Raw genomic sequence first — 126366 nt, 5'->3', positions numbered from 1 at the left:
AGATGGATACATGATTGTACCCTACCTGATTGTAGCCATGGTCAGTTAACACACCCCATACAAGGTTACCAATGATATGGTCTTATCCTGGAGTTAGGGGGCTCTATTTCTCAAAAGGGAATCCTCTACAGTGGTACCTCTGGTTACGTACTTAATTTGTTCTGGAGGTCCGTTCTTAACCTGAAGCACCACTTTAGCTAATGGGGCCTCCCGCTGTTGCTACGCCACCAGAGCACAATTTCTGTTGTTATCCTGATGCAAAGTTCTTAACCTGAAAGCGTTATTTCTGGAGTATGTAACATGAAGCGCATCTAACCTGAAGCGTATGTAACCTGAGGTACCACTGTGTACAACTTTAGAGGTGGTGTGTGCATGCCTTTGCACCATACTTGAGTATCCTCCCCCCAAATATTGGAAAACCAAGCTGCCTAATATCCAGAATTACTATGGTGGTGGTGATCGTTGGCATATTTATCTGCCACGTTTTGCTCTAGTGAGGTGGGCTGATAATTCCTCTTACCATATGCATATACTCAGGAGAATAAGAGGTGATCAGGCTGAAAATATTTAAAAGATCACTTGAAAAACAAAAGCTATGGGTTTTGCAGAAGACTGGATGATATGTGTGTAAAAGGTGAAATTACGGCCCTGTCTCCAATGCGATAAAGGTCAGATGAAATGATGCTAAACTATGTATCACATATCTGTCATAAGTGATGCAATGTGTGTGATGAACTGGCCATATGACTGTTTCATCATGCATCCAGTTCCCCATTCTATGTATGTGAAATCGAGAAAACAGCGAAATGAACATGGTGACCCACAGGGTGTGCAAATCTTTCTTTTTAAAAACCAAAACAAAATCTAGCAAACAAAAATTGAAGCAATGCACAGAGCAATGTTCCTTTTTGAATTGGAGCCTAGAGTTCTATCCCAGCATTAACTGACTAATGCACGCATTACGGTAAGCTCTTGGCTCATGAACAATGATTGTATCTGTTTCTTTAAAAGCTGCATTAAATGTTTTGGGGTTTTTTACAACTGCATTTCAACTGTACAAAGCAATAAAAGACAAAAGGAAACAAGCGTTTCCAAGGACAGCAGCAGCTAAGCATCTAAAGCAGTGACATTTCTGAAAGTGCAAGGCAAAATTAAATACCCAAATCTTAACTGACTGTAAGCATGGAATATGATTCATGCCAGAGATGATATACAAATAAATGGATTGTACGTGAAAGAGTGAACCTGTCCAAAAATGGAATAATTTTTGTCTGGAAAATAATTACATTTTTTAGAAGGAATTGTCAATTGTCCCAAAGAAAATTACAAGTTACAAGAAATCTAAATTAGTGCATATATATATATATATATATATATATATATATATATATATATATATATATAGTTGTGTGATAATGTGAAATAGTGTGGCTGATTAAAAATTTAGGATTCTTTGAGACACTGCAAGTAAATTGATATGTGGATATAAGTGTTGGAGAGTCATTCCCCGTGTCTACAGTCATGGAATTGTTATCTATCACATGACAGTGTTTTGATTCCACAGAGTGGGAAGTGATGAAGACAGGATGTTTGTGTTACTGTGTTCCGTGAAGTGGGACTATTGTCCTTTGTTCTTTCTCTTTGCTGTCTGATGCTAGAGAGAGAGGGAGTCATGTTGAAGTTTTCCGTGTGTGTTTACAGGTATATGTAAATAAAGTAGATTAGCCAAAATGCTGAGTTGCTGAGTTCTGTTACGCAACTGCGCAAACTCTGCGGATCCGTAAGTGTGCTGATGTTTCTTGGCATCAGTCGCTGTGATGTTCGGGCTGAAGAAAGCTTTTGAAGCTCCCGAATGATCACCCAGGAGGGAGGGAACATGCCAGTCGGGCATGTGTCTCTGCCAGGGTCCTACTCATGTGTAGGAAACTCCTAACAACAAGGGTGTGGGGAAGAAAAGTTAGAATAATTGTCGTTGCTTTATATGAATGAAAAACTAGGTATGTTATCTCCGTATCGATCTAGGGCCCCCAATTCACATTAGGACTCTAGTATAGGAGGGGGAGGCATTATTACCTCGCTCTCCATAATCCCAATTTGAACTGCCCACACCAGCAACTTGCCTATAAAAAAGAGCTTCTATTGAGATGAAGGAGAACATTCTTTTCTTATGCACATCGCTGGTGTGGACCGCCCAGATCCTAACCAGGACTGTAGCAGGGGGCAACAGCTGAAAGCCTTGAACCCTCCATGCTAAGATCCCAGTTCAGAGCCTGCACCCCACACTACCAATTTGTGTAAAAAACAACAACACCATTGCAGTTAAGGGCACAAATATGGGGCCAACATAGTGCCTAGTCTGACCCTGAGTGGTTAATGAGGCAGCAAGCAATTGTTGTGCTGAGTGATAGACATGATATTATTGTAAAGGATGATCTTATAAACAAACAAACAAACGGAAAAGTTATTAACTGATGTCTGAGGGGTTCCCTCCACCCCCCCCTTCAGATGGAAAGTTTATGAAGTTTTGCTAAAATTTGGTTTCCCTTGAAGCTGCTTAGGCATAAATGGGAGAGTTCAGAAGGTCATTAACTTTTTCTATTTTGCCACTCCATCAATGTGCATCTGCAGAACAAACTGGTTAACCATGTTAGCTTTAGTTTTGTATGATGGTGTGCTTGTGCCGTTGCGAATGCTCGTCCTCATGCATCTTGTGATCTAGTTGTGCGCTATACAGTACGTAGAAAAAAACCTGCCTGTTTGCTTATTAGAAGGAACAGCTCTAAACCAGGTGGGACAAAATGCTTGTATGGAGCTGCTCCCTTTGCCATAAGTGATCTGGGGCACCTCACACATGGAAAAGCTCCGTACGCATATTCAAATTAATGTATTTTACTTCTGTTCACAGCACTTGGATGCAAGACATGTACTACATACTAAGATGAAGAAAGAATGCTTTACTAATTTACAGAAAGTACCATTCAACACTGTAAACCAGGACCAGTCTCCCATCAATTTGTAGGCAATGGACCTGAAAGCTTATAGAAGTATGTGTTTCAGACTCTAATTTTCTGCACACACGTTTCCTGTTTATCATGATATTATATTAAAACTGTGATTTAACAAAAGAAAAACAAACAAGACTGCCACCTACATTCCAAAGTGCTGTTTTGTCTACTTTGGATTCCTTCTTCAATATGCTAAATATGTTCATGAAGATATTAGAATACATAGAGAGGATATAGGAAAAACATAACCATTTTAGTACAAGACAAATATTTACCTAAACACTAAACAGGTAAAGGAAGATCATATATTCCATACAATGTATCTAAGGCAGATGGTTTTTTTTTGTAATAATACAAGATAATAAATGTGCTGCTCAGAAGAGGTAGAAAATACTGAAATCTTATTTCAGAAAACACCTGTCTCTTAACCACAATTAGCTACTTTGCAAATAGTTAAAAAGGAGGGCTTTAAAAAAAATTGTCTAGCAGGATCTTCTCATTAAAAACAAACCAGAATCGTGAAATAAATAGTTCATGCTCTGTAAAGGTATTGCCAGCCCAAAAGAAAACTGTTTCTTTTCCATTTGGTCATTTTTTTTTACCCACAAGCTCTGTTTAGGAGTACCACTATATTGCATTTAACCAAATGGTACTTTCTAGGAAATGGTAGCTGCTCGCAACTAACAGCTTTTCTATTGGATTTTAATATGAATTAAGCCATAGCTAACTTTGGTTGGATTGTGCCTCAAAAGTTCAGTCTACACAGCACGATTCATATACACCAACTGCACAAATCTGGGACACGTTCTACTTGGAACTTCCACTGTGCGAGCCCTGCTGAAGTCTGCAGTGGTCCAGCTTCCGTAAAGGTCAACAAGGCATAAGAGAAGATCCTAGGTAACTGTGCCCTTTTGCTTGCTTTGTAAGGCAGTAGAACCATCAACGCTACTACCGCTTAGTACTGTTTTCTTGGAATAGGTTACCTAATGGAGTAAAAAGAACAGGAGCAATCCAAACCGCCAGCAGGCTGCAACGAAAGGGCTAAACAGAGCAGTGAAGACACCATGGCATCCCAGAGCCCAATGACAGCTAGAGTAGGGACAACAACAATTTTGCTTCCTTACTATACCAGCTCCAGGCTGGTACAACAGAGAGGCCCAGATTTGGCCCATTTCCACAAGTAACTGGTGGCTGGGCTGGCTGAGGATCCAAGCGATCCTCAGCTTATACAGTTCTGCTCCCGTTTTGGGGATATATAGGAGCTACCGCCAGCAGGGATTCCGCAGAAGTGCCTTCTGCTCATCCGCAGTTGAGGTGGGTGCAGCTAGCTGCTCCATGGTAGCAGTGCCCGGCACAGCCAGGCACAACTGGGTGAAGGAACATCTCCATCTCATCCAACCCACCCCCCCCCTCCAGACTGGTGGCATGCATTGCTCTGCCCATCTCCTCAAAAACAAAGCAAATCCAAACCACAAAAAAAGATCAGTAACTGAGATGGAATCTCAGGCAAGAGACAGAAACACACTCACTCCGGCTTTGGTTAGCTTCCTGATATCTTGGGGGGTGGGTGGGGGTGGAATCAACTGCCTCCATTCAGTTACTGTAGTGCGGCTGAAGGTTCCTGGCCAATACTGTTTATCACAGAACTCAATAAGGCATTAAAGCTGAACTTGCATTATCCTTTGGGAAAAAAATAGTGTTAAAGCTTCTCTCCTCCCCTCCCCACCCCACCCCTTTCAGAGATAACATTCAACAATCATTTATTAAATATATATGTAAAGAAAATTAGAGTTTTTTTGTACATTCAAATAAATCATGGTTACTATCAAAATAGCAAAAGACAAACAGAATAACGTAAATGTGCTCGTCAAAAATCTAAATTAAGCAGGAGTCTAGAAGGTTATGGTGATATGCAGCATTTCCATTCTTATAATCAGAGAAACAGCAGCTACAATGTCCTTTTCGTTTGTTTTTGTTTTTTCACCATAAGACAGCATTATCCAGCTTGGAAAAGCCAGGGTTTTTTCTAAGTTCTAGATAAGTTCCATTGCTGACCCAGGATTCATCTTCCGATTTCCTGTCAAACAATTAACAGAACTTTTTAAAATTCTCCTGTGAACATGCATGCCTTATGCCACTCAGTGTGGCATTCATATTCCTCCCACACCCCATTTAATCCTCAGAACCACCCTGCAAAGTAAGACTAGACATCTAACCAGCTTCAGGTTGAGTGCGGATTTTAACTGGTATTTCCCTGGTCTGAGTCTGACATTTCACACACTCAGCAGTGGCTAATGATGAATAATTATGCTTCTCTAAAAGTGGTAGCACTTGGCAGATCAAGCTATATTGCCAAAACTGAACTCCTGGACACAGCTGCCGCCGGAGATTTCAGAAGCATGGGAACCGGCTGCAAGTGTAACCCTATCCAGAGCAAGAGAACCATCAACTTCCAGATCAATTGGACCATTCACACTGCACACCTTTGCCACATCTGCTTCAGTTTATTAATCTCATTGGATCCTACACTATATCTCAAATACATTTAAGACATACAATGCTCCACCTGGAATACTGGAATTAGGTATAGGGTTGTATATGCTGATGATACTTTATCCCAAATCCCTTTCCCCAGAGGTTTCATGTAGATACTGAAGAGCACAGGGGATAAGACTGAATCTTGTGGCACACCACAGAATAAACCTCATGAGGTGGAACAGTAATCGCCTATGATCACCTTCTGATAGCTAGAACTGAAACCACCATCACAGTACAGTGGTACCTCAGAATCCGTTCCAGAAGTCCGCTTGACTTCTAAAACGTTCAGAAGGAAAAATCCATGAGTAGGATTTGGGAGCTGTGTCCTGCTCACAGGTCTTTCTTTGAAGATCTCAAAGATTTTTTTTTTTCATTTTGGTGTGTTGTTCCCCCCCCCCACATGTATTCCGCTAAGTAATAAAAATAACAGGTAAGTCATCCCAAGTATTTTAATGTTTTCCTCACGCTTGCAATCACCATCATCCAAGGGTAGGAAACCTGTGACCTTGAGCTGTTATTCAGCTCCATCTCCAATCAGCCCCAGCCAACATGGCCAATGGTCATGAATGACTAGAGTTGTAGTCCAACAACATCGAGAGAGCCACAGGATTTTCCATTTATTCCTTGGTTCCTCACTTCTCCCAACATGTTTCCGAGTTAGCTTTCAGCCACCCCACCGCTAGAAAACAATTTATTTGGTTTTCCTAGCCCATTGTTTTAGCCACAAGACATGAATAAAATTATGGCTTTAGCAATTAGGTAAGCATTCTCAGAAATGAACTATGAAGCGGGATCTTGTGGATCACTTTCTGTGCCACTCTTCTAGCATATTAGCGGACATTTCAGCAGAGAAATCTGCTATGTTAAAAAAAAATACCTGAAAAATCTAGGCTGATGCTCCATATTGTTTTCTTCTAGAACTTTCCGCCGCTCTCTCTGTAGCTGCTCAATCCTTTGTTTTTGTGTTTCTGCTCCTTCAATATTCCCTTCTTCTAGGAGCCTGCCATAAGCAATGATAAAAGAACAAAGCATTGTTGGCATTTTATTTTGTGGCTCCCTTAGTATCTGCAAACCGTGAAGTAGCTAGAGCTTTTAACCAACCACCAGATATTTGTCCCAGGCTACAGATTGAGTAGGAAAAACACCCAGTGAACTAATTCCAGAACTCAACAGAAATGTGGGGTGGTGTGGGGCAGGGACCCTGATGTTTCAGAGGCAGGTAAAGATCTCTACTCCCTTTTTGTCCTTCCCCAAAAAACTGACCAGTAAGAACTGATTTTCCTTGATGATGGGCACAACACATGCACATCCTGGCTCTGAAGGGTGCAAGGTATCAAGTGCTGCCTCAGTATGTATTCAGCTATAGGAAACTTAATTTTTTATACAAAAAATAAATAAATACCTTTGGTCTGGTCTAAATCGGGTATCAGTAGATGGTAAGAGAGGCCTAGTGAGCGGGTCCAATTCATTTAATTCTAATGCAAACTGTGTGAAACCATACCACTGTTCATAATCTTTTGGCATTGGATCTGCAAATAAAAATGCATTTGATTATTTTCTCCAGCCCAAATCTATTCATAATTTCATGACTTCAGAGCAATTATTTCATACATCATTTCTGTGGCAACACCCCTGTCTCTGAGCTCCTTCCATAGGGAAGTTTGCCAGGCAAAACTGGTTACGGTAATTTAGACATCAAGAGCCCTTTCTACAAGTTTTTAAAATTAACAACAATGGATTTTATGTGTCTCAGTGGTTTTATTCTATGCCACTTTTTTTTTTACCCATTTTTATTTTTTGTTTTCCACTCCTGTTTTGTTTTCAGCTGCTGTGCTTTGGTTTGAAGATAACCCCGAACCATGGATTCAGTTGAACAACAGGTATTTGCCATGGTTGAACATTATCTGCATATGACCAATGTCTTAATTGTGACCTATCTAGAACAGTCATTTATAGTGAATTATTATGGCTCTCTCCATTACAAGACTCCATCCATAGTACCGTACTTTTCCGTATTTAAGATGAGGTTTTTTTCTGATGAAATAATGTCAAAAATGGGGGGGTCGTCTTATGTACGGATAGTGCAGAGGTGGGATGGAGGATTGGTTTCTGCCGCGAGGGCTGCTGTTGATTGGCTGTTGCTGTGGCAATTGGGCGGGCGTTTGGTGGCTGCTTGTGGCGAGCAGGCAGATGATTGGTGGGTTTGGCAACGCATGTGCACCCCCCCCAAAGCTGAACAACTCTGGGCAATCTCCCCCCCCCCCATTTTCTTAATTTTGTGTCCCCCAAAATAGCAGGCGTCTTATAAACGGAGGCGAGTTACACACGGAAAAATACAGTATATAGCATGATAAAGAACTATAGTAAAATGTACTAAAACTTAATAGATTGTGGCAGGTGGCAGTCAATAGACGAGCACAGATAGGGAGTGCAAATGCTTTATATGTGTATAAAAACAAAATGGCTGATTGGTCACTAACTTGCTCTCCAGATGCATTTTGGCGAAGATGGTGTTCCGCAGTATATATTCTCATGCCATTTCCCAAAAATACGATGTACTACTTTCCCATTTTTGTCCAAAACATTTCCTTCAATCTCATGTACATTGTGATTCCAGTATTTTGTCTGGAGATAAAATGAGCAAAACCAAAATCACTTCAAAAGATCAGGAAAAAATGTGAATTAGCTTGCTCCTAATGACTATGTAAGCTTACAACCTCAGGATATTATTCAACATCCTCATTGCCCAGGAAATTCTGCTAGTAAACTTACTGACTTTTTAAACGAAATGGCACAGACTCTTGAGAACATCCAAGGTAATGTTAATATTACCTTTACAAAAGTAAGTTTGCAGAGACAGCTGTGGTCATTCAGATTCTTGATTATGATCTCCCCATAGTGTTCTATCCACCGCTGTCCACTTAATATATTATGAATGCAAGATGTCACCTTATTCCATTCATAATGGTCCTTATAGCTAGAAGAAAACAGAGGACTGTGATTTCATGTTGTAATAAAATATTAGTTAATAAAAATCAATGGTTTTTACTTAAAACGTTCATCTCAAACACCCTGAATATCCAATTTTGATTCCCTTCAAGACAAGCAGAGGCAAAGCAAAGAGAGAAAATACCTCACCAAGATAGAAAACTTGCACTTGGGGATAGCAAATTTATTTATCTTACTTAGCAAAATTTATACACCACTTGATTCCAAGAAAACCTGGTTTGCAAAAATATAAAACATTAAATTTCTCAATAAAAACAGAACAGGTATTTTTAAAAATCCAAAAGATTAATAAAATGATCAGAAGCTAAAAAGAGGAAAAACCCATGGCTCTGTGTTGCCTTTTGAAGCATCTGAATTTTATTGTATTCCTGGAGGAATCCTCCTTAGAATTGACTCATGATTGGGTCGGTGGAGGAGCACAGGGAATGGCAGCGCAGGTGGGCAGTGGGGTTATGATGAAGGTCACAATGTGTTTGCGTGTTGGGGGTTGTGGTACATGCTGCCCACAACAGTTTCTTAGATTTCCAATTGTGCACATGGTTAGCGACTCCATCTCCTAATCATTACAGCACACTGCCATACACATAATAATGAAAGGAATAGGAATTGCACATGGCACCCACTAGGTGGCGCTCTCAGCAAATAATGGGAGTGCTAGCAGAATTTCTCCTTCAGAACTGTACTGCATACGCAACCCCTTATTTTGCATGTAGTTGCTGCCGTAAGTTTTAATAACTTTTCAACAGCTGCACAGATCTTCACCATACCAATGAGAAATGGCCTTCCTCAATAAACCTGAATAAAGTGCATTTATAGTTTTCATCAAAATTGGAAAGAAATATATGGTAAGCCTGTTTAAAAAAGGGTGAACGGGTCAATTTGTAGCCATTTAAAAACTGATAAACCTGTTGCGATTTCTGTCAGATCAGTCTGGCTTTGCCACATTCACAAACTTTGATCATGGGATGATAAATTTTAAGCTGTGAACAAGTGAATTTTTTTGTAAGCTACAGAATGTTGAGCCCATAACGGTAGGACCCCTTTATTTTTATACTTGCTTTAAATAAAGAGGCTTACAGAAGCGTGGTGAAGCACATATTTTCCATGCGCCCAAAATGTCCCAGGTTCAGTCCAAAGATATGCTATGCACATAATTCTCTCTCTATGGCACCATATGATTTGCTAAGTTTTTGTGCCAAAGGAGTTTTGACAACCCCAGAGCTGCAAAATGTGAACTACAGCCTGCATACAATTACAGAACTTACGCTGGCAAAATTACATGTGTTGTACCAACTGGCACAATTTCCATGGATTTCCCCCAGAATTTGTTTTTCCATCTGATATCTGAAATAAATAAATAAATAAATAAATAAATAAATAAAGTACATCCTTAACACCAAACACATATTGCTATTGTTGATCTGAATTGTTTACTAAGTGTGATACTTTAAGCCTGAGACCATCATTAAATGTAAGTTGACAAAGGTATCCAACAGTGGCTGTGTTTGAATGTCATGCTAAACCATGGTTTAGTCTAGTGGTATCTGAGCAATCACACTAAACATGGAGCTCATGGATTCTCTCTCTGCTCCCAGTCACCCACGAGGATGACTTTGGAAGCTTTTGCTTTTACTTTTTAAAAAAATATATTTTAAAATTTTTTCTTCCTTTAACATCTCTCAACAAACAACACCCAACAATACAACAATTAGCTCTGTCAAGCTTTTGACTTTTCTCCCTACATCAACACACTCTTAGGCATCCGCAGAGGTTTGCGCAGTAGCGTAACAGACCACAGCAACTCAGCATGTTGGCTAACCTACTTTATTACATGTATACACTGTCGGAGCACTTCAACATGGCTCCCTCTCTCTCTTTAGCCTCAGACAGCAAAGAGAGAGAACAATGGACAACAGTCCCACTTAAGGGAACACAGTAAGACACAACATCCTGTCTTCCGTCACTTCCCACTCTGTGGAATGAAAACACATACCCAGTCATGTGAAAAACAATAAACCCATGACTGCAAACGGGGAATGAATCTTTCAGCACATACGAGGGGACGCAGTAACGTCTGCAAAGATGGCGTCATGCAGCAAGGGGACCCGGGTGGTGCCACAACCACCGCTTACTGGGAAGGCGGTAAGCAGCCATTTCTAAAACACCTCCTCCTCCAAACTGCCTACATCAAGCTGTCTCAGTTACAGATGGTTCACTAAATCCTAAGGTCCAAGACTGCCAAGGATCTTCACCAACCTTATGTCCTCCAGATGTTCTGGGCTACCACTTCCATCAGCCCCAGCCAGCATTGCTGATGGGAGCTACAGCCCAGAACATCTGGAAGACACCAGGTTGGTGAAGGCTGGTTGAGGTCAGCCAAGGTTTAGGATACATATGTTTGTTATGCCAATGTCCGTGTTTCCCCATAATGCCATACAAACAGATGCTTTGGCACGGCCAGCACAACATCTGAAGCTGCACTGACATCTGCCACTAACGTTTGAGCTTATAGATTTCCTTCACATTCAAGTAAAAACTGGAGAGAACAAACTAAAGAATTACCTTGCCAAAACACAAAGTTATCAGATTCAGCATGACATGCAGATATAGGTGGGTGATGACTGACCTAAGAGGAAGGGAAAAGTTACTGTTATAGCTACAGGTTTTGTTTTTTTAAATTACTTCCATTCCTCTCTCATAAATTATTTTAATAGTTTCATTTTATTTTCAGCACAGCACTGACCACAAGAGGGAGCTTGTAATAGCAAAACCAGTGCTGGATATGGATAACGAAACATTTTTTTAAAAAAAATGTTTTAAAAAAACAACTCAGAAGAGCAGCTGTAAAGCAATTAATACTAATTTATATTCCATTCCCATTTGAATGGGAAGTTAATGAGGACTGTTATTTTTTAAAATAAATAATAAAAACAAATAAATGTCGGTATATAAACTGTCTTAAATCAAGTCACTTGCGAATAAATAAAATCCAAAAAATAAAATAAATCCTAAAATAAAGATGCAGGGAAACTCAAATACCAAAAGAAGGTAGCTGAACGTCAGTTTGGTTTCCAGTCAGAGCTATTGTTAGAGATTGTTATTTAGTACAGGATAAGGATCAGGCCTGAGAAAAAGCGAAGCATTTCCTGTTGAGTAATAATGTGCCCTTTTGAAGTTCATTTCTGTCTCACCTTAGAGAAATATAGTCCCTAGACTGAGAAGTGTTTAATCGGGTTGGAGTGGTTTACGGAAATTTGCTACAGATTTAAATAACGGAAAAGAAACAGTAACATTTCTGAGTTACAAGAAACAGCAACCAAGCTCAACATATATTAACCGTACAAGCTAGCATAACCATCTATTTATACTGTAGTTATTTAAAATATAATTTATTTTGCTTTTCACTTTAAAGTGGAGCCTGTGCTGTTTTGTACCAAGCTTATGTATAGTTACTGCCAGGAAACTAAGGGATACACAGTGGCAGTGGTAAAAGTAAAATATTTTAGCTAGCGTAAACAAAAGAAAACACTAAGTTGCAAGGCACCCACTCTAAAATAAATATATAGATCTGGAGGTGGTTCCTCAAAGTAACCACGCTATTCCACAACTTTCAACAATCTCAGGTCAAGCTACGTATGCATGCAAAAGTTGACGGAAGCAATTCAGTATAAAATTATCCTCCCGCCACATAATCAGAACTAGCAGATTTTTCAGCCTGGACCACAACAGAAAAGTAGTACCTGTTCAGCAAAAAACTGAAAGCCTTTATCTTCTCGGATACATTCGTAGGTTTCTCCAAGCACAGGATTAAATGGCTTACTTCCAGCTCTGTAGTAACTGGATGCATAAGCAGATACGGCAAAAGCAGCCACATATACCTAAAAACAGAAGGCATCATATTATGTTGGTCATTAATAAAGGGGTATGTGTCATGCATTTTGATTTTTTTTTAAAATTGATATATTTTTTGGAGGGTGTTTTGATCTCACACTGACTCCAGACACCATTTCTCTCTACTTTGCAATTTTAATATTTGCAGATATGTTCCCTGCAATCTGGAACATTATCTTTAGCATGGGAACATGACTCAGTATTTACAGAGTGACACTAAAGTTCCTGAATTGCAATAGACTTTAACAAGAAAACAAAAATTAAATGGCTGTTTTGAACTAAATTCCATTGCAATGAATAAAATGACTACTGGATTTTTATTATGGTTTCATTCTCATTAAAAGCACAATAAGCACCTCCAGACCAATTCATAGAAATAGCAGAGGTAGACGCCCATGACAAACCATGTCAAAGCTCCAACAAGGGCAGATGGAGCTGTCAGTGTGAATTTTTTCTGAATAGCAGCCAGAATGTTTGCTTCATGCACAGAATGAAAGGGGTGCAAAAACAGTTTATTGTGCTTTTCATGGGGCGCCCTGCAACTGTAACACCACCAAATAGCTCCCAGAAGGCAAATACAAAGAAACAGAGGGAAACTTGTTGGTTATTTTTTTAAGGGACAGTTTATACGTTACTGTATCCAACACACTCGGGATTCATCTCGATGGGTGGTGGGATGACGATGAGTTGTCAGAGAGAGAAGAGGGAGCAGACTGGGAAGGGGAGGTGTCGGAAGCAGAAGAGGTAAGCAGGGTTTAGTGAGCTGGGAGAGTCTGTGGCAGAGAGATATCCAGAATCTGAGGCATGAAGAAGAAGAGTTTGGATTTGATATCCCGCTTTATCACTACCCGAAGGAGTCTCAAGGCGGCTAACATTCTCCTTTCCCTTCCTGCCCCACAACAAACACTCTGTGAGGTGAGTGGGGCTGAGAGACTTCAAAGAAGTGTGACTAGCCCAAGGTCACCCAGCAGCTGCATCTGGAGGAGCGGAGACACGAATCCGGTTCCCCAGATTACGAGTCTACCGCTCTTAACCACTACACCACACTGGCTCTCTGTGAAGCACACGAATGGGAAGAGGGAGACCAAGAGGAAGAGATGAGTCAGGCTGGTGAAAAGGTATGGGTGTCTCCCCATCCTGCTGTGCTAAGCTTCCCTCACCCCTAGTTTCCCAGAACCAGGAGAGAGGTGAAGGGGAAGTAGCAGAGACAGGCACACAGACGCAGTCTCAGATAGCTTGGGGAAAGCCCTGGAGGGGAGGGGACAAAGGCAACTGTGGGAAGGCAGGAACCTTCAGTCTCCGCAACGGCTTCATAGGAGTTCAAGTGCTCACCTCCTGTTTCTTCTGGTAAAGCGTTAACTCCACTTACTTTGTGTGGTTTGCTGCTGGCTGGCTCGCTCCTGACAGCTGATGCACGAACCATTACATGCCTGTGGACATGCGAAAGAGAACTCACTTTCCTTCTAGAGCTGCCGAGGAGACCCTATTTCCTCTTACCATCCTCTCAAACAGGTTGGGCGTACGTGCCGCTTTATCCAACAACTCGCTGTACTCCAGTTCCTCACAGAGGCGCTGCAAAGTGTTCAGCGGTTCGTTCAGCTCCACTGGCATGGCCACCTTGGAGAGGTCTTTCCCGATGTTGTTCCGCAAAATGTTCCAGAGGCTGATGTTACTAGTGTTGGGACACGGAGCCGGCAGACACGTCCTCCGCTTGGAATGGCATTCCAAGCTGCCGTCGGGAACACTGTCTAGAAGACAGAGGCCAGGATTAAATTTGGCAACATCCCATGGTTAATTTCCACACTTTTGCAGTTGTAACAAAACGCAAAGTGGCTTCCTTTCAACACAGTCCTGAGGAAGATGTAGGTTATGCCGAGACACAGTGGTTTGCCCGAGACCTACCAGCAAAGTTTCATAGCTGTGCAGGAATTTGAGACTCCTTAGCCATTGCACCAAACTGGCTCTCTATTTGGCCCCCCCCCCCAAAAAAATCTGTTTCCCTGAAACTGAATTGCTCCCCATTTTAAGCAAGTGTTTAATTTTGCCTGAATGAAGAAGAAGAAGAAGAAGAAGAAGAAGAAGAAGAAGAAGAAGAAGAGTTTGGATTTGATATCCCGCTTTTCACTACCCAAAGGAGTCTCAAAGCAGCTAACATTCTCCTTTCCCTTCCTCCCCCACAACAAACACTCTGTGAGGTGAGTGGGGCTGAGAGACTTCAGAGAAGTGTGACTAGCCCAAGGTCACCCAGCAGCTGCATGTGGAGGAGTGGAGACACGAACCCGGTTCACCAGATTACGAGTCTACCACTCTTAACCACTACACCACACTGGCTCCCATATATGTGTACTCAAGATCATATATGTGTACTCAAGTAGGAAATTAGTTTTCAAATTCCAGCACCAACGATGCACAACGTGGGACCAGTGCAGCTAATTGCCAGCCCAGTACCATGGAGAAGAATCCCAAAGGTGCCATGTGTTTTATCAGCTACACTTTTTTAAAAACAAGAACAACACTACCCTGCCACATTTTAAGCTGGACTTTTTATTCCAGGGAAAGCATAAATGTTTGATAGCTCTGGACCATTCTGTTTGTTCTGCCTCCTTTGTGAAGAAAGAGAAAACAACAACCAGTAAATCTAGTGCATAGGAGCCCAACTACTAAGGGCTGAGGTCCTTTTGGCCCCCACCCATAAAATATTTGAGGGGGCCGGGCCTCCCCAAAGTTGGTGGGTAGGACTTCCGGCGGCGACGCCATCGCGAGGCGACCCAGTCCGTCCCGGGGGTTGGAGCCCCGCTACCGCAAAGCGGGGCTCCGGTGGGGTGCGGGAAGAGTGTCCCGCACCCTGGGCTCCCCGGCTGTGCCCATTAGTGCTCTGAACCCTTCCCTCGCTCCCCCTGTAAAGGGGGAGTGGGGGTGAAGGGACAACGGAGCCGGGCTATAGGGGACATGCCCCAACCGGGACGCAAATGCGGCGGTCACCCCCGCGACGAGCGTCAAAGTTCTACCTGTGTTTAATGGAATTAAAGAACCCGGTGGTCGTGAGGGACAAGGAATTAAGATATCTACAAAAAGAAGAAGAATGTTACAAAGAAGCGGAGGAGCCTAAAGAAGAGGAGATGTGTACCCTGAAGCTCGATGCAAGGTCTGTTGTGAACTGTGCCTGGATCTGTTGACATATGGGAAAAGAGGACAATTGGAAGATTGGTTCCGGCGATAGACAGAGAAGGACAATGGACAGAGGGGGAGTGGGGTGAAGTATTAAATGCAAAATTTAAATGGTCTATTATGGTATTCTGAAATCGGAGGGTGAAGGTTGTTAGTTTTAAGTTTATCTTGAATAAGTAAAGGAGATATTTGAGATTCTATGTTATTAGCAGCAAGATAAAGGATAGAAGAAGTTAGTCTAGATTTTATGAGAATATTCTGTTAAGATTTATGATAGAGTAAGATGATTAAGATGATTGTTTTATTTTTAACTGAAGTTAATTTTTAGAGAAAAGTTGTTAAAAAAAAAAAAGGTAGATTATGGATTTAAAACCGAAGGTGAAAAGGCAGGGGGAGTCAACTGTCAAGATTTGGAAAAAGGAATTTTTTCTTTATGTATACAAACAAGAAGAAGAATCCTGGCAATATTTGTATATGTTTTATATCTGTAGGTGTGGGTATGGGTATGGGTGTATGTTTTGTTATGAAAATGCTAATAAATTCTTTATAAAAAAAAAAAAAAGTTGGTGGGTATTGCCATTAAAGTGCTGTGCGTGTACCAAGCCGTGTGATCCATCGTGTGTGGGGGGGGGGGCTTACCTGCCCCGCCATATTTTATTGTAGTTGGCACCTCTCGATCAAGCGGAAGGGTAAAGAAATATCACTTCAGCAAGAGCAGAGCCTGGAATGAAAACACCTGGGCCTTGTGTGTCAAAAGTAGGTAACTGCTGCATGCTTATTGGACTAAGGCCTTGGGGCGCAATCCATCGCCATTTAAGTGCTGTGCATTTGGAAGCAATGTCATGGGAATCAGTGGAGCTAAGTCCCCCCCCCCCTTTGACATTGTGTGCTGCAGAGCATCAGGCCATTACTAGGATTTGTGGAAGGATTTGTGTATGACTGTACAGGCTCCAAAGCCTATACAGAGGGATGGAAGAGGGAGGGCAAGAACCTCTGAGCTCCGTGGTTCTTGTTCTTATTATGTATTTTGTGCATTTATGTTGTGATTTTATGTTGTGAACCGCCCTGAGACCTGCAGGTATAGGGTGGTACATTATTATTATTATTATTATTATTTCTCTCCATGTACAGGTGGTTTCTCCTACATGGGGAGAGATCACTGTGTGCCATTTCACTGTTGCAAAAATAACCCTTTAAAAGGAAACACAATCCTGAACGCATCTGCATCTTCCTTCCTGCGCTACAAGTGTCTGGTAAAGAGAAGTCAGAAACCCTCAGGGCAGACAGCAAAAGAAATTCGTAACTCCTACCGAGGGTTTGCCTTTCATTCTCTATGTCGTTACTTAGGTTGTCTTCGGAGATGTTATCACTCACATCACTGGCATATGAATCATCATCAGATACCTGGGGCGGAAGGAAATATGCTTTCATTCTGATTAAAAGAAACACGCAGAACACCACCACAGTATTTGGGAAACTGAAAAAGTGGATAAAAAGAGGCCGTGAAGTTTGAAATGGATATTGCAACAACAAAACCCTGCTGTTAGGGACTCTACTTGTGTGTCAAGAGCAAAACAAAAGCCTAAATACACATCCCTACATTTAACACACACACATCCCCACAAATCTTTGTAACATTTGTCAGATGGGCACAGGGCAAATAATATTTGAACATATGCTTTCTTTAAAAAACAAAACAAAACAACCTTCATGGTAACATATATAAGCAGCATTTCCTGCAAACCCCTCCTCCCCCCCTCTTCAAAATGCTTTTTAAACCTAGCAGCGATAAATAATTGTGTATTCTGAAAGGTACATAACATGTCGCTTGCTGCCCTGGGTTTGCAATTAGTGTGCAGAGACGGTAAAGGTCAAACAGCTTTGAAACAAGCGACATGAGACCATTGCTTCCGACACCGGTGCCCAGACCTCGTTTTCTGAAGAGCTGGCAGACAGCAAGACTTCCTGAGCATCAAAAAACTCGGTGAGCGAATCCGTTATAGACAGCCGACTTTCGTTGGAAAGCTGGTGAACTAGACCCCTGTTCTCATCATCCGAGTTTTCCTGCAAATGAGAGACGGAAAAGAAACCTTGAGCGAAAGTGTCATTGTTAAGTGCAGGACACGGAGGGAGTTCCTCTTTTGACTGGCAGAGACTCTCAGGGGTTGCATTCAAAGCGGATGCCCTACCCTTGAGTTTCAGCCCCAAAGATACCAAAAGCCACTTACAGTGGTACCTTGGGTTCTCAAACTTAAACCAAGGCGCACTTTCCCATAGAAAATAATGCAAAATGGATCAATCCGTTCCAGACTTTTAAAAGCAAACCCTAAAACAGCAATTTAACATTAATTTTACTATCCAACGAGACCACTGATCCATAAAATGAAAGCAATAAACAATGTACTGCAGTCACACAATCAGTAGCTGAACTGGGTTCCACACAGTCACAAAAACAAAAAAAGCAAAATAAATAGCAAAAACAGACAAACCTCAGCGTAACACTCAAAATGGAAGTGTGGCACTCAAATTGGAAGCGTAACACTCAAAACAGAGCACGTTCAGCTTCCAAAAAAAGTTTGCAAACTGGAACGCTTACTTCCAGGATTGCAGTGTTTGGGTTCCAAGTTGTTTGAGTACCGAGGCATTTGAGAACCAAGGTACCACTGTACTATTTGCTCAAACAAGCTTATAGGGTGAGCAGAGGAAGCAAGACAGCCCCAGCATTCTGCCACACTTCATAGGGTTCCATTTACTTTGTTTAAAAGTGCTGCTTTCTGCTTGTGGGGTCCACTAGTGATCTGGCAGAAGCCACAATTCCTTATATGTAAAATCTAGCATAATAAAAAGAATGGCGGATGTGAACAGAGTATCCACTGTCACCGCAACCATAGAGAAATGTGGATTGGGGATAATTCAGATGGAAATTCCCAGGTGTCCAAAAAGCTTATTTACGTATAATACTACTGTAGCCCGTGTTTTGTCAGCACCAAAACGGAAAAGAAGCGAGGTCCCAACTAAAGAAGAACGTCAGCTTAAGTTGATGGAATATGCGCAGCTTACTGACTTAACGTATAGAATAAGAGAACAAGAAGAACATAAGGGAATATTGAAAAATGTTTATTGAATATATGGGGGAAATTGTGTACACCTGAAAACGTTGGCAGCATTAAGATAAATTCAACAGTGTAAATAAGTTTTGATGGGCGTAATAATGGAATATGTAAAATATGCAGGGATTTGTGATATGCAAAATGAACCATGGAAAGAGAAGAAGGGAAGTCATTGATATTTTAAGGATGTTTAAATGAGTATTCTAAATTGTAAAACAGAAAATTAAATTATCTGTCTATGTATGTATCTATCTATCTATCTATCTATCTATCTATCTATCTATCTATCTATCTATCTATGAGAGAAACGTGGAGACATTGGGAGGGGAAGAGAAACCCATGTCGCCAAACCTCATATGGAAAAAAGAACAGTGACCAGGAGCATTAGATTACAGGTACCGGTAGGTAGCCGTGTTGGTCTGCCATAGTCAAAATAAAACAAAATAAAAAATTCCTTCCAGTAGCACCTTAGAGACCAACTAAGTTTGGTCTCTAAGGTGCTACTGGAAGGAATTTTTTCATTTTGTTTTGTTTTGAGCATTAGATTGTTACTGAAAAACTGAAGTACAGGCTGAAAAACAGGGGTAGCTAATCTGTTGCTCTCCAGATGATGTGGGGCTCCAACTCACATCAGTCCCAGCTAGCATTGCCAAAGGCCAGCATCTGGAAGGCAGCACCTTGGATACTCCCTGCAGTAAAGAGAACTGAGGGCAGCACGCACTTTAGAAAGGACACAAGGAGCAAAAGCACAGAAGGATTCAGCAAAATGTCAAATTAAGACAAGCATTATGCACTTCGTATAATTCTTTTCCGCCCTCACATCTTGTTTTGTGCTGCCTGAAAGACAGTTGCTAGAACACTCCTTATCAGCTTGTTCTTCCCCACAATAAATCAAAAGGCTTAAGCTCTGACTAAGATCACTTTCAAGCTATTACTACTGGGGGTTTTTTAATTGATGAGACACAGTCATACGTATGGCAAGTTTGTATCGATCAAAGAGTTAAAGCAGATTGTGCAACAAACCCGTTTTGAGAAACGGGACTTTTTGTGTTAGGTTAGTGGGAATGTGCACTGGGAAGAATGAGAAAACAACTGCTTGATGCAAATGTCCTACAAACTCCCCACAAGCAAATCAGAATAAATGCTTGATAAAGAGCAGGCTCTGAATAACTTTCTGCACGCCCCTTGTCAAAATAAAACAGGACAGATGCTCGGTAAAGTGGCAGAGCCCCGACACTTCATCAGATCAGGCTAATTGCTTGGTTTTACAAAACAAAAAGAAAAAAAGGGAGGGAGGCAGCTCCCATTTAAATCATTTTAAAAAAAAAAACTTTTCCTGTTGTCTGTCACAGAGAATTTGGCAGGTGTATCAATATCCCTCGATACACTTGTGTTGACTTGTTGAAATGGAGCATCAGCAAGCATGGCCGATGGTTGGGGATGATGGGAGCTGTAATCCAACAACATTTGCACGGGGAAGGCTACTTCATAATTTCATTTTACACAGACTTGAGGTGGGTAAAATCTGGGCAATCTTTTCGTGCCAGTGAAAGGTTCTTTAACCCCACAAGGCATCTGTCCCTTCCAACTCTACAATCCTATGGTGCATTTTATAGATTTTGACTGGGAAATAAGCAGCACACTTGGCTAATTGAAACTGACATCCTTAGCTTATCCACAAGCTTATCTGTAATGTGTGTGTTTTTCCTATTCAAAAATGGCATTTACAAGAGTGTTTTCCACTCAACAGCTTTGCTGTTTTAGTTCTGATAATTTGGTCACTTAACTACCAAGAGCTATTTGATGTGTCAGGCCTTGGCACTACACATAAAATAACTCATTAAAGTCAACTGCACGTGGAACACTCATCTCCATGAGCCTTAGCTACATCACTGATAGTTTTTTTTGTTGGCTTTCAAGTAAGTTACTAGGAATCTTAGATTTGGCCTTATGCAAGAGAAGCTCAGCATCAATAAATAAGAAATAGGTAAAGGACCCCTGGGCAGTTAAGTCCCGTCAAAAGCGACAACCGGGTTGCGGCGCTCATCTCGCTTTTAGGCCAAGGGAGCCGGCGTTTGTCCACAGACAGCTTTCTGGGTCATGTGGCCAACATGATTAAACCGCTTCTGGCGCAACGGAACACTGTGACGGAAACCAGAGCGCACGGAAAATCTGTTTGCCTTCCCGCCACAGTGGTACCTATTTATCTACTTGCGCTGGTGTGCTTTTGAACTGCTAGGTTTACTGTTATCAATAAATACACCATGATGGATCAAAGCATTCATGAAAGGAGAAGAGGTGCTGTTACCAAAGTAGGATGGGTAAAAAATATATTGCTTGTTTGTTTGACAATGTCTAAAGCTTAATACGGTTCTATTTAATGGAAAAACCAATCAACCAATAGATTTGGTGTAATGCAATACATTATAGCCGCGATTGTGCCATAGAAAACACCACTACAACTCATTTCCTTCCCCTTCCTCTTCCATTTCTTCACTGTTTGTGACCCAAATGTTCTGGGGAAGGTATCCATATGTTAGTATAGTCCAGCTGTTAACAAAAAAACAAACACACAACTCCAAATATTAAACCTCAGCCCCATCGTGTAAAAAGGTTTCATGTCCCATTCACTGCTGCCATTTATATCCAGACCCAATGCAAAGAGGCTTTCCATGGGGGTGGAGGGGAGGACACCACAAATGGTTGTTGTGAGCTGCTCTATGTTTTATTGCAAGGGTTAGGAAGCCTGTGGATCTCCGTGTTGCAAGAGTACAACTCCCATCATCCTTGACCATAGGCCATGCTGGGGCGGGTGGGAGTTGGAGTCCAACTATAGATGTGGAGAACCCATAAGCTCTCTACTGGGGTTTGGGGTGTAGGCAAGTTAAATTCTCACCAATGGCCTTCCTCAATCTGGTGCTCTCCAGATGTTTTGTACTATTATCAGTCCTAGACAGAAAGGCCATTGACCAGGGATGGTGGTCCAAAACAACTGGAGGGTTCTAGGTTAGGCAAGACTGGCACAGTAGAACCTCGGTTTTCGAGCATCTCGGAAGCCAAATGATTCGGAACCTGAATGCCGAAAACCTGGAAGTAATTGCTTCCGTTTTCGAACGCGCCTCAGAAATCGAACGGCTTCCGAGGTGCATTTTTCTTCCCCCCCCCATTGGCTTTGCAGCCAACCCATTGCTCCTCGGTTTTCAAACGTTTCAGAAGTCGAACGGTCTTCCGGAACGGATTACGTTCAAAAACCGAGGTTCCACTGTATAGGATGAGAAACAAACCATGTAAAGATGTTGCATTTAATGATCCAGCACTGGGATTCTTTAACATTTTCTGTGCATCAGACTCAGCTTCTGCACAGCCAATGGTGAGGGGAGACAAAAAGGGAAGTCTGCAGATACTAAGAGCTTGTCACTTTATAACTTAGATGGTTAACAACCCTGAACCAGAAGATCTTACAGAACTAATGGAGCATCAGCAGACCAATTCTGCCCTACCAGTGCAAGGGAAGCTTCCTTGGCAGATGAGCCTTATTTCCTGAAGCTCTCTGCTTTCAACAGAGCTCAGTGGTGCAGCACAAGTTAAGCCACTGCCTGATATCCCTCAGGCTTTCAGTTCAAAACTGATGGGAGGCTAAAGTCCTGACGCTGCGCCTAAGAACATAGCTTGGCTGTTCCTGCAGCTCAAGGAAGACAACTAATCTTTAGCAATCAGAAATATATGGTTGTGAAGGATAATTCGCCAACAACATTCCATCCAAAACAGATCAATTGCATCCCTTGAAACAGAAAAATCAATGCATTCTCAAAACCCATTTTGCAAAACCTGGGCTTGGAATGTCATATAAATATAATGTTCAGCTGCAAAATGAAATACATGCAGACCAAGGGTGGGCTAAAGTTTGTCGGCTTCTCTAAAAGTAATTAAGCATTGTCTCTTCAAATGTCTTTTGCAGGCACGCATTATGACATGGGTAGGCAAACTAAGGCCTGGGGGGCTGGATCCGGCCCAATCACCTTCTAAATCCGGCCCGCGGACGGTTCGGGAATCAGCGTGTTTTTACATGAGTAGAATGTGTCCTTTTATTTCAAATGCATCTCTAGGTTATTTGTGGGGCATAGGAATTCGTTCACCCCCCCCAAAAAAAATATAGTCCAGCCCCCCCCCACAAGGTCTGAGGGACAGTGGACCAGCCCCCTGCTGAAAAAGTTTGCTGACCCCTGCATTATGAAAATAACGGATTAAAAAAAACCAGCCACTGTTCTTTTAATTCTAAACTGTGAACTCCCACTTCTTCTCCCCCCCCCAGCCTTGCGTCAACCCCGATACCTAAAGGATCGTCTCTTTTCCTGCTTAGACTCTGTGCTCGTCATCTGAGACACACCCTTTGCTGTGTCCCATCTCCAAAATAAGTATGGAGAATGGGTGACTAGAGAATATGCCTTCTCTGTCTTTTCAATGAGCTTCCCAGATAGGAGTGCCAGGAGTCTACTTTGCTATGATTCCAGTGCTGCGTAAAAATGTTTTTAGCATCCTGGGCAACTTCAGAGATATTGTTATTACAGCCACTCAATCCCTGGCCTACCCAGTTAGGGCTGGGAAAGACTCCTGCTGGAAAGCTGCTGCCAGTCAGTGTAGACAACAGTGAACTACACAGACCATTAGTCTGACTCTGTATGTGGCAGTTTCCTATGTTAATATGTTTTATCGTTCAGCCCGGACACTGAGATCCAGCACCGAGGGCCTTCTGGCGGTTCCCTCATTGCGAGAGATGAGGTTACAGGGAACCAGACAGAGGGCCTTTTCGGTAGTGGCGCCCACCCTGTGGAACACGCTTCCATCAGATGTCAAAGAAATAAGCAGCTATCCTATTTTTAAGAGACATCTGAAGGCAGCCCTGTTTAGGGACGTTTTAAATATCTAATGCTGTATTGTTTTAACATTCGTTTGGGAGCCGCCCAGAGTGGCTGGGGAAGCCCAGCCAGATGGGCGGGGTACAAATAAATTATTATTATTATTATTATTATTATTATTATTATTATTATTATTATTATTATTATTATTATTTATCATGCTTCGGTGTATTAAAAATGTTGTACATCACTTTGATACTTCCTTTTTTTAAAAAAAAAGTATAAATTGATATACAAGTCTAATAAATCAAATCACTTGCTCAGAACTGGTGAAGTCGATGCCCATCATCCTGACCAACAACCACAGTAGGTTCTGGAATTGCTACTTTGATGACAACATCACACAGGCAGCCCCTAAAAGGTGAGCAAACAGTTGTTCTCCTGCCTGTTTCTTTTGAACATTCACAGACGCCAACTTATAAAAAAAAATTAAAAAATGGAACGGTAGCAGAGTTTCTGCAAATGAAGAAGTTAGTGCAAATTCTTCCATCTTTTTAAAACTTTTCATCAGGTTGAGCCCTGTTCGCCACATCTCTGCTCTTCACGCACCTCCATTGTAATTCTTTATGGATAGTGCTGTTTTAACAAGATGTGTTTTTGGTTTTTTAAAAAAGATTTTAAAATTCGCACGAAATCAAAGAAGCATTTTGGCACGAATCTTAATATATATATGTACATTTAAAGAATTAACTCACAGCTATAATTGTGCCCTTGCATGTATTTTTATCCCCCCCACCCAAAATATGGTTATGTTATGTCTACTACTGTGGACAAAACGTAGTGGGGGTGTAAGAGCACACAAAGCATGACATTCAGAGTGTGGGAAAGATGCCCATGGGAAGCCCACAAGCTAAACCTGCGCACAATGGTAATCCCACCCCCTGCCATTTCCAGCAACTAGCATTCAAAGACATCCTGCCTCTGACCGTGGAGGTAAACCGTAGCCATTACTGCTAGCAGCCATTAGGGCTAGCACCATTGCTAGTTTTGTCCTCCGTGAATCTGTCTAATCCTCTTTTAAAACCATCTATCTAAGTTGGCGGCTGTCACAGCCCTTGCATGCATTCTCTGTTGGCTCTTGTGATTGTGGTGTTATTGTGAGTCTCGGTGTTATCATAGGAAGCACTACTGGCCCAGCACTATGTGCAAACAAGGTCATTAATTTTTGATCTTTCCTCCCTTCCAAGTCATAACATAGTACGTTCCAGAGTTTAATCGCGAGGTGCTCACCGGCACCACCTGTTTACTCAAAATGTCAGCCTACCAATTTCTATCTGGCTTCTCAAAAAGTATTACTAAGTTATTGTGCTAGTCAAAATTTAGAAAGCGTGTTGTAAGTAACACAGCCCTGCTTCCTTCATTGAAATAGCTGCCATCTACCTGCTACGATTTATAAATATATTTCTGTTCAGATTTATGGAAATCGCAGTTGAAAGTGCCAGAAAGACATTCAAGCAAAGAGGTAAACTTGGCTACAGACAGGGAGACTCTGCAGCTCCAGTGATGCTTTGCGATTTCACCTTATTCTTCCAAATATCAAGAATCTGGCATGGTGAAGGCGCATTGGCATATTATAGCACTCCCCCCCCCCCAAGTAGCTTTTGAGAGATGTGTTTTTCAGGCTGATGAGCAGTGTTGAAATATTCTACTTTGGCTATTTACAAAACAGAATGCGAGTTGTGTCTCATAACACGTGGGGTGTGTGTGTGAGAGCGCGTGCAAAAGCTGTAATGGAAGGACCTATAGAAAACTAGTTAGAGACACAAAACTATTCAGCGACACAAAAGAAAATGACAGGACAACTTTTGCTAACAAAACTCCAGCAGCGGAAGGGCAGCAACCAGGCTGTCAGCAAAAAGCACTGAAAACATGCTTGGAAATAAAACTGTTCTATGGGAAGTATGCACCATAATTCATGTCACAACAGATGAGTCATAAGCACAGGAAAAGGAGCAGCTGAATGGGGTGGAAAAAGAAGCAGGGCATTGGTTGGGCTGAGGTGGGGGAGAGATGCAGCAAGCAGCTTTGCAGAAGGACAGGGAAATCTATACCCACCTTTGCCAAATCAGGGCTGGATTTTGCATTAGCTGCTGAATCAAGAAGCACAGATTCGGCATGTATTCTGCGTAACCGGTCTTTAAGATCTGTATTTTGTGCTATGGCCTGAAATGTTTAAGACAAAAAAAAATGTACATTTGGGCTATTAAGGTGTCTCAGCTGATCTTATATGGTTGCCTTTATGGTTCAAAACACAGACAGTCCAGTGCTCTGAAGATATTTGAAAGGCAAAAAAACCAACCCCACATGTTTCTTTATGGGTCTTTTTGCACCGTCCATTAACTCAAAGAGTTTCCTCTAAAGTAAAGAGTAGATTTTGGTGATGGGGAGTTGCACTTTAGCTCCTTAGAAACTTACTGTGCCACATATTTTATACTAATTTCTAGAAACAAAAGGTGTGGGCTTAAACGAAACTATTGTATTCCTATTGCACACTGTAACATTTAAAGTGGTTATTGTGTGCCCTGTCTCACCTGAAGACATTGAAGTTCGCCTTTGGAATGTACAAAGGTAGGAGACATAGCAAGTGACTTCAGATAAGGCCATTCATTAGATACTTGGTAAAAAAATATATACTATTTTCTGGGTTATATCTTAGTCTCAAACCATTGCAACACCCATCTCCTCACATTCCTTTGGCTTCCTTAGAACGGAATATGACTAACTACTTTGGAATTTAAATTGGTTATTTATTTTCTACACAGAGTTCTCTGTTGCAGATCACCATGCACCAAATAACAAAACATCTACCAGTGAGCACTTACCGTGCTTTGCATTAGAATGCTATAATGGGCATTATTGCGTCTAGGTGAAAATGTCACTTACAAGGTGACTTTTCTCTTGTCGATCTTCAGATTTAGACCAGTTAAAGGAGACGGGAGAAGACAACAGGTTAAAAGCGTAAGGCCTACTAAGTATAAACCAGCCCTGCTTCCATAGAAAAGTTCTAGTGGCAGTGGCATGTAGCCAAACCCATTACAAAGCCCGTGAAAGACAGGAAAAGCACTCTCAGATGGTAATAACGAACTGACATTAAAACTGATTTATGAATAACCAGGGCAAGATCAAACATGCCTCTTCAGCAAGTGGGAGTAAACAACACTTGCTTTCCTCAAACAGAATATGTTTTTTAGGGCAAGTATGATGAATAACTTGAGAATTTACATTTTTTAATTATTCTACTTAGCTGTTCATATGTTTTTTTTAAAAAAAGACATAGGTATTTTGAATGAAACTAAGGGCTCGCCCACACTTCTGCTTGTTAAGCTCTGGACAAGTAGTGTTAACTCAGTTGGTTAGAGCATGGTGCTAATAATGCCAAGGTTGTGGGTTTCATCCCCATACGAGGCAGCTGCATAATTCTGCAGGGGGTTGGACTAGATGATCCTCGGGGTCCCTTTCTACTCTATGATTCTATGAATGGCAGCCAATGTAGTTCTATGAGTGGCGGCAAACGGTTTGGCCTTTGCCCCGCCACTTTTGCCCCAGAAAGCCTGCTCTTTATAGTGCTAAATTGAAACGAATAGCAATCCACAGAAAACCTGGTTGCCATTTGCTTCGATTCAACGAAAAACCACAGATTACCCCAGGGAGAAGCGGTGGGGCAACCAGAAGTGTGGATTCTCAAATGCTCTTGCAAATGCCATGAATTCTATGGATGGGACTTTGTCCCCAGAATGACAAATGTCCCGAGATCTTCAGAGCTAGGATGATACCTCAACTTGATGGAAAAGTTGAAAACATCTGAATTTTTCAAGTGTGTGTAAGTCTGCCCCTCCTTTATTGATAAAATCAGGTGAGGCAAAAATTGGTTAATTAAGACTTCTGCTCTGATCTTTAGGGGGTCATTTCTAGCATGATCCCAAATGCATCTAGATAAAAAGGTACCAGTTCCCTTTAGGCTTGGAGCCAAACTGCAATATCAAAACAAAATTTAAAAAATCCTTCCAGTAGCACCTTAGAGAACTAAGTTTGTTCTTGGTATGAGCTTTCATGTTCATGCACACTTCTTCAGTTGTTGTTTTAAAAAATAAGCCTGATCTCTGGATTTTCATTGGCACTCCAGTGCACGAGGAGGTAATGTTTAATCCTACTTGATGAAAAGTGACCCACGTGCTGCAAGAAGCAATGGAAAAAACTTCCATTGGCACTAGGAAGACTTTCCCCCTTCAGACTCACTGCCACAACAGGACCACATCAGCAAGGTCCTGGCTGGGGAGAGAAGCGTTAAACCTTTTCTCCCTGGGTACTAGTCCTGATACAAATCACTCCTCCCCCACAGATTAATTAAAAAAAAAAAAACTTGTTGTGGCTGCAAGCCATGCTATTAACCAATGTGTAGTCGTCCTAAAATCCGCTGGGCTCTCAAGTTGGTCAGTTTAGGACCTGGCAACCTCAAATGGCCCATTAATGTGGTTTGATCTATATTCAGCTACAGACTAATCTTAGCTCAGGGGAAATGTGTCAGGGGCTGGATCCCAGGGGTGGAGTCAAATGTGGGCATCTCTCACACTCACAAGCACCATCCCTATCTCAGCTGCAATAGCTTAGCTTTTATTTCAGAGAACAATTTGCCTTTGTGAACTTGCAATTCAATGTTGTAATTAATGTAATCACCATCCCTATCAATCTGTCTTAACAAGAACACCCCCTTGATCCACCATCTACTACCATGGTTCCCAATGTGGGGCACACACCCCACAGGGGGGCAATTTGATTTTTTTTGGGGGGGGGCAATTCGAGAATGAGTTATTAACAGGCCTTAATGGCCTTTTAGACATCCTCCACGTGAATAGAAGTTCACTTTTTGAATAGCAAGAATTATATGGCACGGGGGTGTGTGTGTCAGGATTTTAGAGATGCTTAGGTGGAGCATGGCCAAAAAAGGTTGGGAGCCATTGATCTACTCAGTCTCCTTTATGTACACATACACAATTCTGTCTGTCTGTCTCTCTATGCATCCATCTATCCATCCAACTAGCCATTCATCTACCTTCATACCTACTTACCTAAACACACAAAACACACACACTCCAATTGGAGTTTTTTCACCAATGCACATAACAGATGCCTGATCCAGAATGATCCCCAGGCCTTCTATTCGCATTGCCAAAAAAGTAATTTTGCTGTGGGATCCCTTTGCATCGATGGGGTTGTTTTTTGACAATGCAAATCAGCAGGTGTGGGGGTCCCTAATCTGGACTGACATCCTAGCAGAGGGGGAAGGTTTAGAGCCCTTCTATCACCCACCTCAGCTTCCCAATCCACATCAGGCCCCTGCTTTTCCTTTCTCTCAGTAGGCCGAAGGGAGCTGAGTCCTAGGGGCTGGATGGAAAGCATTCCGCTCACGGGTCAGAGGATCCCCATCCTGTCTCCATATTTTATTTTATTTTTGAGATAGCTGGAGATGCTCCATACTCTTCTCAAGATAACAAATTTCACTCTTTCGCCCACTCTATCTCATGTCCCATCTTTAGGCAATTTTAAATATACGGAATGAAATTTCAAAGGAACTCGATGTTGCCATTAAAGAAGCGGCAAAGGAAAATGCCATGGCATTTGTTGTTTCAGGCTTTTAATAACCTTAGATGTCAACAAGAAGCTATGAATGTGGAGGCAATGCCGAAGCCCTCCTTTAACACTTGTAAATCAAGATACTGCATTCTTCTATCAATACCCACCCCCTGCCCCTCAGACACACACAATTTAAAATACGTTTTAAAATCTGTCAAAACTGTCCAGCAGTAAACAGGGACTTTGGCTCCCTGGCTGGTGCCAGTTCTGTTTACTGAACGTGATAGTTCTTTGGGGAGAAAGAGCTCGATTCATTCACCAGAGTATTAGAATTATTGAGCACCCAACATGAAACCCAACGCACTCTATTTCCCTGAGCAAAATCACATTCCTTTCTTATGCGGCCTTCGAAACCAGTCAGTAGTTAACGGGGATGGGTCTCCTTCCCTACCTCGGTAATCCAAGCACCCATTTCTCATCAGGCATCAAATCTTTCCTATGTGGCTGGGAATAATGCCAGAGGGCCACTTTCATTAACTGCTTTTGAATTGTATCCTCTTGTTCCTGGGGGCATTTGGCAGGGTCAATCGTGTTTACACCTTTTTTTGCCAAGCACTTCCTCCCTAGCTATAGTCAATATTTCTTCTAGGAATACATCCAGGTGTTTCAAGGCCATTTCTTGTCCGTGACTTGTCAGACAAAACACTGTCTGCAGATTTACATGGCCAAAAAAACAAGCTGCAATATGGCGCATCCAGCAGCTTGAAACTAAGGCCTGTTTCGGGCTCCCAAACCATTCCGGAGGTAAACCATTGTTTACGGTAACTGATCTGGTCGCACTGACAAGCTATAGCTACTATGAACCAAGGGGAAAGGAGAGAATTGGAGTGCACTTTCCGTATGCTTGTGTGCAGGGTAGAGTGCTCAGGATCAGCACCAACAGGTATCTGGCAAGGTTTCCAGTTATTTCTGTCTCAATAATGGCAGACTTTGTTTGTGAAAGAGTAAGAGAAGGAAGAATACAATACTCTTTTCTGTCATAATTAAGAAAAAGGTGCTCATCTTCCCTCCCAATATGTTTGAATAGAGAAAAACAAAACAACGAAATGTGCCTGACCGAGTGTCTTAAACAGACAGCATCAAACACCAAGTGTTAAAACATTCAGGAAAAACATGTGGTATGAAACAACATTTACTGGTAGGACTTCATCACTGTGCCTGGTGGCTGTGAATTCCATTAAGTCACATGATGTGTTGCGGGGGGAAATGTCTGCAGCATTGCTTCATAACACTGCCTGAACTCATTTTTCTTGTACAGAAAGGGGCAGGAGAGAGGTAATAACTCCAGAGCATGTCCGACTGCAACAAATGTCAGGGAAGAGAGTGTTAACTGCTCGGCGTTCGAAATCCACCCATGCCTTGTGCCTGCTTTGTTGTCCGGAGAATATTCTCAACCTCACATCACTAGTTGCCCTAGTGCCTAGGCAAATCATATCTAGTTCCACACTCACTGTTGCTCCTCTCTGTAGACATAATGTCCATGATCTTGAAAGTTCAATTTAGCTATTATGGCTGGTAGAATCTACCTATGGGTGGAGCTTCAGTAGAGAAGCTTTTGATAAGACGGAGCAGGAAGAAGTTTCTTAAGAAGTCTGTGTGAGACTTGCAGCATTCCTGCTTTGGGGGAGAAACCATCTGCCACTGACAACCCCTGTGCATTTTGCTGGTTCAGGCAGAAATGCCAGCTTGCCAAGGCTGGGCAGAGCTGAAAGGAGAAACAGGCAGCTGAAAGGCTGTGCTTCCAACAGAGTTCCGTAAAATATGGCTGAATAGTTTGGCACTCAGCCTGAGTTTTTATTCTAGGGGAAAAAGCCCTGAACACATTTTTAAAGCCCTTCACAAAAGCTAAGGTATTGTATCCAGAGCAATCAAGAGCTGCAGGATGCAGAATATTTAAGCCACACAAATGGGACGCAGCATTAGCGCACGGTTACTTTGCCGTAGGATTTAATAGTACTATGTTTTAAAATGATTTTATAATTTGATTTTGTTGGACCTTTGAAGAACAGTAATCTTCCCGTACGTAACCCTTTTTATGCACTCTACGGCTGTTTTTATTCTAGAAAGCGAATAAAATTTTAACGTTGCTTGTTACCATTTTCTCATCCATCTTTACAAAAGTCCATGGCTAAAATGGCTAAGAAACTGAACTTGAACTAGTGCTTGGAAGCGATGCCCTCCGATTCATGCCTGGCCTATAAATGCAACAGCGTAAAGAGGGAATAAGAATTATGAAGTGGTAAATGGACAGCATCCCTTCATATAGGGAGTGCTATTTTTTTTTTTAATGTTCTTCTCTACACAACCATTTCCGAGCAAGTAGAAAACTAGAGGACTGGTCTAGAACCCCTTTCCCTGATGTACTTGGTTTTTTATTTGCTTCAATGACATACCTAAGGGGAGCGTGAAAAAGGGCCCACCCCCTTCAAGCTGGATCCTGGATCTACAGGATCCTACCAGGTCATCCTGCTCCACGCAAATGCCTAAGGTGCAGGTAAATGCAAATGCTTGCAACCTTGAAAGTGTTCAGAAAGCAACTATCAAATGAGCAGTAGCTGCCACTCTGCATCTACTCCAGCTGAATATGCATTTCTGTCAAAGCTAACCGGTCCTTGATTCATTCCTGCCTTCCAACTACAAGTGCGCGCCATATGTTCTAACCTAGGAGAGCAGCAGATGCCTTTCTTTCCCCTGTCAAAGCTAACAACCCTTACCCTGATGACTCACATCACAGACAGGCCAAGCAGAAGGTATTCTAAAGCCAAACTTCACTGCTAATCACTTTGAGATGCCTCCTGGGAAGAAAGCTACGCATGTAATAAAAATATATTAAATGACAAGTCATCTTCTCATATTCCCCAGGTCTCAGGCTGGTTTCCAACGCAGGACCTAAGCTGTAACGGATTCCGACAACGAACACACTTGGTTTGGTCCACTTTACCCCCCCCCCAAAAAAAAACTCCCTATGTGTATATATTACAATATGTGTGTATTATAAAGTCGCCTTGAGTTCTGTCACCTGATCCCATGGCCCAGAAAAATAGCAGACTCAACCAAGAAGCACAACACAAACCAGAGCTATGCAGATAGTTCTCAGTATCTCTCAATGAACTATATAAAGCAAAGAAAAAGGGGCTAAAATCCGAGCCACAGTTAAGTGTGTTGGGAACACACTCTGGACATAATCAGATTCATCTCTCAATTAGTCCTTATTGTTGCTTTCAACTACTCTACTTCTCATTCCGCCATGTAGCAGAAAGGCTATCATTCATTCCCATGAGGAAAAAGGAAAACACCTGGGACACAACATTGCTGAAGATGCAGGACTTGCTCACACGATGCGTAGAGGAGTCTTTCCCAACCAGGTGCCCTCAAGTTGCTTTGGACCACAACTCCCATGATCCTCAACTATTAGCTGTGCTGGCATGATTTATAGTCCAAAACATCTCAAGGACCCCAAGTTGGGGATTTATAGTCCAAAACATTTCAAGGACCCCAAGTTGGGGAAGGTTGGTTTAGGGGTTTGCAACATAAATCTGCATGTGCAGAACACAGATGAACATAGTTTCTCCTTTGAACATCTCTTAGACATACAAGGTGGTTCATATGCAACCTGGCATTCTAATGATTGACAACTCATGACCGAAAGAAATGAATATGCACACATCAAAAGGTTCAGGACACGAAAGGCTCCTCATGCATTCGATGGCATTCCATCCGTCTCATTTCAGTGAGTTGTAAACACAGGCAAAGATCAAACCAAGACGAGATAAGCAAGTGATTTATGAGGCATGCCTCTGAACATCAGAGCAATCAATGTGGGTCACTTACAGATGATAAGGCGTTCTTCAGTCCAGCTATTTGCGCAGATGGAGATGAGGCTGAATCATGTTCAAACATCTGCTGCAGCTTCTCTCTCTCCGTCGAGATCGTACTGAAAGCCGACTTTAAGGTGAAGTACACTACAGAAAACAGTCAAAGTTACAGAAACGACACAACCGCAAGGGCAAAATGTGTGCAGAAGAGCAGGTGGAGAGACAAACACAGCAGGGCAAAAAGCGAGAATGAAAACATTTCTGTTGTCGATTACATAAATACAAAGCAAAGTGCTTTGTAAGATTGTAACGTAAAAAGGGGGGATACAGATTCATAAAATAAACACACACACAAAATCCACAACGTAATGCAACTGTGTGCAATGATTATGATTATTTGCTCATGACCAGATAAGCCTTGTATTTAATTACTCACTTGGCAGCTTTAATGAATTTCATGCAGGTGAGTGAGCAGGTTGGCAGAGAAGCGACAAATCGGTCCACCCCACCAGCCTGTTCCCTTGGTGGTCAATATGGAAATGCAAGAGCTGACACAAGAGACAGAGCAATCCATCCCTCCTTTGCCTGCGCAATTGGTAGCTCAAGTTTCCATGCTGGCTAGAGAAGAGGTGGTATTCCGTCTTCTACGGACAGTATGGAAATGCAATCTACTATTTATTTATCTTGCTGCTTCGCACAATTCTAGAAACAGCGGGAAATCCACAATTTAAAAACCTCAGAGCATAAGAAGAGCTCTCTCTGCTGGATCAGACCAAATGCCAGCCTATGGGAAGCCTGCAAGCAGGACCTGGGTGCAAGAGTACTCTCCCACCACTAGTGAATCCCAGCAACTGATTTACAGAGGCCTGCTGCTCCTGACACACCACTAGGCACTAGGCTTCTTAGCAGGCTAATAGATGTCCTGCAGCTTAGTAACTTTTGTGGGCTTGTTTGCAAGGCTTTCCTACTGATCTTTTGTATCTGTATTTGGCACTGTATTTGGAGTTATCCCACTCTCTCCTCTGTGGGATAGGGTTAAGCTGAGATATCGCAGCCGAGTGGGGATTGGAGCCTAGGTCCAACATGAACTGCTGCACCAGGCTTGCTTCTCAGCAATATAAAAAGCAGTAAGCACCTAAACTGAAATGAGTTTTAAGAGCAATGATCTTCGGTGTGTTCATTTTCTAAACAACAAAATACAAACGAACAGCAAGTAAGGAATGCAAAGCTAAGGGTTAGGTTAGTTATTTTCATGTTATGTACATCTGCAGCCTTGAGCAAAAAGTAACTTGACATGTTATCACTGCAAGATGCCAGGAAATATGTAACACCAGCTAATGGTGGACCTGCATGACATAACTACCCATTGCTTAATGGTAATCTCGTCATTGGGGACCTTTTCCCAGCTGAAGTCACCATCTAATGACAGCTACAGGGCTCTAGGTCACAGTTTCAGACCTTATATGAATGTGTTAACCTGAATCCTTTGTAAGAAGGACAGACCACAAATGTATACTAACGATGATACAGGGAGGGGGGGCAGCAGGAGGAACCAAGATACCTCTGAGGCACTGCTTCTCTGGGTACATAATGAAGTATTTCATCATTATGCTGATGACAGGGAAAGGTAAAGGTAAAGGACCCCTGGATGGTTAAGTCCAGTCAAAGGTGACTATGAGGTCCGACACTCATCTCGCTTTCAGGACAAGGGAGCCAGTGTTTGTCCACAGACAGCTTTCTAGGTCATGTGGCCAACATGATTAAACCACTTCTGGTGCAACGGAACACCGTGACAGGAACCAGAACGCACAGAAACGCCATTTACCTTCCTGCTACAGTGGTACCTATTTTTCTACTTGCACTGGCGTGCTTTCGAACTTCTAGGTTGGCAGGAGCTGGGAGAGAGCAATGGGAGCTCACTCTGTTGCGAGGATTTGAACCGCCAACCTTCCGATCGGCAAGCCCAAGAGGCTCAGTGGTTTAGACCACAGCGCCACCCATGTTCCCCTATGCTGGGATAGCTCAATTGGTAGAGCATGAGACTCTCGATCTCTAGGTGGTGGTTTTGAGTCCCATGTTGGGGGGGGGGAGATTTCTGCACTGCAGGGGGTTGGACTTGATGACCCTTGGGGGTCCCTGCCAACTCTACAATTCTGTGATTCTGCACAAACACAGCTTCACCACCTAAATCTGAGCAAAGCCTGAACTAAATAATGGATTTAATCATACAAAGCAACATGGGGATTCAAAGCAGCTTCAAAAAGCCAGTGTTTTACCTACAAAAAAAGATGGTGTGAGGTGGAAAAAGTCACGGAATATTTTCAGTGATTAATGAAATGGTGTTGTTGTTGTTTTTAAAATCCTTTTTATAAAAGGCCTGAATAATTATCTCTGTCATTTTCAAGGTTTCCTTTCCCTTTGCAACTAGAACACTGTTAAAATGAATACAGATGGTACGATTTAGCAGACATACTAATAAAGTGTGAGCTGCTGGTTTATTTATTAATCTTGCAAAAGGGCTGACTAGTGCCAGCTTGAGCTGGCCTCATAGCTCCTTAAAATGATTTCCCTCCCCTCTTCTGCATCCACTAAAAATAGGTTACTACCATAGCAACCCCCTTACATCACAAATGCCAACTCTAAAATTCAGGAAGCTATGTTCAACATCTGTACACATAAACCAGATGCAATATACAGCTGCATTTGCAGATAAAGGCTTTCACAACTGCTCTTCAGGTTGGAAGATTCCCTAGACTTACATAAACAGTTCAAAAATGGATTAGATTGCCACAAATATTCATGAGGGGTGTTGGATGAAGGCCAGCTTCAGAGAATTATGATGAATGGGGAGGATTTGCAAAATGGACCTGAGCGTTCTTTTCTAGATGCCTCCTTAATATGTGCGCATACATAAAGTTATGCATTAATTCAGATAAGGCTGAAAGATACAATAATCAGTCCGGTTCAAGCCGTTCAAAAGAAGGCCCAAAGCTCAAATCACAATTCCATACTTCGATAACTCATTGTGCAAGAGACATTTTTAAAGCAAATGAATTCTTACAACATTAACTGCACATCATTTTTTTACTGGGTTTCTCACAAACCCCACCTCTAACTTCCACGTTGTTGGTTGTTGTTTTTTTTAAAAAAACTGTCACTGTGAGCAAAATCCCATTTACCTTTGTGTGCTATGTGACACAAGTCCTCTTGCATTTTAGAGAATTCTGACGTTGTTTCGGAACCATTAGAGTAGATTTTCTCTTCGCCAAAATCTAATGTTGATAAATTGGGGTTGGAAGCGTGCAGTCTCAATGGAGCAGAAAGAACAGTTGGTACCTACAAGGAACACACACCGGCGTTGCGATATTAGTACAAAAGGTTCCAGGTTGCCAGCAACTTACATTCAAGACTCAGAAAAGGAAGGGAAAGACATTGATCTGAAACAGACCATTGCCACTTGAAAATCAGAAGAACCCCACCCCACTGCACCCACATTTTACACCACAGATTTGCACATGTAGCTTACCCAAACCCTTAGTTAAGGGTTTTTAAGTTTTGCTTCAGCATTTCAAGTAGTGCACTTCATCTCTGCACCTTCCTCACTGAAGCTTTCCTTCCTGCTGTTTCTCTTCTCACTTCAGATTGCTCAGAAGACTGATGCTGAGCTACTCTCTTTCCACTAAGTTATCCCCTCTATCCTGAACCCTCTGCTCCAGTTTCCCTCCCTAGACCTCACCCTGAAAACTCTCCTGCTCCCTATCCACAATCATAGTTCCTTCACTTGCTCACTCTATTCTACCCAGAGTCATTTGCCAACAATTTCCTTCTGCCTCCTTCGCCTAGGAACTTCCTTATTCCTTAAACACCTGTCACTTTCTCCTCCCTCAATACCCACATTTTCAAGCAAAACTGTGGTTGAACAATCCCAGCTTCACTGGGAACGACGGCTATAGCACACCTCGCTTCCCCCCTTACTTAGCCTCACTGCTTATTTACCACCCCTTGATCTCTTCCTTCCCTTCTCCTTGTTTCTTGATTTATTTAACAAAATTTATTCCCCACTTCACAAGCAGATGCCCACGGCAGCTTACAATTGAAACACTAAATGCCAAGCCATGTGCTTGGGCCTAATTCAATCATTTCTACTTTCTTTACAGACTCTTTGCATAAGAACCCCACAAAAGCCCAAACATTATATTCTTAGCAAAAACAACAACAACAACAACAACAACAACAACAACCCAACTTTAAATAAGTGTAAGTACTGTGGGATTTGCTTGTGCATGGGGGGGAAAACCTGAGGTTAATTTAAGGCTATGCCAATACCCATCGCAAGTGTCAATTAACTTGTGCTTAAAAGGTGATTACAGAGTACACCATTCAACTCTCTTTTTTGGTGCAGAATTTGATCCTCCCCTCCTCTGTCGATCTATGCAATCCCCCCCCCCACCTCAGTTCAACTGTCTCCTTTCCTAGCTTTATTCAAGCTTCTTGCTCTCTTTTAGAAAGTCCCCACCTAATCTGGGGAGGAAGTTGTCAATCACTCACCTGAAAGGTTGTGCTCCAGCTCCTCATTAAATGCTTTGCTGAATTCAGAGGATTGGAGGTATGGGGAAGGAAAAGGTAAGGGGTGGTGGGATTGCTAGGCTGGAGTACGGACATGGCAGAAAGCGCATTGGCCAGTATATTAGGGGGGGTGGTATTTGACCGGTCAAGAACATAAAAAAATGAAACAAAAACATAAAACTTGGTCAACTGACTGGCCAAATAATAGACAAGCATTAAAACATGTATGCTATAAAGAGAATTTGCTAGTTGCCCAAAGAACCAGGGGACCTCCCAGAAGCTTTATAGAGCACTACGAAAGAACACTCGAAGCCCTTCCTCCCCATAGGAAATGCAAACAATTCAAAGGAATAACGGCTTACTAGATTTAATGTATTACCATCTGCCTTATTGCAGTGAAGATTTGCAGGTAAACCATATGCGGAACGAGTCTGCCCCTGTGGCCTGCCGGAGGTAGAATCTGTTTCTCATGTTTTATTCTGCTGCCGCTTTTACAACGACATATGCCGGGTTTTTATTTCCCCGGTCATACAAAATCCTTTAAATGAATTCCTATGCCTTAAATGCCTTGTAGAAGATATGGACCCTGAGATTACCCTGAAAGTAGCTAAATACTGTGTAGCAGCCATAAAGCTCAGAGAACAAGCGGTGTTATCGCTATGAATAGGACCTTAAATGGCAATTTTTTAGGCCATATTTTAATGCCCCAATTCTAATCTATATATTTTAAATGCTGCTGTATACGTATATATACGTGTATGGTTTTTGTTGTGCAAATTTTAATGTGTTATTTTTGTATTATTGATTTAGTAAGTTGGTCTGCGACCGTAAAAATAAATTCATTCATTCATTCATTCATTCATTCATAATGGCTTATGAAAGTGCTGGAGTAGGCTGAAACGGCGAAATTAGCTGCAAAACTAAGAGGACATCATGACTAAGGAGGAACTGAGACCATTGATGGATAATCTATCAAAGTATCACCCACACATGAAGCTGTGGGCAGGATTTGAAATATAAGCAGTGGATTGCTGAAAGACCTAATGATAGTGAACTTTAGGTAATAAAAACACACCTATTGTGTGGGTGTGGTCCCACCTGCTAATGGAATGTCCCCCTCCCCCAACAGTTTGCCATGAGGTGATGAGGACCTCGGCCTGAAAATGTTTCTTCATCCCTATGCTACAATTTCTGGCTAGTCAGTAAACTTAGACCAGTGTCTCTTCCATGAGGACTGTTTGTGTATGTTTCCTTGATGCTTCCCAGCCTGAAGCAGGAGTTCCTGTTCAAATATGGCTGTGGTTACAATACGTGACTAGTAGGAGAAGCTCACCCATGCTGCTTAAAAGCAAGGGAGAAGGCAGGAAGTCAAGGAATAGTTGTTCCAAAAAATGAGAAGTGGGCTCACATGTGCGGCCCCGATTCCTTCAAGGCTGCACAGCAAGGGTCTCTCACTGTTTGTATTGCTGTCAGATGACACTGGGATGCAACAGAAAGCTGTTAGTCACTCAGGGTGCTCCTAACATGTTTGACCGCAGCCAATTAATCGTATTTGACCAATCAATTGACCAGCATGACAACCCTATAGTATGCATAACTCTACCCTCATCTGCGTCAGACCAATACTAGCCTGGTTCCCCTACCCCAAAATGACAACAGCTTTCTAAGGATTAAGAAACCACTGCCAGATATTCTTTAATGGGAAATGCTTGGCATTGGCTTGAGATATTATGCATGCAAAGTGCATACTCTTACAACTGCGCTACCCCTTTCACCCTTCTGCAGCCCCCTGTAAACTCAGCAACCCAAATAAATGTGCCTTCTCCAGATGGATGGAGCCAATCTTGGATATAAATGTTATTTATTATGCTGTCAAAAGTTCAGCAAACGAAAGGCTCAATATATTAATTAATGCAGCACCCTCTTGCTTATATCACACCAGCAGAACGGAATCACCATCTGTCACAGAGAGCAATTACTAAGACCATCAATTATATTGGAGAAAACGAGTTTTCACCAGTTCATCCACACTACATTTTAGGCTTAAGCTGGAAGGGGATGGGTGAAGAGAGGCTGGTTTTACCTGCAACATTCCTTTCGCATCTTTACTAAGACCTCGGGAACGCCACCTCCTGTGTGTTCTTTTTTCCTTTTTAGGACTTTCAAAGGGGATGCCCTTTAGAACAGCACACGGGAAAGAGAAGAACGGCATTTATCACAAATCTAAGAAGAAAGCTAACACGAGCTAGCAGCATGACCGAACAGTAGTAGCAATTTCCACAACTAACCTGCATGACATTTATGGCAGGTGCTGAGTATGTCCTGTGGAGAACTTCCATGCTTTGCAGAAGCTGGCTCATTTCCAACAGATAGTTATGACACTGGGAGAGGTCTGTTTGGAAGAAAGAAACGATTTTCACTGCTTTGTAAAAGAGAGGGGGAGGGGAGAGGGAGGAAGACGTTATCTATCCCTCCATTTATCTACTAGTGTATGCACAATGTATCTTTCAGCAGAACTCTAATGGTAACTGATTACTAGGTAATTCAGAAGATATGAAGGATGTGTCTGGCTGTCAGTTACGTTATGATTCTGTGGTTACTCTTCCAGGATTTGTTGGAACAACTATTAAAAGTGAAGCTTACGAATAGGCGGGTAGAATTTTAGCACACACAAAGCAGTGGAGCAAAAACATACCACCTATGAAATATATGATTAACGTTTCCAGGGAGAAAAGAGTTTAACCAGCATCTTTGAGCATAAGATCATAGAGTTGGAAGGGACCCCCCAAGGGTCATCTAGTCCAACCCCCTGAAAGGCAGGAATCTCAGCTAAAGCATGCCTGACAGATGGCCACCCAACCTCTACTTTAAAACCTCCAAGGAAGGAGAGTCCACCGCCTTCCGAGGGAGTCCTGGCCCTCCTTTCTTCAATTTCTTTAGACTAATTGCACCATAAATTATTTTAATTATTAGCTTCCTCGAGGGATTGGATGATATTGTCTAATTCTTAATATGCAGCTAAGTTAGCACTCTCTTACAAGAATGTAACTGAAACAGCCCTATCAAAAGTCGAAGCAGTAAAACTGAGTGACATGTAAACAAGACTGGAGATGATGTTCTACATAAACTAGGCTCTGGGGGCTAGTCTTTCTTGAATGGCTGAATTTCTCCCTCCCTCTCCATCCACACCAAAAAAACCACAAACAAACCCATACGCACTCCATTAGAGAACAGAGGCTAGGAGAAAAAGGTATTTTAAAGGTAGCTCACATGCCTGACCCAGTTGCTTTCTCAAAGAGAGCTCCTGAGAGTTTTGGGTAGGAAAGCAGAGAGGAGCACAGAAACAGAAGATGCTGGTATGCTGGCAATACTCAGAAGCGAGGAAGACCCCAGTCACAGGAAGGAAAATGGAGTATACCCCAGAGTACATAGCAAAAGGATTTATTAGACTCAATGTGTTTTGGAACAAATCCTTTTTTCAGGGGCATTCTAATCGTCCTCCATCTGGTCTTCTCAAACCAAGGAAGGGCTGTAGCTCACTGGCTTGACTCACTAGAAGGCTGCTGCCTATGTTCCTAATCTGCTCTGAAACCAAGTTTCAGTTCCTGTGCACCTGCATGTCCTCTCTGCCTTTCTCCCCATGCTGAGAGTACTCAACCGCACGTTTCTCATTCCTTCCCAGCCTAAAAAGGACACAAGCAGCAAATGGGGTCTTTTTTTAAAAAAAAAGAACTTTCACATGTTTTGTAACACCTCTGACAATATCACCTTTAGCCCAAGGAACTCCAGCCCAAAGGCTGTAAAGGAAACAACCCCCATTTTCATTCCCAGGACACACACACACACACACACACACACACACACGCTTTACACATCTTTCCACCACCCATCTATGTCCCACCTAGGAACAAGTTATTTCAAACTCTCCTTTGAATTTCAGTCACCTGTTATTTGGAGTCCAGTTCTTTTTAGAGGCTGAAGCAATTGGAAAGGCAGGTGATAGGCTCTTGAAATGGAGAGGAGAAGAAGTAACCCTAACTTCAGAGTCACACGGTCTATTATCAAAGCTTGCTTTAAAAATTTGCTTTCCAGGACTTTAAGGCGGATGTTGCATCAGGATAGAGAACCATGAAGAACGTCCTGTAAACGCTAAGTAACTTAGAAGTCTGAATTTCTAAAGACTAGAGGAAAGTTACCTTTTGAACATCTTTCCATATCCTCCGAAGACTGCAGCCAAGGTGGGATCCTTGAGTCATTGTTTGAGCAGGAGAATGACAAACTACTTCCAGTCTGCAATGAATTCTGCTGAGTCATGCTGCCTCGCTGTTGCGTGGAAACAGGATTACGTCATCAATAAAAATATTCCAGTAAGGGGAGAAATACTTTGCATGGTTTGCTTATGGTGAATGACACTTAAAAGCAAGTACAGACGTTTAACTTCAGGTGGAGACGGCTTTGCAAAAGCGATTTCCCCAAATAATAAAGCTGCATGCATTAAAGCAGGGATGGGGAATCTGGGGAAGGGGCTGATGGGAGTTGGAGTCCAACATCTGGGCAGCCACAGGTTCTCCATCCCTGAAGTAAAACTCAACCTGCACCGTTGCTAGTCTGCAGGTTGGATGAAGGATAAAGGACACCCAGAGGTTGTGCCCCCTGCTAAAATTACCAGATTTCAAGCTAAATTCTTACATAATAGTAAAGATCCATTAATGCTGTCATTTCCACAAGCCAAAAATGCAAATACTTCCCAACTGCTTCACCACTGACATTTCCTATCGATGGCCATCAGGCCGTTACAGACATTTGGACAAAGAAAATCCATGGTCTGTCAGGAAGGCAACTGGACAGCCCTGGTGAAGACAGTTTCTCTACTTAAATGACCAGGTTGTTGCCAGAACAACAGGAAATGAGGAAAGTGAAGAACAAGAATGAGATGGGCTATAGTGCACTTTGTATCCTACCAAACGCCACAGAACAAGGCTAGCCAAATTGGTGTGTTCCAGATGTTCTGCACTCCAATTCTCATGAGTTTCAATCAGCTAGGACAATGGGCAGGGACGACGGGAGTTGTAGTCTGACAATGTCTGAAGGGCACCATGTCACTTATCCATATAAATACTCATCTGGTCACACAGCACATAAAGAGAGCATGAAAAGTGGCCCTTCCTTCAGTTAATGTAAACTAAAACTACGCTGCTTAGTATCAATTTACTTGCATGGAGCTTTGTTTTGATTTCTTTATGTTTTATTTTGAAGCCACCAAATTCCCGAATTGTCACAAAACACTCAACTTTTGTTGACATTAATTCTTTACCTCCACTGGTACTGGAAACAGAATGAGCACCACAGTGTTTTTTTTTTTTTTTGAAAGGAACATATTGCATTTATTCCTCAAACATCAACTCTATTCCTTGTATTCTGAGGTCAGACCAAATTAAGCCCCAAGGGAAGCCTATCATTTGCCATTCCTGTGGTTTCTACCTTTCTGCTTGCCGTGGATTCCAGAAAGCCAGTTACGGAGTCTGTAACAGAAGCTGATGCTGGAAAGAAATGGTTGTTGATGTCATGCGGAAACATGGAAATTTCATTTTGACGATACATTCTATGATGGCGCAGCTTTGCTACCCATTCATCAAAGACTTCCTGAGATTTTGCCTAGAGGAAAACAGAGGTTATAAAAACAATTGTTATATTTTACCACATTACTACTGCCCAGCATAAGTGGAATGAAAGATCTCATTTATCTCCCTTCAATTGGTTCAAAGTCCTTACTAAATGAATAATTCTGCAGCACAGGACTGCTTTGCCTCCTGGAAAACCTACATAGGAAGCAACCTGCTGGGCCACACCTATCAAGGCCCAACTAGTCTAGCATTCTGTTCTCGCAGTGGCCAGAAACAGGACATGAGTGCAACACCACTCTTCCTACACCACTCCTTTGAACTGAATGACAGAGGAGATTTTGCCGCAGCGGATGGAATTATCCAATAAGGTCCTGGTAACTTGTTTCGACTTCTCAGACTAGTGATGGAGGGAATGCTGAGCTGCAGGATGGACGAAAGGCAGTGAACACAATGCTCTATGGTAGCAAACAGGGCCTGGCACAGGCATCTACAAAACAAAGGGAAAGCTACAGGCTAAGTGTAGAAAGCAAGGGGTGACACAGAGACCACACCATGGGCAGCCTGTCCTGTTCCAAATAACCAATCAGACCAGCGAACCAAAATTAAAGTAGCAACAGGTTCTACACCGTAATTCTCAGCTACATTTGCACTTCTGTTTCGAGTTTGCCATATATGCAAGTTGTATTCTGTACTGATCAACACAAATTCTTTGAACCGAAGTTCAAGTCTGAAGTTCCCGGGCAGCAATTTGGATCCCAAGTCCAACTTAATTATATAAGTTTATAATGATTTGAAACATATTAAATACATCACACTCTAGTCATGCACAAAACAAAAACAAATCAATGTCTGTCTTAAGGCAGAGTTTCTTATATGCAGCCACTGGGGCTCCCCCCCCCCCACCAAATCAGCCAATTTTGTCTTGTATGGCTTGTGACTCAGTTGCGGCTCCACTTCAAATCATTGTTCCTTTTCTGTGGGTTCATCTGGAGCCAATGCTAAATACAAATTCCAGCTTCAGGTTCTATCCCTCAGGGTTGCTCTGATCAAAAAGCTTTTAAGAAATACCCTACAGCTAAAAATTCATAACATAAAGTTAAATCTTAGAACCCAGAGTACTGAACACCATGGGAAAACAGCAGTAGCAACTGCAGAAGTGTGATTTCCCTTAGCTACACACATATTACGGACAGGCAAAAGAGGTTCTAGTTCACTCAGTCCAATCACTCCTCTGAAGATTAAAAGCAGATCTTCTATAACTCTGATTTTCTGATGCACCATGCTGCAGCATACTACACTATGCCCATATCCTTTGATATATAACACCCTTGGATATTAACATGCAAAATCACAATCGTTCACATCAAAAAGCAAATAATAAGCTTTAGCCTATTAATAATAAATCTTTGGCACCATTACATACTTTGAATGTACATTAAGCATCAAAATAATATTAAGTAGTTAAAACTATGCTGCTCTTCAAACTTCATTCTCATGTGTGGGAATTCAAGTTAAACTATTGCTTTCAGTCACATATGACACCTTTGGTTCAAGCTTAGAGTAAGGTATGATCTTGCACCAGGTTGAGAGTAAGATTGCATTTTAAGCGAACTAAGTAAATAGGGCAAAATATAGCAAATTCAACAGGATTCTGGGGAAACAGATGGAGATCTCTAGGGTTGAATGCAATCTTTTCCAGCACCAGACAACACTAGGATATTACTAACCAACAGGATTACCTTTAAATGATAAATGTGTTCTTCTGTATCCAAGTCTATACATTTTGTTGACTTCTTCACGGACATCACAGAAAGCCCAACGTCTATACACCCATGCAGCTTCCCTCGTGTTATCTGTCAAGAGTCGTTGAAAAATAACTATTTCAATTCAGGGAGAGGACAGCAAAAAAAAAAAAACCAAACCCCCGACTTTCAGGATTACCTCTTTTTGCGTACTGATATGCTTTCAAACAATCACTGATTTCTTTCACAAAAACCTAAGCAGACATCAAATAAATTCACGCAACATTTGCACAATGTGTCTTGGAGGTACTTACGTCAGCTGGGCTCTTTGCATACTTCAAAATCCCTTTATCCAGAAAGAAGCATCTCTGTAATGCAGAGAAAACTCTTTTAGTCAGGAAGCATAAGACAGTGCGACTGTTCCTTGAGGAGCTGTAATACTCCTTCACCCAGCCTTTCAACAAGGGCACCAGACTAAGAGACTTAAATGTTAATGGGAACAAACAACAATGACAGATGTCCTCACCTTGTGCCAACCTTTCAGAGGCCATTTCCTCTTTTTCAGCAGGTAGCCTTCCTGTTTCTGTGGTTCCTGCGTGTAATTCATGGCTCCCCGCAGTCCTTCTACAATTTCCCAGCTGTCCTGTTCGGAAACAAGGCCCAGAATATATAACAGTGTGTTTTTTTCTCCTTCGTCAAATGAGAGGACAGTGACAAAAGCAGCAACTTTAACATGCTAAATACAGGCCAAAATCCCAACCCAAGCAGACTGGGGTCACTTGGGTTTAAGATGGCCGTCCCACTGGGTTTCCAGATTGAGTGCAGCTAATTCAGTCTAAGCGGGCTGTGGTTTGAACTGCCATTATGGACAGAATACAAAAAGGCACATATAAATCCATTTGTTTGCAGCAGTCTCTGCCAACCTGGTGTTCTGAACTACAATTCCCATCTACCAGCATGCCAAGTAAATTGAAACACTTTTCAATATGCAACAGCTGCATTCAGATGGAACAATAAACTATATTGAATGGTTATGGGAGCAAGTCTAAGTAAGCCTTGGAATAGTGCATGTACCCTTCCTTTTACTCCTCAGGCACACCCAGGAGAGAAAGTCGGTAAGTTTTTGCTGCTGTTTTCACTTCTGCAAAGTTCAGTGAAATGTGAGAACTTGTGGGCCTTTCCGCACTTATCCTTTGTGGTGGTCTAGTTGCTGTTTGGTCTAATGTTTTTAAGAGTGAATTTGTAGCTGATGGTCTGCACCTTTGGCCACAAGTTGCTGTTATTAGAAAGGGACGAGTAAAGATTTTCTTTCTACAATACCGTAGTAGGTTGTGCCTGAATTGAGAAAAGTTCTGTGGCTCCAGTCACACCCCTTACGTACTCTCATATTCCTCTGGTAAATGTCAGAATTATGAACATGTCCAAGGAATATCACTTTTGTGGCTCTTTTTGTATTTAATTCACAGTGTTCTGGAATTCTAATAGTATAGCAGATTAGAAGATGTTTTGTATTTAATTCACAGTGTTCTGGAATTCTAATAGTATAGCAGATTAGAAGATGAACTATGTGTCTGGTGAGGAAGTTTGTCCGCAGCTAATTTTTGCTGTCCTGGGCAAAACTCTGAATCATTATCACCATCTCAGTCTGCAATCTCTGTCCTCTGAACTGAGCTCGCAAACTGACAGCTTGCACCGTCATAGGGAAGTGGAGTGAAACAGATGTTTCTCAAACCATGCTCACCAACCTTACCTCCACACAACAACTGGGGCAATACTTGTACACAAATGGAAACTATTAAGAATCGTAGGTCGGAAGAAAAAAGTGGTCTTTGTTCCAGAACACTAGGTGAATAATAATGATGTCATGTGGCAATATGCTAAAAATCTGGAGAGAATAGCAATTATACCTCTATAGCTGCAGAAAACCCCCTGTGTCTAATCTAGTTATGGTCTATTAAAACGAACAGGCTTCATAATTTCTTTATGTTTGGAACTTGTTTTAATGGACCATGATTAAGACTAACCATGGTTTGTCCAAATCCAGACATTCTCCAAGTTCATAATGGCAAACTGTGGTTTGTCAAAAAAGAAGCAAAAGCTTCCGGTCTGCCACTCGTAGTTGTACCATAGAAGGAAAACCTGCAACCCTAAAGATTCCTAGGCTCATTTCCATAATGAATGTACAAACACAGACACAGTATCATGAAGTACATTAATACTGTACAGCAATACTGTACACAGGATGGTAGTGTGATTATTCCATGCTAAACTATCTCTTGTAATCTCATCCACTCCTACCATATGTGTTACTTTGTGTCCAGAAGATCCTTGTAAATTTTTGAATGTTTATTACCCATTTCCCTTCCCCCGCTTCTGAATAATGAAACAGAGATTTTAACAACAAAGCCTAAAATGCTCTGTTGCCTCAAATGAAATATGCATGCAGAAAAGTAACTGCTTATTCCACATTTTAGAGCTGCAAAACAGCAGGAAAATGCATATAACATTCATTTTTTTTTTTTTATAAGAATTTATTGGCATTTTTCCATAACAACATATACCCACACCCACACCTACAATTAAACAAATGCAAGACAAATATAACAAATACAGACAATGTCGAGTATTCTTATAGCATCTTTCTAGAAAAAAAAAATTTCTATTTCCATATCTTGACCGTTGACTTCCCCTGCCTTTTCACCTTCGATTTGATATCCTTAATCTATTTTATAACCATTTCTCCTGAAAAAAGAAAAAAAAATTAAATTCAATTATATAATTACATTCGATTATCTCTTCGACATTTTACTGAGAATGCATCGCCATAATAATACCTCGTTATAATTCTTCTTGATTTAATCTTATCTATTTCTTATCTTAATCTACATCTTAATCTTTGTCCTCTTAATCCATAAACTTAATCCACTTAAATTCACTTTACTTATACTCCACATTCACAGATTTTCACAAATCATTCGTTTCAAATCTATTTCTTCTATCCTTAAGATTGCTGCTAATAACATAAAAACTCGAAATATCTCCTTTCATGTTCAAATAAAAGTATAACAAAATGTTGTTGACAGTGTTCACCCTCCAATTTCAGATTACCATCTCAGGCTACTTTAAGTTTTATTTAATGCTTCACCCCACACCCCCTCTGTCCATTATTCTTCTCCTAGTGGCATCGGCACTGAACATCCATGTAACTTCTCTCTCCCAACGTCCACAGATCCAGGCACGGTCCAAACCTCTCCTTGCCACGAGTTCAGAGGTGTCCATCTCATCATCTCTCAGCTTCTTCGGTTCTTTGTAGCATTCCTTTTCTTCTTGTAGATACCTTAATTCTCTGTCCCTGGCCTCCGAGCTCACACCTCGGGGACTGGATATAAAAAATCTTGACGTCGCCTTGGGGCTGCCACCCCCAAAAAGCGAATTTCTTCTCCGAAGTAGCTCACTCATTTCTCTCCATCTTTCCATCCACCCTCTCAGCTCATTGGCAAGGCATTCTTCCAAAGTGTCAAAAATTTTAGAAGCCTCCTCTGTGGGCAGTTGGTTCCCTTTCAGACCCCCACACAAGACTTTGACTTTTCTATAGAGCAGTTCCACCTTCAAAGCAGTGAGTCTCTGTTCATCCGTTAGTCCAGAGTTCAATACCAGTTCAAGGACGAAGCCCAGCATACTGGCAGAGGAGGAGGAAGTGGGTGTTATATTTCTACTCCTCTCTTTGTTCGTCGCCATTTTTCTAAGCTGGAGCGCAAATACCGCAACTTTAAATGGAGATATTTTCCTCTAGTTAGCTTCCCGAAAAAAAAGTTTTTCAGTCTCATGTGTCAATTTTAAATACTTTGTAACCAGTTCGGTAGCAGTAATCACACAGATTGGTTACATTCTTCAGCTCGAAGGGAGGGAGGCAGGCTGCCTTTCCCCTTCCCCCCGGATCGTTCCAAAAGCACGATTTCTAATCCAATTCTTTACTCACGACCACCGGGTTCCTTTAGCTCCATTCTTCACAGGTAGAACTTAGACGCTCACCGCGGGCTTTGTCGCCGCATTTGCATCCCGGTTGGGGCATGTCCCCGAAGCCCGGCTCCGGTTGTCCCTTCACCCCCACTCCCCCTTTACAGGGGGAGCGAGGGAAGGGTTCGGAGCCTCCGCGGGCGCTGCCGGGGAGCCCAGGGTGCGGGACGCTCTTCCCGCACCCCAACCGGAGCCGCGCGCTGCGGTAGCGCGGCTCCTAACCCCCGGGATGGACAAGGCGCTTCGGACCCGAAGCAGCCTTCGACCACCCGGCGATGGCGTCGCCGCCGGAAGTGAAAATGCATATAACATTCAGAGCCCAAATCAAACCCAACAAGTGAGAAAGCAATGAGCAATAGGAGTCACTGAACTGATCACATTTCAAATTGCCAACAAAGTTTGCCGAAATGTCAGTGAAATAACTCCTAAAAGTTAAAAATTATTCATCTGAAACCTTCTCATCCCAGGCGAACGGTCCATTTTTAAAAATATCATTTATTTGCTGTAGTATTTTAACACTGCAAACCACTGTATATAAATGCATTAAGAAAAGAAGGCTAACATTATTTTCACAAGATAGGAGGGAACATATTCATCATGGAAAACAGGGACAAATCACTGAAAGTGGTTTGGAAACTGCAAGGCCAAAGGCAAATCCTCTCGGCCACCTGTCCTTGCCTTCTTCAAAATTGTAATTTAATCTTGCAAAGGATTTGATAAAGCGAAATGAAATGGCACAAATGCTTTGTTTGGAGTTCATGAACATCAAAGAATCTCAGGCCTGCAGGCCCAGTCCCCACGAGAGAGGCAGATGGGCTTCCTGGAAGGGAGTTTCCTAGGATGGGTTAAAGGGGAATAGGAAACATTTCCATTCCAGGAGCTGCCATGCATGAGGGACACAAAGCTTTTAAAAGCCAGGAACACGGCAACAATTTGAGCAACATGTGTTCCACTGTCTGAGGTCTAACTTTTTAATAACACCTTTGAGAAACCCGTGTAATCTCACTGGTTTGCCCTGGACCAGAAGAAAAGCCTGTGAGCAGCAAATTAAAAACAAAGAAGAACAGCTAGAATAGCTTCGCATCAGAAACATGTTCTTAGAGGGCTGTTTTCTCATTTTACGCTTTTATAGTCTGGTGCAGGTACCAGAGCACAAAACAGATCATCACATCTTGTGCAGGGAATGGTGCATGCACACTTAAATCAGGGTTTCCCTCGGCGAGATTGCAAAGAAGGGTTTTATGCGGGGGCGAAAGTAGCAATATAAATGCATGCATTTTCAACGGACATGAGGGTATGGCTGTCAGATACCTGTGCCAGAAAACAAAATGAACGCGTGGGACAATTGCCCTCAGAAATAAATGGCTATAGTTCAGAGAGGGCCATTTTGGCTTCTCCGTCAACTATTTTGCTGTGGAAGGAGGGGGAAAGGAATAAAAGACTACAACTCAAGAGTCTTTGTGGATGCTTGAAGGTTCATATTTCATCAGATTTCCTGCCAATGAGCCTTTTCATTAAAACTGACAATACCTAATTAAAATGGGACTGAGGGGGCAGATTACCAACTCTCAGCAGACAAAAGGTATGGCGCCTGTCACATGGAGCCTGAAGTATCAGTCATCACAGAGGCAAAAGATATCTAGGTATCTGAAAACATGCGTTATATAGAGCAGAAGAGGACTATTACAAAATAGATCTGTCCTTTAACTAAAAAGAAAGAAAGTCACAAAACTAGGCTCCATTTCGGTTAAAGATAGAGTTGCTCTGCATGAAAGTATTCTCTTGAAACCTAAGATTTCGCAGTTAAAGACTGACTTCAGTCCAAACAATGCATGACCTTAACAGGGTAGTTCTACCCTTGAGTGCAAGATTCTACACACACATATACAAGGATCCCCATCGTCACTAAGCATTTAAATCAGTGTCATTTCATGTTAAACAATCAATGCTCCCCCCCCCCCACAAAATATCATGGGAACAGAACTTTGTTAAGGATGATGTAAGTTGCAAGGAGACCTCTATTCCTCTCAAGGAGCTACAATTCCCAGAGTAGTTTAAAAAATCAATCCCTTTTCTGGGAAAACTCTGGCAACCAGCTCGCTGAGCGGAATAGAGGTCTCCTAACATTTCCCCACATAAATATGTAATATTTAGACTAGGACTAGTGTATGAAACCTGTAATTACCTGTACAACAACTGAATACGTTAAAAAGAGCACAATTGCACCAAATTGTTTGTTGTGGGAACAGAAGTGCTTTGCTATTTAGATGGATTTCTCCATTAAAATTAGCCAATATGATACATTATAAATTGCCTCTTCAGATTTTGAGTTCAGCTACTAGCTGAGTGCTCCATACAATCAATTTAATCTCACGCTGAATACAATGGATCTAATTGCTGCTACTAGGCAGCAAGACTGTAGGAATATCTGCAGGTATTCCTGGCTCCTGGATGCAGGATAGTAGAAATGGTGCCACACGTCCCAGATGAAATGATCAGAAAATCAAAAGCCTGTCATTAAAAATATTCATTTAGCAGCATGTGGGATTCTAGGACAACTAGTAAGGTTCATGAAATAGATACCGTGTTTCTCCTAAAATAAGACATAGCCATAAAATAAGCCATAGCAGGATTTCTATGCATTTGCGAAATATAAGCCGTTCCCCGAAAATAAGCCATACCCCAAAAATAAGCCATAGTGACGCGGCACCTCCCATTAAAACAGCCTTGAGAGGCATAGCTATGCAGCGTACCGATGTGACGTGGTTAAAATAAGACATCCCCTGAAAATAAGCCATACTGTGTTTTGTTGAGGGAAAAATATATATAAGACGGTGTCTTATTTTAGCAGAAACACGGTACTAGCACTTCACAATGAGGATTTCAGTTCATGTCATTTCTGCCAGGAAAATTCTCATCTTGCAATATGTAATTTATGGCCAGAACTACTAGTGTTCACATTCAAGAAACATATCTAATCACAACCCAACATTATACAACCTCTGGAAACGTCAGGCTGAAACCTGAAGGAAAGTAAACATTGCTCCAGCCTTTCTTCTTTCAAATACCATAGCCTCTCCTCACCACTGGCCTTCTGCTCCCTTCACCATGCATATTTGATGTTTTAGGAGACAGAACAGATACCATATGGATAATTCTATAATTGCAACACCCAGTCAGTCCAATGCTGGAACAGAATGACCAAATTGCATTGTTGTTATAAGGCAGGCATGTCCAAAGTCTGTTTCGGGGGCCCAATACGGCCCGCTCAACAACCTCAACCCTAAAAAAGCTCAACAACTTTGGGGTAAAAATCATAACAAAGATCAACAACTCTGATCCTCTTCCACAACTTTGGTTGGCCCTTTGGTCGGCCCTCACTCACGGCCCTTCACTTCATCAAATCTGGCCCTCTTTGAAAAAAGTTTGGACATCACTGTAAGGAAATGCTATGAACTGTTGAAATGATTTCCTGCCATGAGACGAGCTGATGGCCCACAAAGGTGATGGCCAGAAACTCAGATGGCTTTTAAAAGGATTGTACAAATTAATGGATAACACATCAATCAATGCTCATTAGTCATTACAATTAAGGTGGAACGTTCATGTACTGAAGGATGCTGGGAGCCAGCCCATTCCTCATATTATCTCCATCATGTCCTATGTGTTAGCTTATGTAGGCATTTAGCCAGTCACTGATAGAGACAGAATGCTAGACAAGATGGATTGCTGGAGTGATCTAGTAAGACAATTATAGCCCATTTCTAAAAGCCCTGGATGCTAAAATGATATTAAATGCAATAAGCTAGCTAGAAGCCACCCATTTTCCAATGCACAGTATGCATATTGTGTAGAAGCCATATTGAAAGAATGAAGCAATGAACTAGAATAACTATGAGGCTGAAATTTGCTCTTACAGCTCCTCGAACATACCAGATGACAACGCCAGACTTCTGCCTAGAATAAAACACAGTCTTTGTAGTGAATATTTGCAAGTGCCAAAAATAGGAAACATATTTGCGGGGGAAGACAGGGTTTTACATCAGCAGCACCAACATTTGTTACGGTTCATAAAATTGGAACAAATTATTTTAAATTTAAATTTCCCTTTTTACTCCCACCAGAGCCATTGCTACGCTTTCTCTCAGGTACCGCATCAATGGCTGGAAGAACTCCTACTTGGAAGTAACCCCATTGAACTCACTGGGATTTAGTTCTGAACAAAAGGGCACAGGACTGATTTGCTACTTTTCATTCTGCAGCTTAGCAAAGTCACTGATTCTTAAATTCAGAATACAGTGGCGGTAGCAAATATTGCCTTGCATTAGTAGCTATTGTTACAGTGAACTGCAATAAAGAAATGGAATCCACCCTCAGAGTCTTCCAAGTGATACAAAAAGTTTAGTCACCATGATGGGGGCAGAAGCCAGAGTTGGTTTTATGAGTAGCCAAGGTGGAAGGTGGGGGGGAAGGTAATAAATGGAGACCCAAACATTAGTAATTCAAACAGGGTCTTGCTCCCTTCCAGTATCCTGCCTACAGTAATTCCTCCTAGCACATTTCTGGAATATAAAAATATCAGCAGAGACAGCCACAATTCTTGCATGTCGCAAGGTAAGAATTCTCCCCAGACAAAACATGTAACACAATAAAGCTAAAGAGGTCTGCAAGTTAAGCTGAAATAAATCCCAGCGTAACCAGATGCAAATCCCCTGGGTTTCATATTTACAGTCCAGACAGCGTTCTATAGAAAATCTAAAGCAGAATGAGAGATACTCCAGTTACAAAAGATGAGGCTGCTGAAGAGGCCAGAGACTGTCTTGGCTGTGAGTCCTGGAAGACCTGCTCCCTGCCTTGAAGGCCTTTCCCCACCTGACCGGGGAGGGCAGGGCCCTGACTGACTCCAACTACAAAAGCTGAGGCTCCTTAACAGACTATTGGGCTATTGTTACTGTTATTGATATTAATTTTTTGTCTCTTTATTTTAGATCTTATGACTTATTTGGAAATGGTTCAATTTGGTTGTGCACTTTTTGATGTTTGCATTTGTTGCTTATGCCTAATTACGTATTTTGTAATATGTTTTAAGCCGCCTTGAGCGTGGTTTTAACTTTCGAAAGGCGGCATACAAATAAAACGATTGCTTGCTTGTTTCTGAGTGACAAGAAACAAACCCTGTAATCCACCTTCTATAGTAGGCGGGAGCATCTCTTTTGGATAAAACCAAATACTGTACTGAAGAGGGTCATGTTGGAGGCATTTAGACTTCTGCTGAAGTGAAGCAGGTTGTCTCTGAAGCAATCAGAAGCAAAGTGGGCCATGCCCAAAGCTTTGAATCAATTTCAGAACTTAGGATATTGGGCGGCTGTCAAAACACCAATATAGGAAGACATACATGGAGGCATGTGATGAAGGGGGGGGGGGAAGGTTGCACCTAAAAAAAATGATTGTAGGGAAGCCCAACACCCAACATGAACCCCACTGCCCAAGGATCCTTGCTGGGGGGTGAACTTTCCCCAGCTCCAGCCATTTACAGGGATGTAGCCTGTATTTTCCCCTTCATGGATCACTGCCTTGTCGTGGCCAAGGGGCTTGAATAACTCCAAGAAGCTATGAGCTATGCCATGCAGGGCCACCCAAGACAGACAGGTCATAGCCAAGAGTTTAGACTAAATGTGATCCACTTGGAGAAGGAACTAGCAAACCACTCCAGTATTTTGCTAAGAAAACTCCATGGACATAAAAAAGGAGAAGCTTTGAGAAGAATGTGAGAGTTTCCAAGGCATGCTCTGGTTCATGGGGTCATGGAGAGTCGAACACGACTAAGACGACTGAACAACAACAAGCCTGTATTTTCCTCTTTCGTGACTTCAGGGCAGCTCCTGCTTGATCTCACACTGGCTACTCTCATAGTAGTAGGGGGAAACATCTGAAGTTTGGGGAAATCAGAGCAAAGCTCTGCCTTGGGTTCAAAGCAAAGTGGGGCATCTCTAACGTGGGCCGAAACAAAGAAGCCTCCGATCCAAAGAAGGTTCCAAAGAAGTGGTTTAAAGAGATTTTTCTTCCATATGCCCAAACCCTATCTTATGCCTACAAAATGGTTAGATAATCACCATCAAAGAAACTTATTATTTCATACCCATGAAAGGTTCTTCCTAGCAACTCAAAAGGGTGTGGCCACAGTCCAAAGTCATCAGTTATGCACTAGCAAAAGGATAGCGTCGTCAAATGATGGCTTGAAAACAATGGCTTCCCACTAAAAATGGGAGCTAAAGCGGGGGTGGAGGTGGACTAAACTAAAAGAAGTCTTCAGCTGTACCTGTAATCCCTTGCTTGCTCATAAATACTGCAATAGAAACATGACCTCGAGCTAAAAGAGCAGGAACGTCATGGGAGGACCAAGAGCTAAGGTTTGGTTAGTTAGAGCAGAGGTTTTCAACCATGACCAACTACATTCTTTCTGTGGCACCCCTGTGGGGCTCAGGAGCCCAGTTATGTCACCTCTTGCCTGCAGAGCTGGCAGCCTCTCACCCTCTTTTGAACACCCTCCCTTGTGGAGCGTTCCCTCCTCTCCTCTTCCCTCTCCTTCAGAGTCCTCTGGGCAGCTGCAGCTGCCGCCCCTGGTCTCTGAAATGCCACCCCCCCCCCGCCCCAAAGAGAGGTGCCTCCTTACTCTGCCCCACAGGGGCCTAGAAAGCAGCCCCAGAAGCACCATTCGCCTGTGAAGCTTGGAGCCAGGGCCACTGCAACAAACAGCTGTGCAAGTCTTTGGGAGGCAGAGATGCAAGAGGGCATCAGAGGAGGGAGAGAAGGAAAGAGGGACAGAGGCCAGTGTTGCCCATGGCACACTGGCTGAAAACCAACGAACTAGAGGAAATGAAAAATTGCCATTCTGCTAGATTGCAATTCTTTTAAAAACAAGAAGACATACACACATTTTTTAAAAAACAAGTAAAAATTGTCCCCGCATTCTTTGCAGAACTTGGTATACACACATAAATGTTTTGTGACCATTCCCTATTATTTTGCACTCTCAAGGGAAGTAAAATCTCCACGAACCTCAACGGATTAGGAGTTTGTAGCTTCTCTTTTGTTGTCTTGTGATCATACACCCCTCTTCTTATTTTCCCCTTGTGATCAAGGAATACGCTCAATTTTGTTAATTAACATTAATTAATTAATTTTTCGTGCCACCCTATACCCGTAGATCTCAGGGCGGCTCACAACATAAAATTACAATATTAAAAAACAACAACCACAAGATACATGCTAAAAACAGTAACAAAGACAACACAACAACCCCAACCACACAACACATTTAAAAGGACTGAATTGGAAAGAGATGTGAGAAACCTCTCTGCAACCAACAAATCTACCATAGCATTAGCAGGGATGTGGCATAGGGACATTTCTGAGGTTCTTTGTTCTGGGACAGATGGGTGTTGAGCACAGCCTTCCCATTCCCTGAAATAAATGAGCGTGCTTTTTTAAAAAAAGAGTAGGCATGGCTGGTTTGTTCTGGTTACCTCCGCCACGTACTGCAAACAATGCTCAGCACCCAAGTTATGTTGAGAGACCGTGCTGTGCCAAAACTAAAGTGACAATCAATAGTCTCATATAGTTTTATTTAACACCACACTTCCATGCTTGAAACTTAATCCATGGACATTCCAGACTTGTTTGGGGTATCCACCAATACCTGAAGATTTGCTACACGTGTTCTGCACTTTTGCCCAATAATACTAAGCAACTTGGAAAGCCAGTTTGGAAAAAGTTGCCACAAAGGTATGCTTTGTCCTGGAGTTCAAAGATAGTGGCTCTCAGCTATTCGCTTCCTGATTGTGTTGGAAGCCTACGCAGAAGCAGATGGTGGCAGTGGTGGTTGGTCCTCAATTGGGACTGATAGGGCAGAAGGCAGGAAGACCAACAGTAGGGGGAGCCAAAGCAAACAACAGGAAGAGACACCCTGTGACAGGATGTAAGTAAGAAGGCAGGCAGGTGTAGGCTGGTTGAGGTTGGTACGGCAGTCCCCCATTTATCATAATGGGCCAGCCTCAATGGCTACTTATGCATGGGCTTCCTCATTACAGACAACCACACTAAAATATGGATGTATCCAGCAGAGACAAACAGCATACTTGATGCTAGGTATGGGTGCCAGGAGTGCACCCCAACTCCCCAATAATCACGTGGTGCCCCCCTTCATGCAGACAACATAGGAAGGTGGTTAATCAAGTGACCAAATCCAACCGCAGACAGATTGGGCTTCAGCCAAGGATAGATCCCACATTCTGGTTGCCCTGGCAACCCTAACAGCAAAGCTATATTCTTGCGCCCAACCACTGGAAAGGGATGCCTCGAAACATAAACAAAATGTCTGCCCGCTTCCTGTTATCCCTTGAAACTGTTTGTACAGTCTTCTTCCACATAATCTGATTTACTTAATCTGATCAACGGCACAGACAGTGTGAAAAAGTGGGAAATGTTCCCAGACAACTTGGCCGGTTAATAAGAAAGCAGAAAGTCTGGCTAAAACCAGTATTTGTATGTGCTTGAAAGAGGGGAGGGGGGAAACTACATCAAATGGAACAGAAGAAGAGTGCAACTCTTGATAAATCTCTAAATATTCATAAATAAGGAATTGCATTGGGGTGGGTGGGTTCTTGCACTGACTTTGATTCAAAATTATATGTGTTGTTTGCTTGTTTTTACTTTATAAACATCCAGAAATGTATTTGTGAGAATCTCAGCTATCACTTTAATAAGATATATTTGTGCCCAGAATCTCTCTCTCTCTCTCTCTCCCTTTTAAGTAACAGATGCTGAGGGCAAACAAGAGTGAATTTGTAAGCTTCCCAGAAGCATTTAGATAGCTAGCATTTAGAAACAAAATGCTGGATGATACAGATCTTTCGGTTAATCCATCATACCTCTACTCTTCTGCCTCTTTTGATTGTTAAAAAAGGTTCCAGTCCTTAGGATTGCAAAGAACTTGAAAGTGTCTGACCAAGTTCTGAACTTCCATTCAAGTGTGGATGTGTGGTAAGTGCCATGGATTTTAGTGGATCTTTACAACGAAAGCCAGTATCAACATGATCTTGGCTTTCTAAAGGAATTTGCAAGGGGCCATGATAATAGGAAAGCATATTATCTGGAACCTGCAGGAGAGAATAATGCTTTTTGCACTAACTCAGGTCCTGCTTGCAGGTTTCCCACAGGCAACTGGTTGGTCACTGAGAAAACAGGATGCTGGACTAGATGTGCCACTGGCCTGATCCAGCAAGCTTGCATATGTCCTTGCATAATCTACTTTCCTTATCTGGTCTGCAATTATCTATACCATGCATACATGGCCAATTTTTTTATACGTCTCCGCTCAACCACACACAACCTAAGAATGTGGCATCATGTTCTATTTTATGCAAATGAACTTTCTGGCACAACTGAAAATGAAATATTACTACTGAAATCCATGGGGCGAGAGAACCAGCAGTGCCAATAAAAACCTTACTGAAAGCCAGGTTGCAGACTTGGCCTGTTGTGTGAAACCAAGGCAGAAGCAACTCACCACAGATCTACTCAACCCACATACTGTACTCAGAACACCAGCTTGGTCATGTGAATTAATCCTAAGTACCAGAAACAGTGAAAAGGGGCAAGCAATCAGTAAGTGAATCATCTGCAACATGAGTGGGGAAATAGTGGTACCTCCAGAGGTTGCTGGACTACAACTCCCATCATCCCTGGCCATTGGTCATACCAACAACAGCTGGAGGGCCACAGGTTTCCAACCTTGATCCGTATTTCTATGCAGCTCTTGATCTATATTTTTCAATCTATGTGGCGTTAAACAAAAGGGGGTGATAAAAACACTTTATGTTTACCTGCCTACTCCCCTGCTTAGAGGAGCAGCTACTGGTACTTCTTGAAGGCGACAAGACTTTCTGAGACACACCAAGATTCTTTTCTTCAGTCATGGTCTCCGAAAGAGTTTCTTCTGTACCAATTCAACGACAAAACGAGAAGACATGGGAGAGAAAGGCAAGAGTCATCGCATCTCCAAATGCATCCCAGCGGCGCTCGTGGTGCTCAAAGGAAATTCCTAAAAGACAGAGCAGGAAGGTGAGGAAAAGGAGACAACAACACACCATCAGTTTTAGTCAATAGCAATTCTAACAACAATAAAGAGTTCAAATTTACAGCAATGCAACACGACGCCATTGCTATAAAATGAGCAAACCAATAAGCTATGAAGGGGGTAACTTTCAGAGAGCTTGCTCTGAAAGGGGTGTATGTGAGAATTTAAATAATTAACAATAGAAAAATAATTTACATAGTGACAGAGTGCATATTCTCTTTCAATGCCCACTGTACAGTAGGCTGCGTGAACATATAACTGTCCCCCCTCCTGAGTGGTTTGAAGCACGGTGGAAGCATTGGATTCTGTCTGTCTGACATTGACCAAAGGGTGACTGTGGGGATAGCCGAGTATTTGGCAGCAGTGCCCCAAGGAGTAGTTTAACAGAAAGAAATCCCAGATTACACACACACACACACACACACACACACACACACACACATATATATATATATATATATATATATACAAAATCAGCATATGTACTCAACTGTCGTCTTTTTGCATATATCTTAAGGTATTTGTATGCGACTCTCTTTCTCGCGGTTTTACTTGTAAAATGCCTGATAAAGGTTTGATAAGTGAAGTATTTCATAACACTTCATATTGAGGCTTTTCCACACTTTCTTCCACTCTTTCCAGGCATGGTCCGCGATTTAAAACTCCAAGGCCGAGCATTCCTGGCCACACACAAACACACATGAAACTTTTCCCGCTTTAAAGAACATTTTTTTGTGTGTGGGGGGGGAAGCTCTGGAGCAAAAGAAAGGGCGCTCAGACATAAAGCTTTAAAGGACAGACCATGTCTCAATAAGTGCCGAGGAAAAGTTAAGCGTGGATAAGCCCTTGTTAATTGCAGCAAGCCCCATTGTGTTTATGTCGAAAGCTAGATTTGAACCAGGGTCTCCGAACCCACATGCTTAAGCCAGTACACTATGTCAGCCCTCAACTATGTTTTAGGCATGGGGCAGAGGTGTGGGTGGGATAATTTGTGGGAACGCTACTCAGCTCTTGGATCTGCATGGATTCCATGTACAGAGATGTTCAAGTGAGAGATTTTGACCTTCTGATGCAGGCATCCCCAAACTTGGCCCTCCAGATGTTTTGGGACTACAACTCCCATCATCCCTGACCACTGGTCCTATTAGCTAGGGATGATGCGAGTTGTAGTCCCAAAACATGCCCGAGTTTGGGGGTGCCTGTTCTGATGTATCCATACAGATACACAGAGCTCACAGACCATACTAACTATACCTCTACCAGAAGACAATACTTCTAGGACCACGTTATCTTTATAGGTGATCAGGTGAGTCATTTTCACCTTTTCAACACATCCAAGTTGTTTAATTTTTTTTTTTTTTTTGCCCAATTATTGAAGCAGCACTTAAAGGTGTGGGCATTTAAAAACCTGTCAGCTGTGCATAGATAAACAACGGAAAATACCCATAGGAAATGATTAGAGAGCAATAAACTGACCTCCGTAGAGAAGGAGGCAAAGGTATTAACAATGCCAACATGATTGGTGGAAAACCCATTTATGGAAACTGCCGCCCCGAAGAACACAACACCTTTGACTGCCGCACAATAGCAATCCCAGTGCATGATGAGGTCAGATATTTAAGTAGGCATCTGTTGTCAAGTCTGGCAGAAAACAATATTTAATAGCAGCACCAAGGTGGCAGTCTGCATCGAGAACCTTGCTGGAAGTCCCAGTGACAATGTAGAAAATGTGAGCTGTAGTAACTATGGCAACAGATTCTTCCCACTTCACAAAAGCTAAACTAAAGGGTAGCACTCTTCACAAACTCGAGGGTAAGAAAGTCTCTTACTGTACTATTACACAAAATATTGTATTATTCAACAGTGGTCAAAATACGTAACGTAATATGTGGGGGAGGGTTCAGAATACTGATCAATATTTAACTTTGATCTTTTCCTCTTGGACTCCAGTAGTGCTGACAATATATAAGATGACAATATATAAATAATCTAAGCCAGGCTTCCTCAACCTCGGCCCTCCAGATGTTTTAAGACTACAATTCCCATCATCCCTGACCTCTGGCCCTGCTAGCTAGGGATCATGGGAGTTGTAGGCCAAAAAACATCTGGAGGGCCGAGGTTGAGGAAGCCTGATCTAAACAAAGCATTTCTTATGTCTTGCCAACAACTCTTTCCAGGATATGAAATCCAATCATTTTAATGCCATGCACCAATGTCTAGTTTATAGAGTTTATAGAGTTTGCTTTTTTAAAAAGTGCTCGGATACCACCGCTGGAGTTTTTCCTGTTCTTTGTGTCTGCACAATGGCCACAGAATATGCTCTTGCTAAAATCAGTTTTATGGTATTATGCCTCATGCAGTGTGTTCTACTAACTTGCTCCCCAGACAACTCCAGTTCACCTTGGGGTTTTTTTGTCTGCAGCAAGCAAGTGTTGCATTGTACATGCCTGGCTACTTGGTGCTGAATTAAGAACCATGGCTACATTTATTCACCCAAGCTGCCCGAGTGACAACATATGGCAAGGTCTGCTTCAGTGAATCCGGCGCCAGATCTGTCATCATCCCCTCCAACAGTGAACTCAGGTGGTTGCGTGCCAACAGCACTGGCGTTGAAATGTGGATTACTGAGAAACAAGGAAGAGAAAGCAGCATGTTCCGCTGAGCCCCGAGGTAATGAGGAAGTACAAAACACCTTCAGAAACAGTCCGGTGAAGATTTGAGTATTGTTCATGCATTCCAGGGACCATGGAATGTTGGCAATTGGAAAAGAAAACCAGCTGGTAAATAGAGATGAATGAATCGGCCTGCTTTAGCCTTACCACACCTTATAGGAGTCCAGCAGTTAGGAACACGCCTGCTAAGGGGAAAGAATGCAACTACAAGATTTTGTTCAAGGCTCCATTTGTCTTCTTCCTATTCAGGGGCGTAGCAAGGGGGGCGGAGCGGGCAGGGGGCCCTGGGGCAGCGCCCCTACTGAGGGTGACACTTCGGGTGGTGCCCCCGCCCCCTGGCCTTTAAATTTTTTTTTTTTAAATTTTTCATATTTTTTTAAAAAAATTAAGGCTATTTTTGGCACTGCCGGCGGAGCTTGGCATGGAGGCAAGGGGCGGGCCAGCGAGGTGGGGTGCCACCCCCTCCTCGCTGGCTCACCCCTTGCCTCTTTGCCGAGCTCCGCTGCTGGCTGGGCTTGTGGAGCCGGGACATAGAGAGGGGCAGGCCAGCGAGGAGGGACACCCCTCCTCGCTGGCCCGTCCCTCTCCCTGCCCCGACTTGCGCTCCACTAAGGGAGCCCAGGCGGCGGATTTGGGAGTCTTTGCAGCCCGCAGAGACTCCCGAATCCGCCGCCCGGCACCCCTTTGTGCAGCGGCTGCTCACGCAGGCATGAGCAGCCGCTGCACAAAGGGGTGGCGGCCTCGGGAGTCTCCCGAAGCCGCCACCCGGCACCCCTGGGGGCGGGGCGTCATGATGCCATGACGCACGCACGCACCGCGATGCCCCGCCCCCAGGGGTGCCTCTTGGCTTCCCGCCCCGGGCAGCCAAGGGGCTAAGAACGCCCCTGTTCCTATTCAGTGGGATATGGAAAGGAGAGGGTATCTCATCGTTAAGTGCTGGGATCTAAACACTACATATCACAATCGTTCTTCTATTTAAAAAAACCCAACAACATCTCAAGTGCCTTTGTGAATGGCTGCCAATAGCTTGTATGCAGCGACCAACATTTAAAAAGCACCACTGGGATATTTTGAAACTCTGCTATGAAGTTGCCTAATGTGGTTGCAATACGGTGGTGCCTTGGTTGTCAAACTTAATTCGGAACACTTACTTCCAGGTTTGCAGCATTCGGGAGCCGATTTGTTTGGGAGCCAAGCTGTTCGACAACCAAGGTACCACAGTACTCAACACACTGCCGGAGGAAGAGGGGAGTGGGGGGGGGGAACGCACGCCCCTGGCAGCATGATCCCAGTGGGGTGCCAACATGGCTGTGACCCCCAGCCGCGCTGGGCGCCACGCCCCCGCAGGCGGCGAACCACACTCCCAGGATGCGTGCCAGCCACACCCCCGCCTGCCCCCCGCCCCCCAGTGCTGGAGCATGAAGCTCCGCCACTGACTGAACAACTCAAATACTACAGACACCTGCAGTTTTGTACTGATGCATCTGTATGGCCAGCTATGGTTCTCTTGAATTGATTATTTTTGCCCAAGATCCTGACACCACGAGTCCAAGTGTGTGAAAGACTCGTGTGCCACGCTGGCTAACTGTTGCTAGCGGGTGGGGGAAACCCCAGACAGGACTCTAAGGCATGGGCATAGCCCTACATGCAGATCCTAAGCCTATTCTCGGTTCTTCCATTATGATTCAAGGTTTACTTTGAAAGCACCAATTCCTCTCTTTCCAGAGGTTCTAAAAAGGGACTCTCAATTTGTTCCCAAGAGCTCTTTTGGAAGAGCCAATCCTCTAATTACCTATTTCAACTGTCAAGGCCTGGTGAAACCCATTTCACTTTCTGTTACCATGAAACAGTACCTCCTGCATCAACAAACTCCAGCAGCATCTTCATCTGCTAGAATTTAGTCTTGGGGCAGAGGTACAATCATGCTCTGCTGTCAGAACTCTGAATTTATTATTGCTTAGGCGTTTCATATGGGAAACGGCACAAATCCCTCCTAGAGGTTAATGAGCTCTGCCTTTCTATTTTCAACACTCTTTCTAATTGTTCTGGAAACAAGAATGGGGGAGGAGAGGGGGGGGAAAACCCTGCAGCAGAGAACTTTAGAGCACAAAGCATCTCCCAGGATAAAGAAGGCACACATATGCCTGTGCAGGTGTTTCAGACAGTTCTGGAAATCATTATGCAACAGCTAAGCAGCAGCAAGGCCACAGAATTCGCTCCAGAGAATTGCTTCAGCAATTTGCAAATTTCTGCTCTGCACACTTTCAGTTTTCACCTGCATGTGACCACAAGTTCTTTACGGAAGCGGTTCATGTAATGCGGCAGGTTATTTGCTTCATACTTCAAGTTTATTGAATGGCTGTGTTGGTGTTTTTTTTGTTTTGGAAAGGGGTTCCTAATAAAAATGTTCCTAACTGAAGCAACATGCAAGTTGAAAAAACAGCCAAAATATCTGAACAGCTACCACCCCAACCCTAGTCGATACACTCAAGTTCCAAATATATCTAAAAATTTCAATAATTTCAACAAGACACTGGAACTATTTTGGTATGCCTTGGCATTCATGGTCACAATATGTTGTACTATTATTACATAGCAATGTGTGACTTCGCTCTCAGATCCCCTGAAAGAAATATTAGAGGGGAAAGCTGGCGGTGGAGTTGCCATGGAGCAATTATAATTTCAACAGCTCTTTAGAAATTATGGCTCATCTCTAACCCAGTAGTTATCCACTGTATTTTTAGAATATACAAAACTGTATCTATAAATACAACCTGCTTGATCATTCATGCAATTCTTCCTTAAATAACGTAAAGAAAACATGCTCATTTTCAGGTCTTGTCTACACAGAGTATTTTAAGTAGCTAAAAGGAGAGTAGCAATGGATTCCCAATGTGACCAGCTCCAGGACATCCACAAAAATCAACTCAGTTATGTTCCGTCAGGTTGCTCATTTCAAGTTTTTGACAGAAGACCTCACAAGGACAAAGGAAATAAAATGAATTTCTCTCCTTTTAAATAAATAAAAAAAATCATTTAAACGGGTTGGTTAGCAACAACACATTTTGTATTAGTTAATAGATTATAACAGCCCCTGAGCACCACTTGACCAGCATTTCCTTCCCCTTCCCAATTTTTTATTCCTTAAATATCCTGGGCACACACCCCACACACCCTTTTGCCAGCCATATGGGATCTATTATGAAGAACTGATGAGCATTCCCAAAATGCACCACACATGAACTCCCTAAGCAGGTAGGAAACTAAAAACAGACATTCAAGTACGATTTGGCTACAACTGGTGTGTTCTGCTAGCATCTGCTCTTACCCTGGTCATTCCAAGCAAGAGAGGAAAAACAGAACAATTATTATTATTATTATCATCATCATTATTAACCCCTGTGTACTAGATGTGCTTTCCTTCCCAGTAAACCAGGGTTGCAGAATCTCTCTTAGCCCAAGGTTTCCACATTCCCTTCCGAACAAAATCCCAGTGGTGGGTGGGGCCAAAGGGGAAAGTGGGTGGACCTGGGAAGGCTGCAGGCTACTGTCGAGATGGCCTGCAGAATGAAAGGACACACAAAACCCCTGAGGACATCACACAAGTAAGGTAGGTGCAACCAAAATCCTACACGCCCACTTACTGTATGAGAACTTCATAATAATAATAAAAAATCTCTCCCCTCTGATCATTTTTGAAGGCAATTTATTTTCTTGTCGATTGATGCAGAATGGTTACAAAGAAAAGAAGCTGCCAGAGAAATTTTCAGCACGGCACTAGCTCATACATGGTTTCAGGTAATCATAACGGCTTGATCGCCATGCTGCCCATAATAACAGCAGCTTGTCAATCAGTGTGTGGGGTTCACCTGGACGCAAGGTCTTCTGAGTCCTGGAAACGACTGGACTCACGGGGAATAGTTCCGTACCATAAGATTCCACGTTTCTACCACTGTTGAGTCTTGGCAACCGTTTGCAAGCTCTCTTTTGAAATAGCCACAGCTATAGGTACAATGTTCATCCTCGTGTGCCTTTCTTGCCTCCCAGGCTCAGAAATTCCCCACCCACCCAGAGTCTCTGTGCTACTCGCCGCCTTACTTCCCAAAGCAGAAAGTTCCCTTTGGCTGTGTTGGGTTCTCTCCCCAGGAACAAGAGCATTAGCTGCATCCGTCATCACTTCCAGTTAATAATAATAATAATAATATTTATTATTTGTACCCCGCCCATCTGGCTGGATTTCTCCAGCCACTTTGGGCGGCTTCCAACAAAAATCAGATACAAAAACATCACACATTAAAAACTTCCCTGAAAAGGGCTGCCTTCAGGTATTTTCTGAATGTCAGGTAGTTGTTTATCTCCTTGACCTGTGATGGGAGGGCGTTCCACAGGGTGGGTGCCACTACCGAGAAGGCCCTCTGCCTGGTTCCCTGTAGCTTTGCTTCTCGCAGTGAGGAAACCGCCAGAAGGCCCTCGGCACTGGATCTCAGTGTCCAGGCTGAACAATGGGGGTGGAGACGCTCCTTCAGGTATACAGGACCGAGGCCGTTTAGGCCTCTTTTGTTGCTGCAATTCCGCTCCTTTAGTCCACAGTCTCCTCTCTTGTTGGGCCCAATCATTCCTTCTCGGTGCCTCTACTCTGCACAGTGACCTCATCTTTCATCTTGCTTTAACTCGGGACAAGGGGAGTCTCTGGCCCTCCTGATGTTGGAATCCAAATTCCATTACCCTGCACGGCCAACAGTCAATGATGATGGGAGTTGTAATTCAGCAACACCTGGAGGACCAGAGATTCCCCATATCAGTTCCATGCCTCTGCTAGCCCACTGGGACCCATCCTGCCTTACCATCTCCCCCGTGCCGATTTCATCTTCAGTTTCTCTGCCTGAGATACCTAACGGCGAAATGTGAGCAGTCCGTGCTGCTTGCATCCTGCAGTGGGTTTCCTTACCAGCTTATCAGATTGTACTCATCCTTGCAGTGCGTCTAAGTTAGCACAACTGCCAGAAGGTGCTTTTATACAGCTTACACTGAGGAAGAACGGCTTGTGCGTTGCAAGCGCAACCATCTGCCCCCATTAACCTCCAATATATTCCACATTCATAAAACAACTTGCTTGGATTTTCTAAACATAGCCCGTCCGTCTCCGATTCACACCCTAAACGAAGTGAGCTTCCCCATTGGGCCGATAGCGTTCACACATCACTCTTGTTTGAGCAAGCATGCTTCTTCAAAACACACAAATGCTGCCTTTCAGACTTGAAGAGCGTCAATTTGAAAACACTTTGCAGCCTTTACCACACTTGAACAAAGCGATCAGCCCTTTCTTTTATTTAGTGCATGGCTGCTACGTCCTTTTGCTAGAGCTCTTAAATATTTTATAGCCTGCTGTCCTCCCTTGTTAGTCTGAAAGGCATAAAAGCTCAGGTACCACCACTTTCCAGTACTAATTGGATTCTGGAATCCAGACAGAGACAATATGGCAGACCAACTTACAAATAAATTAGCTGCCATTTATTGACGGGCAAACACATTGCACTCCAATGCATGTTTCCTTGATTTTTAAATGAAAAGCAAGCTTTGGGAGGGACAATGCTGAGGAGTGAAGACATGGGCGTAGCAAGGATATTTTTTTGTGGGGGGAGGCAGAACCTCAGGTTGCTATGTGTTTTTATTGGATTTTATTGATTTGGGGGCAGCTGCCCCTCCCTGCCTCCCCTGGCTACGCCCATGAGCAGAGAGGCAACTAGAGCATTGGGGGACAACAACTTGGAACTTGGAAGTGATCTGGATGGGTAAAACAGCAGGCAGGCAAAAGGGGTAAGGCAAGCACTACCTCCCCTAGCCAATTCTTTGCTCAAAATGACTTCTCACTAAAAAGCTGTTTTTCATTTAAAAGAAAACAGAAAACAGAGTAGCTACTGGATCTTTGTTTCACAAATTTCCGTGGGCATATTGTTTGCCCCTCATAGCAAGAGAAAACTTTCAGATTTTGCTAGGTGTATGAAATAAATAAATAATGCAGAAGAGGGCATGCATACCCCTTGCAGTTGCATTCAAAGCTAGAAAGCTGCAAATAGTTTGCACATCCAAGGTAGTGCAAGAGTGACCTGTGAAGTCAATATTTTGGATCTTGCTTCTGCCACAGGCTGCATTCAGCCAACAATATTTCAGCACAATAAGCCAAGATGTGCATAAGCCATTGTGCCTTCAGACCCCATCTCTCCTCAGTGTGATGGGTAACCCAGGAAGTTTTCATTAACCATAGTTTCCCATTGCGCCTGAGCGAGCAAGCAAGCATAGCATGGGTGGCCAAGCCATGAGTGACAACATGGCCGCCAAGCCACAGAAAGTGGCCTCCCAGTCCCCACGGCTTTATCTTTCCATTTGGTTGGGAGATAAATCTCTAAAGGGCAGACAGAGTGCTTTATCTGTCCATCACAGGGGGATCTTTTATCTCCATCTCAGTGCTAAGCACCACAGCGCTGAGATTAGAGACGAAACGTTCCGACAGCTCTTGAGCAAAAGACAACATTTGCCCCCAGCTCAACCATGAAGCGGGGATGGGTGGAAACTCTGCATTTTACTTTGACAGGTCCTGCAGTGGAGAGCAATTCTATCCCTACCACCACCCTAACACTGGGGAAATGTGGGCGCAAGGTGTGTGTGAAAGAGGGGGAGAACCATGTGTGTCTGCAGTGTCCATAGATTGCCTGTATTGCTGCTATGTGGCCCTTGGTGGGGTGGATGACTGTCAATACTGTCCTTAGGATGAAATGGTGTATGGACTGCAACCTTAAGTATGTCAATACTGTCCTTAGGATGAAATGGTGTATGGACTGCAACCTTAAGTAGTGCACTGAAGGCAGCCCTGCATTGGGAAACTTTAATGTTTGATGTTTTATTATGTTTTTATATGTGTTGGAAGCCACCTGGAGGGGCTGGGGAACCCAGTCAGATGGGTGGGGTATAAATAAAAATAATATGATGATGATGATGATGATGATGATGGAAGGAGTAGGGAACTTGTTGCTCTCCAGATGTTCCTGGACTCCACTCAACCCTGACTCAATGCAAGCTAAGGTTGACTGGAAATGGGAGTTCAACAATATCAAGGAGCTGTCCATCAGCCAGGTCGCCCACCAGACAGGCATACACGCAGAAGACCCAGGATGTAATTAGCTTTTTATTAGCAGGAAAAAAATTCAAGACTGCAGTGTCCTTGGTTCGTCAAAACTCAACAAAGGCATTGCTGAAACTAAGCTCTGGGCATTCCCTTTCCTTCTAGCCTCTCACCCAAGCAGACTGTGTCAAGCAGGTGGACTCCTCCTCTGGTCCTGTCTGGCACATTGCTCAGCAACGTGCAGGACCCTCCTGGAGCTGGGGGTCAGAGAGGGAGGAGAGACAGCAAGAGTGGGACTGTCCGCATGTACGGAGTGACTCTCAGCTTCTAATCATGTCCTAGAGCAGTGTTTTTCAACCACTGTTCCGCGGCACACTAGTGTGCCGCGAGATGTTGCCTGGTGTGCCGTGGGAAAAATTGAAAAATTACTTTATATATATAGTCAATATAGGCACAGAGTAAATTTTTTTAACCTTTTCTAATGGTGGTGTGCCTCGTGATTTTTTTCATGAAACAAGTGTGCCTTTGCCCAAAAAAGGTTGAAAAACACTGTCCTAGAGGGCCCTCCTTCTCCTGACTCCCCCTTGATCACTCAAGTCTCCTGCTTCTATCAGCTCCCAGCTCATCCCTTCTGCCGACTGCTCCTCAATGTCCCACCACCAGGCTCTGGGCTCTAGGGTGTCATCTTCAGAGTCCTCCCTGGGGGGCTCTTGGGCTGGCAGCTCCTTAACTCCTCCTCATCCAGCCTGTCCCTGACAAACAACACCTGGAGAGCCACAGGTTAGCTGTTGCTGCTCCAGGGGTCCCTCCCCCAAGGCTTCACAGAGAAGGTAGAGTTTTGGGATGCATTCCTCTAGGATAAAATCATGAATGATGCAGCCAAACTTAAGAGCCCCCAACTTAAGAGAACATGCTCAATTCTTCTAGTGCATTCTTTTTTGTTTCTCTTGAATGTCAACCACACAGGTGAACTGAAAGCTTTTTACCAGCTCCCAAAGTTTTTGTCTGGCTCAGTCCTCCCCACCATGACACACGGAATAATGGAGCTGGCTACTCAGAGGAGCTGTGCTGTTCTCGGCTAGGGAACTAATTACAGGGCCACATTATCTCATTTTTCTACTTGCCAATACACTCAACGTGTAATGCAGTCCCTTTTTAAAAAGGAACAGCATGTGGTTAATGCTATAAATTCTGGCATTCGTAAGCACGGAACACTCTTGGCATCAATTTGCAAATACATTTATCTGTCTTTTATGCGGATATTATCTCCTGATCAGTTTTAGTTCTCTTTCCCATGCCTAATAAGGAGAAAAGAAAGCTGTCAGTAACACAGCACAGAGATTCCACAGATTTATGCTTGTCTAACAAGACACAACATTACTCATCCCTATGGCAGACTGAATAGGTATTCATTATAGTGCAATTTACTGACACAAAACTGTGCTAACAAGGAGTTAAGCTGAACTACTCCTCGAGAGAAACACTGCAAAGGGAATTCGGGGGAAAGCGGCTTCTGATTTGAGAAAGAAAGAATATTGTAGATCACCACTGGCAATTTTCTCTTACAAATTTATTTCTCTTTTGGTGGCTGTGGAGATCACTGCCTAAGAAAAATAATCTTCTCAATATTCACCAGAAAAGCATTATTCAGGGATCTTTGTTCTGGTTTGATTGGCTCCTAAGCACTGGGTATGGAAACAGAGATAATTACTGTACTTCTTCACAGTTCTGCTGCAGAGTCTTCATAATTTTTATTCTCTTCTGAACCATTAAAGTGTAAGAAAGCATGACTGGCACCTCAGTGACTCCATGGCCAGAAACCACCTGCAACACGTGAGTACTCAGCTACGAAGTACAGATTTGTAATGAAAAACCTATCTGGAACATCCCAGGCAAAAACAGAAGACCAGTGCAGTCCAAGTTACCCAGCTATGACCTTCTCTTTCAGTACAGCTCACTCGCTGTGTCCTTGGGAGGATAATGTAGCAGCTGACTACTGCCTGAAGGAAGCATGCATATAAACTGAATCAATGCAACTTGACAGAAGGGAGGCAGAAGAGATTCTACCACTGCAGTTTGGGCTCTGCTACTTCAGTTTCAGCTCCTGGAGTTCATATTGCAGCTCCTATCAACTTCACATGGGGTTGGACTACAACTTCCATCATCCTCCTCACCACTGGCCTGTGGCGGATGGGAAGCAGCATTAGAAATTCGCCAAGGGCTAGGCGCATTTTGCACCTGGCAATTGACCACTTGTGGACAAGTGAAGATGCCAGGCCTGAGGCCTCCACCATCTGGAGATGCATGCCTGGGGATCCTTGGATCTTGACTGTTTTCACACACTAGCAATGCATCCTGTGGAATTCTCTCTGTGATATTTTATCCAGAATGAATTTCAGGAACCAAAAAGCCGTATTGAAATATACGACTTTCGAGCTGTCTGGCCCCAAAATGGCAAACTAGGCATTCCATTTTGGTGACTGTAACCCTGGTTTAAGGAGCCATTTGGTGCCTAGCTTATATATCTGAGTTTCTAGCACTGATGGGAGATGGAGTCCACAGTTTCCCTACCCTATAACCTAGCACAGAGAGAATTTGTAATGAAGTATCTTTAAAGGCGTTAATCTCAACCCCTTCTGTGAGTTGGAAGTGCAAAGCCCTGTCCAGTCATTCTTAAGCGATTAACAAGTTGCGGGAGGGGGGCGTTGAGTGGTATTCACTGATCCTACACCCCATCCATTTATTGAGGCAGCATGTCTACAAAGTGAAGCCTGTTCTATATAGGCCCTTCCCAAGATGTGGAACCCAGTTCGATTTGGGTTCCACATCATTTGGTGCAACGCATTGCACACAACAGATACAGCAGTCTCCTCTCTACATATGTTGCCCATGCCATCCACACGCTAGCAGTTACTGGGCATGGTCCCATTTCCCCCTCTTGCAGAATGAGCTCATTACTCAACTTGAAGCCTCAAATTAGCAGGAAAAAACTATAAACCAAAACCTGGTTTGCATGTAACACTAAGTCAAACAACAGCTGGCACACAAATACACGAGTGTGTGGGTTCCTAGAAGCTGCAACCAAGGTTTGATCTTGGTTCACAGCTCATGGTTTGTCTGGAGGAGACAAAGCACGAGCTCAGGTTCAGACAACATGCTAAACCAAACCACGGATTAGCTTCAGGTAGCACGGCATCACAGACCCAGAAGAAAAGCACAGGGGTTGCCATCGCCTTTCCAGGGGCCCACATGCTCATGCTAGGCCATGGTTTGTCTTAGCAGTGCATCTGGCTAAGAAAATGGACTTGTAAGTTCTTCTGTTTTCAACCTACTCAGAAGTATAGCTGCAGCTACGCAGTAGGAAATTGGATCGCAGGCCTCCAATTGAAACTAGTTGCCCACCAGGACTTTTATACAAAGTAGCTCACTGATTTGGCAGCATGCCTAAGTTTTCAACCACCTGGTTAAGAAGCAGCATATAATAATACTATAAAATTTCATTTGTTCTAAACAAACAGTACTCCAGTTTATTAGAATATTTATATGTTTGTTACCCAGGCAATCTATTTAAAAAACAAACAAACAAACAAAAAAACCCTGAACCATACCTATTGCCCCTGCTATCAACAGTTGCGATGAAAACAGTGCTGCTATTAAGACATCAATCCTGAAGATGGCTTACAGAGACTAAAGAAAGGTCATGCACCCTGTATTCTGGTTAGGGTTGCTCAATCACATTGTGTCTCAGCAAGAATATTTCCATAGTGAAAACAGCTCCACTTAAAATAGTGTTTTAAATTCTGTTTGCAACAAGGACGTTTTCACCCAGATATGTTTATTTAAGCAAGTCAAAATTTCACATAGCATGTTCTAATCCAGGCATAGGCGAACTCCGGCCCTCCAGATGTTTGAGACTACAATTCCCATCATCCCTGACCACTGGTCTTGTTAGCTGGGGGTGATGGGAATTGTAGTCTCAAACATCTGGAGGGCCGGAGTTTGCCTATGCCTGTATCTAATTCCATTAAACCTGGATAATATTCCCAGCCTTCTATCTTAAGACAAACAGAAGACTTTGTGTCCCGTCCCCCCATCTTCACCAGGCTTTTTTTGCCCTCCTCACATTATTGATTTGCTTAATATCCATATTTTGCCTTCCACAACTCAAAAGCTTTCTCTGAGACTCTTAGTTGGGCCTAATAAAGGCATTGCCCTACTATTGCTTTTGAACTATTCCCCAATGGACTGACATAGTTGCCTACGATTTGGGCGTATTTAAAGGTTGGAAGTCTACAGTAAGATGTTCCGAATCTACACATTGACTCAGAACACCACTGCCTCCATACTGGTACAATGCACAGGTCAGCAATTCGATTGTCTCAGGGACGCGCTCTGAGGAAGACGTGGGGAGGAGGTCCCCCCACCCCTTGTAAAATGGCCACTCGCAAGTCATTTCCTTCTCAGAGAGGAAGAATTGCCTCCTCTGCCCCATATACTTTCCAATTAATTTTCAGACATAAGACATAATCTTCACAGCCATTTATTCACAATAGTATCATCTACTGAAATGTCACTTCCTGTTCCTTGCACGGAATTGAAGAGAAACACTGAGAAAGTACCTTCTTGCCTGGTCTACCTTCCTTAGCTGCTGTGTGACTCTCCCTTCCACCTCGTCTATCAGAATGAAGTGAGCAGGCAAGATCAACTTTCATGATTTCTTATCTCCTTTCCTTGCAAGTTCATTTCTTTCAGGCAACAGGGAGAGAAAGGAGGAGACAGAGGTGAACGCGAGCGAACTTCTGTTTCAAAAGGCAAAAATATTTAGCCAACCTTGCCCGGGTTGCCTCCTAACAAGTAGATTACTTGCTGCGAAATACTCTAGCCAAATTCTTGGCAGGCCACATTAACAGTGCAGCCCTATACAAACCTACTAAGACTTCAGTCCCAAGAGTTCAATGGGGCTTACTCCCACCTAAGTGGTATAGGACTGCAGGCTAAATAGTCTTAATCACTTATAAGGAGACATCCATCCATGCTAATCTGAGCAGCAAGCTAATGGGGACAACTTTCTCTGTGGTGTCTATCTAGAAATAACGAGCAACATCATTAAAGTAGTGCCAGTGTTTCAACAACAAAGCTAGGAAACCAGACTCCTTACCCAAAACATTACCAGGACCATGTGCTGATTTTACAGGCATTTTGATCATGCATTGGGACATCCCAGAGCAGACATACTGATAATTGGTTGAGCAGGCTGCCACCACCCATAATGGTGAGCCAAGGTTTCAGTCAGATCACTCCTGCTCTGCTCTTCCCCAGCAACAGGGAAACATACCAGGAAGGGGAGTAGCTTACCATTACACCCAAACCTGGGATCATGGTTTGTTTTGTCCTAACAAACCAGAATCACTCGGCAGCCTTAAATCATGATTTGTTATTGGTTTATTGATCTGCACTTTGCTAGGGTGAAATGAACTACTTTATGATCGGGGGGGGGGGGTTTGTTTGCTAAGCTAGCCCTTTCCTGATTTTATCCCAGGGGTAGGGAACCTGAGGACTTGCTGCTGCTGGGCTACAACTCTGCTTGCTGACCACCGACCATGCTGGTTGGGGTTGATGGGGACTGGAGTTCAACAGCGTCTGCAGTGCCACAAGTTCCATGCACCTGGTTTATCCACTCTCACCAGGACAGAATCAAATCAGTAGCAAGAAGCTTGTGCACATTATGATTCCTTAAGCTTGCCTGCCATGGCGCTGCCAGGCAAGGAATGTCCAGAGTGAGGAAGTAACCGTTTATTGTTAAAAATACACTTACAACTTAGAAAAAGGCATGTCCGTCAGCCCAATGTCTTTCAGCTACTCCTATCCAATGAGGCAGTTGCAGCAACAGAGACCTGAGCTGCACACAAGCTGGTGAAGACCATGCCTGTGTGTAACCTATTTCTGCTTCTCCCTCTGCAATCCTCAACTGGTCCTAGGAGACAGTGGAGCAGGAGAGTTGGGAGCAGAAGGTAGAGATGTGGAAGTCCTTGACTCTACACCAGCCTAACCCATCTCTCCCTCCTCCTGCAACTCTTCTTCATGCTACAATCCTGCAGCTTCTCCTGCCTCCGACTCTCATCTCCGGGCTGTTCCAGGTTCCCCCAGGTCACCGATCCCTTTCCTTCCAAGTCGGACTCCAGTCTCCTTTCTCCCGGTATAAGTATCCAGCCATCACTCACTCCAGCCGGCCCCTGACATTGCCATTACATGCAAATGCAGCATTCTGAAGCTCGCAGGAAGCCAACTGAAATCTGCCGCGGCGACTGAACTCAGAGAGTTTGTGTGCTAAGAACTATATAAGCGATTTTTTAGCACAGGCTGTATATCCCTGGGTCACAGGATGCATGTTCTGCTTGGAATAAAATACCACCAAGGTATGACATTTACTCCCCCATAAGCATGATTAGGATTGCAGCCTCAAAACATCAACTCGGGGTACAAAAACAGGCTTCCATTCATCACCCAAGCTGCGGCCTCACAAGGATGCCAAAATAAGCATTCAGAATTTTCAGCCACATTATTACACCTGTCATCCTAGGGTGCCTTTGCTTGTCAATTTGGCTATCCATAATGCCACGAACAAGTAAATAAACTAAACCTCACCTTCCTGCGTGATAGGACCTTAAAAAGTTGCAAGTAGTCTCCTCTTCCATCACCCACCCCCAAAAGGTGCCCTTCTCATCTGCTATTGACTGTGGGTCATCCAACACTGAGCACTGAAAGGCAGGTAACAAGTATGCAAATCTCTTCTCTTTCACCCCTCCACCTGTCCCTGGCAGTTGACAGCCTAGGAAAGAGTAGAATAATGGCAAGGAGGAGGGCAATGGATTAAAAGTATTGTTTTGCAAGTCTATAAATGCTGTTCAGGACAGGACATGTTTTTATCCCCAAAATCTGATACACACTATTGGCATGCACACACCCCGCCACGGATTTAGTGCTTCAAAATCCCTATCCATCTTTGTGCGCTTTGGAATTTTTTGGCAAATCCCCATGACTTGCCCAGCTCCACCAAATGCTTTCTTTCAGCCAGTTGACAGTTTTCATAGCACTGCTGCCAACATTCATGGGTGAGTAAACAGGAGTGTTCCTTTAGTTTTTAATCTTGCAGTCAAAGCAAGAAGATGGGGAAAGGGGGGGAAATGTAATTTAGAGGAAGCATTGTACAAGAGACAGGGCTAAGGCATGAAGCAAGAAATTGTGGATAGTCTGTGTGTGTGGGGGGAATTAATGTGATTTAAGAAAGCACACTCCTCCCCTGAAATCTGTATTAGCTGTAATTATACCCACTTGAGATTTTTTTATCCTCTTTGAATAAGAGTCATTGCTTGCAACACTCATTTTTTCTATGTACCAGCAGGATAACATGTTAAGTATCTGTAGTCCTGTATTCTGCTGTTAACAATTTTCACTTGATGGGTGGGCAACAGGTTTGTTATTACATATGGATATGTATGCACCATAACATATAAAGCATGTTCTCCCTTAAAAAATAATAATAATCCTAGAAACGGTAGTGCGTTAAGAGTGCTGGGAATTATGCCTTTGCTAGGTGTACACTACAGTTCCCATGATCCTTGGGGGTCAGCATGCTTTAAATGTATGTAGGTAGCCTAAAACTCAATAAATTAAAAGATACTGTGCACATTTTCAGCTCTGCAGTTGCCTTCATACAGGAAGCCTGTGCATTCAGTAGGTATCTTTCCAAATCTGTGACTGTAATAATTCAAAGTTTAGTTCCCAACAGTAAATTTGAATCTTCATCCAAATAGGAGGATCTACTGTATATCTAAGAAGTGGGACACTATTTCTATCATGAAGTTTTATACAGGTACTGGAAATCTTTAGGTGAGGAGGAGTTGCAAGACAATGCCATCCTAAGAACCACTTTATTCTGGTCCCTTCTACATTCTAAAATGAAAGGAAGAGGAAAATTGCTCGTTAACTGCACTGCGGTCTTATTGAAGAGAGGTCCAGGAATATCCCCAGAAAGAAAATTTCAGTTGGGTACTTTTTATTTTGTCTTTCGTTTCCAACTTCTGGAAGCAATATAGCAAAAGCACAACAAACCACGAACTTTTAACTGAAATGGGATTTTAAACTATGCTGCAAGAGCACTGGGCACAACCAGCCACAGGCATGTGAAATACTTGAGTTCTACTCCACCGCCAATTACAATTCTAGCCTTCGTTTATAGTCAGGAGTCTCAGGACAGAATGTTAAAATAGGCTTTGCCAGTTTCCACACAGCACACAGGCATCACACATACTTTCCTAACAGAAAATAGATGGGTCTTTGGCATAAAAAACAGCTCCTTATCTTCAGACTTTCGAAACTCGGGGGAAAATGTGGAGTACCTGTGATTCACCCAGGGTGAAAAATGTTGTTTTTTTAATTAACCTTCTCAGCACCTCAGTCTGTTTCCAGTAATGATTGTGTTCCTGAACAGAGGTGATAGGTCCAGTACCAGCAACTCAAAATGGATTGTTATTTGAGAGGGACAATGGGAAAGATCTCCTTTCACCCGAGTAACATGGCTGTTTTATTATCACACACCTTTATTTATTTTTTTAAAGACAAAGAAGCAAAGGTTCATATGAAAAAAAACTCAGAAATCAGAGTTGGGCTTCATATACTGCTGTGTATGAAAGATGCAGGATTTTGTAAACAGCCAGTCTACAGCTGTAAGTGATGTTGCACAGGTTAAAGGATGCAACTGCATCTCTACCTACAAGTCTTATTGGCATTAAAATATGGAAGAATACATAGGAAAAGTAGGCTCACAACACAAAAACATGCCACAGAAAAGCCTAGCGAAGGGAGGAGAGATGTGTCAGACTTCCTTCCCTGTGTTCACAGAGACAGAAACAGACTTGTCTTTGTTGACTCACCAAAGTGGCTTATAGAAAAACAAACCAGAATGTCACAACTCTTCATGTCCAGTATGAATATCACAGAGACACAATGTACATATTATCTGCCCTAGGAAAGCATTGAAATATATCAAAGTAAACCATTCCATATTAAGAGGAAACAACAAAGATGTAATCCAAAGGGCCCATAATTCCATCTCTAGACACTATTTTCCCAAAACAACTTTGCAAACCAGTGAATTTTAGTAAGTTTTTTGTGTCATCAATAATGTACAGATGCTATGAATACATTCATATGGTTCGTATGAATTGATTAGGCACAGAAACTCACTGAATCCAAGTCCTAACTAATCTCAAGTGTATATTCAGAGTTAAAAAAAGGTGTGTATTCATTGTCACATACATCCTACTATTTCATTTTTAATTTGCAGACCTCCTTCCTATCTTATTGTACCCAAGGCAGCTTACAGTGTAGGGTTCCAGAAAACAGTGACGCTAACATGCTACTTCACATCTACAGACCTGTTTTTACCTCCAATGAAGAAGCTGCCTTACATCCTCACTGATCTCACTAGAAACTCAGTTGAGGATTACCGGTATTTCTGTTTAATTGTGGATTAAGGTGATGTTGCATACTGCGTTCACCAAATATCCACTGATGTTTCTTCTGACCATGCACACACGTACACACACACACATTAACAGAGACAAAGCTGGTCTCTTTTCTGGAAGGGAAGGTGACAACATTAATCCCCTTTACTTGCCACACCTACAAAAGTTGCCAAGCAAGTTCTCCAATGCTAGTTTCACAGAAACTATATGTTAGTCGAATATGGGAGGCAGTCTTAAATTGTTTTGATATCCCAGTTAGGGGAGGGGAAGAAAGAAGGAAGAAAAGGTGGCTGCCTCTTCCTCTTCGTATACTCCCTTAGAATGGCTAGTGGAGAGTCCATGTATCACCAACCACAAGGAAAACAGCACATCCTCAAATGGGGACCCAGCACACACATTTCCTCGAGATGATGATGCAATAAAACCACAAAGAACCCTACTGTCTTACGAATCTCATTTATCTTAATGGAAGAGAAATATTTTCAGGTTAAAATGCAGCTTTTCCAGCCTGTGCTCTTAATCTGAATGTATTCTTCTTCCATTATTCTAATAGCAAATGCAGCTGGCAAGCACAGCTCCCAGGCTTGGACAGGTAACTCACAACTTGCGCACATTTAACTTTGGCGTGTTCAATTTTATGCACTTGGCAAAAAGAAAAATTAAAAAGGAGGCAGAAAGAAAGCAGGGGGCCGGGGTGGGGGGGGGAGAAATACTTTGGCAATCCCATCCACCACTGAACCCAACGTGATTTATGCTCTATCCCCGGAGTATAACCCCAGCGTAAGTTGAGAATTGCCTGTACAGAAAACAAGGGAACACTGAGAAAGAAGAGTGAAGTTTCAGCATGCTTGGTGGAACCTCAAGGTTTGCAGAAGCACCATATATACTTGAGTATAAGCCTAGTTTTTCAGCACATTTTTTGTGCTGGAAAAAGCTGCCCTCGGCTTATACTCGAGTGAGGCGGGTAGTGGGGGTGGCGAGAAAGAAGCCCTTTCTCTCCGCTCGTGCCGCCACCCGCTCTCCCCAGTCAACCATTCCTTAAGAAGTGTACAAGAATGGCGGTTCTTAACTCTCCCCAGGCAGCTTGTTCCATTCCTGAACTGCTCGCATAAATGCAAACTTGGCAAAGGAAGAAGAGGAAGGAGCAGCCCAAAGGGTTGCTTTCGGGCTGCTCGTTCCTCCTCCTCCTCCACAGCGGCAAAGGTGAACCGGCTTATACTCGAGTCAATAAGCTTTCCCAGGTTTTTGTAGGAAAATTGGGTGCATCGGTTTATATTCGGGCCGGCTTATACTCGGGTATATACGGTACTTTTTTTGGGGGGGGGAGGTAATTCCCCCTGCAAACAGCCCAAGGAGGATTGAGCATGCCCAGTCCAAGGCTCACACTCTAACCACTGCACCACATCAACCATGTGACAGCCCAATGGTTAAAGGATCTAGCCAAGTTAAGGTGCCAGGGAAAAAGAGGGAAGTGCTCTCAGAGTTGGAGAAATGAGTGAACAACCTCCTTCTCCATTCCACATACTTGCATTTTAACCCTATAACATACTATGATGTTATAGAAATTTAAATTGTCCCAGGAAGTGTTGATTCAATTCTACAGAGGCATCATTGAAACTGTTCTCTGTAATTCTATAACAGCTTGCTACGGTACAGCCTCCAAGAGAGACAAGAAAAAGCTCCAACGAGCTGTAAGAATTGCAGAAAGGGTAATTGGTGTTAGCTTGCCTTCAATAGAGACAATTTATGCTACCCGAGTAAGGAAGAGAGCAGAGAGAATTGTAGCAGATCCTTTACATCCCGGTCATCATCTGCTTGATTTACTTCCATCTGGACGTCGCTACAGGACTTCATATACAAAATCGGCCAGGCACAAGAATAGTTTTTCCCCTTGTGCCATTAAATTGTTAAATTCGTAGTTGTATAGCTTAAGGGGAGGTAAAATATGGGTGGGGTTTCTTTACTTCTTTGTATTGTGAGAGGAACAGTGTCTGTATGTTTACATTGCAATGTAGCCGAAACAAATTCCAAGTATGTTGGAAAATGTACTTGGCCAATAATAAATTATTCCTATTCCTATTCCTATTCCTATAAACCTCTAGTTAAATTGCTGTAATGAACTTGTTTCTTTTTCAGCACAAGGGAATTTTAAAAGGAGGAACTATGACTGCGGTCCATTAGTGTGTAAAGAAAAGCTTTGTTCTTGCATCTCGGTGCTTTCAAAGATCAGTCAAGTATTATCATTAGCCGTGCACTTATAAATTATACCTGCTGATCACTGCTATATTTCTAGAAGTCAATTATGAAAACACTTAAGAATTGTGTCTGGGTTTCCCTCCCCATATACACATGTTGTTGTTGTTGTTGTTGTTGTTTTAAAAAAAGAAAGGAACTGATGCAATCAAGGAGTGTGCATTTTGTTTTGGGGCAAGGCAGAAGATAAGCTATTTTAAACCAAGGAGAAATATTACGACATACAAATAAGCTTCCTGGAATTGGGAAAAGATTTCACAAACCAGGCTGAGATTTAGGTGGACTTTGCTCTCCATTTCTACATGCTGTGTAAGGTAGTTATTAAAAGCAGTTTGACCAATGGATTACTTAATAGGTTACCTGAAACCTATTTTAAAAATTGCACAAACCTACATGGCATTAACCTACATGGCAAGGCTCTGGAGTCTCGTTCGATATTATCACTCTGTATGTCCTACATTGGACTGATAATCTGATAATCTCCAACTCCTCACAATGCCAAATGTTATTCCTCTTGTAAAGTATTCCTCATCCATAACCCAAAGCACGTTTTATGATTAGCAATTTCTTCAGTAGCCATCTGTATTGATCAGCTGCTCAAATCCTCCTTTCCCCTAAGCTAAATTCATACTAACATTATACTTCATTTCAACAGATCCTTAATTAACTTTCAGTCCAGGGTGACAAGGTGTCCTGTTTTTCAGAGGGCACACCTCTCTCTGAAGAAGTAAAGGGCTGCCTGGTTCAAGTCGGGTTAAAATGTTTTTAAAAACCCTAAGCAGCTAAGCCTTGAGCTTCTCATCAGCAGTTAGCACCAGGATAGCTTATATTCGTAGAATTGTAGAGTTGGAAGGGACCACGAGGGTCATCTAGTCCAACCCCCTACAATGCAGGAATCTTTTGCCTAATGTGGAGCTCAAACCTGAGATTAAGAATCTCATGCTCTACTGACTGAGCTATGCAGGCAGATCAACTTTCTGCAACCTTCCCCACTATGGTAAAATGTATGGCATTGCTATTTAAGTTATAGTAAAGGTAAAGGGTAAAGGGACCCCTAACTGTTAGGTCCAGTCGTCGACAGCTCTGGAGTTGCAGCGTTCATCTCGCTTTATTGGCCGAGGGAGCTGGCGTACAGCTTCCAGGTCATGTGGCCAGCATGACTAAGCCGCTTCTGGTGAACCAGAGCAGCGCACTGAAATGCCGTTTACCTTCCCGCCGGAGCGGTACCTATTTATCTACTTGCACTTTGACGTGCTTTCGAACTGCTAGGTGGGCAGGAGAAGTTATAGTAATCATCTCTAATTCTCATCAAAACATAGCCAACATAGTTTTATGTAAATCTGTGCCATCTTTTTGTTTCTATGTAAATCACCTGTTTAGCGCCTGCTCCTTTCCCTCTAGGAGGGAGCCAGTTAGGAACATATTTTAAGAAAAATATATGCCCCTAATCCTAAACCTTTTGTTCATGGCAATATTAGCTGATGAAGGGATTTTATGCTGGCATCACTATTTTATAATAGAAATGAGTACCGGGAGAGTTCAGTTGGTTAGAGTGTGGTGTCGATAATGCCAAGGTTGCAGTTTCGATCTCCCTATGGAACAGCTGCATATTCCTGCATTGCAGGGGATTACACTAGATGATCTTCAAAGTCCCTTCCAACTCTACAATTCTAAGATTCTACAAAAGCAGCACACAATACAACTGTGGGATGTTTTCAAGCAATCTAGATGAGAAATCTGCCGCAAGCGGAAATCCACTAGTGTGAACAATGACGATTTCTCCTAATTCCGAAACCTAATTTTCAGCTGCACACGACAAACGTTGGTCTCTGTGCATGTTACATCTTCAAAAGGCCTGAGCTTGCTGGCTTAGTACGATGAAATATAGCCTGAAGAGGAGAAATTTAATGGGAGACATAATTGCGGCCTTAGAATACCTGAAGGGCTGTCATGCAGAAGATGGAGCAGGCTTCTTCTCTGCTGCTTCAGAGGGCAGGAGTAGAGCTAATGGGTGGAAACTGAAGGGAAGCAGATCCATTAGGAGAGACTGCAGACTGCCTCAGGGGGTAATGGGCTCTCTTTACCTGGAGAGATTAATACAAGAGAGGCTGGACAACTATATATCAAGGACACAGTAGCTGCAACATGCACTGCATAATAATAATAATAATAATAATAATAATAATAATAATAATAATAATAATAATAATTATTATTATTATTATTATTATTATTATTATTTATACCCCACCCATCTGGCTGGGTTTCCCCAGCCACTCTGGGAGGCTCCCAATTGATTATTAAAAACACAATACAGCATTCAACATTAAAAACTTCCCTAGAAGTTCCCTAAAAACTGCAGATCTAGCATTGAAAAGAGGATTGGGCTAAATGACTTTCAAGGTCCCTTCCAACTCTTATTATTCTAGGCTTGGCGATGCGTTTGAAAATGTCATGGTCTGAAACTGTTCTCAAAAGCAGGCCTTTTAAACGAGTCCTTAGTGTACCTCCTCTGCTTAACTTCTTAAGCAGGGGGCTGAGGCAGAAGACCCTGGAAAAGGAACAGAAATTGCACAGCTTTCATATTTTTACACAGCCCAGTCTGCGTGCAACCCATTTTGTAGCTGAAATAGAGTTACCGGGTCCTGGCATCACGAAAAGGCATTTTCCATCATATCAGTTGCCAGTTGGGAGAATGGGTATTTTCGTGTGTGTGTGTGTGTGTGAGAGAGAGAGAGAGAGAGAGAGAGAGAGAGAGAGAGATGGAGCACTAATGTGTGATATAAACTGCCTATAGCTGTTTTCTGTCTGCGAAGTGATTGTTCCCCTTTGCTATCTGTCTTGTAAGTCGGACAGAGACAACCCCTTACTTAAACCCAGCCAGCTTCATGAGTCTGCAGGAATTTGAGTATGGATCCTTCACAAACAATTGGAACATTCTTATCCAGCACCCTACATTGGCCAGCCTCTCTGACACATGCGTGCACATACTAACAGTAGGAGGAAAGGTAAATAAATGTGCCCAAACAAGTTCATTACCTGATGGCGAGAAGACTGCAAAACAGCCCCTGTTGCCAAAATACATCCAACATTTGCTTACAGTGCAAACCTCACCATGTCCACTCAGAATTCAGTGAGGTTTTCTCCCAGGTAACTGGGGCTAGGACTGCAGACTAAGCCCCTCGCTCGTGCATGTGCAGGACTCTCTGCTAAAATCTAGCACGCTGTTTCCAAGAGTGACAACAGGTTGAACGACAAATGGGAGAAGAGAGATGCTTATCTTAAAATTAATATTGTGTCCATTCAACAGCCAAGCAGATGGAGGACTGACCCAAAACCTCAAGAACATTATATGCAAGGGTGAGCCTCCAAGATTAAGCCCAGTTTCGCAGGATGCAACCGTCCTTCCAAACCACGCCACCCATGTAATCCTGGTTTCAGTAAATAAGGCATGTTTGCGTAGCAATCCACATTGGGTAATGCAACACAACTATATTACCAGAAGCAAGATTACATCAAGTTGCAAGAGGGAGATGCAATTTATCTTCTCTTCAAATAAATAAATAAAACAGAGTACTAGACATCCATACTTGCAAACAGGTTTCGAGTTTCCAATTAAGTACCGGAACATTTCCAATAGGGAGGAGGGAGAGCAGGTGGGTGGATAGATACAGCCATTGACCATGCAGCCATGTCAACAATAGCCCTCGCTTCTGGTGAAATTGCCGCAACGCATTTACAGTATATGCAGGGCTGCCTCTGAAGATGGTTCGGAAACTCCAGCTAGTGCAGAATTCGGCGGCCTGGTTGCTCACCAGAACAAGACAGTCTGAGCATATTACACTGATCCTGATCCTGGCCCGACTGCACCGGCTACCGATTAGTTTCTGGGCCCAGTTCAAACTTAATAAATAATAATAATAATAATAATAATAATAATAATAATAGCAAGGAGTAAGAAAATACTGTGTATATAGATGTACTTGTACATACACACAGTCAAGAAAAAACTAGATGGATAAAATTATGTCTAAATTGCACATAGGTGACCTTACTTCCCTGCCAAAACTGTATCATCAGGCTTTTTTTCAGCTGGAACTCCCTGGAACTCAATTCCGGCACGTCTCAGGTGGGCACCATTGCCATTATAAGAGAATGGGGGAGGTTTTCCTGGTGAGTTCCAGCACCTCTTTTTCTAGAAAAATAACTGCATATCACGATATACTGAGAAGCAGCTTACTTAAATCTCAGCTAATAAAATTAAGCACTTTTAGATGTGCAAAATCCAAACTAAAAGTATACAGTAGCTGGGATTTTATCTTCCCAATTGATGCTCTCTTCCCAGGCGCATGATGCACATGAGAGAATGAAGGTATCGCGGCACTGATAATCTTGTCATCGCCACCCTATTTAATGTGATTCAGGAGAAGATGTCTGCTGGAAAGCTAAGTTTTTGTTTTTAAACAAGCTCTAAACTGAAATGTCTTAAAACAAGGCGCCTGGGCAAGACTGTCACAATATTGAGCAAAGTCAGCTGTGATGTTCAGCACAAACTAAAGCTGTGAAACACATTAAATGCATCTTAAAATTAATCGGAGTGCACACACAATGACACTCCCACAAATTTTACAGCCTATAAAATACAGGCAGATACTACCAACCAATCACTTTTATATTCTCTCTCCCTCTCCCTCCATCCCTGCCACCAGATGTCTATTTATACAGCAGAGAGATGGTCGTTCATCAGACAAACGGAGGGACTCACCACCTCAATAAATAAAACTGAACTGCCAGACTAATTGTAAGTGGGAATGAGCAGTCCATCAATGTTGCCCCCCCTTAAGATGTCAACATTATTCTTTTTCAGCTGGCTACTCTGGCTCTGTGGAAAAACTAATGAAAGGGGGGTGGGAACTGGGGCAGAATTAAATAGTTTGCTAGAATTTGTCTGATAGCCTTTGTAAAGGAAGATGGCTGCAAGGCAAAGTTACCTGAGAGCAAGCACCAATTAACACAGCGGGACTCCTTCCACGCGGGATGCTCGCTTTCACGTTTATTCTTATTACCTAAAATATTTTAATAGGGTTTTTCATACAGTGGCCTCGGAGAATTCTTCCCTTTTCCTCTCTCCTTCTCACGCCAGAGCTGCAACAGCAACAGATACATCTGCAGACATAGGTATTCTGAGGTCCAGCTCCAAGGGCCTTCTGCTGGTTCCCTCACTGCAAAAAGTGAAGTTACAGAGAACCAGGCAGAGGGCCTTCTAAACAACTATCTGACTTTTAGAAGACATCTGAAGGCAGCCCTGCATAGGGAAGTTTTAAAAGTTTTCATTGTGCTTTTAATATTGTTAGGAGCTGCCCAGAATGGCTAAGGCAACCCAGTCAGATGGGTGGCATATTCCGGTACATAATAAAATTATTATTATTATTATTAAGCTTTAAAATGGTAATTGGTTAAATTTGTCAACTAGGGTTCCTATCAGCTTTTAAGCAAGCATGAGCAGCCTCTCATGGTCAAAATCTCACAAAAACGAATTGCAACTAATTACCAAACTTAAAACCATGGAGAGACCTGGTCTGAACAAAGACATTGGATTCTTATCTCATTATACATGACAAAGCTATCTTTAGCCATCTCACCCCTTGCTTTTTCCTGTAAGACCAATTGCAGTCGTTAACAGTCGTCAACAGGTTCTCCACCCCTATCAGCCAATCGCCCATTCCCACCACCCTTCTGAGTAATACCCCTCCCCACTCTCTCACTATATACAAGGGGCTGGTGACTTCTGTTTCAGTCTATCTGAAGAAGTGTGCATGCACACGAAAGCTCATACCAAGAACAAACTTAGTTGGTCTCTAAGGTGCTACTGGAAGGATTTTTTTTATTTTGTTTTGACTATAGCAGACCAACACTGCTACCTACCTGTAAATGGTAATAAGCATTTGACTAGGACAGGACAATACTTGTTGCAAGAGAATCCTCTGGAGTGAAAACAATAAACCTGTTTTACTGAATCACAGCTGCCTCCTGAAAATCAGAGATGCCGCAAGCTAGCTTCTTTCTTGCATTTATGCATTCCTCCCATACAGTAATCCCTTAGAAATTGGAATGTCTGGCCTGAGTAATTTATCTTTCAAGCTTAAAAACATAAAAGTGGCCTTGCTGGAGCAGACACAAGGCCTATGAAGTCCAGCATCCTATATCTTACAGTGGTCAATCAGATGCTTCTGAGAAACCTACAAGAAAGAATTCTCTCCCTCTTCTGCTTCCCAGCACACCTGTATTAAAAGGCACGGCATGTCTGATCTCGGAGGGATCCAGCCTTCCGGCAGCCAAACTGTGGTTAGGAAAGGCAATTGCTTACGCCACAATTATATCTCAAGAACTTTTATAAACAGCCACATGCATTTCTCCAAATTATGCCCTTTCTTCAGTTAAAGGGGCAGCTGCTGGAGCTCACGAGAAAATACAAAACCTTTAGATACTCTTCCCACCTGAAGACAGTTGCTAAAGTTACTGTGCAAAAAGCTCAACCCTTGATCTCTCAATAGCAGACCAAAGGCGTGCAAAGATCTCTAGCTGACCTCTCTCACACACAGGCAATAAAACCTTGCCAAGAGTTCTTAATTCAAGGTAGATCAGGCTTCAGCCTCAGTAAGAGTCTAACAATGCAATGTGCCTGCAGGCTGACAAATTGCCTTCTTCAACTGTTTAGAAGACAGGCAACCCTTTCCAACATATATATTGGCCTATTCCTACCTCTTTTTCTTAATGGTGACACGGACCATTCATACTGTACATTCTTCACAACTTGTGAGCAGGGCAGTGGGATGGGGTGAAGACAAGCCACAACAATTAGCTGTAATGTTGTTCACTGAGCCTGCTCAGGCTGCTCAGAAAAGGCATTTTGGTTCCTGAAATTCATTCTGATGGTGCAGATAAAATATTGTGGATAGAATTCTACAGGATGTGTTGCTAGTGTGTTAAAATTGTCCAGATCCAATGATCCCCAGGCGTGCACCTCCAGATGGTGGAGGTGTCAGGTGAGATCCTGGCACCTGGCTAATTTCGAACACTGCCAGAGACATATGGCTTTGGATCATTGGCTTACCAGAGAATGTTGGCTTTACTGTGGCAGCACAAACTGCTGTTGTGCTCCAGAAATCTAAGCAGCTCCAGAAAACTGGGCTGTAATTGACAACCCATTTACTCCCGAGCAGTTCAATTAAATTTGCTGAGATTGCACTAAACTAAGCAGCCGCAGATTGTTGCCTTAAGCATGCGCAATTTAGGGAATATATATCTATGGTGATATATTCAACTGAGAGTTTTCATTCAGAAGTTTTAGCTGCATTTCAAGGTGTAGCCACAAATTGAGCAGATGACTGCAAATTAAGGAAATACACACTGGTTGTTACGTTGCCTAACTCAAATGACAGATTTTCACTGCCATTTATCTAATCGCTGCTTTTCCCGTGTTTAAACATATCCCATAACCAAACACCTGGCTGGCAAGATAAAGACCGAGCAGATTTTAAAAGTAACAACTGCATTAACAAGAGGCAAGCTAACAGTTTAAATATAAACTATGTGCATTATGGAGGTGCCCTTCAGCTGCCAACCTCAGCCACGCAGGAGCTGATTTTCTGCAGCACCATCGCACAAGGACAAAGCAAATCACGTGGGGGCAGCACATCCTGGAAAAAGCGGGTCCCATGTACCCAAGGACCATAACTGAAGGGCACCTGAGAAAATGTACTTATCAGCAAGCAAGTCCTGGAATCATAGGACTGAAACACCAGGCTAGTTCTAGTCAAGTTCTCTGAGCTACGACAAATATTTGCGACGTGCTAGACTGGCTATAATTCAGACTTCAAAAGAGACATGATATGCACCACACATCTAAAGAACATGACTTCCCCCAAAGAATCATGGGAACTGTGTGTTGTTAAGGGTGCTGGAGATCTGCAAGAGTTAAACTATGATTCCCATGATTCTTTGGGGGAAGCCATGTTCTTTCAATGTATGATAAGTATGATAAGTATCTAAGCAAGGGTTGGAGAACCACCTATCCAGGATGCTGAAACAGTGGGTTTTCTGCATGAGCAGGCTGCTGAGGTCTGTTCCAGGTCTATGACTCAAAACTCCTGCTCAGCCATTGAAGCTCACAGGGCAAAGTCACTATCTCTCACTCTACATTAATCCAATAGTCCTGTGAGCCAAGTTAATTTAAAAGGAAAGCAGAAGGAAGCATAAAAAGGCCTTTGAGAGTCTCCCTCATACACACACGTTTTAAGATCAGGGTGAAATTGAGGATTTAGAACAGAAGTGGGGAGACTCCAAATGCTTTTGCAAGCCTCCGCCAACTTTCCTTTTAAGTCTCTGGGTTTGGGAAGGGTAGAGGCTTGCACGGGAAGTCTTTGAGAGTTTCGCCTACTCCCTTCTAAATTCCCAAGATCATGCTGATCTTTAATCTCCGTTCATCAGCTGATGCCCAGAGATTCGATCATGCCACATAGGCTGCATGATCCTGTTCCCTGCTGGGAAATGGGCAGAGCAGCAGATGCAGGATTAAACCCCGTCCTCCCATCCATCCATAGAGATGTCAACTGATAGGTGGGTGAGTGTGGTTTGGTGAAAACTGCCTGGCAGGCCAAACTGGACCCCCTGGCAAGCCAAGATTGGCCTACGGGTCAGAGGTATCCTACCCCTGGCATAACTACTTGAATGCTTGCGATCCTTGGAGGAATTATAGGATTCAAATGTTTTACTGAAGCAAAATCCCCATGACCCTCAGTAGAATCAGAATCTGTCTGTAGACTGAATACATAATAAAGTGTCACTCATGCTATCTTCCATTATAGCACCCTGAAAATTTACATTAAATATTGTATATGCATGTGCACATACATATTCTCCTTAAAAATCCATTTATATGAATGCCATTCTTTTTTGGCAACTGAGGTTGTTACAGTTGCTGTAAAAATCTGAATCATTTTCCATCTGACTCTCAGAAAGCATGCATTCAAATTGTAAAAATACACACATTACAACTATTCTATTTTTACACGTATTCTTGAAGCTTCAAGTGAGGCAACAAAGCGTTATTTTTATGACTAAAAAGACACATACACACACACCAACAACCCTTAAGTACTTACAAATAGTACTCTAATTTCCAAGCTGTTTCATAGAAGTGTTAGCAGAAAGTGTTAAACATTTTTTGTTTTTTTTAAGAGACAAACCTCATCCATATTTCCTGTACTTTGAGAGTAGCCGGAAACCAAGGATTTACCATGGCTCCTCTTCCTTGCATCCATTCATATTGAGAGTAACAGTTTTTTTATTGAGCAGTTTCTCAACCTACATGCATTGAAGCCTGCCAAGATACCACACAGTGCCACCAAGCAGAAGCTGGGGCTATGAAAGACTGTAGGCCTATCCAAAAAAAGGTAATTTTTAACAGATGAAAAATGGCAGATTCATACAGCACTGGGACAGGTACGGCCTGAAATTACCGTATTTTTTCTTGTATAAGACTAGGGTTTTTCCTTTTTAAATGATGTCAAAAATTAGGGGGCGTCTTATAGCCTACTCTGGGCCATCTCCTCACGTTTTCTTAAATCTGAGTCCCCCCCAAATAGGGGGCATCTTATACATGAGGGCGTCTTATTTCCAGGTCTAAGACAAGGGGCGTATTTCTCCTTCAGTGTATCAGCTGCATCTTCACTTATCTAAGAGACCATTTCACAGTTAAGCAGAGTAAGACATTCACCTCAGGCAGTTGTTTGGGGTGTCAGAAAGGGCAGCACACTGTTAGTTATTCAATTTATTATTGTCATCTTTTATTGCCAAAGAAGCGGAGAAGGTGCTTCTGGGATTTTCAGCCTCAGGCACCAAAATACCTTCACTGGCCTTGGTGCAGCATAATTGCCAGCTCTACCTCAGGTAGCCTAATATCTTTGGTTTGTCCTGCAAAATGGGGTCCCTGAAACCTGTGTCTGGGGGCCATGATGAGGAAGAGAAGCACCTAGCACAACCCAGTGAAGGAGATGGAGAACAGTTTGGAGAAAACGACCCAGCAGCCACAAACTTTTTTTAGAAAGTGTACAAGTGAAACAGGTAATGGAGGACAAGGTAAACAAAGACCTTGGCTGTGCAAGGTTTTTCTACCTTGAGATAGAAATGTGTCTGAGACTTACTCCAAGCAGAGAACTTGAGTGGAGAGCCTTGGCCAAAATCAATAAAACAGAGCTCTTTGGCCAGTTACACTGCGCTGCTGAGTTTATATAGGAAACAAAAAAATAAGAGAATAAACCTGGTAATGTGAATACTATAATTGGGGCGCTACTGTATTGGTTTCAGCATTAAATAGTTCTAAGTGCCACTAGAAATAGATTCAATATCGCCACAGGCTTTAGGCCTATGCTTTGTTAAGTCATTGCTCATGCATTAAATACAGAACTTAGTTTACAAGATCTGCTAAAATGCAGTGTAGGTCAGCAGCAGGGCTTTTTTTTTCAGCCGGAACTCAGTTCCCGCACCTCTCAGGTGGGTGCCATTGCCATTATAAGAGAACAAGGGAGGCGTTCATGGTGAGTTCCAGCACCTGCTTTTCTAGAAAAATAGTACTATCAGACTCTTCATTCTGAAAAGTTGTGGGCTAGCCATGAAAAGCACACAAGCATGTGATTGAATAATAATAATAATAATAATATTTGTACCCCTGCTCATCTGACTGGGTTGCCCCAGCCTCTGCACGGCCCCCAGCATATACAAAAACATAATGAAACATTAAACATTAAAAACTTCCCAATACAGGGCTGCCTCCAGGTGTTATGCTGCCACAACATCAAAATCCATCCAACTTGCAAGGAAAAGGCCTTGAATTAAAAACCCAGTAATTTGTGATGCATAAACTGAGCTCATAGTCCTTCCACACATACATCCAATCCTGATTATTCCAAGCTTTTTTTCATTTTAGTAGTATAATTTAGGGCAGGGGAAATGCTACTGCTGCTGTTGTTAAAGCCATCAGGGACCTAAAATCCTTGCCAGTCTACTACAGATCACCCAGAGATCTGCCAGTAACTCCCAATCTACCTTGTACCCACCTTGGCTATATTCACCTCTCTCTCTCTGTTTTAAGATGTCACATTCCAACATGCATAGGGCTCTTCAGGGAGCCATTCAGGGAGGGATGCTAATTTCCCACAACTTCATACAGTTCACAAACCATAGCATGGGTAGGCAAACTAAGGCCCAAGGGCCGGATCCGGCCCAATCGCCTTCTAAATCTGGCCTGCATACAGTCAGGGAATCAGCATGTTTTTTACATGAGTAGAATGTGTCCTTTTATTTAAAATGGATCTCTGGGTTATTTGTGGGGCATAGGAATTCATTCATTCCCCCCCAAAAAAACTATAGTCCGGCCCCCCACAAAGTCTGAGGGACAGTTGACCGTCCCCCTGCTGAAAAAGTTTGCTAACCCCTGATTCATAGCATGTGTGAGCCAACTACTTACAGGAAAACCACCAGCCACTGCAGCACCCATTATTTGTGAGCTGCAGATTTGAGGCGGGCAATAGTTTCCAAGGGCGCCAACTGCCAGGAATCCTGGCACCACTTTCTCTTGGTGCGGGGAGCAAATATTAAAAAACGATAAAGAGAAACAGTCTGAAACCATTGTAGGAATGACTAATTGTAGTACATGATTGCTACTAGCACCACTGTGGTTTGTGTCAAATTTTCAGCACTAATAAGACTATCAGAAATGTTATTTCCGCTTCTCTCTCAATGAATGAGAAAAGAAACTGCAACTGAAAATGCTCAAAGTGTGTGTGTGTATGAGAGAGGAAGAAATTCGGTGGATGGAATACAGGGCTGTTCTCATACCACCTGTACTTCTGAGGTGATCAAAAGGAGTGTCCTTTCTTACATTCTACAAATCTCACTGGGCTGCACTATACGTCCTTCTTGGGTGCCCACACTCAAACCATTGGGTTCATCTATCTCAGCATTGTCTACTCTGACTGGCAGCGCTTCTTCAGGGTTTCAGACAGGGGGCTCTGCTTGGAGATGCTTGGGATTGAGCCTGGGGCCTTCTGCATGCAAAGCAGATGTTCTACCACTGAGCTACAGCCCTTCCTCAAATGAAGCCCAAGAAAAGAGATCATGAGGCAAATCCTCCATTAGAGATTGCTGAGATCAGAAAGTTTGGGCAGTAGGGGAAGCTGCAGAGCGCTAGAGAAGATGAACACACACACACACCACCCTCCGCCAGCTCAAAAGCTACACCCCAAACAAATTCTGAAGTGCCCATGAAATGAAACAGAAGAATGGAAGCCCCATTTGCAGAAGAAGAAAACTTTTGAGATACCAGAGGACCAGTTTGGGCCTAGCATTAGAATTTATAGTCCCTTGCTGGCAGTTTGACACCAATGTGTTTGCATCACTGCATGAAGAGGTACAGCAGTGACCATATTGTCCTGGCCATGAGATCAGGCTGCTTTCTCTGAATCCAATTAACAGGAAATCAGTAGCACTGTGTCTAGAAGAAACTAGATTTAATTATTCCCCTCTCTTAAGAAGTGATCAAGAAAGGAGAAAGGAGAAATTTTCCATTGATGCAAACCAGGCCGGGGGGGGGGGGATGGATTAAAGAGGCCACAAGCTATTTTGCCAAAAGTGCAGATATTCTCAGGATCTTTGAGCTTACATTCAGCAGCCAGCTGGTTGTCTATTGCCATTTCCAAGGCACACAGCAAGAAGGCAAGATTTGTGGTAGTTCCCTACTGAAGGCCTCCCAGAAATTCAGCTCTCCACCCCCAGATGTAGTAAGCAATACATGATGAATGCATCAATTAATCCAGAATTAGATATGTTTCAGTGCACAAAGTATACTCTTACAACAAAACAAAACAAAAAATTGTATTAAAAATCCTCAACATTGCAGTTCATTTCAAACTGCTACAGACGTATTCTTGAAGGGATAAAAGCAAATACAGGAACATCAAATACTGCTCTCTAACAGCACCACTGAGGATTGCAATAGACTTTATGAGAGATGACTAGACTGATGTTCAGAATCTGAATTGTTTCAGAGAATGCAAGCAAACTAGGACATCTGCTCGTGCCTATTCAGGCTAATGAGTTTATTTCCAGTTAACGGCTAACAGGGGAACCATGCAGCTGCACTCTACATTTCAGAAGATCTGATCTCATTTATGCTTGCTGCACAGCATCACAAAGAAAGATAAGAAAGCAATGATTAGGTTGCATCCAAATGGCAGTTTGAACCACAGTTGGATGTGGTTTATTGCTGCTCCTCCTCATAAATACTACCAGTGGGTAGTACAATACCCAACATGGAAAGTGCCACCCTTATTGTGATCCTGATAGCCCCAGTGTATTATTTGGGGCAGCAGGAATCAGTATGGGGAACTCCTGTGTATCTTGCAGGTGACAGGGGCATTGAACTTCCAGCTTGATGCCTTGAATGTCTTTATATGGAGTGGGTCTTATTTAAATCATCCAGACCAGAGCCTCTCATGCAATCATCACAGACTCCCAAATTCTGTACAGGAAACAAGCTGCCCAACACCAAGCCTGCTGGGGGAGAAATTAGGTATTTTCTCATAATGTAGCAGTTGCACGACAGAGTGATATTACCTTATTGATCTGAGATGCTGAGAGCCACAGGAACTATACCACTACCAAAAAAAAACACCTCCTAAGAACTATGGAAATAATATAAGCTCTTTTGAAGGGCCAACTACCATTAGTGGAAAAAGTACTCAAGCTTTAAACAAATCAATCCACAAAATAAAAAGTAGCAGCCAGATATTGAGCAAAGACCTCTCTCAAATATTTCTCTAATTTAACTCAGTACTGGAAGAAACAATGCATGCCACATATAAATTCACAGACAAATTATCAAGCTCTTAAAAAAACCAAAACCCTTTTGCAAGCCTTTCTAGCAACCAAGTGAAAAAATTGTGCACAGAATATAAGATGCACCTGAATTTTGCAAGGTAGCATACAGCTCCCCAAACCTAGTAAGATACCAGCATTGGGTGAAGATGGGGAAAGGAAAGGGTAGGAATGCCCTTGCTGGAGTGACCCAAAGACTCTCCTGAGCCCAGTATTCTGTCTCCCAGCAGTGAGCAGCCAGAAGACCAACTTGGCATATATCCTTCTCTCTCTCTCCTCCCCAGTGGCACATTTATGGCTAAAAGTGTCTATGCATGTAGTTATAAAACAAACCTACATAACAGCTGAGCGTTCACACAAGCCAAATTGCAGAGGAAAACCAGAGAGGGCAGCTGGGCAGAAAATAAGGAGCAGCAAATCGATATATGCAATTGGAAAGTTGCTTACTCTCGCGCCCCTCAAAGAAAACCCAGGGGGAAACTACATCAGAACAAGTAACAAGCTTTCTGGAAACTCAGCCCTCTTCCTACCTGGGAATTGACAGCGATCGCAAGCATCAGTCGGGCTATAAAGTAAGCTCTTCCGAGCCGCGGTTGTGCCCCCACCGCAGGCAGGGCTTGGAAGTAGCGAGATCCAAGCGGCTTTTCCTCACCTCTGAGCAACCTGCCAAAGCACAGCCAGGAGTCAGAGAAGCCACTGACAGGCAGACAGCCGCGACAACGAAGCGGGCGGGAGCGACAAACACAAAGATGCACCCTCTAGTCTAAGCCGCTCTACCTGCCTGCTCCCTGCTACTCCCTTCGGCGGCGAGAAAGGGGCGGAGCATCTCGGCCAGACCCAGCTTGGTTCCTCCCAGGGAGGTTCCGGAGAGGGCAAAGAATCGTCTCGGTTGATTGACAGCGGCGCTGACCAAGGGGAATCTCCAGACGGATCAGCGCCAAGGCGGCGTTCGCTCGCGCTTTCCCGGGCAGCCGTCGGGTGTTTCCATGATGTCAGCGAGCAATGTTTCTCGGACAGGTAGGAAGAGGAGATGCGGCGCGGGTGGGCCGGCACCCGTCACCCTGGGGCAAGGCTTTCGCGTGCGATCGCAGTTCACCCGGATGAACAGAGGCAAAGGTGCTTAACCCGAAAGGTGGGCTTAAACTGTCCAAGGCAAAGAGGCATGATTTAGAGTCGGGAGAACGGCCGTTTCCCTGTTACAGTACAGAGTCAGGATTTCAGTGCAACAAACTAATCCCGAACCAGCTTTACTGCACCTCTTCCTGAGCTTAGCGATTTACAGTTTCCATAATTACTTCGGATTTGCACCACAAAAAGCATGCAATATTTCCCATTATTTGCACTGCGGCTCGGTGGGATGAACACACCATTCTAGAATAACCCCCGCTTCTGCAATCGCCCGTCCTGCCAAAGTGTTCCTCCCCCCCCCCCGCCCCACAAAAAAGCCCATTTCTCCAGCGAGGAACGCGCAGCACCATTAAAAACCATTCAAGCCGTCGTTCTGTGGCCGGGGACAGCGTCCGAAGAAAGCAAAGGTTGTTTTAGTTAAGGAAACACACGAGCCCAGATTTGAAAACTCAGCTGGAAAAGCTTGGAGGAAGCTGCTGCAAAGAAGCCCAACCACTTCCACAACTTAACTAAAAGAACTCGCAGCCTGCACACATAATTAAAGCAGAGCCATTAAACCTTTAAGAAATAGCCCCTCGCTATCATGAAACCATCCGGGTGAGAAATCGAACTCCACAAGACTGAAGGACAGAATGCAAAATGCAGAAAGGCTCTCAAGATGAATACCTTGTTATTAATTTGCATATAGAAATTAAAAAGCTGGAAGCATCCCCAGGCATATTCAAACTGCCCCAGCCATAGATTTCAGAGTTGCGGACACTTGCCTCTCGAGAAGACTCCTTCCCTTCCCATTCTGTGAGTTCTCTCAATGCAGTGACAAAGGAAAGAGTCCGCCAGTCCCACCCAGATTCCGCCCAGGCGGCGGGTTTTACTGGCTGCTTTTAAGGAGGCGGGGTTTCGCCTTGCATTCTTCAAGTAATCTCATCAACGCCTTGGCACCATTCAGGATTTGGGCTGATGAGGAGCCAACTGTGGCGCTTCTCGCCCCGGAAGAACAGACAGCTCATTAGGGCGCTGCCCCGTAAACACCCAGTTCTGGGGTGAGATGGGCTCCCGCATTCCACTGCCGCATGCGAGGAACGTCGTTGGTTCCGATTAGAGCACTTTCTGCCCCAACAGCGCAAAATAGAAACCCACTGCAATGGTAAAATTAGCAGGCGGTTTGGGGTTTTGGTTGTTTTTCGAAAAAGGAATCAAGCAGAGGGCGGCGAGGTATTTTTAAGATGCAAATATCCAAATGAAGGCTTCTCACAGCCTTTAACGTGGGCATTCTAAAAATATTAGTTTGCAGTTTGCGTGGGTGAAAGCAAAGAACGGATTGCATGCTACTTCGGGCTCAAACCACGCTGCTTACCGTTTTGAAAGCTACTGTTCAAAGTTTCTTCCGTCTGTTTTTGCCCTGGTACAGTTAAAATGACGCGCAGCATGCTTCCGGGTTAGGGTGCAGAAAACCAGGATAACTGTTCAAGAAAAGAAACGTCAGAAAATACAGCTAATTATCACAGAATTGACCTGCGGAACTCATTGTCCCCAGCATTGCTACTGGGCAATAATAGAATGGCCCCCAAAACAGAAATTGAAAACCTGAAAATACGCTCTGAAACCTAGAGAGGATTGTTAAAGAAGGTAATGGAGGATGAAACACATTTTCTCTCCCTGCATTCTTGGGAGGGATATTGACTACTCATCTGTGCTATTCTAAGTTTCTATAAGCACCAAAATCTGAATCACTGGCCCTTAGAATGAAAAATGTTTCTCGCCCATGCCTAATTGTAACTAAACCTAAGTATGCAGAACCGAAATAGCCAATATTTTTCCTGTTTTCCCCTGCCTTCACTCCTTCACTCCTCCCCCCTAAATTATCATCTGTCAAGTTATAGATCTAAGCAACACACACACACAAGGCACTGGCATCTACCTGATCCCAAGCATTTTGTGCCATCCGTTTCAGTGGGGCCTAGTTTTCTGCAGCATTCTTAAGAGTGGGTTGCAATGCATAGAATTCAGGATGAATACTGTACTATTTACACTCCCTAGGGCAGTGTTTTTCAACCACTGTTCCGTGGCACACTAGTGTGCCGCGAGATGTTGCCTGGTGTGCCGTGGGAAAATTACTTTATATATAGTCAATATAGGCACAGATTTAAATTTTTTAACATTTTCTAATGGTGGTGTGCCTTGTGATTTTTTTCATGAAACAAGTGTGCCTTTGCCCAAAAAAGGTTGAAAAACACTGCCCTAGGGAATAGTGGGTGCCTGGAAGGCACCATTTGCATACAGAGAAAAGGGAGGTTCAGTTGTGCAGAGCACTACAATGGTCTTTGCTCCAGAGCCCTGACAATGAGGAGGATGGCTGACTAAGAGCAGAGATGTAAGAGCAGCGAAGTGGGCTGGCTTAATTACTGCTAATTTCAAAGCATTTGCACAATGTCTTTTTATAGCCTTACTCAAGGGCAAGGAGCTGCAATGTCACTGTAGCAACTGGACTCTGACCCAAATGCTGAAACAAAGCCAAAAGGACATCTAAATAATAGTCACTCATTATTGTGGGACTTTAGCCATGCAGAACTATCAGAAACCAGTGGTTAAGAAATATGTAATTTGGTTAGAACAGTTACACAGGAGAGGAAACTCGGGCATTGACTGCTTGCACCAGTATTCCATGTTGATCCTGGAATTCATGCAAGTGCAGCTCCTGACATAATGCAAACTTTGATCCTCTAGAGATCACAAATTCAGCAGGAAATGAATCTACTGGGAGCAAAAGGGACACTCATAGGAATATCCTTTAAACCAGTATTTTTTCAAACATTCTTTCTAGGAAGTGGTAGTTCTCTTTAATATGGTGTAAGGGGCTGGTTTCTCCTGTGCTTCTTTTGACATGTTTCACCATATACTCATTCATCTCGCATTGAACTTTATAGCAGAACTTCAATGTCCCAAGAGCAGCGTTTATTTCCATTATAGAACCCCTTTCAATCAAGCAGGGCTTCTCCATCAGTTTCTCATGCCTGCTGTTCTACAGAGCCTTGCCTATGCAGCTCTGAGGCCCACTATTTTTGGTGTTGAAGGAAGGAAACAACAGGATGCTCTCCACATCAAAGGAAATTTAGCATTCTTCCTTGCCCTCAGAAAAAGGTTGAAATATTGGGAAATATTGCATGGTGTTCAGCAAAATCAAACCACCAGTGCAAGAATTTTTGGCTGTGCAAGGGAACATCCTCTCTCTCTCTCCTCTCCCCACATGCCCCTCCAATCTGTTTTGGGGGGTTCTCCCAACTCTCCGCAGTCAATTTTAATTAAATATTTTTTAAAAAAAAAAACACTTCCCTATATAGGGATGCCTCAAGATGGTTCAGGGGTCGGATAACTCCATACTGTCTAACATTTATCTGATGAAAATAGGGACGTCCTGGGGAAAAGCAGGACATTCCAGCATCAAATCAGAAATGGATGGCTTCTGTAAATGTAAATGGAAAATAGAGACACTTGGAGGGTCTGAATTGGATAGCCATTCTTTCTAAAATGAAACTGGGTTTCGTTTTTCTTTCTAAACACAAGTGAACTAACTGATGGAATTGGATTGAGAAAAAATCTCATGATTCTGCAGCTTACTGACGATGGTCAAGCATGTTAGAAACTCCTGAGCAAGTTGGGATAGAGCCATGGTCAAAGTGGTCCAACAGGATGACTTCAGAAAAGCTGCTAGTCCCTGGAAGAAGTTGCGGAGAGGAGGGGAGCCCTGTTCCAGTTATTCATCTGACATCCCAGTAGCGGAAGCCACCCAGAAGCAATTATAAGAATCGATGCCAGAGTGCAGCTGAGCTTTGATTGTTGCCTCTGGCCTCTAGTCTGAACGAGAAGTCCCCGTTATTCTTTGATAGTCATTACTGAATTACATTAACTACAACATTAAATTGCAAGATCACAAAGGCAAATCGTTCTCTGAAATAAAAGCTAAGCTATTGCAACCATCTAAGCGCAGTTTGCCTTTCATAAATTAGCATGTCATTTAACAGTCATGGTTTGTTTGATGGCATCAATTTACGGAGAGCCAGAACTACGTAAACGGACCCAGTTCAAAGGGCTGGTTATGACCAAACAGTTTGGACAACCTTATTAGCACAGTGGATCCCATGGTGTGACTGGGGTTGCCAGCTGAAATCTAGGACAGTAGAATATGTGTTATTGATCATTACTGTAAAAGTAGACCAGTATACCTAGGTAAAAGCACATCTACGTATACATTATCTACTATTATATACAGACACATATGCAGACACAGAGCCTTTTCTTTCTCTCTCTCTCTCTCTTGGGGGGGGGCGGGTTCGTTGTGTGTGTATCTCCTATGACGTGTTCTGAAGGCACATCATTTCCTGCATGGTAGGCTGCTGGGAAATCTATGCTGCCTGGAGTTCCATACAAGAAAAGGGTTTTTTATAAATGAAACAAATAATACGAACACATATGTGGTCAAAGCTGCATTTGTCCAAAACCCAAATGACCACTTCTTATAGGGGAAAACAACTTAAGGGAAAGGCATTTTGGAGAAGCGGAAATAAACCTTTCTCCTTCCTAACCCCTTTTTTTCTTTTTCTTTTTTAATGGCCTTCTGTCCTGCACCCCCAATTCCTGGTACTTCGGGAAGGCTTCTGAATGCACATTTACCTTCTCAATTATGCTCCCAGGAGAACATTGATGGCAGGAGAACGTTAAAGAAGTGAAGATGAATAAAGGTGCGTATATACGAGTGAGGCTGGGGGAACCTGGTATCCCTGACTGGCCTGATGAGCAAATAGTCTGAGCTGCTATAGGGCAGCTTCCTAAGTTCATTCATAAGTCTTTGCTGTCAGGGTCCAGGATTCCAAGTCCTCACCCCTCACCTTCCTCCTCACTGAACAGCAATTACCATCTAGGTGGAAAGGCAGAAGTGAAAATATCAAAACGGCAAAACCCTCTACCTGTGCATAAGAATATTTTTGAGTGGGAAAAAAGCAATAATATTGCAAGTGATCCCTTCCAGAATCTAAGAAGATCAACCAATATTGTGAACACAGATGCAAAAGCCTCCCACATGTTTCTGCCTCTAGCATAGTATGTGGGCAAGAAAAACAAAGAAGAGGCGAGAGGAAGATGGAAAGCTCTGACTTGCAGGCTCCATGCAAGCTTGAGTGCCATTCATTAACCTAGGACCAAGCTGTCCATCATCACCCAAAACCAAGTAGCTGGCTTGGGTACCACTGTCAATCTGATCAGCCCCCTTGATGAACTCCAGAACACGAGGCAGCCTAATTGGGAGCAAATGCAGAACGGTTTAATGCAAATCAGTTGCTTCGCACAATATTTCTCATGCTCATGTGCTCTTCCTGGGCACGAGACGTGTGTATCAATATCTGTCTTGTTAGGTGTCAAATGAGCTGATTGCCCAACCGGGAGACAGCTTATTTCGTCATTTTCCCCGCCACTCAGAAAAAGCTGATTGCTTTTGCAATGCAACAGTCTGAAGAGACAAAGAAACAGCAGCTCAACATGGTGAGGGGTGTTCAACTTCTTTGAAAGGCCAAATCAGATGTAGAACAGAGTTGGAAGTACCTCAAGGGTCATTTAGTCCAACCCCCTGCAATGCAGGAATCTCAACTAAAGCATCCACGGCAGATGACCATCCAACCTCTGCTTAAAAACATCCAAGGAAGGAGAATCCACAGTCTCCCGAGGGAGTCCAGATGGTTCTTTCTGTCAGAAGGTTCTTCCTGATGTTTAGTCGGAATCTCCTTTCTTGTAACTTGAATCCATTGGTATGGGTCCTACCTTCCACAGCAGGAGAAAACAAGCTTGCTCCATCTTCCATGTGACAGCCCTTTAGATATTTGAAGGTGGCTATCATATATCCTCTCAGTCTCCTCTTTTCCAGGCTAAACATACCCAGCTCATTCAACCGTTCTTCATAAGGCTTGGTTTCCAGATGGTTGTCCTTCTCTGCACACGTTCCAGCTTGTCAATATCCTTCTTAAATTGTGGCACCCAGAACTGGACACAGTATTCCACGTGTGGTGTGACCCAGGCAGATTAGAGTGGCACTAAACTTCCCTTGATCAGGACCCTATACCTCCATTGATGCATCCTAGAATAGCATTAGCCCTTTTTTGCTGCTGCATCACGCTGTTTTTACCAATATTACCAAATCCCCCTTCCCTCTGCGAGCAGAATTTAGAAAGCTCACAATTCCTGCATCTAATAAGACAGTCCTACACATATCAAAAAGCACATGCAACAATGTGGGTTGTTTCACATTACAACTTACATGCGGAAATGATGTCACTTCCACTACATGGAAATGACATCTTTAGAAAAGTTTGCTCATGCCGTTTCCACATTTAGGGAATCAGAAAACTTTTGAATCACCCATTTTAAGAAAACCTATCAGGGTCAAACTTAATAAGATACTTGCTGGAGGACAAAAATGCAAGTGACTGTGTTTTAAAAACCCCTCCTCAGCTGAGGTGGGGGGCAGATATGTCCCCCCCCCCATAAAATGTGCCATATCTATGCAAATCAAGGCACAATAAAGACCCCAAACAGTAGGCAAAGGAGAATGAAAGGATGTAATTTCTATAGGTTTTCAAAAGGCTCTTGACTAAAGCCTGCTCAGAGGAAACTTGATGACTTGGTCTAGGAAAGTCATGAATTAAAAACTAGTAAGAAGATAGGGGACAAAGAGTAGAAATAAATTACCTGTTTTCAGCATGGGAGGAAGTTAACAGAGGAGCGTCCAATGGCTCAGAGTTGGAACCAGTGTTCCACGCCAATATTCAATATATTATTAATAGCTGAGAATGGATTGGTAGAATACAAGGTGATAAAGTTTCTGGATGGATCAGAATGACCTGTCAGAAAGCCGCTGTAATCTTGTTGCTGGATAACACATAGTGTGGTCAGTTCCTGACATCAAGAATTCTGGTAGCGGACACAGCCTTGCAATTTGTTTGCAGGGGCCCAGCAGAAACGTCAGCTATTCTAAGGTTTACAGCATTTTTATTAAAAACAAACAAGACAAACACCTGAGATAATATTTTTGCTGCTTTTCTAAAGGAAAGGAAGGAAATAAAAAAAAACAGCTGAAAAACTGCTGACAAATTTAGGAATATAGTGATCTCAAATAAACTTCACAACCCAGAAAACCTTTAAGGTCAAATTCTTCTCGTGAAATGACAACATCCACCCACCTTCTGCTCTGCATAAAGGGTAGAGCCACAGAGACATGCATGTCAAGGGCACAGCAGTGCTGAAGTCAAGTTTTGTGTGAGGGACAGCTTGGGAAATACATTTAGTGTGGCCCCTCTCACTGGGCCTTCTCCTCAACATTTTTGCTGGTAGCTTCCAGCAGCTATGAGTAAGCAGGTGTGTGGAAGCAAGTACTCCTGGTCCTTGCAGGGGTCACCACCAAGTGGTATAGCGTGGTTTGCAAGTGCCCAGGGCTGCATAGAGGGGAGGGAGGGAAATGGATGGAGTATGCATTCACATTCAACTGCCTAACAGCACTCGCATCACCCAGGAGATTGCAGCTGCAGAAATAAGAAAAGAAGAGTTGTTCCGTTGTCTGGAGAGATCACTTTCTGGTTTGCATGGAGAAGGTGTTTTCAACGGAGCCCAGCGACGGAAGTGCACGGCTGCATTGAGGCAGCACCGGGTGCTGAAATTTTGCACCCCCTGACATTTTTGCACCCAGGGCAACCACCCCTGGCCCCCCCTCCACGCTATGCCACTGGTCACCACTTACATGTGTGGGAATGTTGAGGGATGTGGGAGAGGATATATTGTTTTAGATATCCTATCCCAACTTGCGTTTACAAGCTCGATAATATCAGCAGAGCTAACATTCCCTTTTTACTTCATATGCGCAGCAGATAGTTTGCATAGACTCGCTAGAGTCATTAAAAATATTTTCCTGGTGTCTTCCCCTTTTTATCCCTCTTTCAATAAGACACTTCACAGTGTTTGGTAAAGTGTATAACGTTTACTTACAAGTAATCATCTAGTCACACAAGGATCCTAGAGGCAGGCTTGAAAGTTACTAAATAATATACATATGGTGACTTTCTCCTTTTGAGAGAAAGTCCCTCTTTTTACTTTTGGCCTAGTGCCAACGGTGCATTTTAATAATGCTGCTTTTAAACTGTCTTAGAGATCAACACAACAACTGACCAGCGACATGGAGACTCAGCATATACTACAGTTGGAAGCTCCCAACTGTAGAGTTCACTCCCAACTGTAGAGTTCCATATAAGGAAGTTGGGTTTGACTGCCCCTGTCCTTTTACATCCCACAACATGCCCATACTCTCTGGGCCAAAGGATGGAGTAAGCAATAAGTGGCAACAGTAAAGAGGAAGAGTCTCAGGGCTAGCAGACTTCGCAACAGACTGTTGATTTAAGCCAGGATCTATCCAGGTCTTGTGCCCCACTTCGTGCCCCAACTGGGCCAGGCGATAAGACTGGAACACCTACAGCTCAATCATAAATATCTGGACTCAAGACTGTCTGTCATGAGCACCCTCACTTCCTCAGAGGTCGAATAAAGCGCTGGCTATTTTAACTTGAAACAGTTCTTCTTTATTTTTCTACAAGCTACAATATATACATAACTATACAGCTTGTGTGGCTAGGTTTTCTTCCACACATCTTATCTACAGAACGAACCCTGTCTAACACACACAGTGAAGGTCACATTCTGTCTGGCAGAGAGAAGTTAATTAAGAGATCAAAGACTCAGTTCCCTCCCCCTTCTCTCAGACCATAAGTCACACGATTCTCACAAAGGGAGGGGGTGAAATACTAACATACTCCCCCATTTCATCCCGAGGTTTGGGAGAATCTAACATAACTGTAACTGTTTAACATATATACCAAGTTGTTCCTTGTTCACAGCCTTAGTCAACACATCAGCAGGAATTTCCTTCCCTGGTACATATGAAACCTTCACAACATTTTTCTGAATACATTCTCTGGTGCGTTGTAATTTTTTTTTTTTTTTTAATAAGATTTTATTATTTTCTATTAAGACAAGAAAAAAACATAACATAAACAACAACATTAACAATACAAAAATACAATGCATAAACACAACACAAAAACACAATCCAACAATCACAATAAAAGGAAACATATACAAACCTATAAACTAACACTTATCCTCTTACTTCTCTTGTTACTATCTTCTCTATTTTGGGGGACTTCCCCCATTCCCTCCACTGTCTTCAAAATCATTTATATCTTCTAGGTAGCTTTGTATCTTATTCTATTCACATTTACTCAATTCTTAATGCGCTTTACTTTACTTAATCATATCTTAACTTAAACACCAAATCTTAACACATTTTCTGACAATTGGATCTTTCACACCAAAAAATCTTAGTAACAATTTTATCTAACATATACCTGCTAAAGCCGCTATTCTATTTGATTCTGCTCAAATATTCAATTTTACTGATTTAACTAAATAATCTTTAAATTTATTCCAGTCTCGTGACACCTTCTCCTCCCTCTGGTCCCGGATTCTGGCGGTCAGTTCTGCGAGTTCCATATATTCCATCATCTTCATCTGCCATTCTTCCACCGTTGGTATCTCTTCGCCTTTCCATGTTCTTGCCAATAAGATTCTAGCTGCTGTTGTGGCATACATAAAAAACACTCTATCCTGACTGGGTATCTCTTCATTAGTTATGCTCAGAAGGAATGCCTCTGGTTTCTTACAAAAGGTAACCTTCATTACCTTCTTGAGTTCATTATAAATCTTATCCCAGAAAGCACTCACCGCTGGGCACAACCACCACATATGAAAAAAGGTACCTTTCGCATGTTTACATTTCCAACATACATCTGACATTTTGGTATTCATCCTAGCTATTTTAACTGGTGTCAAATACCATCTGTAAACCATTTTCATTATGTTTTCTCTTAAACTATGACAAGCCGTAAATTTAATACCTTTTTGCCACAATCCCTCCCAGTCATCCATCATAATATTATGTCCTATATCTTTCGCCCAACTTATCATTGACGATTTAACCAGTTCATCTTTCGTATGCCACTCTAGCAATAGATTATACATTTTGGAAAGGTTTTTAAAGTTCGATTCTATCAATTCTGTTTCCAGTTTTGATTTTTCTACTTGAAAACCAACTTTTTTGTCCATTTTAAATGTTTCATGTACCTGATGATAATGCAACCAGTCGGGGACCTGACTTTTCACTTGGTCGTAGCTTTTTAGCTTAAAAGAGTCCCCTTCCTGCTGCAATATGTCCATATATCTTAACCAGTTTGCAGACATATTCGGTCTCTTATAGGCTTTGGCCTCCACTGGAGAGATCCATCTAGGGGTCTTTCTCTCTAACAAGTCTTTATATCTAATCCAGACCTGGTACAAGGATTTTCTAACTATATGAGACTTAAAAGTTCTGTGGATCTTAGCCTTGTCGTACCAAAGGTATGCATGCCAACCGAACATATTATCATATCCTTCCAAGTCCAATACATCAACATTCTCTAATTTGAACCAGTCCTTTAACCAGCAAAAGGCCGCTGCTTCAAAGTAAAGTCTTAAGTCCGGCAGGGCAAAGCCTCCTCTCTCTTTAGAGTCTGTTAGAATCTTAAACTTAATTCTTGGCTTTTTACCCTGCCATATAAACCTTGATAAGTCCTTTTGCCATTTCTTAAAACAGTCCAGTTTGTCCAAAATTGGTATGGCTTGGAATAAAAACAGCATCCTTGGTAGGACATTCATTTTTATCACGGCAATTCTTCCCATTAACGACAGTTTCAATCTTGTCCATGTCTCCATGTCTTTCTTTATTTCCATCCACAGTTTTTCGTAATTGTCCTTGTACAGGTTCAGATTCTTGGTTGTGAGATTGATACCTAGATATTTTACTGTTTTGACAAAATTGAGGCCCGTGCCTTCCTGTATTCTTTGAATTTGTTCTGCACTCAAATTTTTTCCTAAAACTTTGGTTTTCTGCTTGTTTAATTTGAAACCAGCTACAAGTCCAAATTGTTCAATTATTTCCAAGGCTCTGGGGACACTGCTTTCCGGTTCCTGCAGGGATAACATCAGATCGTCTGCAAAGGCGCGTAGTTTGTATTCCTTCTCTCCCACACGAATTCCTTTTATCTGTTTGTCCTTTCGTATCATATTTAGGAGGACTTCCAGGACCGTAATAAAAAGTAAAGGGGAGATAGGGCACCCTTGTCTTGTTCCCTTTTCAACTTCAAACTCCTCCGATATCACACTGTTTACTATTACTTTAGCTCTTTGTTCTGTGTAAATGGCCTTAATGCCATTCAAGAATTTTTCACCAACTCCCATCCTTTCCAGATTCTTTTTCATAAATGTCCAAGAAACTTTATCAAATGCTTTCTCTGCATCAACAAACAATAGTGCCGCATCTGTATTTATGTTTCTCTCCAGTTTTTCTAAGATGTCCACAATAATTCTTGTATTATTACTAATTTGTCTTCCTGGCAAGAAACCTGCTTGGTCTCTGTGTATGTAGTCTTTCAACACTCTTTTCAACCTTGTAGCCAATACATTTGCAAAGATTTTATAATCCACGTTCAAAAGGGATATTGGACGATAATTTTTCATTTGGGTCTTATCAGTATCTGGTTTTGGAATCAGTGTGATAAAGGCTTCCTTCCACGTCTCTGGTGCCCTATCTCCTTCTAGTATTTTATTGCAAATTTCTCTTAGCGGCTGCGATAGCCAGTCTTTCAGTGTCTTATAATATTTTGCTGTTAATCCGTCCGGTCCTGGAGCCTTCCCTAATTGCATGTTGTTTATTGCATCTTCTATCTCCTGTGTCGATATTGGGTGGTTGAGAGTAACTAATTTTTCCTCTGGGACTTTTTGCAATCCATTTTTTTCCAGAAATCGGTCTATTTCTACTTCATCTATCTTCTCCTCCTTGTACAGTTGCTTGTAGAATCTTTGAAAGCACCATCTGATTTCCTCCGGTTTCTCCACATTTTTTCCATTTACTACTAAAGTACTGATGACATTTGCCTTTTGTCTTTTCTTCAATTGCCAAGCTAGTAGTTTTCCACACTTATTGGCCGATTCAAATGTTCTTTGCTTCATCATTTTCACTTTCCATTCAATGTCCTGATTCATTATATTGGCATATTGGGATTGCAAGTATTTAATTTCTTTTTGAATTTTGACACATCTGGGATGTCCTCTTAATTCTTTTTCCTTTTCTTTAATTGATTTCAGTATTCTCTCTATTTCTGCATTTTGTTGTCTCTTCTTTTTTGCTTTTTCACTAATGAGAAATCCTCTCATTACAGCTTTACTTGCATCCCAAGCAATTCTTTTCTCCACTTCGGAACTCCAATTTATCTGAAAATATTCTTTCATCTTTTTCGCCGCTCTTTCTACTAGCTTGGTGTCTCTCATCAAAGCGTCATCCATTCTCCATCTAAAAGAATCCTTGGAAATCATTTTTAGATTTAACTGTACCGGATTGTGGTCTGAAAGAGTTTTGGGGCCGATTTCTGCCTTTTGTATTTTTGGAGCCAATTCATTCGAAATCCAAATATAATCTATCCTCGACCATGACTTCTGAGGTTCACTAAAGTAAGTTGCCTCTGTATCTGTAGGGTTTTTTAATCTCCAAGAGTCCACCAAATTCAAATTATCCACCATTTCGAAAAAAGTCTTTGGGAGTTTCCCATCGTTCGTTAGTTTAGTTCTTTGAGATCTATCCATTAATGTGGAAACTGCCCCATTGAAGTCTCCAAGGCAAACTAGTTTGTAATCCAAATAGTCCAACAGCAGATCATGTATTTTCTTATAAAAAATTGACTTTCCATCATTTGGTGCGTAAAGTCCCAGAATCAAAAATTTTTCGCCTTGTATATTGATTTCAATTGCGATGTATCTCCCTTCTTCATCTTTAAAAAGCTGTCTTGGGCTATATTTCTCCTTTGCATATATCACTACTCCTCTCTTCTTGACCTTATCCGATGATATAAACTCTTGGCCTAATTTTTTGTTCTGTAGTAATCTTCTATGACGTCGGGCTATGTGGGTTTCCTGTAAGCATATTATATCCAAATTCTTCTTTTCTATGTTGTAAAACACTCTGCGTCTCTTTGGTCTCTGGTTCAATCCCCGGACATTCCATGTCATTAACTTGAGCGCCATTTTCCTTTCTTTAGTCTTCTCCTCCAGTTGCTTCTCCTTTCTTGTCTTTCTCTGAATCCTGGCTTGGGCCTGGCAAACTTGGTAGTCCCGGCGGTGGTGGAAATACCTCTGGGAACCTGTAAAGTTGTGCTGGGTCGAGTGGTGTACCTTTAAATTGTTCCAGATGCTTGTCCAAAAACTTTTGCTTCTCCGCCAAGGATCTTATTCTTATCTTTTTTCCTTCAAACGTAAATGCCAGGCCTTCTGGAAATTCCCAACTGAAGGGAATTTTCCTTTTTCTGAGCTCAGTTGCCAAGTCGTTGTAAGGAATTCTTTTGTCCAAGAAAAATCTGGGGATATCCTTATAAAAAATTACTTTGTTCTGCTCTACCACCAGGTTGTTTCTATAATGCAAGTCCAGAAAAAAGTCCCTATCGTGTCGATCGTGACACACAATCAAACAGTCACTAACTGTTTTGTTACTTTTCTTTCCTCTGGAACCTCTTGGACCAAATCTGAAGGCCTTCACTATGCGCGCTGAGACGTTAACTTCTTCTACCTCCCAAAATCCTGAGAATAAGTTCACAATATAGGCTTTTAGGTCTTCCCCTTCCAATTCTGGAAGACCCCTCAAACGGATGTTGCCCTCTCTCTGATGTAGTTGCAGAAAAGCGAGAGACTCTTCAACAGTTCTCTGTCGTGTTCCAATATTCTCTATCTGCTCCAAATCTAAGTTGTCCAATTTTTCTTCCACCTTTTTTATTTTTTCCTTAACCACTTTAATTTCCTCTGAGTCCTTTTTCAGGGTGGTCACCTCCTGCCCAATCCTATTAATTTCTTCTCTATTCTTCCTTACGTTCTCCTCAATTTGCCCAATTGATTTTTCCAGGGTCTGCGTAGAATTTTTAATATCAGCTTTTATATCAGCTTGTAATTTTTCTATTGCTGAATTCACTGCTGTATTTCCTGATGAAACTTGATCTTGTGTCTGCTTCAACCCTTCAGTAACGCTTTTCAGTCCTGCAGCAATTTCTGCCACGCTAGTAACCAATTTCTCCATTTGTTCCTGTAGAGTTAGGGAAACAGAGCCTCTTTTTTGTGCAGAGCTAGCACCAGTTGTTTTTGATCTAGTGTCCATATCCTGTGAGCTCTGCAATTGTAATCTCAAGGTCACTCCAGTTGCTGTGGTAACAATCTCAGACATTCACAGCAGAAGGCCAACAGTCCCAAAAGTAAACACCAGGTGGCCAGCAGCTCAGTTCTGAGAACAAAGAGACTGCTGAGCCAGGAGCCCACACCAGTCCCAAAAATCCAGCTTTTAGGCAAAGAGTTTAAGTTTTTCAAAATATAAATTCCTTAAAGCCAAGAAGGGTTTATTTTCATATAGCCCAAGTCAGTTACAGTTTCTAACTTGCAGTGTTACCACCAAAGTCCAAAAAGTAACTTGTATCTGGTTGCAAAGAAGTCAAAATGTCTCCACTGGTAAACAGTCACTGAAACACCAACAGAGAAAAAAAATGGCAACAATATATTACAGCCCGCTACTGACCCGGAATCCTAATCCAGAGGGTGAGGGGCGTCTTCTTTTGCCATATCAACTGCTTTTAAGTCTTTAAACATCCTTTAAGCAACTTTTAATCAACTTTTAAAAAGTTTGGCAGAGTTCGCAAAACTTTCCCGTTAGTCGCGGCTTTGATCTTTTAGCGCTACCAAGCTCGCGCAAACAGTACAAAGGGAACAGGCTTCCTTTTAAAGTTTCCTCTGCAAGCAGTGTTTTCCAAACTTGTCAAATAGTCCAAAGTTTTTACTTACAGAGTTTCTTTGAAAGTTTCTATATCGGAAGTGCTGGGTGCTCAAGTCTGGCGGGATCGCTGCTTTGATCCTCCGCAGGCAGTCGCTTCTTCAGTCCCGTGCCGGTGCTTCGCTCGCCTGATTTTCCCCCTTACGAGGGTCAATCAGGAGCGGAGACGGCACGTCTGGGACCCACGAAGCCGGCAGTCCACGGGACACTCTTCCCGTGGCTTTAAGGGACCCCTGGCGCAGGCAGGGTAGTCCCTATAGCCTGTCGAAGGACGGAGCCGTCCGACCCCCGTCCGCCATTGACCGGCACCTAACCGGAAGTCTGTAATTTTATCTGCAAATGCTTTGTTCTTTGCTTGCAACCTTCAGAATGTATCAGTGCTATGCAAGATTTACTGTCCTGGTATACATTAACTGGACAAGTAACTTTCAGTCTAATGTCTTGGCATAGCTGCAGTAACCACTCAATGTCCATAAGTGAGTGAGTTAATGCATTGAGCTCTGCTTCGCATGAACTCAAACTTACAGTCGCTTGCTTTTTACATGCCCAATCAAAAACACATTGGTTGTACATATAACAGATACCTGAAGTGCTTTTTCCATCAACTGCGTCACTTCCAAAACTTGTAATGAAACCAAATAAGAACTCTGGCCAAAGTTTTAACAAAAAAACATGCGTTTACTCATAAGTAATTCCAAACGTATTATCAATTCTGTAAAGAATTACAGTCTTAAACAACAAATAGTTTCATATGAAAGTTTTCTTTAAAGTCTTTTAGAGATGGCTGTCAGGGCTTCTCCAATGTGTGTCAGGTGTAAACCAGGGAGACCAGGACAGGGCCCCGTTTCGGCATGGATGCCTTCTTCAGCTGGCAATATCAAATAGTATTAAATAGCACAGAGTACATCAAGTTTCAAAATTGAACATTTTAAACAACATCAAACGAGTTATGTAAGGTTTTAAACAGAATTATAAAGTATCATTCACTAAAGGTCATAATTCAACAACATCAAATAAATTATTATTACAGGAAGTTTTAAAGTCTCGTGCTTATATATGTGCCCAAGTGGCTTTTCAAAGTATTTGGTTCCTTACCTTGTTTTTTATGGTAGAAGTATGTGAAAAATAAAAATGGTGTGTTTCTTTGATTCCTAAGAGGATATAGCGTCTGTAAACCATAGAAAAAACGACTGTTACAATTCTTCCATTAAATTGTGTATATGTGAAGTACAAGATTATGTGTGGTCTCACCTTAGAAGTTTTGCTGTATTTTTCTCTGTTTTTTTCGGGTGTTTCCTACTCATAGGTGAGTTTGTGGCCTTATATCTGAAAGGGGAGGAGATAACCCCCTGTTCTTCTTAAAGGTGTAATACAATCTAAACTCCTCAAAAACAAAAGGCACTGTGGTGATATTTTAAAGAAAGGAAATGTATTCCTGATGTTCATTCAGACCCTTGGGAGACATGGTTTCAAACAGATGAATGTATCTGGCTTCCTGTTGTAATAGAAGTTTTTCAATATTTCTTCGGTTATATAAGTCTATTTTGGGTTTCCAGATAATAAAGAAGACAAAATCATCCTCCGTGTGTTTTTGTCGTATATAATGTTCCACTAAAGGGGCTTCTAGTACCTTGTTTCGGATCCGTGATCGATGTTCATTTATGCGTAATTTTATCGGTCTAGTGCTCTTGCCTATGTATATCTTTTTGCAGGGGCACATCCATGCATACACACTGTTTTTTGTGTTGCAATTGCTGAAGTGTTCTATTTGAAATTTAAAGCCAGACTGTACATCAACAAACTCTTTCACTTGTAGTGCATATTTGCATACGCCACAGCTGCCACATTTGTAATGGCCCTTCGTGGTTTCCTCCGGGTATGTAAGCAAGTCCGATTTAACCAGATAATTTCTAAGTGATTTGGTTTTATTTAACCCAAACATAGGTGGATTCTGACATCCCGGTATGTTCGATAACAGGTGCCAATGTTTATATACCAGTTTCTTAATATTGGATGTGTAAGGTGTAAATTGTAACGCTGTGTAAATCCGATCTTCTTTGGATTTTCCAGAAGTCTTAACAGAAAGAAGATCTTTCCTGTCTTTTAATTCCGCTCTTCTTTTGGCAGCTTGAAGAGTGATTATTCAAAACGAAAACATTTATTGGAAATATAGAGAATATTCAAGTACCTCAAGGAGCCTCGCTTGTAACTTTGGATGTTGAGTCTCTTTACACCAATGTCCCCCTTCCGGAGGTAAGAACAATTATAGAATTCCTCCTAAACTCTAGGCCCAACAAAGAACCACCAACTCATTTTTTGCTCGACATTCTGGATATCATCTTGGACCACAACTTTTTTCGTCATTTGGAACAGTTTTACCTGCAAATCAAAGGTGTAGCCATGGGATCCTCTTGTGCCCCCTCTATTGCCAATATTTATATGATAAACTTTGAAAAAACATTCATTTTGAATAATCACAATCCTTTCAGAACCCAAATCATAAAATACTATCGTTTTATAGACGATCTATTTTTTGTTATACAGAACCAAGACGCGGCCACACAGTTTCTGCAATGGATAAACATTCAAGATCCTAATATACGATTATCCGGGACGATCCACGACACATCGGTCAATTTTTTGGACGTTACAGTTTTCATAGATCACTTCCAATTACTGAAGGTCCGTCCATATAGTAAACTGACTGATCGTAATTCCTTACTGCACGCCTCATCTTTCCATGCTCCACATTTATTGAATAATCTACCATATGGACAATATTTGAGACTCAAAAGAAATGCGACCCTTCAGCAAGACTACGAAACAGCAGCCAATAAACTTACACAGTCTTTACTAAGGCGAGGATATACACTACGAACTCTTCAAGCTGCCAAAAGAAGAGCGGAATTAAAAGACAGGAAAGATCTTCTTTCTGTTAAGACTTCTGGAAAATCCAAAGAAGATCGGATTTACACAGCGTTACAATTTACACCTTACACATCCAATATTAAGAAACTGGTATATAAACATTGGCACCTGTTATCGAACATACCGGGATGTCAGAATCCACCTATGTTTGGGTTAAATAAAACCAAATCACTTAGAAATTATCTGGTTAAATCGGACTTGCTTACATACCCGGAGGAAACCACGAAGGGCCATTACAAATGTGGCAGCTGTGGCGTATGCAAATATGCACTACAAGTGAAAGAGTTTGTTGATGTACAGTCTGGCTTTAAATTTCAAATAGAACACTTCAGCAATTGCAACACAAAAAACAGTGTGTATGCATGGATGTGCCCCTGCAAAAAGATATACATAGGCAAGAGCACTAGACCGATAAAATTACGCATAAATGAACATCGATCACGGATCCGAAACAAGGTACTAGAAGCCCCTTTAGTGGAACATTATATACGACAAAAACACACGGAGGATGATTTTGTCTTCTTTATTATCTGGAAACCCAAAATAGACTTATATAACCGAAGAAATATTGAAAAACTTCTATTACAACAGGAAGCCAGATACATTCATCTGTTTGAAACCATGTCTCCCAAGGGTCTGAATGAACATCAGGAATACATTTCCTTTCTTTAAAATATCACCACAGTGCCTTTTGTTTTTGAGGAGTTTAGATTGTATTACACCTTTAAGAAGAACAGGGGGTTATCTCCTCCCCTTTCAGATATAAGGCCACAAACTCACCTATGAGTAGGAAACGCCCGAAAAAAACAGAGAAAAATACAGCAAAACTTCTAAGGTGAGACCACACATAATCTTGTACTTCACATATACACAATTTAATGGAAGAATTGTAACAGTCGTTTTTTCTATGGTTTACAGACGCTATATCCTCTTAGGAATCAAAGAAACACACCATTTTTATTTTTCACATACTTCTACCATAAAAAACAAGGTAAGGAACCAAATACTTTGAAAAGCCACTTGGGCACATATATAAGCACGAGACTTTAAAACTTCCTGTAATAATAATTTATTTGATGTTGTTGAATTATGACCTTTAGTGAATGATACTTTATAATTCTGTTTAAAACCTTACATAACTCGTTTGATGTTGTTTAAAATGTTCAATTTTGAAACTTGATGTACTCTGTGCTATTTAATACTATTTGATATTGCCAGCTGAAGAAGGCATCCATGCCGAAACGGGGCCCTGTCCTGGTCTCCCTGGTTTACACCTGACACACATTGGAGAAGCCCTGACAGCCATCTCTAAAAGACTTTAAAGAAAACTTTCATATGAAACTATTTGTTGTTTAAGACTGTAATTCTTTACAGAATTGATAATACGTTTGGAATTACTTATGAGTAAACGCATGTTTTTTTGTTAAAACTTTGGCCAGAGTTCTTATTTGGTTTCATTACAATTCACTTCCAAAACTGGCATCCGTGTAAATTTCTAGACCACCTGACTTCTGGCTAGAAAGACGCAAGCGATAGTGCATAGTACCTTTAAGGTAGTTCACAATGCGTTTGAGTGCTTTAAAGTCTTGCACTGTGGGATTGTTTGAATATCTGCTGAGCAGATTTACACTAATGGCAATATCAGGCCTGGTACATCTAGCTATGAAACTTAGCTTGCCCAATATGCTCCGAAACAATGTGACATCAGGAAACATTGTAGCAGTTGTGTCATGTTGGTACCCTGTGATCATGGGAGTGTCCACTGCATTTGACTCAGTGAGTCTCAATTTCTGGACCAAATCATTAATTTTGCATGTCTGGTGTAACAGAACATCACCTTTGTCATTCCTTTCAACTTCTAATGACAAGTAATTAGTCACATCTCCCAGATCTTTCATATCAAAATGTTTCTGCAACTTCGTGAGTGTGTCTTTGTAAATATTTACATTTTTCCAAAAGAATAAGAGATCGTCAACAAAAAAGATGCAATACAACTTCTGTTGCTTGTGCTCCTTTACAAAAACACAGGAATCGGCCTTCCCTTGTTCAAAACCTAAGGAAAACAGTATTTCAGTAAGTTTGGTATACCAACAGCGAGAACTTTGTTTGAGGCCGTACAAAGACTTTTTTAACTTGCACACCATTCCTTGCTTTACTTGTACACCATCTGGTGGTTGCATATAAATGTTTTCATCTAGAACACCGTATAAAAATGCGGTATTCACATCGTGGTGTGAAATTGTCATGCCTTCCTCAGCAGCAAGTTTCATCAACAGTCTGACACTTTCAAACCTAACTGTTGGTGAATATGTCTCGTGGTAGTCTTGATCAGGAATTTGAGAAAAACCACGAGCTACTAATCTAGCTTTGTGTCTGACCACTTTACCATGTTTGTCAGTTTTGGCTTTGAAAATCCACCTGCTATCTATTAATTTCATGCCTGGTTCTTGTGGAACCAATTCCCACGTTTCATTTTGCTTGAGGGAATTCAATTCAGATTTCATGGCATTAAGCCAAGGTTCTGCGTCTTTGGCTGACATGTTTTGAACCTCTTTGTAACTGGTTGGTTCAAACACAGAATCTGAATTACTGGCAGTAACAGCAGTTTTGGCAAACTCAACGGAAAAACGCTTTGGTGGTTTTCCCTTGGTGGTTCTTTCGGACCTTCTTACAGTCTCCTGATCATCTGGATCCACTTCCTCTTTAGGAGAATGAGGATCTATTGTGAACAAAGGTTGTTCATCTGCACCAGCCTCTGGCTCATCTTTAACTGAGGCTTGGGCACTGTGAAGGTCTGTATCTGGATCAGACTCTCCACCATCACTAGAATCAGCATCATCAGACTTAACCTTTTTCTTTTCTGGTTTTGGTTTTACATTTCCATCATCAGACAGTGGGTAACATTGGAAAATACCAACTGTGTCCCATTTAGGATTGCAGTCTATGCTCCTGGTCAACCTTATTGCTTTTGTGTCTGTCATCAGAACACGATAAGAACCTTTCTCATATCCTAGAAAGATACCATGTTGACCACACTTACTCAATTTGTCATTTTTCACAGTGTGTACCCAGACTTCTGAACCAAAAATTTTCAAATGTTTTACAAATGGTTTCTTCTGAAACAGCATCTCATACGGAGTACTCTTAATACTTGAGTGGAATCTCCTGTTATAGACATAAGTGAAGCAAGACAGAGCTTCCCCCCAAAAAAGGTTAGAGAGGCCTGAATCATGCAACAGAGTTCTTATCCCTTGTTGCAACGTTTGGTTCATTCTCTCACACAGGCCATTTTGCCATGGTGACCTGGGTGTGGCGGTCAAGTGTTCAATTCCCTGTTCAGAGAGGAAACTTTCAAATTCTTCTGAACAAAACTCACCACCTCGGTCAGTAAAAAAACAGCGTACATGTTCATTGTGCACATTCTTAAGCCATGCACAGAATTGCTTAAATCTCTGAAAAGCCTCTGATTTCTTTTGCAACACATAAACCCAGACATATCTGGAAAATGAATCAATCAGAACTAGAAAATACCGTGAATTTCCTCTAGAGGGCGCTAGAGGTCCCACCAAATCAGCATGAATTACTTCATAAGGTTTTGTAACCTCCCTTCCTGATTCTGCACCTTTGGAGGCCTGTTTGATTTTGTTCTCTGCACAAGAGATACATTTCATGTGGTAAGGACACTTCTTAACCTTCATACCATCAACCAAATCTTGCATTTTTGTTAAAGCCTGAAAATGAAGATGGCCAAACAAGCGATGATAATCATGAATACAATGGTTATGCAACTTCTCATTCTTATCAATTGATATGTTGCAGTGGGCCTGTTTAGTTTTCTTAGCTGTACCAGCTGTTGCACCTGTAACAAAAGGCAATACATATAAACCATTAACACATTTGGCATAAAGAATGAGTTTGTTGTCTCTAATAATGTCACATCGGGACTTTGTGAACACCAGCTTGAGACCTTGAGAAGTAAGCTGAGAAACACTCAACAAATTGTCCTGCAAATGAGGTGCATACATAACATTCTTAACTGTTGCATTAAGATTCTGCAGAGAAATCGTTCCCTGGCCAGGAGACTTTATCTCTGACCCATCGGCCTGTTGAATTCGGCCTTCTTGTTGCTCCAAATTAATGAAAATGCTTTTATCATTAGATACATGGCGCGTGGCCCCAGAATCTACAACAAAAACAGAGTATGCGTCCTTATCAGTACAACGAGAGATCAAAGCCTTTTGTGCAGCTGGCCCTTGAGGTCTGCGTCGTCCTCCACCACCTTTGAAGTTGCCCTTCTTCTTTGAAGCTTTCTTGCAATTACTCCGATAATGACCTAGCTCTCCGCAGCTATGGCAATGTACTGACTTCAGTGCCTTTGCAGTAGTTTCACTTTCTCCTGCTGAAGGCTTAGAAACATTTTCAACAGCTTTGCCCCGGCTTTCTTTAACAGTCTGTCTGCGGTCAAACTCATTTAAGAGCACACTAGATACATGATCCGGTGTTAAAAGATCATTAGGCAATGCTGATAACTGAGAAGCAATAGCATCATACGACTCATCCAGGCTATTAATCATTAGCATGGAGAAAACAGCATCAGAAAAAGTCAAGTCTCTTTGGATGAGGTCTTGTCTAAGGCGTTGTAATTGGGACAGATGGCTGGGCAAATCGCCATCTTTCTGCAACTCCAGTCTACACAATTTCTTGAAAAAAAGAATACTGCTCCCTGCTCCCTGCCTAAGATGCAAATTTCGAAGTTTGTCCCAAACAGCTCTTGCCGTTTCAGCATCTTCTAAACTAACCAACAGGGTATCACAAACGCCCAAAACAATAGTCCCCCTGGCTCTTTGATCAGCTTCATGCCAGGCAGGCCATTCATCATCATCTTGCTGTGGGGGATCATCCTCAATGGTATGAAAAAGCCTTTCCCTTTGTAAAAGCGCTTTCATTCTAACTTGCCAGGTAGGGTACGTCTCTGGTGTAAGAGGAGGAAAAGAGAGAGATATCTGGCCAAACTGTGCAGAAGACATGCTTGCGTTTTTAACTGTAGCAAACACCACTTCTTCATGCAGCAAAATAAGCCTTAACTCCCTTTAACTTCACTCCCCCAAACTCAGCGCAATTAGCAAGAATCTGGAAAAGCGTCTCTGCTATCTGTTCTGGCAGCTAAACAGCATACCATTGTAAATCAATTCTGTAGCTTGAAAACAGCTCCGAAATGAAGCAGCCGAACTGTCTCACCAAACACAGCAGCAGCACGTCTCAGCAGCCTTCATCTGCAGAGGAACGAAAACCAGCCGCTCTGCAACACAGGAGGAATGCCAACCAGCCGCTTGCCACCATAGGAGGAACGAAGCCATCCGCCTCTGCTACCATATGTTGATTTAAGCCAGGATCTATCCAGGTCTTGTGCCCCACTTCGTGCCCCAACTGGGCCAGGCGATAAGACTGGAACACCTACAGCTCAATCATAAATATCTGGACTCAAGACTGTCTGTCATGAGCACCCTCACTTCCTCAGAGGTCGAATAAAGCGCTGGCTATTTTAACTTGAAACAGTTCTTCTTTATTTTTCTACAAGCTACAATATATACATAACTATACAGCTTGTGTGGCTAGGTTTTCTTCCACACATCTTATCTACAGAACGAACCCTGTCTAACACACACAGTGAAGGTCACATTCTGTCTGGCAGAGAGAAGTTAATTAAGAGATCAAAGACTCAGTTCCCTCCCCCTTCTCTCAGACCATAAGTCACACGATTCTCACAAAGGGAGGGGGTGAAATACTAACACAGACCCTATCTCAGGGCATGGGCCTCAGTGAGTACCTGGTGTTAAATTCCCAGTGTGAAGGCAGTGTCAGCAGCCCCTTCTTGACAACCTCGTGAGGGCCATATGCCAGTAGTGAGGAGAACCAAAGACTGAAGTGGGTGGAGAACAAATGTAAACAGTAGGCCAGTTTCTACATGTGCTCACGTGCCCCTCCGAATCCTCCATCTAAAGAAGCAAGAGGCACGATCAGAATTCAAGAAGACGTTCCAACCAAGCGAGAATCCTCTGGGTGCAAAACAGAGCCAGTGAGGGGTTTGACCTGGAGAGTGAGGAAGGATGTGACCACATTTTTCCCCAGAGCCTGAGGTTTCTCATCCCTGGTCAACAGCATCATCCGGGCTCCTTACATCCCCACACATTCCCTGTATCCTCAGAAGAAGACTGAAAGGGGTTTAAGTTTGGCTCATATCACATCCTGTTTGCCGCCTATGCACCCTGCTGCCACTCACATCCCTTTCATTTGAACTCTCTCCCACTCGCCACGGCTTTGCAAAATGAATCCGCCTGAGCCTCATGAGCGGTCTTTGCAATCGATACTGAGTCTCGTTTGTCTTTCCACATATTGTGAAATATTTTTACAAGCTGCCTTAAATATCTGCAGATTCCTAGAAGTTGTGTTCTCGCTGCCAAGTCAGGTTTGACCCAAGGAAAAAAACAAAACAGCAACAGCCATGGCAACAGGAGAGGACAGAGCGGGTGTCAGAGCCAGCACTAGAAATAAGAAAGGGAGGTCAGGACAAAGCTTACTGGGGCCACATTCACACTTAAGATGCTACTTTAAACAGCTGTTGCCTCCCCAAAGCATTATGGGAGCTGTAGTTTGTGCAAGTAGATAAATACCTTCTGGCGGGAAGATAAATGGTGTTTCTGTGCACTCCTCTAGTTTGCCAGAAGCGGCTTAGTCATGCTGGCCACATGACCCAGAAGCTGTACGCCAGCTCCCTTGGCCAGTAAAGCGAGATGAGCGCCGCAACCCCAGAGTCGTCCACGACTGGACCTAATGGTCAGGGGTCCTTTTACCTTTTAGGGGCTTTTAAAATGGCTGCATGGGGCTGCAATCCTATGCACATTTGTTTATTATTATTTTATTTATTAGATTTATATACTGCCTTCAGTGCTATTTTTCTAGAAAAAGAGGTGCTGGAACTCACCATAAACACCTCCCTAATTCTCTTAGCCTTAGGCAATGCCAATGTTGCCCACTTGAGAGGTTCTGGAACCCAGCTGCTGCCCTTCATTAAAAGATCTCAGGACGGTTCACAAGATAAAAACATTTACGAGGGAGTAAGCCCTGTTGAAATTGATGGGGCTTCAGAATTGATGGCTCCTCGCATTTCATGCCAATATAGTGTGGTTGCTCAGTACACTTAACCAGTCCATTAATCCCTTTGGCTTTAACAGCACTTTGGCTTCAATCCAGCTCATAATCAACATATTTGAACAACTCTCTGAAATTCCTTAGGAAAAAAAAGTAGCGGAATAATTTCGTTATCAAACTAATTAAAGTGTCTTCAAAAGCTTGCAGCATATTTGATTTACATTCTGAGGTTTAATTAACTGGTGGGTTACAATATGCTCATGTAGTTCCTCCCACTCTCAACAGGACCCCAAGCCTTCCTGTAGCTGGGTTCTTCCCCAAACATCCTTCCCTCCATTTGTTTAAATTTGTCCTTGTGTGTTTAGCTGCCGAATAAACAGGTGACCAACAAAGGGTGAGGCAGAAGGAGGAGAGAGAGAAAGTGAAATAATTACTCATTTATTTCTTGGATTTCTCTTCCACCCTACCTCCCTTAGGAGCCCAGGGTGGCAAACAGATATAAGCTATAAAAACAAAAACATGCTAAAACAGATTACAGTTAAAAACATGCCTCTGCACAGTGATCTCAAAGCTACCAGAAACAGTGTTCTTCAGCCACCCAATGCCTACATAAACAGGAATGTTCTTTAAATTCCTCCCAAAAGAAATTCAAAATAATGATGGAGACAGGCACAGAAGGGTGGGAGGAGACAGTTTTTTATGTTTGCATACATTCTTGTAAAAAGAAAATTTTAAATTTTAAATAGATGAGGGGAGAAGTTACACCTAAAATGGTTCATATAATTCACTAATGTCCATTTATCTTTAGACTGTTCTTTAAAAAGCACTATACTGCCATGCCTGTGTGTTAAGATGTACACTACTCATGGTTCCCTGGTAGGTGAAATTCAGGGAACAGTAGCTCATGAAAGAGCTTACTCTGTGGCCAATTTCTGGAATGGTACTGTTGTCACTGGGTGTCATATTCCTCCTCCCCAGTTGCCCTTGTAGAACTCAGCAATTTGGATGGAGGCAAAATTACAATTAGTCAGCTCTGCCTATCTTGGATCTAGCGCCACCTGCTGTTGGGCTCCCTGCCTTTTGTCCTACCTGCTTCCATGGGTATCAGCCATCACAGACTTTCTCTTATGGCTACCCATTCTATCTCAGGAAGTGAGTGTGCGGTGAGAAGGCCGTGCAGGAGTGCTCTCCCGGTGGAACATAAGCCATTGTATTCTCTTTCGTTAAATATAAAGGCAATTTTAATGCCGGTTCCAATCTCTCAGAGCTGGCCCAAGATATCTTCCTGCAGGACAAGATGGGCCCCCCCTCTGTTCCATGTGCAGATGCTGACCAGAAATTCAGTTGAATCTTGTTTCTGCGCTGGCAACAACAGGACAGTTTCCTCCACTGCATATGAGAAAAGCAAGCTAGATCAGGGAGCACAGAATGCGTTGGGCAACACACACAATTGCCAGCTGAGGAAGCCACCTCACTCTTTCTAATGATCCTAATCCTAAAGAGCTTTACCCAACCCCACATATGATCTTGTGCATTCCCACAAAACTTACTTCTCTGGGCTATGCTGTGGGGCGTTTTTATTCAGCTCCTACTGACCCCTTTGAAACCTGCTTCCTTGAATACATCAGGGCAGTATATCCTGCATGCAGGTAGCTTCTTAAACTTCCCCTTCTTCTCAGATCCGTAATGTCACCAACTAACTAAGCATGTTTATGTGGATTTAGAAATTTCAGAGGCAACTTGCCTAGAACACAATGTGTTGATAAGGCATAGAATAATGAAACTAGGCAACAGCAGCCAAAAAGAGAGTAAAGTTACTTCTGTCCTTTCCACCCTCTGCAGTACTGTGCCGTTTCTAAAAGTGAGCAAGTTACTAGGGTAGAATTCCAGTACTCACATCTTGTTAACAGGATGGACAGCACAGTTCCCACAAATGGACAGCGACCTGACATTTACCCATCAGTAGCTGCCAAACCTTTTTTCAAAGTGGGTGCTAGAGAAGGAGGGATTTAGCTTCTATACAACTGGTTCCAATCAACGCTGAGGATCTGAGCCAATGTAAGATGCTGATCAGTGTTCACAAGACCCTCAGAGCCGGGTGCATTGACAATAATTTCTTTGAAGTTGGATTTAATATGCTAAAAAGATTCCTCAGCTGCGGTTCTTTTACAAGATTAAAGGCTTACAGAGTTTATCAGTTCAATTATCACCAGTTACTACCGTTGGATATGGTCACGGTGCTTAGAAAGCATACATTTAAGCTTTACATAGAATGGTAATCATTAATAATGATGTATTATTTTTGCTGTATTTTGTCTCCACTGTTTACCATTTTATAAAGGGGCAGGCAGGCAGACGTCAGACCTCCTAACTGAAGATAGCTTTTCATGCTTCTGATCACTGAATCTGGTCTTTGTAAATTTATGCCACAGTAAGAAATCTGTTAGGGTGTTTCTAGATTCTTTGTTATTTTATCCTTTCAAAGCCATGGAATAGACTTTATGATAAGGAAAAATGTGATGTTTCGGCAAGGGGCATTTTGCATTTGATGAGCACCTCAAGTGATTTCCGGAGCAAAGGAAAAAGCAGTATAACTGCCAGGGAATCCACATTGTTAAAGAATTATTTATTTATTTTCTTATTATTAAAAAAGGGAATAAATAAATAATAAGAAAATGGTTAGAAAAAGGTGGGTATAATTATATGCCCGTGCCTGTTTTCAGTCAAAACAGAACTGTAGCAACCACCTTCCAACAGGACTTAAATAAAATCTCTAATATTTTCCCTCCAATAGGTCTCAAACAACCTCTCTGTCTTCTTCTGCTAAAGTGGATTCCATATCTCTAGATCTGGAGATAGCCTGAATTAAAACTCCAGGCTATCTCATTCTGGGTCTTGAATGAGAGGGTTTAGGAATTATGCCCCAAACCATAAAGCTGTTGAGTAAAATATTATTATTTCTGAATTTCCAAGAGGAAGTTTCTGTGTAGCAACCAGTACAGGTATGTAGGACATCCTAGAAATTTAGTCACCATTTCAGTCGCAGAAACTACCTGAACATTGGGAGTTTAACTGATCTGTTAACTCTTTCTTACATGTATTTTGGGATCAGTTCAATCTAGCCTTCCATTTCTGGATGGAATATGTGAGAAACCTCTTGAATGAGGAAATATTTGTTGTATGTCAACTTCGACTACTTCTTCAGTGACAAATGTGGTGAACCACAAGTAGTTCTCAAGAAAACAGCATTGTTGTTCATACTTTACAACTGGGGCATTGCTTGCACACCCCACTTCTTGGAGGTTAAGAAAGCCCAGGGAGAGTTCATGACTTGAAGATAAAGAATATAAAGGATCTTAGCAGCTGGCCCCATGCTCAGATTTTGCAGTGCTACAGCGAGATTCTGTCGCCAGGCGAACCCACAACACGCACGGGGAATCAGCATCCCTTCAGTCAGTCTCCTCAGACAATAGCTGCACTAGTATTTTCACACTGCTTAGCTTCTCTCATAGCAAGATACCACCCCATATGGCCTGGTATGATTTAGCAGCATTAACAGCAAAGCTTTGACAGATGCAGCTCATCCATTATTACCATCTCCAGAGAGCATCTGTTTTCTGGGCAAGAAACTGATTCACTGTGGCAAATCCCTTTGGAGGGGATGTGGCATTAACAAGATTCAAGAGAAGCTTAGGTCATTTATATTAATTGGTGAAATACCTGTAAAAAAAATGGTGACAGAGCCAGCATGGCGGACATCTTTATCCTGGCCTTTGACACGTGAGGTGTGTTTTCTCAGGGCCTACCCTATCCCTGTGACTGTTACCTGTTTTAACTGCTTTTCATTTTTAAATCTTAAATTGTTGCAGCCTGCCCTGGGACCTGCTGGTGAAGGGCACATAATCAATTGAATGGTGGTGATGATAATAATCTGATATAATATTATAATAAATTTATTATTATTATTATTATTATTATTATTATTATTATTATTAGCCTTGCAGGCCACTCCAACAAGGGATCTAAAACTTTCATTTTCAGGTCTTTTTTTTTGCAATCACTGAAAATCTGACTCCATTATCTGTAGCCATATCTGACATCTACCCACTAGCTTTCCATAAATAAACTGATAATCAGTCATGCCCTTGAAATTTCTTTCCATCGATCACTTTCATCTCTCTAAATCTAGTGAGCAAATTAGGAGAGCTGACTCACTCCTGTTTGAAATATGTTAACAACAGAACCCTGCCTATAGCCGCCTTCCCCAATGTGACTCCCTCCGGATACTTGGGACTGTGTCTCCCATCAGCCCCAGCAAGCATGGCCCATGGTCTGGGATGAAGAAAGCTATAGTCCAGAAAATCTGGAGGACATGAGACTAGGGATGGCTGATCTATTGGGTGCAATTCAACTACATTTGTGCACTAACACAAGGATTTGCACTAGTGCAAGGGGGTTTTCCCCAAAGGGAGAAGACAGGAACTTCCTCTTCTTCTTCTTCTTCTTCTTCTTCTTCTTCTTCCGTCCTATACCCGGAGGTCTCAAGGTGGTTCACAGAATAAAATCAAAATATAAAACCACAAAATACATAATCAAAATAAAACAACAACCCAATAACCCCCCCCCCCCAAAAGAAAGCTAATATACTGATATCTCTTTAGAATTCTTTTTTTTCTGAAGCATTTGAAAATGACTTGATACTTAGTGGCAGCCAAGTCCCTCTGACCTCATTTGGGCTTACTTCCAAGTAAACATATTTAGGACCCAGCTATCGGAGTCCTTTTCATGTCATGTTGGTGTGTGGAACTGTTGAAGGTAGCTGGCAGGCTAATGCCTAGCATATTTCTTGGGAGTCAGTTGCACTGATTCTAATAGATCTTAGATCCTAGTAAGTAAGATTAGGAGGAGACTGGGATGCCTGTCTAAAGAGACAGAATCTAGGCTTAAAACATTGGAAATTGTGAGCTAAGACCTTGCAAGTGACATTTTGAAGTGCATGGCCATTTTATGACCTCAGAAGTTACCATTAAAGATGTTGCTTGAGATTTCTGGAGGTTAGAATATGTAAATATTCTAAAAGAATGCAAAAGGACTTCTGTTACTTAACTCCAAACATTATTAAAGCCTTTTCTTTTCTATTTCAGCGGGGACCTCCTCTCTCTGTTTTCATTAAGGCTAATCCTGCTTGTTCTCTTTGGCATTTCACTTACGAACCCTGGGTGTGCACTGCAGCACATGAGGGACCTTCTATTTCTCATTTGTCTTTGGAGTAATCAAACCATCGCTTGGGACTCTGACGTCCATGGCACAGAGCAGTCTAGCACCAAGGCAACCTTCCTTTCTCAATATTTGTCCAAGAGCCTCATACCAAATGAAGTCCTGATTACGGAGCTCAAATGTAAATTGTCCCATATATAATTCAGCTATTCTCTCCCAGCTACCACTCCTGCCCCCCAAACCATGGGAATTGACCATGGGGCTTTAGAACAGGAGTAACTTGTGTG

At 42.5% G+C, this 126366-nt stretch overlaps 1 protein-coding gene across 7 annotated transcripts; it reads right to left on the bottom strand.

Annotated features, from left to right (window-relative positions):
- Window positions 1–4748: 4748 nt before the first annotated feature.
- Window positions 4749–95418, bottom strand: OSBPL3 (oxysterol binding protein like 3). Of its 7 annotated transcripts, XM_033165027.1 has the most exons (24): window positions 95208–95418; window positions 58917–59134; window positions 45542–45658; window positions 45330–45383; window positions 45013–45126; window positions 43131–43304; window positions 41846–41972; window positions 39938–40041; window positions 39733–39825; window positions 37632–37730; window positions 36263–36419; window positions 33100–33230; window positions 25693–25800; window positions 17541–17675; window positions 16922–17015; window positions 13941–14191; window positions 12293–12430; window positions 11115–11178; window positions 9818–9896; window positions 8376–8520; window positions 8024–8168; window positions 6946–7072; window positions 6421–6543; window positions 4749–5082 (listed from the first exon to the last, which is right to left on the bottom strand). In XM_033165027.1, exons 2-24 carry the CDS (start codon window positions 59007–59009, stop codon window positions 4986–4988), a joined length of 2769 nt encoding a protein of 922 aa, XP_033020918.1. In that variant the 5' UTR covers window positions 59010–59134; window positions 95208–95418; the 3' UTR covers window positions 4749–4985. The 7 variants fall into 7 exon arrangements, with proteins under 7 accessions (XP_033020918.1, XP_033020921.1, XP_033020919.1 ...); XM_033165030.1 differs by lacking the exon at window positions 25693–25800; XM_033165028.1 differs by lacking the exon at window positions 37632–37730 and having other exon boundaries at window positions 95208–95417.
- Between the last annotated feature and the right edge of the window lie 30948 nt (window positions 95419–126366).

The sequence above is a fragment of the Lacerta agilis genome, chromosome 12 (genome assembly GCF_009819535.1).
Source record: "Lacerta agilis isolate rLacAgi1 chromosome 12, rLacAgi1.pri, whole genome shotgun sequence".
In the NCBI taxonomy this organism is placed as follows: Eukaryota; Metazoa; Chordata; class Lepidosauria; order Squamata; family Lacertidae; genus Lacerta; species Lacerta agilis.
Note: the sequence above shows the minus strand (reverse complement) of the source record. Positions and strands in the feature narration are given on the sequence as shown.

Coding starts and splice junctions, on each gene's coding strand:
- OSBPL3 (XM_033165027.1), bottom strand. CDS start 59,009: ATGACTGAAGAAAAGAATCTTGGTGTGTCTCAGAAAGTCTTGTCGCCT. Junction 11,179..12,292: donor TTCAGTTTTTTGCTGAACAG/GTACTACTTTTC, acceptor CCTTCCTCTTAG/GTCAGTCATCACCCACCTAT. Junction 6,544..6,945: donor CGATTTAGACCAGACCAAAG/GTATTTATTTAT, acceptor TGCTTATGGCAG/GCTCCTAGAAGAAGGGAATA.